The following is a 124,344-nucleotide window of genomic DNA, read 5'->3' on the forward strand; positions in this document are numbered from 1 at the left end:
GGGAGGAATGGGAGAAAACTGCCATTTCCTGCCCCTCCCAGCTGTCAGGGTGGAAGACTTTCCCCCATTCCCAACAACCCCCCCCCACCCCCCCATCCCCCCTCCCCCCTCCCCCGCCACAGGACCTGGCCATTGAGTCTTCCCGACCCAGGGAATTCTACTCCTCTCCTGTTTGGTCAAGACAAGTTGGAAGACAAATTTGAGGGGGCGGCGGGAGGCTGGGGGGGGGAATAAAAGACTAAGCTTGTCCCAGTGTGTGGAAGAACCCCCTTGTTATAAAGTGAATTATCCCCGAAGCCACATTTTAGAATATGGAATATTGGAGTCTTTATTATACACTTAGCAGACTGCAGGAGGCCCGTTGTTACAAAGGCCTGCAGTCCCCCAAACACATAACAGACTAGAGAGGAAAGAAAGAAAAAAAGCAATACCAACAATCCAATAATCCAATTTGGCTCCAATGGAGAGCTGAATTGGGACACCATGATGACCAGAGATGAGCCAGGAGACAGGACACAGGACACCGTCATGGAGAGAGACACATGTGTCATGGTGTCTGGGCTGGGCTGGGCTGGGCGTAAATAGGGCCGGAGCAGGGGGTGGATCCTCAGGAAATTCCCAGTCCCAGCACTGGACTGACAGATTCAGTAACCTATCAGCCAAGTGCCCACCTCTGCCTCCAGGGATCTGGGCATGCCCATTACCTGGGAGGCAGGTGATGGCCAGAGGACATTTCCTCCCCCCAGCATGAAGACAAGATGCCAGACCCTACCATCCACCATGTGCCAATATGGTGCCGGCCAGACCTGACCTCCTTATTTCCCCCTAAACTCGTTTCTACTTTTCAAGGGCTGGAAAAGCCAGTCTTGTTCTCAGGGGAATCTGGGTCTGGAGGGAGTGGGAAAAGCGTGTGTGGGGTGTGCATCTGGATCCTTAGGAGCGCATACTAAGTATGTCCCATCCCGTAAGTCATTGAAAAGTGTGTATTCCTTTTTTCTGCCCTTGTGGTCTTTGGAGCCAGCTGGAATGCTAATCTGCTAATTTGCGTAAGAAATGGAACATCAGGTGGGCTCAGGCATTGAGATTTGCCTGAGGTACCTGGTTTCCTGGTAGCTTGGGGTGGGGGGCCTGGGCAGGGCTGGGCCCAGTGACCAGGGGGGGTGGAGGTTGTTTGCTTGGACCCCATACAGCAGGGAAGCCCCCCAGCAAGCACGGAGACAAGGTGTCTCTCTCCAGCTCTCGGGGCCAGGCTGATTTTGCGGCTACAGAGCTGTGCAAGACTTACCCTGGCAGGCAGACAGAGAGGCGAAGGATTGAGAGGGCCAGGACAGGGCGGTCACTGTGGGCAACGGGCAGCGAGGCCGGGCAGTAAGTGCTGAGCCCTGCTCTTCCTGCGTATCAAGATGGGGTGGGACCGGCTTTGCTGGGGTTGGTGAGGGTCTTCTTGGGTTTCTCTCTCTCACTCCTGGCCGTCTCTTTCTCTGCTGTGGTTCACATCCTGCGCCTGCAGGCATGAAGGACTTGAAGCTCAGCGTTCCCATCTCTCTTGGCTTATTACCAGAGCGTGGCTCACCGCTAGTCCACCTGCACCTTAGTATTTATTTGTGTGTCCACTATGCCTACTCCCTCGGGCGATCTGTGCTCGTGGGATTTCCTGCAGTTAGGGAATGAGTGGCAGGGAAGCTGACCTAGGGCATGGTGCCTTGACCTTTGCCTTCGTGTCAGGGGTCAGGGTGGGGCTGGGCTGCTGTTTGAGAAGCCAGCTGCGGCTGTGCCCGCCTCTGTGCCTGGTGGTCAGGCCCTCATGGTGCCGGCAGCCTGCGGTCCTCACGGGCCATCTCCCTGCTGGGCTCTGTGCCTCGCTGGCTGTCAGTCAGCTCTAGGCCCTGAGGCCTCCAAACCGGAGTTCACAGTGGAGACTGCAAGGTCAGCAGGAAGAGCTCCACTCCCTCCACCCCCAGCCAAGTGGATGTACAGCCTTGGTTGTGGAAGTGGCATCCTCACCCTTGCTGGTCTGTGGCTGGCAGGCAAGTCGTGGGTCCCACTGACCTCAAGGAGTGTGTGAGCCCGAGAGGCAGGGACCACGAGCGTCTGCGAGTCTGCCCACCGCTGCAGGCAGTGCCTTCCTCGGGGAGGCTGACATAATCGTTGATGGGGGCTGAGATCGGGGTCTCCTGACTCACAGCCCCGCAAGCCCGGGCCCACGGCTGCCTAGCAGGCCGGCTCTGGCCTCACTCAGTCCTTAGCTCAGGAAACTGATTCACAGAGAAGCTCGGGAAGAGTTTGAAACCCACAGCTGGACATCCTGGCCTCCCTCCTGGCCTCCAGGGCTCCAAGTGGCCACACCCCTCCCAGATGATGGGGGTCACCATTGGTCCCCAGCACCGGTCACCAGCCCTACATGTGTCCACGTGGTTGGCAAGTGGACCGTGTGCCCCCAGCTCCAGAGCAGAGACCACTGCACTATGAAGATGCAGGGATGTGTGGTGGGTGACCAAGAGTCCCCGCACCTGGGCCTCCAGTCCACCAGAGGCTGCTGCAGCTCAGGACTGCTTGCAGATGACTTAGACAGCAGAGTGCACTCTCTCATGGCTACAAGTGCCCACTGTGGAGGGGGCGTGCAGGCTCCAGGACCAACCTTCCTGCCTCTCCAGCCTCCCATGGCTCCTGCTGAGGTTCCATGTCTCACTGCCTCTGGCCTTGCACAGCCTCTTCTGTGTGTGTGTGTGTGTGTGTGTGTGTGTGCGCACGCACGCACGTGTGCACTTGTGCCCTCTCCCCTTTATAGAGTCACAAGTCATACGAGTCAAGATTCTTTGGAGGAAGGAAGCATTGGTGGCATGTGTTGCATTGGTTTGTTGCACACTCTGTGTAGCACATGTGTGCTTATGATGGTGTCACAAGTGGTAATGGTTTGACTTCTCTGTGCTGTGCAGGTGATACGTGTTTGCTAGAAACTGTGCTTTAAAGTTTGAATATGGGTCTTTCCTTGGGCTAGTGACATGCTCTTCTGTAACTCTCTCTGTGCTACGTCAGGGTCACAGGGCAAACTGCCACACCTTTCCTGTGCCAGACTGCGGGGAGAGGACATTTGGTATTTGGTGTTTCCACTGCAGTGACCAGCTGTGGAGAACCCCTGCGATGCACTGAGGGGTGGAGATGAGGCTGCTCGTGGTACAGCTCCAGGCTGACGGCCTGAAAGGACCGGTGCTTAGGGAAAACTCCCGTTACCCTTTCCTGCTGTGCCGTTAGCTGATTGGACGAGGTTCTCACACTGGGGGATGCTGGATCAGACCTCCATTAACTCAGGGGTTCATCTCACTCAGAAGCTTGTCACAGAGCCCCTGGAGTAAGGTTGGACCGGATATCTGGGGCCTGGTCTAGCCCGTACCTGATAGTAACCTCACATGGCCACTGGGGGCTGGTCCCCACGATCCAACATGGATCCATCTTTGCTTATGTACATCTTAGAAGGCCCTCTTTCTAAATAAGGCCCCAGTCTGAGGGTCTAGGTAGACCTGGGTTTTCTCTGTTCATACCAGTGTACTTCTGGGCAGGCAGAGGCCGGAGGAGGTGAGGGTGCGTGCCTTGGGCTCCCTTCCACCCCATCCCTGGTGCCCAGTGTTTTTCTTGGGGGACATATACAGATGGCTCTTAGGGAGCCTCTGGCACCACCTCTGTTCCTTGTAAGCCACTGGTGTTCATTTCTGTCTCTCGCAAAGCCGCCCTTGAGCCTGGGGTGGAGATTGGGCCGAGCGAGCCTCTCCCTGGGGAAGGAGGATCAAGAGCTGTATTTCCAGATGCACTGGAGTTTTTATACGGATGTATAAAATTCATTTTGGTCCCAGTAAAGATGGTGAAGTTCAATGTCGCGTAGCTCCTTAGGGTCCCCGATTCCGTCCGGAGACTCTCCTTGGCAGTGGTTTTATACAGACTTGTGGGTGAAGGGAGGAGAAATGGCTCATTTCTCTGCAGGATTACATTTTAGTGTCTTCTAACCTGTGCGATGGATGAGCTAAATGATAGGCCTTTGGCCTGAGAATTTGGGCGGATTTGGAAATTTAACAAAGATAAACTCTGAGCAAATTCTCCAGCACCCGTTATCAGTTTAAAATCCTGGAGGTGGGGGGGGAAGAGTTAAATAAATCAAAGAGACAGGTGCAGTTTTTAGATTAAACAGCCAAACTCATACAAAATCCCTTTGTCTAGGCAGGACAAACATCAAGTGTTATACTTCAGACAGTTTGATAAAATGCCCCACTGTTAACCCACAGCCCGCTAAATGCCCGCAGTGTTTGCTGAAGGCCGGGAAGCGCGCGTTTGCAGCAGCACGGGCAGTGTGCAGAATTACCACAGGCTGCGGCGTGAACAGGAGCCAGCAGGGCCACACTGCCCGGGCCCAAGGCCAGGGAGAGGGGGCTGGGTGCTGGACATGCCCGCCCGGAGGACCGGCATCGGGGGCCCCGCAGGACGGCCAGTGGTGCCGGGAAAGCCCATGGCGGATGCTTTGGATCCCAGAGTCTGGGAACCCGGTCCACAGAAGACCTTCAGTCCTGTCTGAGTTCCAGGCCCTTCTGCCCCACTGTCCCCGGCCAGTCCAGCTGGGGAGACACTGCTCAGACAGAAACCATGCTGGAGGCAGAGCCAAGCTCCGTACCCAGGGCCTCACGCACAGGGCCTGTCCTGTCCAGAATTGTGTAGAGCATGCCGAATCGCGTTTCCTGCCTGCTGTTGGATACACAGGACAGGCCGGCCACACGCAGGACACCACACCTCCACAATCAGACAGACAACTGAGTGCAACAGTTATAGCTCTACAGTCGCAGGCAACTTACATTCTTTGCCTCAGTTTCCCCACTTTCAAAATGAGGGGGGTGACTGTAGTCACAGATGCTGTTTCCCTCGGGACTGCTTGTCTGAGGGCCAGCACCTCGGTGACAATCTGCATTTACAGGTGAGGTACAGAGAGGGTTGACAAAGTTGGTAATGCCACACAGCCAGGAGCTCACAAAGCCCAGATCAGCGTGGCTCAGAGATCACCAGTGGACTGGCCCAACATCCTCCTTTCCCAGCTACATCTCAGGACCTCGGCGAGGGAGGGGCAAGCCACCGAGGTCACAGCACCACTGGAGGGACACTGTTGTTAACGTCCTGTTGCTGAAATTGTATCTCCCTTCTCATGCCTCTCTGACCACGCCCAGCCAGGCCTGGCCAACTGCCAGCTTCTCCCAGGCTCCCTACCTCGAGCCTACATCCTGTGCTCCTGGAACACCTCCCCCCACTGGGATGCTCCCAGCCCTGCTGAGCTCCTCACGCTGGTCTGAGGGGGTGTGGCCATGACCAAGACAATGGTGATGATGAAGGTGGTGGCAGAGTAAACAGTGAGCCTACGCCATTGTCCAGCCCCCATGTTGGCCCAGCATCCCTCTGCCCTGGAGTCCAGCCCCAGGGTGCCTAGGCTCCGCCCACCTCATACCAGTCGCCAGAGACCTGGCTCTCTTAACGGTAAAGCGGTTCAGATTTGGGTTCAGATCTGGACTCTTAGCTTGCTGTGTGATACTGGGCTCATTGCTTGACTTCTCTCAGCCTCATTCCCTCATCCGTCCACAGGGGGATAATTGGGCCAATGCCTCTCAGGATTTAGCCAGGTCAGATCAATGAATGCCCAGGCCCCTCACACAGTGCTCGGCTGAGTCGGGCAAGTACTGTCACTGGGTACTAACAAGAGAGATCTTGTGGAAAGGTCTCTTTCTGGGCCAGGCCCACCAAGAGGACATGGCTTCAGTGTGGGCCAGGGGGTCAGGACAGCTCCACCAGGTCTTCTCCAGGGGCATTGCTCCCTGGGACTCACCTGGCTGAGAATAATGCATGTCTGGGGTGGGAAGGTGGCTTAATGGTAGAGTGCTTGCCTAGCATGCATGAAGCCCTGAGTTCGACTCTTTAGCACCGCATACACAGGAAAACCTGGAAGTGGCACTGTGGCTCAAGTGGTAGAGTGGTAGCTTTGAGCACAAGAAGCTCAGGAGCAGTGCCTAGGCCCTGAGTTCAAGCCCCAGGACTGTCATTCTGTGTATTGGAGGGCACCAGCCAGGCGCCCGGTGGCTTTGGTCAGAAGCAGCATGAGAAGGTGGCGATGGGTGCTCTCCAGGGTCTGGCCTTGGAGGGGCAGGAGAGGAGCGTGGGGATCCCTGGGAGAGACCGGGCCTCCCCGGGACTCAGGTGTAGTGATTGCTTCCTGTCTGTGAGGCCCCGGGATCCAAATGTTGCTGCGTCTGCAGGCACGGGCAGGGCAGAGCTGCGTCTCCGCTGTGCTGGGGGCAGCTGTTAATGAGCGGATAATTCTCCCCCGGAAGCCATTCTCCTCCTCACTGTTGTTGGCTCAGCGTATCTGCAGGTTGAAGAGTTCAGGGGTAGGCTGGGAGGGGCAGGCGCGTGGGGAGAGGTGGAGGGGCCCACACCTTGCTAGTCAGCGTGGAGGATCTGCCCAGCGAGCCTTGGGAGTCCCCGCAGCCCGTGTGGGAGAGCACACGGAGCACACGCCTGCTGTCCCGATTCTACCGCGCTGGAGACCTCCAGAAGCTACCGCCCTTCCCGGAGGAAGCCTGGGACGAGAAGTTCTTTGAAGGGCCTCTGGCTCCTCCCCTACCTTCAAGCACCTGTGCCTCAGCCTCAGACAGACAGGCCTATCTGTCTTCACTTCATGGAGGAGGCATCGTCTCAGAGGTGTCTGTTGTCCCAGGGTAGCTGGTCAGAAGATGGAAACAGGGTGGACCAAGACAGGGTGGGGCTGTCCTGTCTTCACTGGGTCCTGGCCTCCTGGCTGTGCCCAGCTGAGGCTGCCACCGTAAGAGACCTCTCGCCCTTGACAGCTGGGCCTGGGGTGGCCTCAGAGGATGGAGTCACACAGTCCCCAGTGCTTGTCTCCTGCCTTGGTTGTCATCAGTCTCGACGGCAGAAGGAAAAGAGGCGAAACAACAAAGCCATCCCGGGTTGTGGTGTCCTTCCCACTGGGGTTGGAGGGAGAGACGGAGGCACCCCGGCGTCCAGTGCCTGTGCCACAGCAGCCTTCCTGGGCACCCGAGGCACAGCACCATTAGTGTCATTATCGTTAGTGTGATCACCGTTAGTGTGTTCACTGTCAGGGTGGTCGTGAATATGAGCACTGTTAGCATGATCTCTGGGAGGTGAGGTCATTAGTGTCAGCATGAAACACCATTATGGTGATCGCCATGGGCATGAACTCTGTTAGCGTGAGCATGGTGTGTATGATCACCATTCGCATGACCACCATTGGCGTGACTGTGTCCAGTACCAGCAGCTACAAAATGTTCTAAGTCCGTAAACCATGGGGAACAAAGACATACCTGCAGGTTTAAGGTTCTTTCTACACCACCAGTGCAACACGGAATTCAGTCATGAAGTGGAAGAGCGCTTCCATGTGTGTAATTCTGTACAAGAAACCAGCACATCTCTGCATTTCACAGGCTGCCTGTGCAGCCTCTCCAGGTGTCCAGCGGAAGGTAGAGAGCCAAGCTCTGTGTAGCTGCCTTCCCTGGGATTTTTATTTAGGGGGATTTTAATTCCTTGCCACAGTGGTTCATTTGCAAACGGTCCGAGAACTGCTAACCACGAGTACTTCATGATTCGTTGGAGTCCAGTGGCAGGCACAGCTCTACCTCACCCTGTGTCACAGCGAGATGTCTGTAAGCTCCCATTGGTAGGAGGCCCTGCTGAGGACCAGTGCGGGGGACCCCACCCTTGCTGCTCCTGGCGGGCTGGGCAGACACATCCACAAGTAATGCCCAGTGGTGCTCTCCTGGCATGCACCGTGGGGGCACAGTCTGCAGTGCTGCTGGTGTCTAGCGTGCATCCAGTGCTGGTGTTGGTTGTGGTCTCCGTGGTCCCTCTGGTCCGTCTGGGATGCAGGGTTGTGGTTTTCCACCTTGGCTGTTCCCATGCGTTGTAGAGTTGTGTTGGCAGGAAATGTCAGGTGATGGATGGAGCCGGCAGTCATGGGAAGACTCTGCTTGGAGGAACTCTTTATTCCTTGGGGTCACCTCCAGTTTCCTCTGGGTCTACCAGAACTCTACGGTGGTGGCGTTCAGACTTCCATTCCTCCGTGGGCTCCCTGAAGACATTGACCTGCCACGGTCCTGGAGGGCAAAGGTGCAGACGAGATGCCAGCAGCTCCAGCCTCCATCTGGCGATGCATGGGCGGCCCTTCCCACCTCTTCCAGTTCCTGGTGGCTCTGGCATCTGTGGCTTCTCTCCTGTCTCTGCCTTGATTTCCTTGTAGCTGCTCCCTTATGTAGGAAATCTTCCTTTGTCTTTTACTTATAGGGCTATGGAATTGAAGGATGACCTCCTCAGGACTCTTAGTTAACTTAATTACATAATCAAAGGCTGCTTCTTTACAGACAGTGTCCACCACAGGACCGGGGTCACAGGTCAGCCTGCTGCAATGATGTCACACGGAGCACCTGCTGTGCCAGGACCTTCATGCTTCCTTTCCTGCTCTTTCGGAACCCGGCCCCACGGGCAGCTCTGTCACTCCTGTTCTGTGAAGTTGACAGGGTCACAGAGGCCCCAGTGCCTGTTATAGTGGGGGAGGGGAAGCTGGACCTCACACAGGGCTATTGAGTTGCAGTGCTCAGGCTCCTCCCCCGATAACCCCATCCTTTTTCTCCCCCCTGAACTGGACGCAGGGGGCTATGTTCAAACTCCCTTGTCTGAAAATGTGCTTAAGACCCTTAATTTCCTTGTGCCCCCGGAACCACCCTGACCCCCCAAAAGTACCTCCTCCACATTCATATGTGCAGGACAGTTTACATGCTCACACTCATGCATGCACATACACACACATGTGTGAATGTGCATGCATACAAATAGACAATCATGCACACATGCCCTTATACACAAGGCTGCGCAGCTGCATGCATGCAATCACATGTACATGCAAAAAAGCACACTGCAGGGCTGGGAAGGTGGCTCAGTGGTAGAGCGCTTGCCTTGCATGCCTGAGGCCCTGGGTTCAATTCCTCAGCACCACATAAGCAAAAAGAAAAAAGCCAGAAGTGGTGCTGTGGCTCAAGTGGCAGAGCGCTAGCCTTGAGCTGAAGAGCTGAGGGACAGCACCCAGGCTCAGAGTTCAGGCCCCACAACTGGACCCCCCAAAAAAAAAGCACACTGCATGCACATACACATACACATGCTGGTATCTGTGTGATGCTCATGTGCTCATGGGTGTGCAAACAGGCAAACATGTATGCATGAGTTTCCTGGGTTCTGTCCTGAGCTGGCTAGCACTTCCCTTTGGCCACAGTGGCAATTCTGGGCCATGTCCTCTGCCTAGGTCAGTGTGCACGGTAGACCGGAGGCCCAGTGCTTCCCTGGGTCCTTCACCTTGGCCATGTTCTTCTCAAGATGGACCGTGTGCCTCTTTCTCCTTCAAGTCTTTCTCAAACAGAAAATTGTTACGTGTTTAAAATCAAGATCATGATGAGCATGTATGCTCGTGGACCCACACATGGTGAGTGCCGGTTGCCCGGTGAGATCCCGGGAGAGCTTATTTTGGGATCATTGTCACAATCTCCCTTTAAGTGATGTTTGGAGCCGTGCGTCCCTCACACTGAGCAGGAAAAGGTATAGGAACGCCTTCCCAACGTTTGCCAGGCTGAGTGAGGGATTCCAGGGCGATTCTCCTCAGCGGTGGGGGGACAGGGAGAGTCAGGAGCGGCCTGGTGGGCAGACCAGTCCAGGCAGGACGTTCTGGAGTTCCTGGAGGGAGGGGCAGGGTCATGTGCTGCCGGAAGAGGTAGAGAGCTGGCCGGGGCCTCGAGGATCACCGGGGACCGTGGCTCGTTAAGCACACACAGGCTCCCAGCAGAGTGTGTGCCCGCACTCCACTCGGCCACAGCGGACCTCGGAGAAGCTGAGCACAGGGAGCATATGGCTGTTGTTGAATGCGGGACACTTTGGGCCGAGGCCCAGCACAGGGCAGCAGAGGCATTCACTGATGCGCTCACTTATTCATTCATTACATCCACTGGCTCACTCATTCATTCACCTGTCCATCAGGCCCTGTTCAGGCCCAGCCCTCCGTGTATGGGCAATCAAGGACACAGGAAACAGAGTCTCCATCCGCAGAGGAGGCAGACAGCAAACACCGATACATCACACAGGCAAGGCTCGGGCTGTGGCTCTGCGCTGATGACAAGGGCTGCCAGTGAGCTGCATGAGGCCTTTGTTCAGGGCAACAAAAAGTCTTCAGAGGATGGAATGTTCCCCCAAGACCCGAGGTTGTGGACGTGAGCGTGGCCAGCGTGGGGGCACTGTGCCAGTGGAGGCCTCCAGGCGAGGACTTGGGTGTGTCCTGTGGCCTGAGGTTGGTAAGACGGGAGAAGGGGGATGGAGAGAAGGAAGGGTGCTGGCATGGTGAGGGGAGCAGAGCCTGGCCTGGCCTCCCAGCGACCATCTACACATCATGCAGGGCCCGGCCAAGGCTGAGCCCGAGCCTCCGTGACTCCTCGATCTGCCTGGGCCCCCACAGGCCCGTCCAGGCACTTTCTGTCACCAGCCTGCCACACTGCGGATTCCTGCTACATGGACTCTGAGTTTGGAGGCCCCCCTCCCCTCTCCCTGCCACTGGGAGCCCAGGCCTGGTTTGGATGAGGAAGAGGAGGAGGAAGCAGGGAAGGAGAGGAAAAAGGACAGATTGACATCCTCAGGTGAAATGCCACCTGGGGTCACGTGGAAGAATCCTGGCCAGTATTCAAACATGGTCTCGTGTGGGGAAAACATGCAAGGTGAATGTAGCTTCATACTATCAACAAACAAGTGATTAACTTCAAGACAGAATTTGTGGCAAGAAGGGCCCGTTGGCTGGTTTTCCTTTCCTTATTGTGAAGGTGTTCACAGACTGGAGTCGTTCCCACTCACCAAGTTCAAGGGAGGTTTCCCTTGACAGGTGGGGAAACCGAGGCACGGAAGTGCATGCAGGGCTACCAGCTCTGCTCTGCCGTGGAGAGTGGACGTCTGGTTGTTTGTGGGCATCAGGTCTGAGACCCTGTGGTGTCCAGTCCCTTCTCAGATGTGTCACTCCTCAAAGCCTGCCTGAGATCACATAGAAACAAAAGCGCATCCAGAAAAGTCCTCGGCAGAAGCGAGAGAGAAACACAGCAACACCTCTGTCCCCAAAGAGGCTTCAGAGACAATTACTGATAAATCGGAGCAACGTGCCTGCTATGAATTCAGCTGATTATGGCTGCTAAATTGTTTTTCCCTTGCCAAAGGGTTCCCAATTAACAACCGAACAAGAAAGCTATTGCACCTGAAATACCTGTTTCCTGAGTTAGTGTCAGAGAGGTGGAGCATCATACAACCCACCCACAAGAGGGCTAAGGCCAGCCTGCAATGCCCAGGGCCGCAGCGGGGAGAAGGCATTCCTAGTAAGCGGGATTCTGGGGCTCCAGAACCCCACCCTCCAGTGTGTCCAGCGTCCATGCTGACTCTGCTGCTGTAGGGCTGGCTGTGTCCACCTGTCCCCTGTACTTCCCAGCCTCCGTGTGGAAGCTAGCCCCACGCTGGCCCCACAAATACCGAGTAGGCATCCTGTGGTGACAAGCGTGTGCCGGTCTGGATGAAGCCTGGGTGTGGGGCCAGGGCGTGGGCAGCGTTCACACCCAGGGTCAGGGGGGAGGCGGCCAGCTATGGTGACTCAGCCGGGAGCCTGTTGTTTGTGCAAAGGGGCTGGAACGCAGACCTAGAGATGCGTTGGCAGACACCTGGGACAGCTCCATTTCTGCTCAGTGAAGTCCACTAGGCTCAGGCAGTGTCCAGCCACACTCAGCCAGTCCTCCTTCCCAGCCTCCTGGGACCAGGCCTGCTCTCCTCGGCTGGCTGGAGCTGGACAGTGGGGTCAGGCAAGGGGTAGATGGCACCTCCTGTGGTCCAGTAGGGCTCTTGGGGGTAGGGGACAGTGGAGCCAGCAGAGCCGGTGCGTGCATGTGTGTGTGTGTGTGTGTGTGTGTGTGTGTGTGTGGCGGGTGTCTCTGCCCTGTTGGTACTCTGTGACTCACTGCATTGCCGTGGGAGTGTGGGCCCATGGCGGGCATCCGGGGAATCATTGGGACTATGCTATGGGGCTAACTCCTCAGGGTCCGGAGAGGACCCCGTGGTGTCAGGTCTGCAGGTCTGTCTGTACAGTGTGCCCAGGAGATGCCACCAAAGCCCAGAGATAACTCACTCCTTGGGAGATGATCTTGGGAGGTGAGACTTGTATTTGGATAAAAACAAAATAAAAGCAACTGACTGCCTCAAGCTGACAGTAGAAGCTCCCTTCCACTCTCTTCTTTGGTTCGCTCTTTCCTGGGGATCTCAGCACACCTTCTGCTCCATCCAGGGAATTCCTCCCTGGTACTCAAGATTGTTGACTCCTCCTCTAGGGCTTGCCCAGCCAGAGTGGAATCCAGGACCAGGTCCTGCAGCTAAACTGCCTAGTTCCTCAGGTGGCATATTCATTTCTCATCACCGGGGCAACATATCTGCTATGAACCATTTAAACAAGGAAAAGAACGAGTTTACAGGTTCAGAAGTTTCCGTCTATCATGGCAGGGAGAGTGTGGTGGGGAAGAGCTGGAAGGGTGTGGTGGAGCACAGCAGGGAGGTAGAGAAGAGCAGCTCACCTCTTGGTGAGGTCAGGAAGTAGAGAGAATGCCGGAGCTCATCACTTCTTTTCCTCCTTTCATTCTCACTGGACCTTCAGACTACAAGATGGGAATACAGACACTCAGGGTAGGTCTTCCCTCTTGCCAGTTCTGCCTGCCAGCACCCACACAGACATACTCAACTGCACCTTACTAATATTCTAGGCATTTGTCAAACCAATGAAGTTGACAATCAACTTCACCACCCACCCACTCATCCACCCATCCACCCATCCATCCACCCATTCATCTTCCCACCCATCCATCCATCTATCCAGTCAACCATCCATCCATCCACCTACCAACCCATCCATCCATCCATCTACCAACCCATCCATCCATCCATCCATCCATCTGCCCACCCATCTATCCACTTGTCTATCCATTCATCCATCCACTCAACCATTCACCTGTCTGCCCACCCACCTACCCACTCAGCCAGATAGCCAGCCACTCATCCATCCATTCCTCTATCCACTCATTTATTCACTGACTCATCCAACATCCATCCATCCATCCATCCATCCATCCATCCATCCATCCACTCACCTACCTATCCTTCCAGTCCCAAGCTAGTGGATGGTGAGCCATGACAGTGCCGTGTGCTGCCAGGTGAGGGAGGGGGAAAGGCACTTGTTGCTCAGTTCCACAACCAACCTTCTCATGGCGGGTGCTTAATACATGGCTGTTGAATAAACACAATGACAACACCAAGCATGGTCAACACCCGGCACCCATGGGCACGCCTCATTGGAGGGCTTTGTCAGGGGCCTCTCAGAGTTCCTGCTGTGAGCTAGCCCTGAGGGCTGGTGCAGCTGATCGTGTTGAATGACTGCTAGAAGGACCGAGTCTTGAGCCCGCAGGTGGGCGGAGTCGGACGGGGAGAGACGGAATCGGTCCAGGGCTGGGCTGCAGCAGGACTTTGTTCCTCCTGGGGCCTCTCTCTGGCTGCTGGATGCCATCTTCTCCCTCACAGACCTCTTTCTGTGCTCTCATCTCAGGACAACTGTGCCACTGGACCAGGGCCACTGTACTGACTTCGCTTTAACTGTCCCCAGCAAAGACTCCGCAGGCGCAGGTACACTCCCAGCCCTCTGGGGTAAGGACTAAGCCTGTGGATTTGTTGAGATACAACCCATTCATAACCAGGCCCTGGGGAGGCTGGGGCCAGCCCCCAAGTAAGACACTACCGCTGAGAAGACAGTGATTGCTGTGCTTGTGGAGGCCCTGGGACGGGGGAGAGGGAAGGGAGAGGAGGAGGGGGAGACAGGAGAGGCCTACCCACTGGGTTTAGAGAGAGTTAGAGAGGGCTGGGGACAGAGCAAGGACATAGGGATGGATGGCTGAAGTTGGACAGCCGACCTCTTTGTGGAAGAATCTGTCCCATGCCCTGTGGGTTCCAGTGGCCCCTGGTCTTTGGGTCCCAGTGTTGGGATGTCCTGACGAGGTGGGCTCGGTACCCGGCCTCGAGCCCTACAGGTACTGAGTATCAGCAGATGAGCACCCCACTTTCCTTACCTCCCAAGCAAATACATAGCCAGGGGCATCAGGAAGGCAGAAGCCCTAGGAGCATGGGCTGTGTCATGTGCAGTGTTCTTGAGTTCCTTGTTTGGATGTCCATGGCACAAGGAAGACCATGGACTTGGAGGACGGCTGCTCCTCAGGTGGTGGGCACTGTTAGGCAGAATTTGGTGTCTGAATCCAGTCACCACGGGGCATGGACAGGTGGTCAGGGGCACCCTGCTCAGGATCAACTTCCCCTGGAATGTCGGGTGTTCAGGTGTGTTCCGTGAGGGTCCTCCTGGGCCGGTCATCCCACCTCTGATTAGCCAGAAAAGATGCTTCCCCCTGAAATAGAACTTCTTCCCTTTTCTTTCTCAACCCAGAATCCTGGGGCTGTCGGGACGCGCTGACAAGTTCGCAGACACCCACTCTGTCCCAGCAGCCCCGGTTCTTCTCACAGAGTCTTGGAGGTTTAGGTCCCAGGCGTGGTCCCGCCCCTTAGCCACTGTCTGGCTGCCTCCTCTGTGTTTCTCCGTGGATGATTGCCCGGCCTGCAGCCTCTTGTCCCCATGCCAGTGGCTGGCATAATGCCAGCCAGGCTGTGTTTACTGCTCGGTTTGGGCCTTCCAGTTGCAGACCTTGGAAGGGAGGATGGATCTGGGGTGGGGGGAGGGGAGAGATAGTCCTCAAGAGATGGTATCCTGTGGGCTGTGAGGGAGTTCACAGCCAGGCAACCAGAGGGGATGTGGGAAGGATCGTTGCACACACGGTGTGCACACACAGGCCTGTGTTTGTGTGTACCTCTCTGGGCCCCCGTGCACAGGAAGTCTCTCTGTGGATTTGTGTGTACATGTGATTGTGTTTTGTGAGGCACATGTGTCCGTGTGTCCTCTCCCCCTACACGGGGGAGGGTGGGTGTCACGAGAGGATCGCACAGGGTTAGCTGGGCCCTGGGTCCTGCCGAGGGGCCGTGATGGCTTTCCCCAGGAAGGTTTCTGCAGTGGGAACACCATCCGCCCTTGCTCCGTGATCTCGGAAGTGCTGAGGTCGGCATTGTCTCCGGGGTTCCCGTGGCAGGTAGACATGGACCAGTCCAGCCTGTCTGGGGGCATGCGGCCCTGTGCACCAGGGCGGGATTGTGGGTGGGAGGTGCTGGCTGTGGATGGGGTCAATGTGGACTTCCAGCCAGCTGCCCGTGCCTCCTTCTTTCCACTGCCTTGTGGTGGGACCTGGGAACCTTCCCCCACCCAGGAGAGAGAGCCACACCTGCCCTGAGTGAGTACCACAGGTAGGCTCTCCCAGTCCAGCCCACCTCCTCGTCTGAGCTGTGCTCTCTCCCATGGACGGTGGAGAGCTAGGAGGCTGCCAAGGGGCCCAAGCCCAGAAGACATGCCTCACCTTCCTCCCTAGCCTTCTCTGGGCTCTGCTAGAGGCTGCTGAAGGGGAGCTTGAACTCAGGGCCCTAGTCTCCTTCCCTGTTGGGTGTGAAGCACTGAGGACCGCAGTCTGTTTTGAGCAGTTATGAAGAAAGTTTCTTAAGTGCTTCTGGGGGTCCCAAGGTCATCTCAGATGGGCTCAGCCCCAGCCTGTGCTTGGTGCCTGCAGCCAGGCCTGCCCGCCTACCCTTCCTCTCCAAGCCTGAGATCCGAGGCTTACAGACTCAGAAGGACCCTCAAGGTCACCTGCCTTCCTAGTCACCCCGGCCTTCCTCAGACATTCAAGGTCATGCCTGATGGGCAGTCCTTCCCAGGTGTGAAGGTCATCAGACACATCTTCCAGGAAGTGCTGAGCCTCGCCGGTCCCCTCTGTGACCGAAGTCCCAGAAGCTCCTTGGTCTACTTCCTGCCGGGGCTCTGCTCTCGCACTCCAGATGGGTCTTCCTCCCCTGCAGCCCCTCTCTCCTCCATCCCCCCGCCACACTCCAGCCACATGAGGCCATTTGGCCACTACCCCAAGAAGATGCCCTTTATCAAGCTTCTCCTTAAGGGTGGAGGTCAGAGAGAGATGTGACCTGCAGAGCAAAGGAATAAAACCATGGGGTGTCCGGCCATGCTGGCCCAGCTGCCCCTCCTTAGTGCCTTGGCCGTCTGCCCTTCCAGCACTGGGCACACAGCTGCTCTGGGGACCGTAGCCTGCCATGGCTGGAATCCAGAGATGTCTTCCCATTCTGGGCACGCCTAGCCAGGCCCTCTGCAGGAGCTTAGCCGGCTCCTTGCCATGATCACACACGCCAGGGCCAGGAGAGGCCCCGGGGACTCACTCTGGCCACTGGTCCAAGATCTTGCTGGGGTCTGGGGCTGTTGGCTCCAAGCCCCCTGACCCCAAGCACTGTCCTGGGCCACCGTGCCCTTGGGCCCCTGCCAGGCCTCTGTACCCGGGCAGTGCCATTCTTTTGAGAATCCTGGAAGCCAGGGGGCTGTGCATTGAGAGGCAGCTGCTCCTCCGTGGCTCTCCTCCCCCCCTCCTCACTTGATTTAACAAGTGCCGGGCAATCGTGTGGAGTTTCGTAAATACGAACATAACCATTGCGACAAAAACCAAAATAGAAAATTCCTGCGAAGATACAGAGGCTGCAACGGGCGCTTAGGAAGTTGGCGACAGCCTGACATTTATTCCTCTCAGCTCCCCTTGCAGGAACAAGACTATCAGTAATGAGCCACAGGAGCCACATCTCCACACGTGCAAGGCTGGCTAAGAGGAACGTGTGCTCCCCAGTGTAAGAGCCAGGGAGCAGTCCCAGGATGCACACTGTGTGTGTGAGGGGGGCGGGGGCGAGGGGGGGGGCTGTGTCCTTCCCGGGACCAGCTTCTGCCTGTGACGCCCTCCCTGAGCGCCACCTTTTTCAGTTGTATTTTTAAGAGCCGTCCCTGCAGAGAGGCCCAGCTACTATTTCTGTTTGTCTCTTTTCTGCAAGATGAGAGTAACACTCGTTTCTCTCAGGTTACCGAGAGAACGGGCGAGCGAACGGCATGAGACGATCCCTGCAAGATGCCTGCCTGGCACACAGCTACTGCTCAGTCCCTGGGCGGCGCTATTTTAGGATCCCACTGGCTTTTTCTCTCCACGCTCAGTCCTCCGCGGTTTGGTTTTCCGTCGTTAAATATGCACTTGTGTGATGGCTCTTGTGTCTTCCCATGATGGCCTAGAACCTTCCCTGACAGTCTTTGCGGCCAGATGGCCCTGTGTCCTGGACTCTGAGTTGAACGTCTGGCACGCTGGTGTCATCACGTGGCCCGGGGTGGCTCTGCTTTGCCCTCATGTCAGCCAGCATCCCTGGTCCACCTCCTCTGCATCTGTGGAAGGGCTGCCTGTCTCCCCCGGCAGGCCCCGGTGCAGGGTTAAGAACAGGTGGGAAGTAGGGTGCTTATTGTCTCTTGACTCGGTGTGCTGGTTCGTGCCTGGAAGCTGACAGGTGGATCTGGACAGGGCCTGGATCTCTGTGCATGGTGAGCTCCCTCCACACCCCCAGCGAGTCCGGGCGAAGTAAAGCTGAGGACTGTGCCGGGTGTCGAGAGCTAGCTGTGCCCCTGCAGGCCTCTCCGCTTCCTGGCTCCAGGCACACTTCTGGGGTTTGCTCACGGAAGGCTCCAGGCCAGCGTTGATCCGGCTGGTGCCAGCTCTGTCCTGTGCATAGAGGCAGATGGAGAAGGGTCAGGGCGTGATGCTGGTGTGGGCAGGATCATGCAGGGACCCCTCTCAAGCCTTTGACCCTTCACCCCTTGCAGGGGTGAGGCTAGGTATGGTTCAGGGCATGTGGCAAAGTGAGGCAGATGGGTGTGGGCTGCTCGTGCTGGGCTGCTGGCTGGAAAGGACACAGGTGTGCATGGCGTGTGGGCTGGGCCCTCTGGGCGATGGAACTTCTCTGGGCAGCGGGGCCTGTCCCTGTGTAGCTGTGGGACGGCAGCAGGGACAGGAGAGCCAGGCTCAGCTTCAGATGCAGAAGCCACACTCCCTGCTCCCGGGACCCGGTACATCGCCACCCACCGCTTGTCACCACTTCCCTCCTCCGGAATGCTTGCGGGCACGTTGCCCGGGCAACCAGAATGCCAACGCGTTGCTATCCTTCAGTCTTCTCGGAGCACCTGCGAGGGCTGGTGGGCCCCACGCCTCGGGGGGCCCCGTGTGGCCGAGGAGCCCCTGAGGAGGAGTCGGGCCTTGACCGCCCAGCGTCAGCAAAGAATGGAGGAGTTGCGGAGGCCCTGAGAACGCTTACCCAGAGCCAGCCTAAAAATACCCACCGTGCGGTCTCCAGCATGCCCTGAGTGGGGGTACACACAGGGAAACTGAGGCCCAGAGTGGTTAAGTAGGTTGCCCAAGTTCCTCCAGCTCGGGGGTTACAGTGCCCACACAAGAAGCCCCGACACTGCGTGGTCCCCGGAGCTGGGTTTCAGGACCACCCTTCCTCCTGGAAGAGAGACGGCTACTCCTGTGTGACCCGCGGCAGGGGGCGGGGGCGGAAAGAGAGGGGAAGAGGGGTCTGGCATCAGGGCTTCCGGCTTCAGTGTTTAGGGTGGGGTAAGTCTTCAGGGTGGGGCCACCCGATCTCCAGGAATTCCCCAGCTTCTGGTGTTTCTCTCACTGGGTGTTGGTCATACCCTTGAATGGTGCCAAGCCCATGTGTCCGCAGACACTGTAACTGTCTCCTTGGGGACAGGGTTGTCCCCGGATGAGAGCCAGTGATGCGTCGGGATGATCATTGTAAGTGCAGGACACGCTGTCCCTTAGAGACTTCTGCACAAGGGTGTGACATGGCTGGTGGGGGCCCCTGGGCCCCGGGAGGCCCCACAGGTGGACACTGCCGACCAGGGTGCCCTGCCCACCCCACAGGCACTGCCCTGGCTGAATGCAGCTATGTGGATCGTCCAAGAAGGAAAGTTCTAGACAGCTTAAAAAGTTGTTTTGGCTCCAGTTTCTCTAACAGATGTTGGGACTCCCAAGTCCAGCATCTTCGTACTCTAGGTCCTGGGCTTCGGGTCTGCGTCTGAGGCCAGCACGATGCTGTCCACACCAGGTGCTTCCACGGCGGGTCTAAGAGGGCTGGGGAAAAGACCTGCACATACTAACGGGAGGCTGGCCCAGTGCAGATGCACCGGTCCACGTGATGTCCCAACAGAAAAGATGCTGCTGGTCCGTTACTTTGAGAGAGCTTGATCCCAGAACCCTGTGGGCGAGGTGGATGGACACCTCTCCTGGGGTGCCGGGGTGGGGAGTGCATGTTGGAGCAGGCTGGGTCAGCCTGTGGCCTTCCTTTTCTGGGGTAGAGAACAAGTCACAGCAGTGCCGGGGACCCGGCCCGGAGAAGGCCCCGTGGGCAGGGGAGAGGGGCTGTCTGTCCGGTGCTGTCTCCTGTGCCTTCTGGACATCCCAGGCTCTGACCTGTGCCTCCCGGACCTGGAAGATGCTTCCTGAGCCTCAGGCAGGGAGCCAGGGGGTGCCCTGCCACCCTGGGCTGGGTGTTGTGGGGACCCCAGGGTGTTGCCGACCCCCACGCTGGGGAAGGAGAGCGGCGTGGGCTCTGGGGGGATCCGGGTGCTGGAGAACTCGGCTCTGGCATCCGCTCCCCCGCAAGTCAGACCCGGCGGCAGGCACACCTGACAGGTGGGGTGGGGGCCGCTAGAGATGAGACCCCTGGAGGTTCCTGAAAGGGAGGGCTGTTTTCGAGCCTTTTGAATCAGGAGCAGTGTGAGATTCCACTGTGACAGGACGCGGCAATGACAGAAGCCGCCAAAACCACCTTGGTGACTCACGGCCTAACACACCTTCGTGAGGAAGATGGCGCCAGCCTCTCCTCCCAGGAGCGGGTGACGGGCGCTCCCTTCCTGGGCTGGCTGGAGGGCTCCCGGCCAGGTCTCTGCCTGAGACTTGGAGGGGCTGCCTGTACCTTTCCTGGTGTGTAGCTAGGCGATCTGGGCCTGGCTGTCTCAGGGGAGCCTGGCTTGTTGTTGGCTGAAGGGAAGAACCGGCCTTGGTAGACACATCCTTCTCTGCCTCCCAGGGGTAGAAGCACCTGGAAACTTGAGCAGCGTGGGCTCCAAGGGGAAATTAGAGATAATGGAACCATTTCCGCCCCAGACGCAGAGATCTCGCTTCTCAGTAAACATCCCATTTCTCTTCTGGAGGAAAGCACATTTTCTCTGTCGGAGGTCAGGCAGGACTGGGAGGGAAAGGCCTGTTCCAGTCAGCTTCCCGTCACCATAACCAATACCAGAGGCCCTCTCTCTCATCACTCAAGAGAGAGGAAAGGCTGGGTTTGGCTCACTGTGTGAGAGATCTCAGTCTGTGATCAACAGTGGCCCCAGCGGTGCGTTGGAAGTGTGGTGGAATGTCTCAACAGGGCAAAACGGCTTCCTTGGTGGTCAGAAAGCAGAGGAGGGAGGAAGAGACTGGAGCCCCCAGTCCCCTTCCAAAACATCCTTCTCCAGCCCGTCAGTCCTCCGGTGGACCTGATCTGCCTCACCCCAGGTCCACCACGCTGAGAAGCAGCTACTCAAGATGGCGCCTCGGAGGACCCTAAGTTCCAAACCCACAGCAAGCGGGCCTCCCCTGGAGCTTTTCTCTGCCCTGAGGCCAGGTTGAGCCTGGCTGGCACTGTGCCCTCACCACAGAAGTGTGGCCATGCCACCGGCTCCTATTTGCAAAAAGCAGACTCCTCCTGCTCTTTTCCCTCCTCCTCTCTTCCTGCTTGTCCTTCTCTTCCTCCTCTTCCTCTTCCTGTTCCTCCCCCTTCACTTTTTTTGTGGTGGTACTGGGGTTTGAACTCAGGGCCTACACACTGCTCCTTAGCTCTCTTGTTCAAGGCTGGTGCTCTACCACTTGAGCTTTTTAGTGGTTCCCTAGAGATAGGAGTTTCATGACTTTTCTGTCTGAGCTGGTTTTGAACTGTCATCCTCAGATCTAAGCCTCCTGGGTAACTAGGATTACAGGCATGAGCCCTGGTGCCTAGCTTCCGCTGCTTTCTTACAAGCAAAGGTGGGTCTGTGCATGCTTGAGTTCTTCGCCTCCCTCCCAGGCCTCCAGCCCCCCCATCCCACCCCAGGCGAGATGCAGGGAGCAGGGTTTTGCCCTCCAAAGGCTGTCCTGTCGCCCCAGCAGCACCTGGAATTCTGGAGGGAGGTGTTTTTTTTATTATTATCTTTAAGTACTTGTACAAAGAAGTTTCCAATCTACAAAACAGTATATGAGCACAAAGCGTCTGACAACATTGTCACATCTCTCCTAACCCATCCCTTCTCTCACTTTTTTCTTTAATTGAGATTAGGTGATTATATAAATTTCACATATTTCACAGTATTGTGGAATAGTGATACTCAGGTAAAGTCACAAACACATTTTAACCTTCACAAGGCAAGTTGCCATTATCATAGCCTATACAGTTTGTGAATTCTATGAGCTTTGACAATACAGGTTATTTTTTCCACATCAGGTGATGTTTGCCTTTTTTTCCTTTTGCTTAGTGTAGGCTGTTCCCACTTCTTCTGTTCCTTCTCCTGGCTTCCTTCCATTGCATGCGTATATCTACCATATATATGGTCAAGCACATGGAATCATTTAACAATGATAGGACAAGATGAGTGGCTGTCCTTTGTTTCTTGAGGCCTGTTACTTTGTCATATCTTCTTGTATTTTGGCTTTAGCATCCACATATCAGGGTGGAGGGAGGCTTTAAACAAAGGGACAGTCCTGCCTTCTCTCCACCCCCGGTTGTGACAGGCAACACGCCAGGCTGCCGGTGCTCACTCCTGCATGCCCTGGCTGTCAGGAGTCTGTGGGCGTGTCTTGAAGAGTTCACAGGAAGTGGGTGAGCCCAATGCCCTGGCTGTCAGGAGTCTGTGGGCGTGTCTTGAAGAGTTCACAGGAAGTGGGTGAGCCCAAGGATGTGCCTTGTGCCAGTGACCGTCTTCCCAGCATGGCAGCGGGGGGCCCCGCCCAGGGGTGACCCCTGCAGGCAAGCCTCCTTCAGGTGATGGCGGTGGCGTCCACCACACTGTGGAGAGCAGGTGACCTGGATGGGAGGGGACCAGAGGGCACTGCACCCCCAACCCTGGACCCTCATCTAATCACAAAGCCGGATGGAGATGCAGCTATGGATTCCCTGCCCAGTGCTGCTCAAACCATCCAGGCCATCACAGTCCAAAGCATCAGAGGAGCTCCCAGCAGAGCGGAGCCTGAGGAGACCAGGGCTGCCCAGGACAGGACACTTCGTCCCGGGTGGGATCTCAGGCACAAACTAGCAAGCTCGAATAAAGAATGGAGTTTGGTTAACAGCCACCTGCGCCGGCACCTCTCCCTGAGTGTGGCAGCTGAGCCAGTGATATGTGGAGTGACATGTGCAGGAGGGAACGCTGGGAGGAGAGTCCCAGGAACGAACTGCACTCCTGCAGCTTCTGTGTCAGTCTAAAAGCGTTCCAAAAGGGAGTCAAGGCGCAGCCCGAAAGCGACTGAACGTGGAGCTATGGGCTGGGGCGCACACTCCGCCGAGCCCCTCCTCATCAGGCGAGGGGACTCACACAAGGCCAACTGGGCAACTTGTGGCCCCGATAAAACCTTTCTGGGGTCCTGTTATCCGTGCCCTGTGGGTTGTTGGTTCCAGACACACGGGACTTAGAATGGGAGGAGACCTCAGACCAAACGCTCCGGCTATGAGATGGAAAGACGGTGTATTGGAAGTGACAGGCCCAGGCTCAGGCTCACCTCTCCAGCACACAGCTTTGTCCTCTCCGGGTTCAGAGGCAGGGGCGATGGGACAGGTGCAGATGTTGACCTGGGGTCTGCAGCTGGTCTGGGGTGGACGGCCCAGCTGTCTGGCAGCTCGTCAGTCCTATCCCGTCCTAAGATTTCAGGATGGCCCTTGGACTCCCAAGGTCTCCACCAGGCCCCACTCCCTCTGCCTCAGTGTCCCAACGAGTCAGGGACCAGCAGTTTCCAGAAACTCATGTTGCCAACCCCAGAGATAAAGAGGTATCCGTGCCCCCTAAAGGACAGTAACTTTTCTCCTGTGAGGAAAGTCTACAGAAGGCAACCAGTCTCAACCCACCCGATGTTATTAAACCATGATGCCTATAATCCTAGCTATTCAGGAGGCTGAGATCTGAGGATCATGGTTCAGAGCCAGTCCTGTGGCTCAAGTGGTAGAGTGCTAACCTTGAGCACAAAAGCTCAGTGACAGAACCCAGGCCCTGAGTTCAAGCCCCAGGACACAGCACAAAAACAAATGATCTCAATAAAAAAAGGGACAAAGGAGAGTATCAAGAAGCTGCCATAATAAGGGGAGCTGGCACAGTATTTACTCTCTGCTAGCATTTGAAAAATGTCCCTGGAGAGATTCGAATGACAATGTCCAGGCCTGTCCTGGTGGGGAGGGGTAGAAGTGGGTCAAGCCGGGGGTGGGGGGTGGGGGAAGGAGTGAGCCCTCAGGGAGCCTGGATACAATGTGGAGGACCCTGGAATTCTCCACTGTGCATTCAGGCCTGCCCGCCGTTCCGAGGGTTAGCTCAGGCCTTTCCTCCTTCCCACCAATCAGACTCTAGGATTAGGCATGGAGACCCCCTCATCAGCCACCCCCAGTCCCCTTGCATACCCCCTTCTCTGTCTAGTTCCCTTCATTTTGGTTGAGGTGTAATCCGCATGTCATTAAACTTACTTTTTGGAAGTGTCTGGCTCAGTGGCTTTACTGTTTTATAAGGTGCACAGTCAATTCTAGAATATTCCATCACCCCCAAAGGAGCCCCATCCCCAGCGAGCAACCACCCCCATCCCTCCCCTCCCCGAGCTCCGTAGACAGCCATCTCTGTCTCTATGGAACTCTCTCTCTCCTGACCCTTCCTTGGGATGGCCAGGTCACTAGGCCCTGCCTGACCCTGCTCATTTTGTGTCACCCTTTAAGGTTCCTCCTACTGCACGCAGTCCCTGCTTCCTGCCTTAGCCTGGCCCGTCAGTGCCCGTCTGAGCATGTGCGGGCACTGCTTGGCTTGTGGGCACTCTGGGCAGCTGGGTGGTGCTTCGTGGACACTGGTGTGCAGGCTTTGGTTGGATCTTAAGAGTAGGATCTCATCTCAGGATCTCTGTCAGTGCTTGCTGCTTGTAAGGAATTAACTGTCCCCTCACAGATGTGGGCCTGTTCACCTACCTCCCCCACCCCCACAATGCACCAGGATTCCCCTCTCTGCCAGTCCTGCTGCCCTGGGGGTCGGGGGAAGGTCTGCCTTCCTGTCCTGTAGCTGGGTTTGTGGGTATCATTGGTGGCCTGTGGGTACCCCAGAGTGTGGGGGCATGGGTGCCAGCTCTGCCCGGCCTCCTGGGTAGCACATCACCCTCCAGCTGTAGTGATGACAGTGGTGAGCAGTGCACACAGGCCTTGCCTCCATCTTGGCAGATGGCTGTGGCACGATGGCGGCTTCCTGGGGCACGGCCCATCCAGGAGGTCTGAGCCTTTGTTGTGAGGGGCAGTGTCTTTGGGAATCCCCAGCCATGGGCTGGACAGGGTCAGAGGCACTCTTGGGCTCCCCAATTTCAAAGCCAGCCCAAGAGGGGTGGAAAGAGCTTGTACAAGTCCTTGGAGATACAACCAAAGCTTCCAAAGCTTCCAGCCAGGAAGGCCCGGAGTGACTCAGAACCAGGAAGTCCAGCGAGCCCAGGGGCCTGGCCAGGCCTGAAGGAAGGGCCAGGCGTCACTCAGGCACTGCCCGATCACATCCTCCTTCCCAGGCCCCCCGCGGGACAGAATCAGTCCTGACCACCTTGAGGGAGCTGTGTCCTCTACGGCCCGAGTTTCCTGGTTCCCAAGTGTGTGTGTATAGGGGTGGGGGTTTGCTGTGTTCCCACCCACCCACCTCCCTCTTTTCTCTGAACCCCTTCAATGAAGGGGAGAAACTGGACTGAAGAAGAGAAGGGAGCTGCTTCCCCTGCCATGCTGGGTTTTCTGCATAACAGCTGGGAGTCTTGGAAATGAGGGGGTTTCTATGGTAACCAATTACAGCCCATGATTGGTGAAAAATCACAGAAATATCCTGTGTGTGAAGTTATGCTGGGGAGGCAGGCCCGGGCTTAGGTGCTGGGGTTTTAATTTCCTGGGGCAATATTTCACCCGGCACTGCGGGCAGGCGGGAGCGTTTGCCTCCCATTTCCTGTCCTTCAGCCTGCTTGCTGGGGCCTGCAGGGAACTGGGGAGATTGATGGGGCCTGGAATAGGTCTGGGAGGCCTACAGGGACCTGTTAAGGCCTGATGGGGCTCTGGTGGGGCCTAGGGACCTAGAGGTATGTGCTGAGACCTCAGGACATGTGGTGGGACCTAGAGGGGCTTATAGTGGCTTGGGGAGGTCTAGTGAGGCCTGCAAAAGCCTGACAGGACTCAGGAGTCCTAGGGAGACCTGGAGGAAGGGCTTGGATGGGCCCAGTGTGGCTTAGGGAGGCCTGGTGGGGTCTATAGGGGACTACTGAGGCCCGGTGAGACCTTGTACCTTGTACCTGCCCAACACTCCTCATTCCCCTGAGGCCAGAGTCCTGTCCAGCCGTGCAGCCAGGGGGACACACCCAAGGTGCTCAGCCATGCCCTGTCACCAGTGGCTGCAGAAGTGCCAGTCCTGGGGAAGGGGGCGCTCAGGGAGCCTCTGCTGACCTAGATTTCTGTGTGCAGTGACAGCGGCCCTGCCCCTCACCAAGCTGTTTGTGCAGGGAAATTTCACAGGGGCAGGGCCGGCATGGAGGCACTCGCGTAATGAGCGCTCCCTAATCTCCGCAGCAGAGCACTTTCGTTCTGATTAACCTGGGCTGTATTATTCGGGGACTGTCCCTTTTTGGTAATTAGCGCTCGTTAACCAGAGTTCCTTCCCTCGGCTGTCTGGATGACTCCCGGGAGCTGTCTCGTTCCCACGTGTTAGCGAGAGTCCACCCAGTCACGTGGCCAAGGCACGCTCGGACACACTTGCATGCACACACATAGGCTAACACACGTGTACATCCAGACCTGTGGGGGTGTACGCACACTCATGAGCATGCACAACCAGCTCCCAGCCATGTTCACAGATGCACTGGGGCGTGCCTGCACTGTCTCTCACACTGAGGGACATTCATTCATGTTTGTCGTCACACCCACCGTGCTGACACACTCGGGCTCCTATTCACTGATGCACGGACTCACCCAGTGACGCCAACACATTCATGCACCCTCACAGGGTCACACTCACATACCCCTCACCTGCACACAGTGGGCACAGTGACATGCACACCGATTCATCCTTTGTAGAGACACGAGACTCTGTAAGGAAACTGCTGAATGCGGTGCTCGGCCTGCTCGGCCCAGCTGTTCAGGCTCGCGCACAGCACCCCTACCTCCACCCCCACGCCAGCAGCTGTGGAAGTTCCAGATTCAATTTAACTTTCAGACAGGGGGTTGGTGACGAAAGCTGACTTTGAGTGGCACCTCTAATCAGTCTTCAATTACCCGTGCCTGTGAAGAGGGAGCGTGGGTTGCGCCCTCCAAGCCCCGCTGTGGTCTCTGCGCCGTGCTTCGGATGGGCACGTGATGCTCCAGGGTCCAGTGGTGGAAAGGAAACTCAGGCACAGGGACCAGGATGCTGGCAGGATCCAGGTTAGGGGTCTGGCCTGTAGGCCTCAGACACTTAGGTCTCCTCGGGCTGTGCATTCTCCTGTCATGGCCTCCTGGGAGGCAGCTCTGCCTCCCAGCTGGTTTTGTGGTTGGGCCTGTCTCAGCCCTCCTTGAGCTGATGGGGGCAGAGGCCGGGGTGGCAAAGGCACCCCGCCAGAGGTAAACAGTGGGAGTGGAAAGGTCCACAGAACAAACACTTGACCATTGGCAAACTTGAGCTTATGTGAGATCTCACTACTCCGCCATGCAGAAGGAAGGCACCCAGCCTGCTCTGATGTGTGGGATCTGAGGAAGAGGAGGAGGAGGCCAGTGACTTCGAAGGGGCCAGGCTGGCCTGTGTCCTCACAGAAGGTGGCTCCAGGGCTGTGCCTCAGGGGACACTGGAGGCCTTGGAGCCCCCGTCCCTCGGGACCTCAGGAGGGTCCACAGGCCTCATTGTCACTGCCACTATGTCTGCTTGGTGTCCTTATGGGCCAGGTCTTCCAGGACATTCTGGCAAGGCTGGCCCTGGGATCGTTCTGAGGATCGGACCTCCCTCCTCACTGAAGGGGACTTTGGTGATCAAGGGGTGGGGCTCAGGCCTCTGACCGGGGGTGGGCTCTGTCCTTGGTGCTGGAGAGGAAGTGGCATCTGAGGCCTTCTGGGAAGGGTTTCTCCTTGGAGGTTAAGATGAGGTCTTTCTACAGAAGAGTTTCCTGGCATGGGGGGGAGCAGATGCCTCCCCAGGGAGGGGTCCCTCTCCCTGCTCCCTGCTTCCCACTGACCTCTCTTCTCTCTCTCTCCCTGGCAGCTCCATGTCTATCCGTTGGCCTGGCCGCTCCCTCGGAAGCCATGCTTGGATACTGATAGCCATGATGCAGCTTGCTGTGGATTTTCCATCCTGTGAGTCCTTGGGTCCTGGCCCCGAGTTCCGGCTCCTGCCGCGGCCCCCACAGCGGCCCCCACGGCTCTGGAACCTGCGAAGCGGGCAGCCGGCCCGGATCCCCACGCCCGTGTGGAGCCCACGGGCAACCCGCACAGAACGGGCCCACGGACAGATGCAGACGCCTCGTGTCCGGCGGGCCCACAGGCCTCGGGACCAAGTGGCCATCCTTGTGCCCAAAGCAGGTCTTTCTAAGCCCCCAGCTGCTGCCAAATCCAGCCCTTCTCTGGCCTCCACGTCCTCCTCCTCCTCTTCCTCCTCCTCCACCATGGCTGGCGGGGTGGCCGAGCAGCAGAGCCTCCTGCGGCGGGGCCGGCGGCACATACAGGACGTGGCGTTCAACAGCTTTGACTTCAGAGGCAGCAGGCCCACCACAGAGACTGAGTTCATTGCCTGGGGCCCCACGGGGGACGAGGAGGCCCCAGAGTCCAACACGTTTCCGGGCTTGTTTGGCCCCACCACCATCTCCACCTTACAGACACGGAAGACAACTGTGGGTACCACCACCACCACCACGGCCTCCACAACCACCACGGCTACTGCCGTGACGCTGCAGACTAAGGGGGTCACGGAGTCCCTGGGTCCCCGGAGAAAGATCCCTGTTGGGGTTAGCACAACGGAGCCTTCCACCAGTCCCAGCAGCAACGGGAAAGACAGCAAGCCCCCAAGGATTTTGGGGGAGACCTCAGGTAGGTGCCTCTCCCAGGGTTCCTGTCTGGAGGGGGCTTTCAGGGTGTGGCGCGGGTCAGGAGGGACACCGAGCCTCTCTGGGGTGAAGACTGAAGGAGGGGCGAGGTATCATGTGTTGTGCAGGTGCGTGTTTCTGTGTGCTGGCAAATTTGGGAATAAGGTGGATGCAAGGAGGGTGTGCTGCCCCAACTTCACATCCACTTAGAAGCAGATGCTGCATTCCCATCCTGGGTCTCTGGGAACCCCAATCTACCCACAGCCACATGTCCTGGAACCTTAGAACTTGGTCTCCAGGGACCAGTACAGCTGACCCTCCCAGGGTGTGAACCCTAGAGGGCAGGGGGAGCATGGTCCAGGGTTAGGAATATCCTTCGGTACCAGGAATGGCCAATGCCAGTCAGAGCAGAAACTGCCATCATTGTGAGCTGAAGCTTTGTAACAGGGCTGCTGCAGTGCAGGGGGAGGGAGAGGAGAAGAAGGGGATGGGATGGCCAGAGGTGAAGCCGGAACACAGGGCATTGGTTCTTCTAGGTTGCCGTCCTCCATGCATGTGGACACCGCAGCTCCTTGGTTTGAGCCATGTCTGTCCCTGCTGCTCTGCTTGTCTTCTTTCTCCCTTCCTTTACCCTCAGTTGCTTTACCAAGATTAACCTTGGCAGCATCCCAGGCCAGAGCTGCCCCTGCACCAGGAATAGCCCCCAGCCAGGTCTCCTTTCCCCCTGGCCTGGCATTCTTGGCCTCTCTTGACAGGCTGGGGTTCACAGTGACTCAGAAGTTCACACATGGACCCTGGTAATAGCACATACCAGACAAAAGTGCCATTTGCTAATTCATAAGGGAGGGAAGGCATTCAAGGGTGTAGATACATGGGGCTGGTGGTATGGTCAGCCTCCCTACAGCTCACATGGGTTTCTTCTGAACCAAAGGAGGAAGGACCTGAAGGACATTTGGCTCAGTTCCTGGAGTCTGGTTCAGGAGATGGCTGTGCCTCCTCTTACCTTGGCAGACAGGGCGTCATGGGTGGACTGTGTTCATCTTTCAGTCCTTGCTTTCCTTCCTTATTTCCTCCCTCTCTCCTCCTTCCCTTCTTCTCTCTCCTCTCTCCTTCCCTTTCTCCCTCCCTCCCTTTGTCCTTTCTCCCTCCCTTCCTCTCTACCTCCCTTTATCCCTCCTTTTCCCTCCCTCCCTCCCTTTCCTTCCTTCCTCCCTCCTTCTCTGCTTGTCTGCCTTCCTTCCTTCCCTTCCTCCTTCCCTTCCTCATTCCCTCCCTCCCTCCTTCCTTCCCTTCCTCTCTCCCTCCTTCCCTGCCTTCCTCCCTGCCTCCGTCCCTCACTCTAGACAGGAGAACCTGCTGTTTCTTCTTGGATCTTCACTCTTCAGCAGTTTGTCTATGTGAACAGAGCCTGAGAGGCCTGCTTAGGCATAGGTCTGGCCAGGCTGAGAGCTGAGCTTGGAGGCTCCCAGGGAGAGGGCCTGGGGCCTTCCTAGGCCTAGGGCTGGTCAGGTTGGAGGCTGAGCTTGGGGGCTCCCAGGGAGAGGGTCTGGGGCCTGCCTAGGCTTGCCCCCATGCAGCCTCCTTCAGGTATCTAGAGATACTCAGGGATGCCCAAGGGTCACCACCTTGGTGCTAGGTACCTACAAGTCTTTACAAAGCTCTGGTTTTTACCTCAATAAACTCAGAAGCCATCATCATAACAGAACTCTCTGTCACATCTTATGTAGACACAGATGAGAAAACAAGCTCCCATTTATTCCAAATTGCATTTGTTATTACTAAAGTTAAGTGCTGGGGACAGCATCATAAGGCTTAGCAAATTAATTCACAGTACACTGGATGTTGCTAATCCAACATGACAGATGCTTATCTCACAGAAGATTTATGGCTCCTTGTAATCTGGTGCTCGATTGATTTGTTTAGCAAAACAAATTTAAAGTAAGGAAAATATGGGTGTTTGTTACTTAGGCAGGGACTTGTGAATTCTGGGAAATGACACTGGCTTAGGAGGAAAGAGAAGGCTGTTGGTGGCAGCTTCCTTGGGGGCTGAGAGGTACTGCTCTGTCTCCAGGACAAAGCCAAGGGAAGAGAGGGAATTCTGGGATGGTTTTCCTGATCAGGTTCACTATAGCCCAGCTGGCACTATCTAAGTGTATTATATACCCAAGCAGGAGCAATTCAAGCTACGCCCTTGGAAGAACTTCCTGGAGGTGTAGGAAGTAAGTTATTTTCCTGGGTTACTTAAGGCCAGGCTTGTGTGAGTTTCTGGATGTGGATGGGAGAGGTCAGGAAGGAATCCTGGCCTCCCTGTGTTCCTCAGCTTGTGTCAGACTCAGGCATAAGCTTCTGGCACGATGATCAGGCAAGGTCCCAGACAGCAAGAGCAGTCTCCAGGATGCCAGAGTTTGTTCTGGGGAGCTGTTTAGAGGCCACAGGCAGCCTGTGCCGGAGGCTGGGGTCCAGGTGTGCATCTGAGCCCCTCTGTCCGTGCTGTGTGCCCCTGGGAAAGGTCTCTTCTCTCCTGATGTCTTCTTCCTCACCTGTGAGCTGAAAGCTTGAAATTCATTCTCCTAGACCACTGCCGAGAGGAATTAGCATTAACTTCCCCAACAGTTCCCCTGATTGGCACTTGTTTTTATACCCAGCAAGAGTGGCCACTGCAAGAAAAGTAAGAGTAGAAAGGTCGACTCTCAGCAGTCCAATTGGCTTTACTCAAGAAGAAATGGAATGAGAACTGAGTCTCCTTCAGCCCAGGATGACATGCATCCCTTACAGCTAGGGTCCCTCTAAATACTAGGCAGACAAAGTGGACTTGTGTGAGCAGTGTTACTTCAAGCAGTCTCAAGGTGTCAACAGCATCTGTGTTCACCAGGGGTGTCGGCCTCAGACGCGGCCTTGGTCTCAGGCTCTCTTCCCAAGACCACCGGGTGCATTTGTTCAGGGGGAGAGGAGGGGAGAAGATTCAGTGGGTCAGCAGCAAGCACAGTTCTAGGATGTGGCTGTTGGAACAGTGAGTGCTTCCACTTCAAGCCATCTTCCATCAGCTACGAGGACAGGGTTGCTGGTGGCACAACCGTCTACCAGGGACTGGGAGTGCTGTCACGTCAGACTCACCCACTCCCTGCCTGAGGGCACCCAAAAACCTGGAAGAAGGGTGTTAGGAAGTGAGGCAAGCTGTCACTGAGTCAGATCTGTGGTCTGAAGAGGGTTCTTCAGGGCCAGGTTGGGAACTGAGTTTTGTCTTTTTGCTTCTGTGGAAAATGATGTAGGAAATGCAAGTTACACTGTTCCAATCTGTCTGCAGTAAGGCATTTCTGGGCTCAGAAATGGTAGGGCATAGTGTTTTAGGGTGCTCTGAAATCCCTGGGGACCTGTGGTTATGTGGAATACCTACCTAGTAGGAATACGACAGGTGGAATAACTCAGAGATCTTCCTGAATTTTAGGTTAATGATGGAAGACTTTGCTTGCTTGCTTATTTGCTTATTTATTTATTTGGTGCCAATCTAGGGCTTAAACTCAAGGCCTAGATGTTATATCTGACCTGTTTCACTCAAGGGTGTCACTCTACTGCTAGAGCCACAGCTCCACTTTGAGATTTCTTGGTAAATAATTGGAGATAAGAGTCTTACAGACTTTCCTGCCTGAACTGTCTTTGAACCATGATCCTTAGATCTCAGCCTCCTGAGTAGCTGGGATAATGGGCATGAGCCATCGGTATCTGGCAAGACTCATCAATCTCTGGATTCCCTTGATGTTAGCCATATGAACCTGGACAGCCTGCCTGACCCCACTGTGCCACAGCGGGGATGTTTGGTGTCTCTGAACATTCTTGTATGCTGAAAGGAGAAGGAGTACACCATGTGGTCAGGGCCTGGCACGTAATTGCTCAGTATGTGTTTGCTGCTGTTAATGTGAGGGTGATGATGGTAACCTGATCATGATGATGGTGATGGTGACGGTGATGATGATGATGATGGTAGTGAGCCTGGCAATAATGGTGATGATTTTGGTAACAATATGATAATAATGATGATGACCGTGATGATGATGATGTCAGTGTTAATAATAATGGTTATGATGATTGTGATGTGATACTAACGAGGATGGTGATGATGAAGATGATCATACAGGCAATGATGGTCATGATGGTGATGAGGATGATGATGATGGTAGTGGTCATAGTGGTAGTGATGGCGGTGATGGTAAAGCATGATCATGGGAATAGTCATGATGCTGTCAGTGGTGATGTTGGTGGTGATGATAATGATGATGGTCATGGTTATGATGATAGCAATGCGGCAGGGATGACCACGATGTTTTGATTGCTGTCACTGGCTGATTTGCTGCTGCCAGCTCTGGGAATCATCCGATGAAGTCCTGAGCCCTTGTTCCTGACCTTGGTGCTCTGCACAGAGGTGGAGATGGCTCTCACCAGGAGCTACCCGAGATGGAAAATCCCTGGTGCAGAGGGTTAGAGATCCAGCCTCCCATAGGTGGCAGAGCAAGGACGTGGGGCGGGTCAGAAGTTCGCCTGAGGTTGAGCGAGCAGGCTTCCCACAGCGCGTCCTGTGACAGCCCTCTCGCTGATCAGGCTCAGAATCTAGAATTACAGAGTCTCCCAGGAGAAAAGCAGAAAGTTATTTCCTGAGCTTTGATCTTAAGAACTCATCAAGAGCCAACCGCTCTGGGCTGCTGCATGTACCACCGCAGAATGTCTGGCACACGGGTGCCTGGTGTACGATCAGTGCTCAGGGGAGGCCCCTGACCATGGGTGGTGGCATTTGGCCCTGAGACTCCCAAGCACGTTCTCCAGATGCCCGCACCTGGGACTCCTGGGACGGTGCCCTTGCCACAGGAAAGCGGCCAGGCCTGCAGTCCCCATCCTGTCAGTGAAGAGTCCTCTCCGTTGGCTCAGTCACTGCTCGTGACATCCGGCAGTCCAGGATGTGATGGCTCACTTGTCACTTGAGTCTTGCCTTGTAATTTTCACGTGACAGCTCACTCATGCGTTTCCACGGTGACTTCCACAGCGCTTTGTCCTTGTCACTTTCGATGTCCTTCCGGTACGCCCCTCTGTGAGCACTGTGTCTTCACTGGCCGTCTGGCAGACAGCTGCTCTGAGTCGCCGTGGTGCTGGCCGGTGAACCCCAGTGATCACATCTGGTGATGAGGAGATGTTTTCTAAATACTGGTACTGATGTGGGGGGACGTAGAGGTAGATGTACCAGGGAGGAGCAGGCGCCCTCTTTCTTTGGCCAGAAGCCGTGTGGTGACAGTTTAAATGCTGAATCCCTTTTAATTAAGTTGCTGGGTGTTTGCTGGGAAGGAGGCGAATCTGTCCTTAATTTAGAGATATTTGAAGCAAATGACTCATGAACTTCAAAAGTTTTGAGTGGCTTTAATTGGGGTTAGAACATCAAAGAATGTAGGAGCGGCTGGAGCGGCATGAAGCACTGGAGACTGCACACCACCGGGCCGGGCTTTCTAGTCGTAATTGGGACTTGTTCTGAATCTGGGACTGGCCCTTCCCACGAGCCGTTGCCTCTGGTTGGTGACCATGGCCGCCATACACAGACATAGGTGAGCATGCCCGTGGACTCCCAGGCGGTCCCTGAGAGTCGCCGCTCCCTCTGATTTGCTGAATGAGGCTGTTTGCCCCAAGAGCACAAGTGAGCAGGGACTCATTACAGCCCACCTGTGTTCTGAAGGGGTTTCTCCCCAGTTCCCTTTCATTTCCCGTTCCTGTGCATTTAGTGCCTCCTTAACTTCTTGGTTCAGCTCCTCAGGCGTGGGGAAGGTGCTTGGATTCTTGCCCAGCCCAGATTCCAGGTTCCTCTCCTAAGCACTGCCTCCCTGGGCGCTGCTCAGATCAACTCTCCGGGGTCCTTTTCTTCCTCCGGCCCTTGAGAGCTGCCTCTGTCTGCAGGTTGTCTTGCTGGGGACTAGGCGGCACTGAGGGGCGGCCCCAGGACTCCTCTGCCTGGAAAGCAGCCCGCTGCCTGGGGCGGGGGGTTGCGGGGAGATCCCACCAGGGAGGTAGGGCCCAGTATGTCTTTCTCTGCATCCTACATGCCACTGACTACCAGATTCATTCAGACCCACAGGATTGGAGGGGACCACAGTCCTGAGTGGTGAGCTCAAATGCCATATGAACAGAACACTGTGGTATTTGAGGATTTACTTTCATTTGACTACGTAAGACAAGGTTTTAGATTTCTTCCTTCTTGACCAGCTATGTGGACTAAGATGCTAGGAAGCCACCAAAGCTCAGGTGGCAAGAGCAGGGAGCCGGGTGTGCAACGTGGACCCTGGTCCCGAGGGTCTAAGCCTCTGTCTGGGCAAGCGAGACAGATGAGGACGTACCTTTGTACAAGAGCAACATGGCAGGTGAGGAGCACAGAAGCAGTGTCGCACCGCGCTAACCTCACCCATGGTCCGGCGTTAAAGGGGGAGCAGGAGACCCCCCAGTCTGGGGGGGGCAAAGGGGTCCACTGCGGTCCAGAGGGACAGGGTGAGTTCTGGGAGCCACGATGGAGGACAGGGAGGGTGGGGCGATGGGCAGGGAAGAGGGAGTTGGCAGAGCCTCTTCAGCCTGACCTGTGGGAGGAGCTGGGCCAGGGGCCACAGGAGGACTCGGGCTCCTAGCCCAGCCTTGGGGACAGGGCAGCCCTTTGCTTCCTGGTGGCTCCAGGGACCCCCTGCTGAGAGCCAGAACAAGGGCCGAAGAGACCGGCTCTTCACCGCGTAGCCGTCAGCACAAGGAGAATGCCGGGGCGCTCTGCCCTGCCCTCCTCCCCGCGTCCAGGCGTCCTCAGCATTTGCTGGGATGGGTGGCTGTGGACGGGGGTGATGAGTCAGCCTCCCCCTGCTGAAGCTGGTCCCCGTCCCTGCCTGGGAACAGCCTGATGTGGGGCTTGCAAAGATTCCGCTGGAAAGAACAGTTCACCTTCCCACTTCCCCCACCCCCCACCCTGCCCCAGGCATCTCAGCAAAGAAGTGCTCCACCCGCCCCCCACCCCCACCCCGGAGTCGGTCCCAGCGCCTGGTTCTGGAAACTCAGCCATAGTCACAGCAGACAGGATAGGCAGGTGTGCCACATGGTCCAGTGTCCGGAAGACAGGGTCCGGGGCTGTGCGGGGAAGGGGATCTGAGAGTCTCAGGCCTCCTCCTTGAAGCTCTCGCAAGGGTGTGGTGAGAGGCCAGGATTTCTTTCCACACCGGGGCAGACACATGTGTCAGGTGAACAGAGATTGGGCATTGGCCATGGAAGGGCGAGGGGGGGTGGCGGTCGGGGAGGTGGTGGAGCGGGGGACTAATGGGAAGAACGGGTCTGGGCCCTGGCCACTGTGTGTGTGTGTGTGTGTGTGTGTGTAGCTACACTGTGTATGACCTCTGGACTGCTTTGCCTGCACAGCTCTCAGGGTGGTTCTGAGATTGGACCCCATCAGCCGGTGTGAGCACCGTTCATTGCTGCAGGGAGCACATAGGCCCTGGCAACCCGGGGAGGGGCTGCGGGAACATGGGGTCGTGATTCACAGTGCTCAGCGCGGGCGAGTGCCATTCGCCGTCTGCCCCCTTCATGCCCCTCCGCAGAGACCATCGAAATGGACAGCGGTCTCCTCAGAGCCATTCTGTCCTCTCTTGTGCCTCAGCCTAACCCACTCCGGGAAGCTAGCTGTAGGGTGTCTGTCCAGTTTGGAGGTCTGTGGTCTGACCGTCTGTCCCCTGTCCCACAGGACACGTGACATCCCTGCCCAGCCTAGCCAGGATTAGTCACATGACAAACAGTTTTAAATGTCTCCTGGGAGGCCGTGACCCAGTCCCAGTGGCCACTTTGATGAGTGTGTGAGTACCGGGCTTGAACTCGGGGCCTGGGTACTGTCTCTGAGCTTTCTCACTCAAGCTTCGCACGCCACTTGAGCCACACGGCTCCACTTCTGGCCTTTTGCTGGTTAATTGGAGATAAAAGATACATGGACTTTCTTACCTACGCTGGCTTTGAAACACGATCCTCAGACCTCAGCCTCCTGAGGAGCTGGGATGACAGGCGAGAGCCACCGGTGCCAGGCTCTAGGGTTTACTTTTCACCCAGGTCATGTCAGCTTATGCCCCAGCTTATGTCCTGCGTGGGTGAGGGGCCGGCCTTCAGGACTGATGTGGCCTCAGTCCCTCTCAGCTGGGAGGCTCAGGTGTGAAGTCCCCATGCGGCCTCCTCTGAAGGCTGAGAGGCTCCTTCCGGCCTCTCTCATGGCTGGCCCACCATCCCCAGGTCTGAGCGTTTGTCTTCTAAGGACACGTGGGGCTCAGGGACCCCTGGATAATCCGGGGTGATCTCATCTTGAGCTCCTCAGCTGAATGACACTGCGAAAGACCCTCTGTCTAGATGAGGTCACAGGTGTCCCCCAAATCTGGACTTTGCTGGAGAGGAAGACAGGCCTTGCAGGGAGGGCACTAGCCCAGGCAAGAGCCGTCCAGAAGCCCAGGGGCCTGGGCCTGGAGGAAGCGGAGGCTGCCTTGGTGTTGAGTGTGGGTGAGGTGACCTGTGTGCCTCCGGGTGGCCCAGTCCCCTATGGACCTGTCATTCGGCCCACTGACGATTTCCTCACTTGCAGGGTTCACTGAGTTCCTGCCCTGGGCTGTGACCAGAGCCGAGGGTGCTCTGACACAGAGGCTTCTCCTGCCCCAGGCCTCTCCCCGGGAGCAAGTGGACAACCATCAGGAACAAGAAAACCTTAACTCCTGCAAGTGGGGGGACCAGGGACACCTCATCTTTGGAGGGGCTGACCACAGGGCTGAGACCTGGGACGGGAGAGGAAGAGACAGGGGGAGGAAGAGGGTGGGTGGAAGCCTAGGAGCCTGGAGGAGGAGAGCAGGGCAGGAGAGAGGATGTGCAGTGGGAGGGCAATGGGAAGTCTTGAAGGTGGGAAGTCGGGGTAGGCAGGGCAGAGACCCTGCGCTGCTCCGGAATATTCCAGAATCCAGGCAGGAGGAGCGGACAGCCTGGACTTGGGTAGAGGTGAGGACTTCTGAGCTGTGCACGCCCATCTGCAGGTGTGCATCCTCTGAGGAGGATGGGGTGTGGGTGTGAGGAGCAGATGCCACTCTGGAGGTCTGATGACTCTGGTATGAGCCACATGTGTCCCCTGCTGAGCACAGTGCCTTCAGCCATCTGGGCGGCAGGCTGGAGAGGAGGGTCGGCGGCGGCAGCGTTCTGGTATTCAATGGAAGCCAGACAGCCAACTTCGGAAGAGGAGTTCATTTGGGCCCACAGGGTCAAACGTCTCGGCCCATCTCCTTTGGGCCCATTGCTTTGGGCCTGTGACGTGCACCATGTTAGAACGCCGCGGAGGTGCCCGTTGGCCGGGTGGGAGGGGCAGGAAGAGGCAGAGACCAGAGTCCTGCGGCGCCCTCGGAGGTACTCGCCAATGACGTCCACTATACCATGCTTCTTGGAGACGGCGCCACCCTCAACAGTGACAAGCTGGGCATGAACCCCACCACGCAGGACCTTCAGGGACATCCTCCATCCCCCAGCTGGCTCCGGTCAGAACCAGGTCCTGGGGAGATGCCACCCACGGGCCTCAAAGGCACCCGGAGTCAGGCGTGCCCCACACGGTGTGAGTGCCCACCTTGGGAGGGGCCTTCGCCTCCATCAGTGCCTTTGATGGGGGTCTGCACCCGCGAGCTCTGGTCCACAGCCAGGAACGGCCGGCTCCCGACCACGCTCAGGCTCAGCTGGACATGAAAACGATGGCCGCTGCGGGTCCCTCCTATGCCAGGGCTTTGGGGGAATAATTATTCCACCAGCCCCTTGGGGACATCAGTGCACTTTTTAGAGCATTTGGACCACAACCAGAGCCATTTCAGTACCAGTAAGGAGCAACATAAGCGCCCAGACACCAGCCTGATTTCAGCCAGACGGGCCTTCTGACCTCAAGGAGTCTTCTGACCATGAGGGGTCTTCTGGCCAGGCAGGTCTCATGCATCACAAGAAAGCTTCCAGGGCTCCTAGTTCAAAGGCTTGGGGGCTGGAGTGATGGAGCTATCTAAAGCAAGATATATAGCTAGCAAGAGTCCCTCTTGCAGGGGATAGGGCCTTGAGGGTGGGGCTCTCTGGGCCATTATGTGGGATCTAGAGCCACCCAGCCAAGGCCTCAGGGGCTGCTGCTCCCGGGGGTAGGTCCTCACTGGCATCTGCCCTGCTCTTACTGTGAGCTTCCCCAGGGTGGGTGGCTGGGAGATCTTCCATTCCCAAGCCTTCCTGAGGATCCAAGCCCCGGGTCCTCCTGGCCACGGCCTTGACCATGGGCTCTTGTGTAGGCAGGTTTCCTGGAGCAGGCTGAGAGCTCAGGGTGGGGTCTGCCCGCTTCTCCAGGGGATGGGACAGTCACAAACTGCCCAGATCCTGTAACCCCGTTCCCCGGCCATGTCTCCTAACCCTGGGGCTAGGGTGCCACGCCATCTGTAGACCTGAAGTGGCAGTGGGAAGTACAGTTTAGAACACTGAGGACAGTATCGTCCCAGGATGCAATGCAGCTGAGACCTGGAGCCCTTGGGGTGGGGGATGTAGCTCCGCCCTTACCCCCACCTGGAGGGGGACAGGGAGGAGAGGGCCTGTGTGGGGCAATGTGGCACTAAGGTTTTCTTTTGGTCGGTCGTGGGGCTCGAACTCTGGGCCTGGGCGCTGTCCCTCAGCTCTTCAGCTCAAGGCTAGTGCTCTACCACTTGAGCCACAGCGCCACTTCCAACTTTTTCTGCTTATGTGATGCTGAGGAATTGGACCCAGGGCCTCATGCATGCAAGGCAAGCACTCTACCACTGAGCCACCTTCCCAGCCCCCACTAAGGTGTTTTGTGAGGACTGGTATTCCTTCTTGGGGTCAGAGCTTGCTGAGAGCACAACTCTCGCTATTGACCCTTCACAGGGTGGAGTCTAAGGGACCACCCCCCAGACAGACGGATTCTCAGACATCCAGGGGGCAGATGGGAGACAGCAGGTTTGGGTGCCCGGAGGAGATTGCTGAGCAGGAAGACAAAGCCATCCCGGCCCGTGCAGAGGTGGGCTACAGCCCCCCACCATGCACTCGGATTGCAGAGGGGGCCGACCCCCGGGGATGGTTTAAAGGGTGCATGTTTGCTTCCTCCTCTTTAGAAGTCTTGATTCAGACGGGTCTGAGAAGCTGCGTATGGAGCTCAGTCTCCAGCATGCGGCTCTCAGGAAGTGGGGAGCCTGCACGCTGAGTGCAGTCATCGCCAGCACCATCTCTGGTGGGGGAGGCTGACAAGTCCCCCCCCCGCCCCGGCCCCCACACAGAGCAAAGCACTACTTACGGCAGCTGCTTGCGTCTGCTCTGCCGCTCGGGCTGCATCTGTTCCTGGGTGAGTCACGGCTCGGCTCTGAGCCTCATGGCCCTCTTCTCACCAGGTGGCCTTTCCCAGGTCTGCTGGGTAAATATCACGTGAGCCAGGAGTACCCTGGAGCAGCCCAGGAAGCTCGGGACCCTGTGACCTCCTCCCTTCCCGCCCCCTCGCCCTGGAGATCGAGAGATGCAGACAACTCTAAGTCCCCTCCCCGTTCAGCGTGCCCAGCCCACTGACCTCACCACCGCCACCTCCCCCAGCATCCATGACTCTGAAGTCTCCCATACGCTGGGTTTACGGCCCAGCCTGCTGAGGTGCGCTCTGGAGACCCAGTGCTGCTGACTGCCAGGCACGTGGCCACGCCCTATTCTGACTACACATCTGTATTTACCACCACAACCCAGGCAGCAGAGAGACCATGCTGTCCTGTAGTGACCTGCCCCAGGCCTGGTACTAGGCAGGGTAGATGCTGTCAACCAGGGAGGGCAGGGCCTGCTAACCAATAGATGAATGGGTAAGAGACCCCATCCCATCATTGTTCTCAGAGACTCTGTCCTACCCCTGAGCTGGCCGGGGAGCTCTGCCTCAACAGCTGGGGGGAAAACAGCTGTCTGTGTCGGGGTCAGGGAGGCCCTATGTGTGGGGGGCTGCAGCCTCGAGCTGAGGGGACCCACACATCACAGCCACACACATGGTGCTCAGCCTACAGAGCAAGCGGTGAGCCCTGCTGCCCCGGGGATGCACCACCCGCCCAGTGCAGCTTCCTGGACTCCAGCGACTTCCACAGGCACAGGGGCGCCAGCTGCCCTCCATTCCTTCCATCCCTGAGAGAGGACCCAGACCTGCCCCGGCCAGGCCCCCCAGTGCCCTGGATGGTGATAATCCAGAGGTTTCTGCCATCTGGTAGAACACAGGCAACTAGAAGCCTGGAGCTGGGTGAGGGCTGGTGAGCAGGCTGGAGTGGGTGGAGTAGGAAGGGAGGGAAGGCCAGGGGATGGCCACGGCGGCCCGTCAGACACGTAGAGGGCTTGAGGCCCTTGTGGGGTATACAGAGGCAACTCCCACTCAGCCGTCCTTCCCTGTGCTTTAGCCTCGCCCCTGTATTCTCTCCCCTGGGGCTTCTACCCCCTGTGTGCCCCCTGGAGGTCTCTGCAGGGCCCCATCCTAATTGGCGCAGGGACAGTTTCCTGACCCTGCAGCATGCTGGGGGAAGGAGCTGGACACACAGAGCCCAGGGACCCCCTGTAGCTAAAGGTCACTTTGCTGGGAACTTCTGTCTTGGGCTACACACAGCGGGGTCCTGGTTTCTGAGAGAACCACAGTATCTGATCGGATGAACCGCCAGGATTTCTCTCCAGCTTGGCTTTGGCTGTCGATGCTGGACTGTCTTTGGTTCCCTGGTCAGAGCAGGAGCCCCGATCCCACCTGTCCCCCATTTAGCTTCTGAGCAGCTCACAGCCTGCTCCTTGTACCCAGGGATGATGTGCCCACTGCCCCTCCAGCCTTGGCCTGCCTGGAGCTCATTGGTCTGTTAATATCCTTGGAACAAATAGTTGGGATGAGTCACACAGCGAGAGGAAGAAAGGGGTCATGGGTTGACCCATCCAGCCATCTTGATTTCTCACACCATGCCTCGCTTCGATGGGAAATGAGTCAGTGGCCCAGCTGCTCAGACCAGAATGCGGGTGACTTCTCTTATGAGGGTGCAGGCCGGAAGGGGGGAATTCCTGGGCAGGGTCTCTCTCTGGTGGGTGCCACCCTCCTGCCTGGAATGCAGGGTGCCCAGATGGCTTCTTGGAGCCCAGACCCATCTGGAGAGAGCAGGGGAAAGCTTGGGATGGGGTGCATGGCGAGAATCGTAGAGGAAAGAGGGTTTGGCAAGGGGGAGAGGGCACCATGTGTATGCACTGCCAACTCTTCACTCCACAGGTGCAGGAATTCCTCCAGGCTTTCCTTGATCAGAGGTGGAAAAGACAGGAGCAACCAAGCTTGCTGCCTCTGTAGCAGAGGTGCCCATGAACGTTGATTGTATTGTTGCCTTTGGCTGCTGGGGGAAAGGGTAACCCAGCAGCACCCTGGGAGGGCACTCTGAGCAGCGTGGCTCCAAATGGCCAGAAACCCAGATTCAGCCCCGGGAGGAGCCGAGGCCTGGGGACCCCTGTCAGCTCCCTCACCTCGCATGCCTTCAGATTCCCAGGCAGAGCAGAGCCTCCGCTGCTGCTACTCCTGCTCAGCTAGCCATTGGTGCCCAGCAGCCCCTGGGAAGGTGAGCGGAGTCTCTTGTGAACCAGACAGCGGACCTACAGGCAGGTCGCACCTGGCAAAGGCCATGTCCACTGAGCTGCCCCTTGAGACCATTCCCCAACACGGGAATGCTGGTCACCTCTGCCTGGCATGGAGCCTGCTGGACCAAGGCTGTCTCCCAGTCTAGAACTGTACTGCATCCCAGACGGAGGGGCACAGGAAGAATAGACAGACAGAGCGACACTCAGCCTGGCCTCCCTCCCGCACTGTGAGGGAGTGCTCCTAACCTCTGCTGGATCAAACTGTACCTACAGCCTTCCTTCTCCTCTACATATACCATAGCTGTCCCTCAGTCCCTCTCCTTGCCTCACTCAGAGACTTGGTGCTCAAATGCAACAGGAGATGGCGAATTGCTTACTGCTTTTAAAACAAAATGTGTGAAAAGTTAGCGTTCACTCAGACTCCTTTAGTAGTGCTCTTTACGTCGGTAGGTGTATTGTGATGGGCTGAGAAGGTATGGATGCAGATAAGGACCTTTGTGGAGAGGTCTGTCTCTTCAGGGTGACAGAGATGGCTGGAGAGGGAGGTGCTGCAGTAACGTACTGAGCCCTGAAGAGGCTCATTCCTGTCGATTGTGCACAGGGCTCCGGAAGGACCATGGTGCCAGCTCCCACCTGAGCCGTTCCCCTCCCCCCTGGGCAGTGCCAGCCTCCCCGCCTGCCTGCGACAATGCCAGGGACACCCGCCGCCACCACCACTCTTGTCTCCACCCCAGTTTCTGGAGAGAAATCAAAGCCCAGACACAGCTGTGCGTCTGTCCCCGTCCCTGGCGGCAGGACCAGGCCCTCGGGGCTCCTCTCCCCGCTGCTCGCCAGGGGCTGGCATCCTGCGACAGTGCATGTGTGGGTGCGTGTGTGGGATGGGGTGCACTGCCCTGCCCGCCTCGTCTCCAAGCTCCCATCTTCCCCCAGGCAGCGGCGTCAGCTTGGGCCGATGACCAGTTCCTCGCATCTCAGCAGGGCAGGGCAGGGCCGGGCAGGGCAGGGCATCCCTTCAGTCTGGCCCTCTGCTCAGGAGCTCCCGGGGCACCAGGGCAGGAATGGCCGCCTCTCTCCTCCCATCCCCGGGAAGCTGAGGAGGAATGTGGCAGGACTTCTCGTCCCGCGTCCCAGGCTCTGTGGACCCCGGGCCGTCGTCCTCCTGGACAGCTCCCGGCAGAGGGGGCCCATGGCTGACCCAGGCTCTGGGGCTCCTCCAGGGCGGGGATGGGGAAATTGTGTGTGAATGCTCAGAAGTGTGCACCTGTGCGCACCTGCTCTGCAGTCCCCCCCCCACACCTGTCCGCCATCTGTCTCCTGAGCCCCAGGGCCCAGGAAATGTGTCCACAGCGTGGGCTCCTCAGGGATCCCTCTGGGATCTCCCTCGGGCAGCAGCCCTCCTCAGAGTGCTACCTGCTCCTGTCCCTGGGCCTCCCTGGCAACATGGAGGGAGCCGTGGGTGAGAGTGGGCCGAGTCTGAGCTGGGGAGGGGGGACTGCATCTGTGACATGGGAACAACCCTCCCCAGCAGACCCCGCTCCCTCCCCAGGCAGTGGAGGCAGAGCTCTCGGTGTGCAGCTGGGGCCCTCACCCCCCCTGCCCCGACGTCCCCGACACCTTCAAACAGCAACCGGACCTCCCGGGCGGCCTCTCCCCGCCTCGGTCCCCACACAGGAACTGAGACAGATTCCGGATTTGGCTCTGTGAGGAGTTTCAGAACTTGTGCATTGGAGAAGAATGTCACCAGGGACATGAGGGGCTGCACTTAGCCAAGTCCTGACAGGACCACAGCTTTTATTCCCAAGGCCTGGCCAGAGGAGGACCCACAGGGGCTGGGCTCGCCGTAAGGAGAGGCTGCACCGAAGCACTGTAGAACTACTCACTCCCCAAATCCTTCCTTCCTTCCTTCCTTCCTTCCTTCCTTCCTTCCTTCTTTCCTTCCTCCCTCTTCCCACTCTCTTCCTTCCTCCTCCACTTCCTTTCTTCCTCCTCCACTTCCTTCCTTCCTCCCTCTCTTCTTTCCTTCCTCCCTCTTCCCTCTCCCTTCCTCCTTCACTTCCTTTCTTCCTCACTTCCTTCTTCCCTCCCTCTCTTCCTCCTTTACTTCCTTCCTCCCTCACTTCCTTCTTTCCTTCCTCCCTTTTCCCTCCCTCTCTTCCTTCCTCTTTCCCTCACTTCCTTCTTTCCTTCCTTCCTCTTCCCTCCCTCTCTTCCTTCCTCCCTCTTCCTTCCTCCCTCCCTTCCTTCCTCCCTCCCTTCCTTCCTCCCTCACTTCCTTCTTTCCTTCCTCCCTCTTCCTTCTTTCTTCCTCCTTCACTTCCTTCCTCCTCCCTCTCTTCCTTCCTCCCTCTTCCTTCCTTCCTCACTTCCTTCTTCCCTCCTTCTCTTCCTTCCTCCTTTACTTCCTTCTTTCCTTCCTCCCTCTTCCTTCCCTCTCTTCCTTCTTCCTTCACTTCCTTCCCTCCCTTCCTCACTTCCTCTTTCCTTCCTTCCTCCCTTCTTCCCTCCCTCCCTTTCTTCCTTCCCTTTTTTTTTTCTTCTTTCACAACCGGCATTTGAACTTACCTTGCTTTCTCCTGGCTGGTGTTCTATCACTTCAGCCAGGCCTCCTGCCTGGCTTTTTTGCTGTTTATTTTGGAAATAGAGCCTCATAGACTTGTCTCGCCTGGACTGGCTCCACAACCTGATCATCCAGGTCTGCTCTCCTGCATCGCTCATTACAGGGTGAGTCACCTATGCTGGGATGCAACCACCGGCGTATTCAACCACCAAAATCACCACGTGACTGGTGCTCTGTGCCGGAGGGGACCTCTGCTGGGCAGTGAGCTAGATCGGCCCGGGTCCGTGAGGATGCTCCCCAGGGGGACCAGACCCAACAGCCCCCAGAGCCTCCCAGAGCCCCCACGTGTTGTCTGGGGAGAAGAGTGTGGAGGGAGGTTCCCGCGGCCTAGGACAGGAAGTGGGAGAGGCAGGAGCACTGGCTGCCAGGGGGCCTCTCACAGGGCAGAAGGCCACTGTGACGTGTGCTATTTCCCAGAGCAAACTCTGGCTGCCATCCGCCCGTACACGGTCCATCATGTGTGTGTGTGTGTCCAGAAATAGACCACAGAACAGCCTCGCTCTGATTTCCGAGCTCATGATTCTAGGTCTGCGATGCCGACCACGGGAGCGGGAGGTGGAGCGGGTCACGTGAGGCACACGGCCCCAGCCGGGCCTCGCCCGTGCCCCAGTTAGCCACGCTCGGAAACGAGCCCATCCGAGCACGGACTTGGCTGGGGCCGGGCCAAGTGGGAGGCTCTTCCAGTCCTGACAATGAAACCCCAGCTACGCGCACAAACCTTCGCCAGCCTGACCTGGCGCGCTCGCTCTGAGCACCAGGAGACGGACGCCCGGCCCGCACAATACGAGGGCTTCCATGAAAGCAGCACACCAGCCGGGCTCAGAGCAGGGGGAAGGGGAAGGAAGGACCCGTCTTCTCTGTAATTCCTTCCTGGATATGACAATCAGTGCCGTGGAGACACCCTTCTCACGAGCTGGATTCTACAAGCTTGACCCAAATTCTGCCCTGCAGTGTGTGCCGCAGGCCCGGGTGGCAGCCGCTCGTCTGCGTGTGAGTCAACAGAGGTGGTTACCGGAGATGCAGAGATGTTCAGACATCTCACCTGTGGTCACTCTGGGTTTAAACTCAGGCCCCAGGGCTGGGCCTGTGTTTCCACCACATCGGTCATTCACCTTGCTCCCCAGACCCTGGTGTTCTTTAGAGATCACTTGACACATTAAGACGGGCGACGGCGGAGCGGTGCATGACGGGAGGGCAGAGGCATTGCCGTGCGACCCGGAGCCGGGGACTCGGGTGCGGTGTCTGAGCCGCCTTTGGCTCACGCATGAGGAAAGGAAAGGGGAGGGAGAGCCCTCCCAGCAGGAGCCGCTGGTGGTCGTCACACTCTTTCCTCCCGGCAGGGTTTCCGGGGGCCCAGGCACACCCCCAGTTTCCAAGAAGGCTGCAGAAGGCGTGGTGTCCGCCCTCTTTCTGTCCACCGCCCACATCGCCCTGCCGCACGTGTCCATCCTTTACTACGTGGAGCGTTGTGGGCCCTGGCCTCCACGCACTCCCCTGTCCCCACGCCCAGGGCCCTGACTCACCGTGGTCCAGCGTCACGATGTCCTCCTACCTTTGCAAGGGTTCGAGGCGTTCTGCGTCTTCTCGTGGGCTTGCCCTGCAGGGTCTCACCTTTTCCCATGATGCTGGGCTGCCTGCAGCACCTCTGCGAGCGCAGGACCCCGGGGAAAGCAGTGGGCACCCGCAGAGGGCTTGGCTGCGAGCGTGGAGCTGAGCCGGATTGCCCACACGCCATGATGTCAGGTTCCTCTCCTTCTCCCCTGTGCGGTGGAGATGGCAGAATGGAGGGCAGAAAAAGGTGACGTTTTAACGTGCTGGGACGGAGTCTGGTGCCCAGCCCTGGCTGTCAGGTGGCCCCTGAGTTCACAGAAGTGCCCACCACGCTACAGCACGGCTTTCCCGAAACAGCAGCTGCCCCTCTGCTGCTCAGACCTCCAAGTATGTGTCCCACCACAACCCCCCTGACTCCTCACACAGGCCCCTATCTTCTCCACAGCCACTCACCACAGACACATCCCCTAACCCTCTCCTTTCCCAAATACGCGTTATGTCTACCTGATTGTACCCATCGACTCAGGTGACCACAAATGGGAAGTGAGCCTCTGACTTCCTGATTAGCCCCTCAGACCACAGCCTTCAAAACGCCAGTAGTGATTGCCGGGGACCGGGGTGCAGGGAGTCAGGAAGGGGGATGCGGTCAGGGTGGGGGGGGAGGGGAGGCCAGCGCAGAAGGCCTGGAAAGCCACGGGAAGCCCTGCAGGACATCTGAAACCCGGAGGGTTTCGATTGGAGACCGCCAGGGCTGACGTCCATCTCCAAAGCTTCCTGTGGTTAGGGGGACCGGGAAGGATCCGGATTGCAGGAGAAGCACAGGTGGCCGGGACCGGCGTGGAGGATGGGAGGGGGGCTCTGAGACCTGCTTTGGATCAGTACAACGGGGGTGGTGAGGGAGAGGAAGCAGGAAGGCTGGGAGCCATGCGACAGTGGTCATTACCACGTTGGAGAAGGTGTTTGGACACAGGAAAGCCAAGGGTCTGGATGGAGGCAGAATCTCTTTTCTTATCTCCCAGGAGCTCAGATTACCCATGATACCAGTGCAAGGCTCCTGGTACTTGGAGCCAGATAAAACAGCTAGACAGACCCCAATGTGGCCAAAGGTCTTGGTGTCTCCAGCCATGGCGAGTTGCTTCCTGTCGGGTCCAGCATGGACTGTCCCCACTGTGTCAGAGCAACCAGTCAGGAAACCCGTGCTAGAACTAGGTGCTCATGATGTCCCCCTCCATACTCACACACAACTCACCCTTGTTTTCTGCTTAGAAGGTGAATCGCAGGGCCCTTGTAGCCTCCCGCAAGCTTCCTGGGGAGATAAGTCAAAAAGTTAATTTGATTTTGAGCAGATCCTTAAATCAACTCCCAAGAGGCAGAGCTCAATTTGCACCCCATCTTTCTCTCCTTGTCACCCCAGACAGGATTTCAAGGAGTTGGTGGCATCCTTCATGGTCTCTCCCTGCACAGCTATTGACCCTGAGAGACCTTTTTTTTTTTTCCAAACAAAGACAGCCATCTGAAGATGCAGTGGGTTCTGTGATGTTCTTTCCCCTGCGGTGTGGTCTGGTTGTGGCCTCACTCACCTCCGAGACTGAGCTAGGGACTCGGCCATGCACCTTTCTCTCGGCTCCCCTAGCAAGCAGACCCCAAGGTCTCCTGACCTTGCTGCTCTTTAGGTGTTTGGCCGTCTTTGGCCGTGGTCTCCTGAGCAGGCTTCCAGGAAAGCTCTCCTTGGGAGGGAGTCTGGCAGTGAAAGGACCTGGTAGAATCTGTGCCCCAAGAAGTGAAAGCCTTCACTCGAGATGACACGGGTGTTGTGTTGGCAGCAGCCTGTGCTCCCATCCACAGCCGCGTGCAGACACACAGTGGGGCCCGGACCCATCCATGAAGCGCCTGGAAGGAAGGGAATTGAGCTGGAGACGTGGCTCAGTGGTACAATGCAAGGATAAGGTTCTGAGTTCAAACCTAAGTAAGGAAAACAAACAAGAAGAGAAAATTCAGACATGAGACATCCAACGTGGGTGGCCTGGGGACACTGTGCTCGGAGAAGGAGGCCAGACATGAGGCTTTGACTTACACTGTGACTCTGCTTCCTGTAGAGGAAGTAGAATGGGGAGCCAGGGGCTGGGGTTGGAGTCCGTGTGTCCTAGGGACAGAATCACAGTTGGGGAGAGCAAGAGCAAGGTCTGGAGACCTACAGTGTGAGTGTGCCCAATGTGGTAGAACTGTGCACTTACAAGTAGCACTTTTATGCGGTGTGTATTTTATCACAACTTAAAGTGTGTATCTTAGCTACTCAGGAAGCTGAGATCTGAGGATCACAGTTCGAAGTCAGCTGGGCAGAAAACTCTGTGAGACTCTCATCTCCAATTAACTACCAGAGAGCCAGAAGCAGAGCTGCGATTCTAGCAGTAAAGCACTAGCCTTGAGCACAGAAGCTCAGGGACAGTGCCCCACTCCTGCGCTCAAGGGTATGATGGAGAGTGTCCTGTAGGTTAAGGAGCAGGCAGATGGCTCTCCCTTGGAGACCTCTGGTCCACCCCTGCCCCAGTCCCTGTGCCGGAAGCAGGGTAGCCAGTTCCCTCTGAGGGGTCACAGGGCAGGGACTGGCCGGCTGAGGTCAGCCTCATGTGGAGGAGAGCCTGGAGAAGGTGCCGGGAACTGGTTCCTCGTGGTGAGCAGAGAGGTAGAAGTGGGGAAGGGACAGCAGGGAGCCCACGCTGCCCGGCTGGACTTGGGGTGTGTATTCATTCACAAAGACGAACTGGATGACTTCAAACAGCAGTACGGTGTTTCCTCCCAGAGTTTGAAACCAAAACCTAGATCAGTATGTTGGCCAGGCCTTGCCCCCTCCAGAGGCTCTGGGGGCGGCTCCTCCTTGCCTCCTCCAGCTTCTGGGCTGCAGGTATTCTGCGGTCTGTGGCTGCACTGCATTATTTCATATTCCAGATCCCATGGTCCGGGCTTGGCCCTTGCCTTACCAACCCTTTTCCACATGACGGGCACACTCGAAAGTCCTTGTGCACATGACTTGGGGCACACTCTTCAGCTCAACACAGAGTTTCCGGTGGGTGCCAACTTGTGTTCCCCAGTGTGTCCGTCACACAGCCCCTGGCTCTCTAGCTGCCATGAGCCAACCTGCTACTTGGGCTCTGGTTTCCAGCATTTTGCATGAAAATGCTCTTCAGGTTACCGGGGAAATCGGTTAAGCCTGGACTCTTTGGGTTCCCTAGAAAGTAAGGGAGAAGTCAGGGAAAGATGGAGAAGAGTCAGAAAGAGCCCGGGGCTCACTACTAGCCACACCATGAGACAACAAACCCTGGGAAAACCAGCCACGGGTGACACAGGAAATCCCTGCGAGCTGGGGTAGTGAAGGGTGTGTTTCCTCTTACAGTAGCCAGGTCCCCAGTGCCATGCCTAGCAGAGGTCAGACCGTTTCCCCACACATGGGGCATGGACTGAAGGCCTTGTTCCCCCCACAGATAGGGTGTGGATTGTCACTGTTTCACGACTTTCGTCCCCAGATTCCTGGAGATCTCAGACAAGTCAGAATTGGGGGGACTTTTCTACAAAATGACTAATCTGTAATCTTCAAAAGGCCGAGGTCAGGAGAGTCAGAAAGGAAATGGTCCTGGGTTGAAAGAGACTGGGACAAGAGACACATAAACGTTGCCTGGAACCCGGGAGCTCCCGTTTTTTCTACCACCAAAGGCAAACCTGGAATCTCTGTGGACCTGCAGGGTGAGGTCTGAGGGTGGAGACTGAGGGGGGCGGTGCTTTGCTCCTCTTCTCCAAGATTGAACGTACGTCAGAATAAAGCAAAATATGTCAAATAGCTCAGTAGCAAAGCCTGCTGCCTCTTTGCTTCTTAGTGACTTCCTGCCCTGGGATCGGCCGCCAGCCCTCAGGAAGGCCACGTAGGCAGTGATCCAGCCCTTCCTTTGCCTGACCCACCTGCAGGGCAGCTCAGAGCGAGTCTTTGCTTTTGTGTTTTCTCCCAAGGCCCTAGTATGCAGAGGCTGATTCACTGTGGATAGATCTGGAACTGATGCCTCTGACTGGAAGAAACAAAAACCTCCTGGCTATCATAGTACATGTCGGGAAGATTCGGGTATACTGGGGTATCCTGGAAAAATCTTTAAGGTTCCTAGCCCCATACAGGTTCTTTAGCTTCTATGCTGTGTGGCTGGGCATCCAGGCCCTGGCCGGTGCCCAGGTCTGCCCCATGATCAACACAGTGGTGACCCTAGCCATCAGCTGCTGGCCACGGAGTCTGCTGGTGCTAGGAATCCCCGGGGGGGCCTTTTGGCTCTGTCCTCAGGTTGTAGGCACTTGGTCAGGAGGGAGGACAAAAGCTGTGAAGTTGAGTCTCTGTATCCAGGATTCTGTGTAGACGAAAACCATAAGGGGCAGAGCTGGGAGGGGATGGGCAAAGGGGCCTGGAGACAGACAGAGGCTGTGGGGAGCTGGAGGGAAAACAGCCCCATCTGGGTGTGAAAATACTGAGCACAAACTCCACAGAAACAGAGAGGGGGGCTTATCCCTGCTTCCTGCATATCATTCCATGAAGAAATGTCCACCCATAGCTGCACATTCGTGTTGTCATTTGCTTGTGCATACATGCATGCATGCATTCATTTATGCATTTGCACATTTGTCCCTTGGTGCATTTATGCGTTTGTGCATTTGTTCATTCATTTCTACATCCACTTGTGCCCTCATTCATTTGTGCATTCGTTCATCTATTCGTGCATTCGTTTCCAGCAGACTTTGCCAGGAGCTTGCCAACAGAAGGGCTAAGATGACTTTCTAATTTTTCCCCCTCCCTCCCTGCCCGGCAGTGAGAGTCGGTTTTACATTTTCCACCCGACCCATAAGTGCTCTGTGCAGCTGGGGCAGAGCCACAGAGTGAAGCTCAGGTTGGCCCAACACCTCTACAGGAGGTCTCCACCGGTCTCCAGCAGGACTTACCTGCTGGAGGTTGACTGGCAGTAATCGGCCCGCTAACGTCAGGGATTCCAGCTTGCTGATTCAGCCTGATGATATAATTACCCGGAGCTGGGGAGCTGCCTGGTCTGGACTCAGCCAGGGCCGCCCGGAGGACTCGCAGCGCAGGACAGAGGCGAAGCCACTGGGTGCTTCATTTGGGGAGAGCTGAGCTCTCTGGAACGGAAGGGATGGTTGAGGGAACCTCAGGCTGGGGATCGGCAGGTCACACAGAGGCACACAGGCTCCCTGCCAATGCCATCGCATTCTCTAAGGGCATGGATTTGAGGTCAGACTGGCTCGGGAGGGCCTGTGTCGCTGTGTGAAGGGCAGCAGGCCAGCTGGGTCTACTGCAGTTGCTTATGTGTGTAGGTTTTGCCTGGGAAGGAGCTTGGGCCCCGGATGTAGATGACCAAAGTTCTCCTGCAGCCCAGGAGCCCTGCCCCCAAGCTGCCCCCAAGCCCAGGCTCACACGTTTGTGTAGTGCTCTGTGATTGTTCAGGGCTCCCACAGATTTGTTCCCCTGGCAGACAAGTGGGCTGAGCACATAAGTGATCTGTCCAAGGTCAATGAGTCAATCAGCAGAGCAATTATTGAACTCTATTAGCGTGGGTGTGTGGCTACAGGCCATGGGCAGAGGTAGGTGGAGAAGGAGGCAAGCCCAAGGCTCAGCTCTGCAGAGAGAGAGAGACCTGCACAGACTCAGGTGTGCATGTGTGTGTGTGTGTGTGTGTGTGTGTGTGTGTGTGTTTGCGCGCGCACGCGTGCATACTCATGCATTCACAGACTCATGCCCAGCTGTGTGCCTACCACATAGGCATACACACCATGTACTGAAGAAGATGGTTACTAGGAGCAGGCCATACCTGATGTTTGGCCAGGCATGGTGTCACCAGCAGGTGTAATGGGTAGGCAGAGAAATGGGGCCTGCTTGGATTAGCAGCTTCAGATCTCTGAGAGTCTGGAGACCTGACTCATGTTCTCAGGAGGCCATTCTGCCACCCAGTGAGCAGCTAGCCCTTAGGTAGAGATCTTGGAAGGAGTGTGTGAGCTCTTTGAAGCCTTTTCCCACTGCTCTTCTCTCTGTAGCTGGGGTAGAGGTGCTGAAGCTAATTGCCTGCCATCATGCTAAGACCACGTAGCAGTAACACTCAGTCTCCAGAGACACCTTCAAAGCCTGGTACAATGACAATCTCCTGGATTAATTGTTTCAGGGTCCCCATCTCAGCCTGCACTGTTCAGCTGCAGCTCCTGCCCCAGCTCCTTTCCTTCCAGGGTGGACACAGGGTCCAGGCTAGGCATTCTTTCCCCATTGTGAGCCCCATCTCTTCACACCTTTGGGTGCGATACTCCCTGCCCTCCAGCCAGGACAGCTGGCCCACCTCTGCAGGTCTGTCATCAGATAGTAGGAGAGCCAGTAGAGTGTGCCGCTCTGCCCAGCTCCTAAGTCTGCTTCCCTGTTCTTCTACCAGGCCCATGCCACCCACCCCTGGCCATCCAGCAGCACACCTCTTGCATTGGCTGATGTACAGAACTGAATTATGCATGGCTCAGAGTTCTCAGGGCGTTTGATGGAGAGCTGAGGAGAAGATCAAAGATGAAAGCCCTCCCTCACCAAAGAGGCAGAGCTGGCTTTGCGTGCTTGGCCTGGAGGCCAGCCTAGGCAGGGCGGGTGGGGGTGGCAGGTGGAGTCTGCCCAGAGGAAGATGCAGATCTGGGCAGTGCTTTCTCTGAACTCGGTGTCCTCACTCCCCCAAGTCCCTCCGTCACCCAGGGACGTCAGTCGCTTGGGACGGGAGCTCTGTGGAGGTGGCTTGGGTTTGGGGAATCAGGCTTTGCTACACACCTGGACAAGTATCTCAGCCTCCCTTCCTCTTTGGGAAATGAAGAGAGAATCACCAGCCACCCTAGTTTACCCTATCTGCCTTAAAAATTGCCACAAGCTGGGGGACTTAAACCAAAGATGTAGGTGAGGCATTGCCTGGGCTCTGGGAGGGTCCTTCCCAACTTCCACTGGGGCGGGGGGGGGGGGGGGGGGGACGATCCAGGTGTCCTGGCTTGAGGCTGCATTGCTCCAGTCCCTGCTTCCTCTTCACCGGGCCACCTCCCTTGTGCCCCTGTGTGCCCCACAGTGGGGTTCTTTCAGGTGTACATGGGCCAGCAGAAGCTCCAGGAAGGGTGGGGCTCACCTGGGGCGGAGCTGATCCCAGCTTTGGGGAGTGGTGACTGCCGGGGCCCAGCTGGAGCCTGCCTGGCCAGGGCAGGCCATGCTGGGGACCCCAGTTCAGGAGGGCCGTGGCTCTTCTTATTCTGGCTTCTGTCAGATTGAAGTTGTGATGGCACTCTCCATCTTTATGTCCTGTTGAGTAAGCAAACGAAGTTCAGTAGAGGAGGTAAGCGAGTGGGAATTCCAGGACGACAGGCAGGTGTTAGGGGAAATGACCTGGGGTTGCACCACCCCTCACTCCTCTATAAGAGGATCTCTGGGATGCTGGAGATCCTTAGCCAGTACATGGGTAGACACCCTGTTTCCAGGTTTGGTCCCATTCTCCATCTGGGGATTTAGGACATGGACATTTCTTTCGAGAAAGGATCACCGCTCAGCATGAAACACCTACCGGGTCAGATTAGCGTGGTAAGAATGGACAGGAGGGCGAGTGACCAGCCCTGCGTAGCACCTGGCAGGCAGCAAGGACCCCACACATGGAAACCTATGAGAAGGCTGTGCATAAGAACCAATAGTGGTCTGTCCTGACCATGGCCTCTCTCACCCAACCCCTCTCCTCCTTGGCCCCTTCCAGCTGTGGTACCTCGCCTCCCTGGCTCCACCCCTCCCTGGCTCCACCCCTCCCTGGCTCCTCCCACAGTGACTGACAAGGCTTCTCATACATGCCTCACCATGAGCCACTGCCTTTATTCAGAACAACTCCAGTTGAATTCCATTCCTTTCCAGCTCCGTGGGCAGCAGTGTGGGTGAGTGTGGCCAGGTCCGCATGTGGCCTGTCCCTAGGTAGTTTATAGACTGGGGTGGCTATGGCTTCCACCAGAGTGGGGTCACCGGCCTTCCACAGGCCAGTGGGCAGCACTTGGGGAATGTGATGCTGCCACCGCGTCAGGAAAGCGGCATGTCCCTGGGACACTGGATTAGGTGGAGGGCACAGGGCAGAGACTTAGGTTTGTCTGAAAGGAAGAGATTCGCTGTTCTTGTTGGGTCAGCCATTGGCGGGCTGTCTTGTTAGACTTCCTCCTTGCCAGCCTGACCCAAGGGGTGTCAGGGGGAAGTGCTAGGGTATCCACGGGGAACTGGAGGGGACTGAACAGCACAGAGGAGGCAGAAGGCAGTCAGGGCGATATTGCAGATCCTCTGAAGTTCTGTGTCACCCTCACCAACCACACAGCACACTGCCACACAGCAGCTCTGTGTGTAGCCCGGCCCGGCCTGGCCTGACCCCTCTGTGTGTACTTCCTTTGCTTGGCCCCACCCTCACCCAAGGGTATCTTCCTCCTGGGCTCCTGGCCCCTAAAGCCGCTCCTCCCATCCCCCAGACCCAGATGGCTCCTCTCTCTCACCCTTCCCCTCTCTGTCACCTGCAGAGAGGGGACCTCGTCCTGTCCTGTCTGGGCACCCGGGGCTTCCTGTGTCTCTCAAAGCCTCTTTTCTAAAGCAGTGGAGTCTGGCTGTTCGTCTCCCCTCTTGGGCTCTGCCAGCTGTGGTCTCCATCTGCACCTTGACTCCCAGGTCTCTAACTTGCTCGCCGGCTACCACGGTCCAGGGGTCCCTCAGCCTGGCGGCTGGCCTCTTCCAGCCTGGCCACATCTCTGTCTGAGAACCGCTCCAATCCAGCGTCGCCCATGCTGCCATTTCATTCACCCCTCAGCCACCCAATGCCTTCCTTCCCAGCTCTTCTGCCTGCTCCCCACTTCTCTTCAACCCATCCACCCCGGTTCTGTGGTGTTACCCCAAACATCCTTCTGACCCTGGTTCAGTTATGGCCATCGATCCATTCATCTGTCCCACACTGTTACCTCCTGGTCCCTCTTTGGTTCTGTTCTACTCAACTTAGGGAACCCCGTCTTGGCTGAGCGCCTCTGCCTGCCTCCTGCACGTACATCTGCCTTCTAGCAGGGCTGAGAGTGCTCAGCCAGGCTGCCCTCCAGTTCTCTGTGGTTGACCTCACGTGGAGTCTGGCTTCCTCGTTCTGCACCCTATGCACTGCCCGTGTGGTCCCTCCTCCCCTCCCAGGCACCCTGATTTTATCCACACACACACACTCCAGATAACTTCTTCCTCCTGATCCCCGGTCGTTTCCAGAACCTCTGTGTGTCTGCCTCTGTCCCTCCAAAAAAGATGTCCGTCCTCCACCTGATGTAGCTGCATCTGCCTCACTATTGTATGGCCTGCATGGCCTCACTGGCACGGAAGCCTGCTGACCCGCTGCGCCCCATGGGATGGGTGGGGGGGCACCGGTGTGGTGTGGGCTTCAGGCTGCACCCACGCAGGGGGCTGTGTGCACACATCCACTCCACAGCCTGTGGTCGCTGCATGAGTGGTTTGTACGCACACACACACACACACACACACACACACACACGAGTGCTCTTACAGAAGAAGCAAGGAGAGCTTCTCCTGCTCCGAGACCCTTTCTCTGCACAAGGACACGGCAGCGAGCTGCCATCTTGGAAACAGAACAAGTTCCCAGTGGGCACAGCATCTTCCAGTGTCTTGACCTTGGACTCCCCAGCTACCAGGAGCTGTGGGCTTTCTTGAGCTTGCAAGCTAGCCAGCCAGGTGTTTTGTGACCACAGCACACATGGACAATGAAGGAGGCTGACCAGGAGCTGTGGGCAGTTGCTTTCTTGAGCTTGCAAGCTACCCAGCCAGGTGTTTTGTGACCACAGCACACATGGACAATGAAGGAGGCTCACCCAATCTTCTCTGCTGACCCAATTCCACCAGGAACACATCCTACACACCAGGGCATTCGGGCTCTTAATGGCCTTGGTTTTAATCACATGAATGGTTCATTTCCCCCTGGATTATAAAGTTCCTTCAGTGGGCTTACACAGCTCCCAGGACGCCTCTTGGGAGTCCAGCAGGGCGGGGCCTGGGCCTCCAGGTCCCCGTTCCCCGCTCTGTCACTACCCCAGACGATCGGCCCTGCATGTGCACGAAGCCACAGACGAGCATCAGAACTGGATTCCTTCCAGGAGACAGGGATGCAAGGAGCCTGTTCCTGGGCTCTCTGACTCAGCAGGACAGGAGCTGCGCGGGCCGGGCCCCCTGCCAGGCTGCCTCGGGGAGAAGCACCTGCCGCGGGATCAAAGATGGTCTTCACTCCTCCCGTCAGTGGAGCCCTCACCTGCCAACTCTTCACCCAGCCACTGCTGCTCCGAGACACAGTGTGCCAGGAATGGGGGGCCTCCTTCTGGAGCCCACACCTGGCAACAGCTCATCTACCGCTGTACACATTCTATCCAGGGTTATCTCTCCCACAAATCTATCCACAAAAGAGAAGCCGGGTGAGGACATGGATGTTGGCATTTGGTCCAGGGGTGGAAAATGGGGCTCAATCAAAGCCAAAGGAAGTGGCCCCTGTCTAGCTTTCTGCCGTGCATGCCTCCACTGTGTACAGAAGAGGAGGCCATGGGCCCAGGAGGTACCCACACCGCTGTGAGGGTGATCCTAAAGACCGCAGCCGAGGAGCCTGGCCCTGAGTCACCCGCCTGCGTTCCTAGTTCAGCCAGAACCCCTGGTGCCTCATGCGTCTGCCATCTGTGTGGATGGTGACAGCGGTGCCCACAGAGACGGGGGGAGCTAGCCAGGAGAGCGGCGGGACGGAGCTGAGTGTTCAGAAGATGGGAGAAAACTCCATCACAGATACACTAGAAAGGAATGGGGCCAGCCACAGCACGTCACAGAAGGAGAAGAGAGAGGACGAGGAGGGGAGGGAAGAGGAAGAGGAAGAGCAGGAGGAGCAGAACAAGAAGGGGAGCAGGAGGGAGAGGAAGAAGAAGACAGAGCTGAGGAGGGGGAGGAAGAAGAGAGCTGAGGAGGGGGAGGAAGAAGAGAAGAGCTGAGGAGGGAGAGGCAGGTGGAGAAAGGGGTTGAGGAGGGGGAGAAGGTGGCATCTGCTGAGAGGGAGAGGCGGACAGTGCCCAAGGCCATGGTTGGTGGGAGGCCGCATGGCATGGCTCCTTTTGTTCCAGTTGTCAAGAGTTAATTTAATAAAGAGGGAGTAAAGGCCACTCCAGAGAGGGAGCAGCGGGACCTGGAAACCTGTTATTCGCCAAAAGGTCCCCCTCCACCCTGTTCTCCTCCCTTCTGACCACTTGGTGATTGGTTTGTTCGAAACGAGCAAGACGTCCCCTGGGTGTGCATCACAGGACGGTGCCCTTCAGGAGGCCTGAGTGAGGGCAGGAGTCCAGACCCTCCCCCGGGGAGGTGGCCTGGGGAGGGTGGCGTGAGTCTTGCAGGTTTGGTGACTACTGTGTGAGCTGCAAGGATGGCCTAGAGGAATGCCCTCTGCCCAGCGAGCGGCCAGGGAGCGGCCGGCCCAGCCCCATCTCAGACGGAGGGCATCGGGCAGCACCCAAGTACTGCTCCAGGCTAGTGACACAGATCCGCGCGCTTCCCTCCAAAACATACTCCCATGTATTATTCATACGTAAACATATAAATTTTTCATACACATTACTTATGTATATGACATTAGCATTTATATGTGCCCCGGTTCTGTTGTGAAATCATCCATCTTAGAATCGTTCCCCCCTCCCCGCCCCAATATATTAATCACTGTTATTTGTAAGTTGGTGCTGATAGTTCCAGTGCGTTGTAATTCTGTGTGACTTATTTCTTGGACCATTTCTTTCTTTCTTTCTTTTTTTTTTTTACAGTTGGTCTAGTCTTTTAGTATGCCTGGTGATCTTTTTTTATTTATTTTTATTCTTGTTTTTTTTGGTCTTGTCTGCTGGTGTGCCTGGTGATCATTATTTTTATTCTTCTTTTTCTTCCTATTTGGTCTTGTCCTCTGTTGCGCCTTATGATCTTTCCTTTTCTTTTTCTTTTTTTTTCTTTCCATTTTGGTCTTGTCCTCTGGTGGGCCTGGTGAACTTGTGTGGAACGTTCATCGTTTGTGTATGAAAACCTAGAGACAGTTCCGGGCTCTGAATCAGAGTTTGGCAAGCAACAACCTATGGGACAAATTCTATCTGTTTCCAGTGTTTGGTTGAGAGAATCAAAAGGGTCATATTTTTCAATGCATGAAAATTATTTGAAATTTTAAACTCAGTGACCATACGCAACGCACACCGGCGTCTGTCCATCCCCACAGGGACTGGTGGGGGTGGGGATGGTTCTAGTGGACAGCATGATCTACACACCCCTGCCCCACCCTGGCCTTCCCTAAGCCATCCATCCTTCCTCCCGTAGAGAGGGGCTGCACCTCCATCTTTCCCTCCAACCCATCTTCCTCCAACAGTTTCAACCTTTATTATCTCCCAGCCCATGGGTGTTTCCTAGGCCTTCAGGAAGGAAAACTCCAAAGTTACAGGGAATTCCCAGATTCTGACTTCCTAGGCTGGACAATCTTTTACTTTTCCAGGTCTCCGACGGGATCCAGGCCTTAGAAAGCCTTCTTAGAAAAGCCCAGGAAACAAAGTGCCGAGTAAGGAGACTGCCCTGCCTAGACAAGACCCTCCCCTCCCCGGGTTGGAGTAGAGGCTCGCTCCCCACAGGCCCCGCTGCAGGCCTCCAAACTGCCCTTTGCCGTCCCCTGGGAGAAGGGACATCATGTGACTGCCCAGGGAAGGGTTCTGGGGCCTTCAAAACCCATCTGTTTATCTATTTACCGCTTTTAATAAAATGACTAGTTAGAGTGGGTGCTAGCAAATTTAACCATGCTCCACATGGGGACCTTTTCTGTGTGGTGTGTGTACTGATCCTGGGGTTTGAACTCAGATCCTGGGCACAGTCCTTCGGCTTTTGTGCTCAACGCTGGTACTCTACCACTTGAACTACAGCTTCACTTCCAGTTTACTCCCCCATCGCCTAATTGGAGATAAGTCTCATGGACTTTCTTGGCCGGGCTGGCTTCAAGCCATAATCCAAAGATCTCAACCTCACGAGTATCGAGGATTACAGGCGTGAGCCACCAGCGCCCGGCTCCACTGGGACCTTTTCAAAAGCCCTGGAGAGTCAGGAGGATCTGGGGTTGGACTTGTACCATCCCTCTTCCAGTCTGTAGACGGCCTGGTAGGAGCATGGGTGACCCTGGCCTGGTAGGAGCATGGGTGACCCTGGCCTGGTAGGAGCATGGGTGACCCTGGCCTCCTGCTGGCTCTGAGGACAGGAGTGGTTTTGAAGCAGAGCTACAGCCATCTGAGCTGCCTGTAGGGGCAGCTCAGGCCTTGTTCCAAGGTACCTACACTAGTCCCTGCCGCCTCCCAGGTCGCTTAAGCCCCGAGGCTTGACATGAAATCCCTGGGTGGCTCAATGTGTGGCCTGAAGCAGACATCATATATACTGGGTCTAGATAAATGGAAGGGCCCACCCTCTACCGTTCAGGCGCCAGAAAGCTTCATAGTGCCCACAGCACATCCTTATCCAATGCCATCCAATACTACTATGGTCTGGGTCTGCAGTAGCTCATGTGTTTGAAGGCTTTGTCTTAGCCAGTAAATCCAATGAGAGGAGATGGGACCACCAGCCCTCTGACTTACCAGTGAATCAACCCACGGATGGCTTCACAACTTTCTGGCGTTGCTGGGTCCTGGTTAGAGGTAAGCCCTGCAGCAGGGCAAGCTTGTCTGTTAGCAAATTAAGATCATTTAGACTTTGCCAGAGAACCAAGAAAGGTTTATTGCCAGGAGAGGGGGGTTGGCAAGATGCCTTCTCACAGGGGAGAAGTGAGAGGAAGCACCCGCTATTGTCTGGGGTGACCTATATAGCCTAGGAGGTCTAGGAGGGGCTGGAAGGGGCTAGGAGGCCCTGGTGTGGACGTGCGGGCCAGGGGCTTCATCATGGCGGACCAGGATGGATGGCTGCTGTCCAAGTAGTAGATAAGGGGCCCTGCAGCTGCCCAGACCTGAAGGTCACTCTAAGGGGCTCTTGCTGCCTTAGATGGTGGTAGCTGCCCCAGAGGAGTGCTATCCCAAGGTAGAGGTAAAGTTGATTACTTACTGCCTTTACTACATGGGCCTGGTGTTGCCTAGGAAGGGAGCATGCTAAGCTGTGGAGAGGGGAAGGAGTGGACTAAGCTATGGGAAGGGGCTCATTTTGCTAACACTGCCCACGTCTGCTCTGGACCAGGGTTGGCTTCCGTGCCAAGGGCTTAAACCACAGGAACAGGAACCTCCTCTGGGCGGGCTGGCCGTCTGTGTCATTGGGGCAGTATCTCGGGAATAGCGTACATATTTGTAAAGAAATCAAAACAGTGTTGAGCAGAATCAAACTTCTGGCATGGGTGCTCCTACTTTCCACCTCTGTGACAAACACCCGAGGGAGAGCTTGTGTAGGAGGAATGATGTGTTTTGGCTCATGGTTTAGGACACTTCCGCCCAGGGTGGCCCCATTGCTTTCATCTCCAGATGAGCCTGTTGCTTCATGGTAGCCAGGAAGTGCAGAGATTGCCAGGAAGGGATCAGGAGCAAGATGCCCTTCCTCCAGGCATGTCTGCAGCGACCAAATGCCTCCACCCAGGTCTCACCCCCCACCGTCTCCCAGCATCGGTTCATATATCGATTCACACCTGGAACCAGGCCTACCCAGCGCCTGTCTCTGAGACTCTGGGTAGATTCTGCCAAAGCCACAGCATGGTGGTACCGCAGCACCATCCTCTGGGCTTATTCTGAGCACCTACTGTGTGCCTGCAGCCTCAAAATCTGGGCAGCTTCATTCCATGACCCTCCTGCCCAATGCACAGAGGTGTGGGGCCTCCTGGGGAGGTGGTCCCAGCTGGCTCCGAAGGGCAGGAGAGCCCTGGCCTCTCCTCCAAACATTTAGAGACAGGTGCAGCCTCTACTGGGCCGGCTGGCGTGGGGCCTCTGCGCAGCCGGGGTAGGATGCAGCTCCTGCTTGGCGTGGTGCTCCTGGGAATAACAGAGCCGGTGTCCAGCTGACACACTGATTCTAGGGCGGCCCTCCTGCCACACCTGTCCCCAGAGGGCTGCTGATGGCTGCAGAAAAGTTCGTCGCTTTTCCAGCCGCCAGCCCTTCTGAAGAATGTCTCACTGTCCCCTCGAGGCCTCGGCCTCTCTTTAGCGCCAGGAGAGGCAGAGTTGTCTGCAGGAGCCTTCGGAGCGGCTTCCTCCGTGGGAATGTCACCTGCCCCCGGGGTTACGGGAAGGAAGTGGGTCATTTCCGTGCCCGCTGCTGAGCTCAAAGCTCCCAGTCGGCCGCTTCTGCTTTTCAGCAAGATGAACAGCAGACCCACTGGGGATTTGAAAGTGCCTGGAAGTTCTGACTTTAATCCCTTCAAGTCTCCTGTGAGATGGTCTCTACTCCAGCAAAATGCGCCCCGTGGGGACCCACCTGGCGTCCCTCATCTCAGGTCGCCCGGGACCAAGGCAGGGGCAGGCCCATTCAGCCCCAGCCCTGGATCCTGGCTTCTCCTGTCAGTTGTGCCGCAGTCTGAGGGAGTCCACAGAAACCTAGACGGGTGGCCTGGCCGTGCAGCTCTGAATCCAGGCCACTCAGCATTTGCCGCGTTCCCGAGTGATTGCATTCTGGGAAAAGCACAGCAGAGCACACCGCTGGCCCGGGCACTCAGGCCACGCCACAAGCCCCACTCCAGGGTTCTGGGTCTCCTCGCACGGAGGTCAGCCACGTGTTCTCAAAGGGCTGGCGTAGATGTTTCAGACCGTGGACCTGGCGCCTCCGGGGGAACTGAGGCACAGGGGCGGCATCACGCAGGGCTGCCAGGGGCAACGTGGAGATGAATGGGCACGGCAGTGTCGTAAAACTATCTACAAAGACAGTGGGCTGGATTTGGCCTGGGACCCGCCCGCCTCAAGCTAGAAGCAGCTCTAGTTCCGGAGCGAGCTTGTGTGGGGTCGACTGTCCCATTCATGGCATCTTCGCTGGGTGCAGGGTAAGGGCGAACCCGACACAGGAGAGCACCTGCGAGCCCTGCTCCCTGGGGATGGCCCCACATCCCTGGAGTATTCTGCGCTTACTTGGGGTCTTGGCCGTACACTATCCGTTTAACCTCTAGAGGGTCTGTGTACCAAGACCAGCTGTGTATCTGCGCCATGGCCCGAGACCCAGGCCAGCGCCCCTCCTCAGCAACGCTCCCACACGTTTTCACTCCACTGCTGGGGTAGCTGTACTCAGCCCCACTGGCCTCACCCCACTGAGGCTGGTTCTAGTCTGCGTTCTCCTGCGGGAGTAAGATGTAATTATGAGTGCGACAGCGATCCTGAGGTCTGTGAATCCCTCAAAACAGAAGGGGGAGGTCTTGGGGACCCCTGAATTGCACTGTACAGTCTTGAGGCAACTCTCTGAACCTCCCCCCTGCCATTTACCGCTTCTTTGTAGTGTAGTGAGCTGTGCCTGACCAGCACACAGTGCTGGGTGCTCTGTGTCCCCCTCCGGTGTGCGGGTCACTCCGTTATGTGACAAACCCCACAGGGCTGTCATCCCCCGCACCTCCCCCCGTCCTGCCGTCCCTAGCACTTAAGTGTTCCTCGCCAGGCAGGGCCTGCAGCAGGAGCTTGGGGGAGGGGACTGGAGAGCCACTGCCCCACCCACCCAGGTGTGGTCAGGACGCGTCTCTGACCTTCCAGCCCAAAGCTTCTCCACCTCAACACCACTGTCCTCTGGGGGCAGCACCCACAATGACAGTGGAGCCACTTTCTGCCCCGTTGTCTCTGTACATCACCACATGTCCCCAAGGGGAGCTCACCGCTTCCCCTGGCACTGAGGTCCTTCCCCGTGGCTCCCTCCTGGGGTGAGTCCCCATGAGATGCCAGCTCGGCCATTTCCTTTCCGTCCCAGGCTGGAGGGACTCCCGACAGGATGCGCCTGGAGTGCCTGCATGAGTCAGGCCGTGGCTAACGGTGGTGGCTTCTTTCTGTGTGTCACCTTGGCTGGCAAAGCGTGCCTGGGGAACTGGGAAAGCAGCATCACAGGGCATTTCTGGAGAAACTGGCAGACAGAGCAAGGATTCCTCCCTGCGGTGGGGACTGGCGTCGTCCAACCCCAGCGGAGAGCTTGGGTAGAAGAGGAAGGCAGAGTTAGGGCGAACTCTCCTTGAGCTGGACCTCCTGCTCTTTCCGAGACCTTCATTCGGAGACTCTCCATTCATCGCCTCCCAGGCTTCTGGCCTTGGTCTGGGGTGCTCATGGCTGCTCCCTGGCTCTCAGACCTTTGGGTTAGGATGGAACCAACTACAGTGGGGGCTGCTCTGGTTCCCCAGCTTGCCAGTGGGAGGCAGTGGGCTCCTTGGCTCCCGTGATGAGCGGATCCTCATAACGAATCTCTTACCAATACATCTCTGTGCAGCCTGTGAGTTCTCTTGCAGTGCCCTTACCTTTGGAAGGCCCTGAATGTTTCTGTGTGTCCCCAGCCAGGAAGTCCAGCAGCTTTGCTTTTCTGTGAACATTCACTTTGGGGTGAGCAGTGTCACCCCTCGCCTATTGGACTGACCCCCACAGAACATGCTGCCTTGGTCTCTGCGGATGCCTGCATGCAAGGGCCGCGTTGTCCAACAAGCTGCCGTGAGCACAGAAATGCCACCGTTTGCCTTGGAAAATTCCAAGGCCATTGTTCCTGTCGTCACCCAAGTGTGACAGCCCAACGTGCCGTAAAACCCCCTCACGTGGTAGGGAAGAAAGCCCGTGATCAGTTTGTTTTCGCCACGGACAATGGCTTGTGTTTGATTCGGCCTCTTTTAATAAGACCTCGTTCAGGCCCAGAGATGGATTACCCACTTCCACATCAATCTTCGGGGCCTGATCTTATTACAAACCACCACAAATATAACCATAAAAGCCCCATTGATGGATGTGGAGCTTGGTAATCCATCTGTCCCCATCCATTATTCTGGGTATAATTTTTCATTATCGGGACGGCAGCTGATTCCTAGCACATTAGTATACAGTGGCAATTACCAGGAGCAGAGAGAGCCCCTAAATTAGCAGGAACAATAACACCTGTCAGGAAGAGGAAGCAAGAATCCCCGCATGGCATGCCGCTGGCCTCAGGGACCACGTCTGAATTGCAAAGAGTTCGAGGATGGGATTTGGCATTGATTGACCTTGGCAGTAGAGAGGAGGAAGTCTGTGGGGTTTTTATTTCCCGGCTCCTTGGTGTGTGGAAGATAGGTTTCATTTAGGTGACATCATTACCAGCCTGATCACAGCCCAGGTACCAGGTGGCATGGAGCCCACTTGTCTGGGGTAGGTACGGGATTGGGGGCACTGTTCCTGGTTGCCTATGGCCCCCCAGAGACTTTGTTAAAGAGAATCGGATGTAAGGTTTCAGTGCTAAGGGGCATCTTGGGAAAAGTGAGAGGTTGTGGGGGTGGGGGACTTCCTCCTGTGAGCTTCTTTGCATGGTCAAGGAAAGTTCTTTCCAGAGACAGCAGCATAGGTCTCGATCACGTGACTGCCTGATCGTGACTGCCTGATCTGAACCTCCTTGCCTTTCTCAAGTTGTTGGGGGCGGGGTATTGTGAACGCTGATAAATGAGACATGCAGCTGAAATATTTCTGAGTACCCTTCAAAGGATTCCTTTGGTCAGCTCTACCTGAGTTTTGATTCAAAAACAAAAACAAAAAACCAAGAGTCCTGTCTGATGAGTTCTCCAAGGAGATCTTAATGTGACGAGATCGAGTCTCCAAATGCGTTGCATTGTTAACCCAGGGCGGCTGGGTATCGAGTGAGCCACAGGCTGGGGCTGTCTTTGAAATCATCTTCACAGTGGCCAGTGGAAGTCCCAGCAGATGGTGACCGTTTGATGATGGAGTGGGAAGCTTCTCTTCTTTTGAACCAAAAAGATTGTAGTTTGAGTCTCAGCCTCAAACCAGTCATTTGGAGCCGACACCCACGTGTCATTCATACCCCCAGCCACCTTTGGCTGCTGTATTCTGTGTGACTCGTCAGGGGCTCTGACATCTGTGGTCGGTGGGGCAAAGCAGGCCGTCACTGGTGCTGGCAAAGGGAGTTTCGCTGGAATGTGGCCGCAGTTGGCATAAGGTCTGTGGCTCCTGGGCTGAGCACCTGTGGTTTGCCTGTTCCCACTCAACATCCGGTCTGCTCTCTATCTGCAAAAAGGCAGCCCTTGCCACCTGCCCTCGTCAGAACTGAGTTTCCTGCAGCCTCCAGAACTGTGAGCTTGATCACCTTTCCTCCACGTATGTAAGGCTGTGTGCTGGAGTGTTCTGTTTGTGGACATGCAAAGTTGACCAGTACACACGTGGCCCTTCCTGTCCTCTCATCCTGTAAGAAAAGAGCCACCTACCTATAAAGGACTTACATCGCAGAGGACCAGATATCACAGAGATGCGTTAAACACCACACAATTTCTTACCTGTTGGTCTGCTGTCTTCCTAGTAGCCAGCCTTTCAAAGAGAAGAAATGACGAGTTCTCCTTCTGGAGCTCCCACTTCCCAACTGCTTCCTTCAAATACTATGGGGACCACTTGTCAAAAGGCTCAGTCTTTGTCCAGCCGCCATTTCTGTAGGGTCTGTAGGTTCTTCTCACGGCACTGGCTTCTTACTCAGAAGTCTAATAACTCACAAACCCCATGTGTCCAGCTTTGAAGCACAAGGCTCTTTGCTTCTGGAACAAAGTGTACAAGGAGTAGAAAGACATTTGTCTCTGACCAATTTAGGACCATAATGTGGCTGCCGATCTGTTGGATTTGGATTAGGCATTTGATTTTCTCAAGATCTGCAGAGCAGAAAACTGCCTTTTATCCCGTCTCTGCCAGGGTGACCAAGAGAAAGTCATTTTGTCTTTTAAGCATCAGGCTCCTGATCAGAGAGGTAGAAGAAAGTTCAAGATGAGGTCAGACTGAGTGGATCACAGGTGGGGAGGCTTAACAAGGGGCCCGGCATAAAGAAACGACCCACGAAAGCGCAGCTGCTCTATTATGGCTGTGTGTCATCCAGATTCTCGTAGCTGGTTATTAACCACACATGGCTTCTCTAAATTGTAATTGGAGAAATCCAATGGAGAAAATTCACAAAGAAGGCAGGAGAAGGAGGGTCCTCCCAGAGCCATCAGACCTGAGACACGCATCGCCACCTTTGTTCCTGTTCCCCTGACTTCTTATTTTTGACTTCTCAGTTGTAAGTTTAGCAATGTGACATGCAATTACTGCAGCAGGATGGAAACCGTGTCAGGAAGTACGTGCATGGGGTTGGGTAGATACAAAGATGATAATGAGTGGAGCACGTTTTTATGAGGCTTAGGAACTCCAGGGACCTCAGGCACAGGGCGAGGGTACTGCGCCTAGAGTTCTCACTGACAGGTCAAAACCTGGTGGTACCCTGGGCCCCCTCTGGCAGAGCAGAGCGCAGAGTGCTCTGTTCCTGCAGGGGGATTCTTAGGACCTATAGAAGAGGCCTGCTCTCTCAGGCTGAGCCAGTCCTGTTGGTATCTGCCTGTTGGCTCTCCTCTATCCCTCTTTACTCTTCGATATCACCTGTCCCTGAAGGTGTTAATTCTTCCCACCTTGGCCCAGAAGCTGGTCCATTTTGCCTCTGAAACAAAGATCTAGTTCTTACCGTGGGATATGGTATATAACATGCCCAGAAATGACTGTCTGGGAGCGCCGAGATGGGCAGAGAGCTTCCTCCGAAAGAGCTCCTCAAAGTGAAGGCCATGGGGCATGAGCGTCTGCCTCCAGGAGAGTTTATTCTCTCCCACACCCGCACCGGGGAGAAGAGCCAGCTTTTGACCTGAAAGGAAGGACAAAAGAGGCCGTCCGGCCAAGCCAACAGCTCGGTTAACCAAGCCCAGGCTCAGAGTCAGGCGGATTTGTGTGAGCTTTGGCATCACCAGGCCCTACGTGACCCAAGGACAAAACAGACAGTTTTTCTGCCACCGCTGCGAGCTGTGTCCGGGGTAAACAGGATACCTGTTGGCCCTTGTGGTCCCCCCTCAGGCCTGTGGTCCTCCCTGCCGTGGTCTTCATCCTCATCATCCTCTTCGCCATGGTGGTGACAAGCACCATGATCAGGGCGTGGTGCTGCTGGTGATGTGGGTTGGGATGCGTGGATGCTGACCCAGGTGGCACTGATGAGGATTCTGCTGATGGCAAGGGGGTGGCCGTCACAACCACCATCTTCCTCAGCTCCATCATCCTGACCTCCACGACCCTCATCACCATCCTCCTGTCCCATTCAGAATCTCCACAGTCATCACCACCACCACCATGGTCCCCACCGCCATCTCCACCGTTACAGTCTCCGTCCTAATTCACGATGGCCATTACCATCGTCATCATCCTTATTACCATGGTCTGCTGGTGCCTGGGTATATTCAACAGAGAGGGAGTATCCACTATGTCTGAGGGGCCCCTGGAAAAAGTCACTCATCGCCACCCACATCATATCACCACTTAATCAAGATCACCTTGGCCACAAACATTACGACCACCATCATCACCATCACCACCGCTACCATCATCATCACCACCACCATCACTACCATGCTCACCAAGACCTCTGCTATTCCTGCTGCCTCCTGCACGGTCCGCATCACACCCACGACATCCCTTTCACCATCGCGGTCGCCATCCGCATCACCTCCTCTCATCCCAGGGCCCGGGCTAATCACCAACTCTTCAGGACAGAATAGCTGTCTCCTGCCTGGGTCTCAGGGTGTGTGTCTGGGAGAAGGGGAAGAGGACACAGAGCAGGTACTAGTGCCTCCGTGGCCATCCATCATGTCTCTTCCACCCCTCCTCTGCCCACAAGGTCTTGTTGGGTTTCAAGGAACTTGGTGGAGGAACAAGAAATGGCAGGGCTGATGGGCGTGCTGTTGGTGGTGAGGATGGGAGGGGTTTTTGTGGTTTAAATTGCTTTTGGCCCCCTTGGTGGGCTGGTTTGGAGGACTTAAAGTCTACCCCAGGTCTCCGGGAGACGGAGAATTCACGCAGTGATTTATCGCAGATGTCACAAGCTGGGCACGGGCAGAAGCAAGGCCACACTGGCCAAGCTCACTGTGAGTGGTGAAGTTTCAAGACAAAGCCCCACAGCGGCTGTGCCCTGAGGTCGCTCCCAGGGTTGGGGGCCAACCCTGGGGTGGGCCACCATGGGCAAAGTGTGGCATGTACGGGGTGGATCTTGAACCAGTGGATGGAAGATGGCTGGCGCGTGGCCACGACTCTGTTTCCCAGCAATGCTCTACCGCCCCGCAGTTCAGGGTGGGAATCCCTTGTGACAAATGGCAGTCGCCCCCAAAGAGGAAGCAGTGGGGAGGCAAAGCGGATGTTCAGCTCCTGACAGCTTTGAATCATTACCAGCGATTCCTCCACGAGGGCTGTGCTCAGCAGAGAGGTAACATCTGCTGTGGAGACGGCCAGGGAGGCTCCCAGCTGCCGCCCTCGCCTCGGCAGACCCCAGGTCTCAGGTGTGCTGGGCAGATCTCTGCTGCCTGACGTTGGGATTGGGGATCTGGGGTAGGGAGATAGGTCTAGCACCCCCGCGTCTCAAGCTCCTGGTAGCTCATCCCCGGGGGTGGAGGGGGGGAAGCAGGGACATCTCCCTGCAGCTCTGTCGCTCGGTCCTCCGCTCCTGGGGTTCGGTTCTCCACTAGCAGGACGGAGCCAGGGCGATGACTGGCTGGCAGAGTCAGCCAGGGCTGGCCCTAGATCCCAGGTCCCAGAAAGAATGTGACAGATGTGGTCAGGAAGGAATGTGGTCAGAGTGGGGACCAGAGGCAGGGGCTGCTAGAAGCCTCTTCCTCCTTCAACCTCCATCTCTGGCTGGAAGCGGATGAGAGCGCGTTCCCTCCCCTCGGCTGGTCAGACTGGCCGCTGTGCTGTGGAGTCAGCCTACCCTTCTCGGCCTGCCCTGCCCACACTGCTGGCCCTGTTGTTTCTGCCCCATGCCAGGGAGAAGGCCAGGGAAGAGAGGCCGAAGGGCCGCTCCTCCCCAAAGGAGCTCCCGCCCTGGGCCCGGGTCCTTCATTCCTGGAAACTCAGTGGGAAATGAAGCTCCCGAGGAGGACTCTGGAGAGAGGCAGAAGCCATCAGTGCCCCAGAGGCTGCCAGGCGGTGGATCTGCCTTCCCCTAAGAAACCCTGGGCCCAACCCTTAGGCCAGTGTCCCGCCCTCCAGGGTCATGACTCCAGAGCAAAGGGAGGGAGGAAGAGGTGAGAGTCCTCAGCAGAGATTTCCTGAAGCCAGGTGCAGGCAGCAGGAAAGCCCTGGCAGGTTCAAGGGCTCACCTGCCCTTGAACCATGTCAGGGCTTAAGGGCTGAGAGAGACTGGCACTTGGAGCCTGCCTGCTTCCCTCCCTCCCTCCTTCCCTCCTACCCTTCCTCCTCTCTTCCTTCCTCTCTTCTTCCCTTCTTTCCTTCCTCTCTTCCTCCCTTCTTTCCACCCTCCCTCCTTCCTCCCTCCTTTACTCCTTTCCTCCCTCCCTTCATTCCTCCCTCTTTGCTTTCCTCCTTCCTTCCCTCCCTCTTTCCTTTTCTTACTGCCTGCCTTTCTTCCCTCCCTTCCCTCCTTCCCCCTTCTTCCCCTTCCATCCCTCCTTCCCTCCTTTCTTCCTCCCTCCTTCCCTCCCTCCCTCCCTCCTTCCCTCCCTTCCTTCCTTCTTCCTTTCCGGGAGAGGATGGTCTCTGTGCCCACGGCCCCTGCCAGCAGGTATGAAGGGGCATGGCCTGCCGCAGCCCTGACCCTGTCCCCTCCTCTGCAGGTCTGGCTGTGCATCAGATCATCACCATCACCGTCTCCCTCATCATGGTCATCGCTGCGCTCATCACAACTCTTGTCTTAAAAAATTGGTAAGGCTTGGAAATGGGGGGCGGTGGGATCCCCGGGGCGGCTGTACACAGACACCCCAACTCTGCAAGCCCAGGCTGGGATCGCAGCCCTCGAGTGGCTTTTCCCATTTGGATAGAGACCCAGGCAGCCCCAGCCCTGGGCCCTGTGGCTGCCGTCAGCTGTGGCTGGGCCTGGCCTTCCCCAGCTTCTCTGCCATAGCGCCTCAGGCTGATCCTCTTGCCTGACCTTCTCTGGGCCCAGGATTATTTCTGGATGCATAATCCCTGGGTGGCCCCCTGTGGCCCCTCCCTGTGGGGTCCACACTCAGTGGTGCCCAACCCTCCCCATGGTCGAAGGGGTGGGGCCTGGCCAACCTCGCCTGACCCTCCCTCCCTCCCTCCCTTCCTTCCTTCCCTCCTTCCTTCCTCCCTTCCCTCCTTTCTTCCTCCCTCCTTCCCTCCTTTATCACTTCCCTCCCTCCTTCCTTCCTCCCTTCCCTCCTTCTTTCCTCCCTTCCCTCCTTTCTTCCTTCCTCCTTCCCTCCTTCCCTCATTCCTCCGTCTGTCCATCCCTCCCTCCCTCCCTCCCTCCCTCGCTTCTTTCCTTCCTTCCTCCCTTCCCTCCTTCCCTCCTTCCTTCCTTCCTTCCTTCCTTCTTTCCTTCCTTCCCCTTCCTCCCCCTCCCTCCCTCCCTTTCCTAGTCACTCTGTGTCTGATCTAGGTTGCAGCCTTGCTGTGGGCAGCTCATCTCCCCTGGCTGCTCCTGGGAAGTGGCCTCCTTTGAGGCCAGCCCTCAGTGCCACACACCTGACACCCCCACCCAGAGAAAGCCAGGGAGGGAGTGGCTGGGCGCTGCTGTGGGCCGGCCACAGCCGCTCCTGTGGCACCCATCTCTCCCATGGAGTATCACCACTCCCAGGGGTCCCCTGCTGCTGTGGGGTGACAGGAAGACAGGCCTGAGGGAGGCGGGGCCCGAGCCTCCAGAAAGGACTCACCCACCGTGGACCCCGATGGCAGGAGGCATGAGGATGGGGATGGTGGGGCCCCACCCAGGCCAGGCCCTTCCCCCTGGCCGGGTCCCAAGATGCCTCCTGACTGCTGGCCCCAGTTTGCTAGCGGTGGGGGACGAGGCCTTCTCAGGCAGGGACTGGCCGGGGAAGGGGCTCCCAGAGGCATGGCAGGACCGTCTCCATGGTCCCTGTCAGAACAGAGAGACCCTCTCTGCAGAGGAGTCTGAGGCCTGACGCAGAATCAGAGGCAGCTGGGGGCCGATCCTTCCCCTGGGCATTCAGCGTGCTGGAGGTGCAACAGGCTGGCAGCAGGTGGCCAAATGCTGTTCATGACCTCCGCCTCCTCTGTGTGGGGCAGTGTCCTTCACCGCTTCACTGGAGGGTGTGATCTCCTGCAAGACTCTCTCCCCACCAAGGGGAAACAGAGGCAGGAGGAAGGGAGACCCCCAGGAGCCTGGACAGGCACCGGAGGAAGGGGGTGCATGGTGTCTGGGTGAGGGGAGCACCCCCACACTGCAGGGGAGCTCTCCCAGATTCCCCTCTGTGAGCTTGTTGTCCGAGTGCCCCCTGGGTTCCACGGGGCCTCCTCTTGTCCAACCCCCCACACAAGGGTGATCATCCGCCATGGCCGCCTGGGGACACGGGACAGTCCCCTGGATGCCCCCTCAGGGCTGGAGGACGAGCCACACTGTTTCCTTCCTGTGATTGTTCTCCAGAGGCAGGGAGGGGGGAGGGGGAGGTGTCACCACTGCCCAAAGCTCCCCAGAGAAGGTCCTGTGGCACCCCACCATGAAGGAGCGGCCGCTCGGACCGGCCCCCCTGGGACTCCCCGCTACTCAGGCCCCCTCTTACCAAGGCTGCCCTACTGAGACATCGGCGGGGAAACTGAGTCAGCACCCCAGCTGACGCTCTTCATGCATCTGCTTACCCCCACGGCCCTCCCAGCGGTTCATAGCCACATTTAAATTTTAAATTTTGTTTTAGCTAGTTTATATATGTATTTATTTCTTTCCCCCACCCCCCCCCAAAAAAAGATTTGATTGCTTGATTGTGGTTGGTCTTTCTGAAGAGGCTGGAAATTGCCATCTGATAGGAAACAGTTATGGAGGACGCCTGGAAGCCAAGCCTTCTGGGAGGAAAGCTCCAGAGCCTTGTGTGTGTGGGGGGAGGGGTTCGGGCCCTGCCTGCCCCCACTCCCACCCCCGGCCTCTCCCTCTCTCCTAGCTGTGCCCAAGGTGGGAACACGCGGAGAAACAGCCACCAGCGGAAGGTCAACCAGCAGGAGGAGAGCTGCCAGAACCTCACCGACTTCACCCCGGCACGGGTACCCAGCAGTGTGGACATCTTCACGGCCTACAACGAGACCCTGCAGTGCTCGCACGAGTGCGTGCGGGCATCTGTGCCCGTCTACACCGACGAGACACTGCACCCGGCTGGGGAGTACAAGTCCACATTCAACGGAAACCGGTGAGCGCAGATCCTGAGCCTCCGGGCTCCCAGTGGGCCAGGCCTGATCAGTGCCATGAGTAGCCCAAGTGTATGGCGGGCAGGGCTGGGGGGGCAGAACCTGGACCCAGCTGTGTTCCCCTGGCAGACCCAGACTCAGGAAGCAGAGTGGGAGGGGTTTTCCTCAGCCCTCAGTCCCCGCTGGGACTGCTCCCCCTGGGCCTCAGAGTTCAAAGCCAGCCATGTAGCCCACTGGCCTCACTGAAGATCAACAAATGACGCTTTGTCCCTCCTGGAGTCTGAGTCTTTGAGACCTCTCTCCCCCACCCCCATCAATAAAATGTCAGCAGCGAGCATGGAGGAAAATCAAATAGCATCCAGACTCCAGGAGCAGTCATCTCTTATTAAATGCTTTCTTTTATTATTCATGTACGATCTCACAAAGAAGACGTATTTCTCCAGCCATCGCTGGCAATATTTACGAAACCCTTGAGTCAGCTTCTGAAGGTTTGTCCAGAATTAAATTAAAATATCAATAAGCTATTTTTTTAAGTGAGCGTGCACTCCTACATTATTTTGTAAATTAAAACAAAAATCCCCAACAACTGAAAAAAAACCTTAGGACAACAGGAGCTGGTGGGGTGACACCAGGTCTCCCGAAGCACCCCTGAGCCACAGGGTGTGAGGCCACTTCAGACAGTCCCCAGGGACCAAGAACCCCAGGCATCTTGACTTGCAGTCAGGACTTTCGTGTTCTTCTGTGATCCTCAGGGGTCTGAAGGCAGAAGCTCAGCAGCCCAGGTATGCAGGGGACAGCATGGAGCCATTGGTACTGCATCCTTGTACAGCAAGGGAGTACTCGTCCCGTGCGGGATTCTCCAGTGTTCTCTCCTGGGTGCCCCCTTCCTTCTAGGAGGGCCCTCCCAGCCCAGACACCACAGAGCCCCTGTTCTCAGCCTTTGGTTCCCCTCTTAGATATTTGGGGAGCTCTGTAAGAGCAGCCCAGAGGCCAAGTTCATGAAGAGCCGACAACCACAAAGTTGTGTGGGTGGGCGGGACCCATGGCTGTCTGATTAGGGCTTGGGCAGCCCTGGGAGAACGCGGGTGCTCAGGGAAGAGGCTGCAGGCTGCCTTTCTTCCTTTGCTTTGTCCCCCTTGCTTTCTGCGCTGTGCTGAGGAGCCTAATAAGCACATGGTCGGCCCCACCCGAGCCCTGGTGTCCTGGCACAAAGGCCAAGAATGGAGGGGTGTCTACAGGGGGGCCCAAAGTTCTGCTCTGTTGCAGCTCGCTGACCTGGGGACAGGGTAGCTTAGCCTCATAGGTGACAAAGTGGGAGGGTTCCACCTTAAAAGCCAGGCCCTGTCCTCTCTGTCATGCTCAATAAAGAATATCACATCTCTGCCACCAGAGGATTATATATTATGTCGTATTCTATTACAGTATGTATGTTATTATATTTGTAAGTATACCCTGAGCTCGGTGCTTGTCCTGCAAATTCCAAAACCCACATCATGGTGCTGGCACAAGCAAGGGGTAGCAGGTACAAGTCTTAGCGTTCCTTCATCTGAGTGCCCAGGCCTGCATCCTCAGGTGTGAGCCTGGGGGTCCCCTCCTGGGAAGGGGTCTCCAGACAACAACCTGACGTGTCTCCCCCTGCAGGCCGGCGCTGCCAGCCCCTCTCCTGTGCTCTACAGACCCCGTAACCCCACCCTGTGCTCTCTCCCTCTGCAGATCTTCCTCTGCGGATCGGCATCTCATCCCTGTGGCCTTTGTGTCTGAGAAATGGTTCGAAATCTCCTGCTGACTGGCCGAAGGCTTTTTTACCTCCTGGGGGCAGGGCAGACGCCATGTGTCTATTTCATGGTAAGCATGCTGCTCCACTCCTCCTGTCTTTACTTGGCGGAGGGTGGGGGGGTGCTGTTGAAGGTCTTTCTCCAAGTGGGACATGTTTTGAAGGATTGCTTTTAAGGATGTATGGGGAGGCTGGATGGCAGCTCTCTGAAGTGCTCTGATGGAAGAGAAGGAGGAGGAGGAGGGGAGGGGGAGGAGGAAGAGGAGGGGGAGGAGGAGAGAGAGGAGGAGGGGGAGGAGGAGGAGGAGGAAGAGGGGGAGGGAGAGGGGGAGGAAGAGGCGGCAGCTCTCCTGATTCCTAGTGGGGCTTCAGGACTGTTTGGCTGTCCACTCTGTGCCGTTCCCGAGGTGGCTGCCTGGCGTGGGCCCCTGGGGCAGGAGCATCACCCCTGGAAGCAGCTGGTCACAGCTCCTTCGCAGCAAGAAGACATTGGGACCGCAGCTCTGTGGAGCGGGGTTGGTACACCCCCCCCTTCAGGGAGGACAAGGAGCAGAATTCAAATACAATTTTGAAATATAAAAATAAGAGATAAGAAAGAACATGATAAAGAAAGAAAGTGGAGACATCTACTAATTTGAAGCCAGGGACCGACACCCAAACAGGATGAATTTTCCACGCTCTACTGCCTGGGAACATTTGGTTTGCTTTCAGTGATATTAATGTGGATGCAAACGTTAAATGGCTTCTCTGGTGCCGAATCTCAGGATGTGATGCCAGGCTGTACCTCACCCAGGGCTGGTGACCCCATGCCCTGTACGTGCCCAGACTTGGGGAACAGCCAGGATTTTCATGTTTGTTTTGGGGGTGATATCAGGCATGCTAGACACCCTCATTTTTCTCCTGTGCCACCCCAGAATGAGCCTCACCCTGCAATCCTATCCCAGGCCTCCAAGCCCTTTGGGGGCATCAGGGAGGGACCTCTCCTCCAGAAAGTGCTCTTCCTCCTCCTCTTCACCGTCCACACAGAGCTGAGTGGGAATTCCTGTGGACAGAGGGAGAGAAGACTGGGAAGTTGTAGGGGACTCAGTCCGCAGCACTCAGCTGGTCAGGGGGCAGCTACATTCAGTCCAGTATTGTGTTGGTCAGCTCTCGATCCCAGAGCTAATGAGTTACAAGTTCCCTCCGCTTTGTGTTTCCAGCCTTACTCCCTGTCCTGAAGACAGAATGTTCCACCAGTGGGCAAGGGCATGTGATGAGATTGTTCAGAGGTCTCTGTGGAGCCTGTGTGGCCAGCAGGGGAGTCTGCCCCAGCCTCTGGGTGGCAGGAAGAAGTATGGTGCATTCTCAGAACAGAGGCTCTGGTAAACAGTGGCTGGCCCCTTTGGCATTGCAGTCAAACTCATCATAGGAGCTTGCTGATTAGCAGTGGGCTCTCAGGACCAGCCTGGAGATGTTCAGTAGGTGCCCATGGTGGGTGGTTCTAACTCAGAAAGTGCATTAAAGGCTCAGCATAGTGGTGCATGCTTGTAAGCCAGTCCTGCCGGAGGTGGAGGCTGAAGGATCATGTCCCAGGCCAAGCTCCAGGCAAAAGCATGAGACCCTGCACAAAAAACAAACTAAAGCAAAACAAAAGATGATGGAGGCGTAAGTGAAGTGGGAGAGTGCTTGCCTAATATGCACAGGGCTCTGAGTTCAATCCCCAGTGCTAAAAAGTACAACAACAATATTCTCTGGCCCGGAGATGGCGGGTCTGTGACAGCCTCTACTTCCCCTCTGCCCCCATCCCCGGGCTGAGGACCCACAGAATGGGGGCCACCTGTCCTCAGCTTCAGGCGGCCTCTGACACAGGGGCCACTCGGTCCAAGGCAGAGCTCTCTTAGCCCCCACAACAATCCCACAGGGGTGTGTGTGGGGGAATCGGATGGAGGCCAGGGGAAGGGGAAGGGAAATGATGTGACCAGGGCAGTCCGGTTGTCAGCGATGGGGCTAGACTGCCCCCGGATGCCTAACTGCAGACCGTGCCACGTAGCGGGCAGCTGAGGGACACAAGATCTCCAAGTACACAGGCTTCTCAGGGCCAGGCAGCCTCCTCTGCTGGACAGGGGCCAGCTTTGCAATGCCCGCAGGCTTGAGCCCTGGACCCTGTGCATGAGAGCAGGAAGCCACAAGAACGAACTTCCACAAATGCCTCCGATTATTTGTTTCCAAATCTCAGGAGCCACCTCTCTCCCTCCATCTCATTTGCTAGATTCTCCACTGAAGACTCTACAGTATTATTGGGTTCTCCCAGCACCCCCCCCCTCTGGGCAGGAGCATGAGATGTAGGTACCCCTTAGGTGGGACCCCACTTCTCAACCCTGTTATTTTCTGAGCATGCCCTGCGTACCTGAGGGGATGTCCCTGGACACAGACAGCTCGAGGGTCCCTCCCTGGAGGCCTTACAAAGCCTCTGGGCAGCTGGGAGAGCCAGGGGCCATGGAGATATGCTTAGATGGCCGAGCTCAGCCACCACATCTGTTGACACAGAGTCATGGTTTACACCTGGTGATTTTCCGTGGCGCAGACCGGACCAGGAGGGCTGTGCAAACAGCTTCGTTAGTCTGTGATAGATGCTTAAAGATTCCATTGCTGTGTGTCCGACAGACTATTTTTCACTCACTGAAGTGAGGGCTTTTGGATTCATGAATCCTCTGATTCTAGTAATTAATGCCTGGACATGAACATCAAGCTGGAAGAGTCAGAGAGAGAGAGAGAGAGAAAGATCCCTCAGATTTACTAGGGTACTTATTGTCCCTTAAATAAACAGCAATTAATACTAAAACATTTAATTAAGGTTTAAGAGCCAATGGAGATATTTATCTCTCACATAGTTGTTAAGACGCTCCAAATGCCTCTTTAATGATGATGTAGCAGGCCGTGCTCATGCCATTCCCAGGCCACCTGCACACGCACATGTGAGACCCAGCCATGGCTGTTGGCTTCCCTGCAGACAGGTGTGTGCCGTGCCCGGGCTGCCTCCTCCGGGGCTCGGCCTCCTTCCGAGGTTGCAGCCAGTTCCTGCTCAGATCCTCCTTCAGGGGGACCAGGTTGCTCTGGACAGAGATTAAGTGAAGCTAACTTCCTCCCTCAAAGGAAGGGAGCACCTTGACATTAGCTCCTGCGCCAATTCCTGGCCATTTTTCATAGGACAGGTAAAGTAGAGAAAACCTCATTAGCGTCCACTCCATTTTCTTTCCCCATTCTCCAAAGCCACTTTATCCTAGACAGAGCCTCAAAAACCATCAAGGATCATGAATCTAATACAAGTGACAAATAACTTATCCTGTTATTTGGTTCAAAAATATATTAAAGATACACCTAATAAAAATAAGAAGAAGTGCACCTGAGCCTTCCCACTTTGTTCTTTAACAAGGTTTTGGTATCAAGGTTTTGGTATCAAGGTTTTGGTATTCAAAGGAGCAGTCTTTTTCCAAAGTCACACCCAGACTCTTTCTAGCTATCATCTGCGATCACATTGAAGAATCTTAGGTTCCAGACGTCCTTTCCCACTGTGGAGAGCTGAACAGTAGCTGCTGTGCCAAGCAGTCTGGCTGCTGTCGGTTTGTTCTGTTTTACAAAAGCAAATGCTGAGCATGAAATCCAGAGAGACCATGATGTTTACAGCCCAAATCTCCCTCCAGGCAGCAGAGGGCAGAATTTATCCCAGATCCCATCTCCAAGATGGCTTTGCAGTACGTACACACAGCGCTCTTGTGTTCACCTGCTTCTTTTCCTTCCCTGGGGTCCAGGACTGGCCGCTCACATCTCTATTGCCTTGTCTGGCCTTCCTCCAGGCCCATGCCAGGCAGGGAGGTCTGTGGAAGTCCAAGCAGACCCCGGAGTGGAGCTGCAGGGCTGGGCAGCAACTTAGGGCCTGGCTGGGAATGGGAGTGAGTGGCTGTGACAGACTCAGCTCCCTGCATGCTCTGAAAGCAGCGTTGCTGCTCCTAGTTTACGGTCGGAATCATTGTCCTTTATTTCTGGTTTTGTGTTGTTGTTGTTTTTCTGTCCCAAGACATGATATATGTATGGATAAGCTTAGAGGAGACTTTCTCCTCCAAGAGACTTCTCTGAAAGACTCCAGCCACAGGGAGACTTTGTCCCTATGTGTGGCTCTCAGGGGCTGAGCTCTTCTGAGAGGTTACTGTCTACTCAGGAGCCCGCTGCAAGTGGTACCTGGAAGAGGTGTCAGGCTGGAGGGGGTTGGTCCAGGGCTGCCCCCCTGGCCGGGACTTGTTCAATGTCAGGATGGAGGATGGGAAGCACTCCACAGGAAACTGGCCATGAAGGTGGGGTGGCCCTGTGATTCAGTGTCCCCAACCTGCTCAGAACAGGTGTGGGCAACAGCGAGGCTCCATTAATAATCAGTAATCAGAGGCCAGGTAAAGTGGCTCACACACACACACATTATGTATATACACACAGATAGACCATTTACGTTATCTATTATACACACATATACACATCATATATGTATTATATATTACATACACAATACATATGTGCATAAATATGCACCTATGAATACATGCACACATATATCAGAACCAAGAATAAAATCACTAAGTCCAGCCTTTAATGATTCTGTTTATTTGTTTTTGTATCAGTTCTGGGGTTTGAACTCAGGGCCTGTTCACTCTCTCTGAGCTTTTTCACCCAAGGCTGGTGCTCTACCACTTGAGCCACAGTTCCATATCTGACTTTTTGGTGATTCATTGGAGATAAGAGTCTCACAGACTTTCCTGCCTGGCCTGGCTTTGAGCCACCATCCTCAGAGCTCAGTCTCTTGAGCAGTTAGGGTGATAGGTATTGTTGTGCCCAGGTCTCAGGACCCCCACCAAAAAGCCCACCGAGAGTCAGACTTTACAGCTGTTTTAAGGTTTTATTTAGATGGGCTGCAGCTCGGGCCTCATCCTATACGCCGACACAGTGGAGCCTAGGAGAAGAGCCCCAAGCTAAAGATTTGCAGGGCTTATAAAGGCACACAACCTACCAGGTGTTTGGATTACCACCACGTGTTGCTCTGCTAGACAGAATTTGCTGATCTTAGGTTTAGTTTAAACAAGCAACAAGTGGTCACTGCCTCAAAACTTTAACCCTTCATTCCCCACCTTGACTTATGGTCCTGAGACACAATCTTGTGGCTCTGGCCCCAAACTAAACTCCAACAGCTTAGTCTCTCTCTGACCTTAGCCATAAACAACAATACCAATAACAATCAGTGCATTTTTCTTTTCTTGATGCGTACGCGGAGTGGTTGGGTAGGATGCTTGGAGACTTCCCATGTTTCCCCACAGTAGTCCAGGGCAAAGGGGTCAGCCAGTCTGGCGTGGGAGCAGTGGATCCAAGCAGCAATGCCATCTACCTTAAGGGAAGTGGGTGTAGCCAGTAGCAACATGTAAGGTCCCTTCCACCGTGGTTCCAGAGATCTCAAGTTGTGCCTTTGAACAAACACCCAGTCCCCTGGTTTAAATGAATGGGGGGTAGGAATAGAAGCAGAATCATATAATGCTCTAAGCTGGGGCCACATACTCTTATGCACCAGCTGTAAATAGTCAAGCTTACACAGAAATTCAGTATCATCCAAATCAGCAAGCAATTCAGTCTTGAGGCTAGGGATAATGGGTGGGGGGTGTCCATACATTATTTCAAAAGGAGTAAAGCCAAGCCGATAGGGTGAATTTCTTACTCTAAACAGGGCAAAAGGAGGGAACGATACTCAGTCTGCACCAGTCTCCAAAGCCAATTTAGTTAAGGTCTCTTTTAGAGTCCGATTCATTCTTTCTACCTGCCCTGAACTCTGGGGTCTTTAAGTACAGTGCAATTTCCAATCCGTCCCCAGTGCCATGGCTATTCCCTGACTTACTTTTGAGACAAAGGCCGGTCCATTGTCTGACCCGATGGTGGATGGAAAGCCATACCTGGGTAGGATTTCTTCCAGGATCTTCTTAGCCACAGCGTTCGAGGTCTTATGCTTTGTTGGGTAGGTTTCAACCCATCCTGAAAAGGTGTCTACAAAAAACTAGCAAATATTTATATCTAAATTTTCCAGTTGTAATTTCTGTGAAGTCTACTTCCCAATACATACCTGGCCTGTCTCCATAGAGGTGAGCTCCTTTTGTAACCGGTTGATTGAGGGCCTTGGTGAGCTGACAGGCTTTACAATTTTTAACAATGTCCTCAATGAGTTGATTTCCTTGCCTAATTTTTACTTCTGAGTGTCGGAGCAAGTCCTGCACTCTTCGGGTTCCCATGTGAGAGACCCGATGGATTCTCTTAAGAATCCCCTTGCCCAATCTTTGTGGCAAGATAAGTTTCCCCTCACCAGTTTTCCACCAGTCTTTATTTCCTTCTCTGTCTGGGGGGTTTATAGGCCATGGGAATTTTCTTTATCCACTCCAAGTCTTCTTGGGAGTACTGAGGCTCAAAGGCAAAGCTCGTGGCCCTGGGTCTACTAGAGTCAGTACTTCCACTCTGGGCTGGAGGGCCGCCTCCTTAGCTGCCTGATCGGCCAAGTTATTTCCTTCGGTTATTGAATCAGTTCCCTTTTGATGGCCACGACAGTGCATAATAGCAATATTTGCTGGTTCCCATTAGGCCTGGATGAGGCTTAAAATTTCTTGTTTGTTTTTAATAGTCTTTCCCTCAGCTGTCAGCAGCCCCCTCTCTTGGTAAATGGCTCCATGGAAATGCACAGTGGCAAATGCATACCGACTGTCCGTGTAAATGTTTAGTCTCTTCCCTTTTCCCATCTGTAGGGCTTTTGTTAGTGCCACTAGTTCTGCTCTTTGTGCAGACGTTCCTGGGGGAGTGCTTCTGCCCACACTATCTCAGTGTCCGTGGTGACTGCTGTGCCCTCATACCTTTTTCCATCTCGAATGAAACTGTTGCCGTCTGTGAACCAGATATGCTCGGCATGTGATAGTGGCGAGTCCAACAAGTCTGGCCTCTTTTCCTTGGCCCAGTCTCTCTTTTCATGCTCAATTTCACGTTCTCTGTCCTTCCTTTCCTGTCTTTGCTCCTCTGTCTCTCTCTTATTGTAAACCTTTTCCACCGTGGCTACTAGATCCCTAATAGACTTTTCACCAAGTCTGTCTAGAGCCTGCAACTTTTGCTTTATATCTGGTGCAGCTTGATTTATATAGGCAAACATAATCATCTGAGCCGACTCCTGGGTCTCAAGATCATACAGGGTATATTGACTAAAAGCTTCCATGAGCCGCTCAAGATATGCTGCCGGACTTTCACTTCCTCCCTGTCTTACATCATAAACTTTGGCCATATTAGTAGGTCGGCGAGCTGCTGCCTCGAGACTTGCCAACAGAGCCTGGCGGTAGACGAGGAGTTGTTCCCTACCTTCAACCGTATTGTAGTCCCATGTTGGTCGGATCTCAGGAAAATAGGCAACGATCAGGGCAGGATCCGTGATGGGCGCTCCTGTGGGGCCAGGGATATGTTTCAGGGCTGCCTCTCAGATACAGTCTCTCTCTTTGGTGGTAAAAAGGACCTGTAAAAGCTGACTACAATCATCCGAAGTGGGCTGATGAGTAAAGAGAATAGTTTCAAGCAAATGAATTCCTGGGGTTTCTCAGAAAAGGGGGCATTTTGGGTCCACCAATTGTATAGATCACTGGTAGAAAATGGCCAATATTGGGGTTTCTGTTGACCATCCACATCCACAGGACCTACGGTGCATAAGGGAAAAACAGCTGCATTAGAAGGGGGTTGATCCCATGGCGTCATCAAGTGACTGGCCCCTCAGAAACTTTAAGGGCAGGTGCCGAAGGTTCGGCTGCTGGTTCTATAGCTCCCTCCTCCTCTTGATCATTCTCAGGCTATGCAGAAGGAACCTGAGAAGGGGAGTATGGGGGAGGAAACATTTCTTCTTCCAAGTTATCTCCCTGAAAAACCGGGGGGTACAATTTCTTTTCTTCTTAGTTTCTTTTTGTAAGTCTAGGGGGCTAGATGGATGGTGCCCAAGGTTTCCCGTCAGTTGTACAGTCCAAAAAACAATAAACAGTACAAACAAAAGACACGCAGGCCTGACAGTTTAAAAAAAAGCTTACGAAGTGGAGATCTCCCAAATTGGTCTGCTGACTCCTGTAGTGGGGAAGCAGAAGGAGCAGACCCACAGTGGGCAAGTTGGGCCTCGGTTAGGAGGCCATCTTGGTCAGTTCTGGCCCAACACCGAACCGACTCATGCCCCACAATTCTCATGGCGGGGTTCCAAGGATCCCCCCTTGAAAGAGGATCTGGGATGTCTCCCAGTTCCTTCAGGGTTGTCGTGCAAGTGTGTCTGCTTCGACAATCCTTTACACAATACGAATCGGAGTGGCTGTCCTCACAAAGAAAAATGAAAGTAAAACACACAAACAGACTAACGACAGGAAAAGACAAATTTGACAGCTCTGTTTTACCTTCGGAGTCTGAGGTCTTGGGGGTCTTTGGGGGGATCCCGGATGAGCCCCCACTAATATGTTGTGCCCAGGTTGCAGGACACCCTCCACCAAGAAGACCACCAAGAGTCAGACTTTATAGCTATTTTAAGGTTTTATTTGGATGGGCTGCAGCTCGGGCCTCGGCCTACACTCCGACACCGTGGAGCCTAGGAGGAGAGCCCCGAGCTAAAGATTTGCAGGTCTTATAAAGGCACACAACCAACCAGGTGTTTGGATTACCACCACGTGTTGCTCTGCTAGACAGAATTTGCTGCTCTTAGTACTTTAACCCTTCAGGTATAAGCCACTAGAAAGACCCCACTTGCACCACTTAAATTTAACTGGAAAAATGGATATAGCAAAAGCTTGCCGTTTTCACCATTTGTAAGTTCATGTGGAGTCCATTCGCACCATGGGGCAGGGACAGCTGCCATGACCAAGCCCCCAGCCCTGGTCCACCTGCAGCTTGCCCCCGCCCAGGCCCTCCGGACCCTGGCCCCGCCAGCCCCGCCCCTCACATCCTCACCTCTGGCTCTGGTCCCAGCCCTGCCCCTCGCATCCCCCTCCTGCCCCACCCCTCCATACCCTTCCCCTCCTCTTCTCCTCTCCATGAATCCCTCGACTCCACGTGGCTCATCTGAGTGGAACAATACAGCACCTGTGCCCCATTTTCTAACTTTGGACAACTCTAAGGAAGGCACGTGTGCAGGAGGGGATAGTTCTGTGTGCGCTAAATTACTTCGTTCTTTCAGACCCCTCTCTGCCCCATTTTAGAAGGTTGGGAAGGATGCATGGGTGGAGGCTGGGTTAGGAGCAGCAGCAGTAAGGTTAGCAAGAGGGGTCCAATGTGGATTGGACAGGACAGGATGTCCCATTTCTTTAGGAAGGCGACCCGGGGCCCACAGGGGCAATTTCCCTTTCAGCCTCACAGACAGCCTTTAGGGTAGTGGGACAGGTGAATTGGCATCCCAGGGCCCAGCCTCTGATGTCCAGGCTAGGTTCCCCCGGAGAGGCCATCCTCCTTACCTGCCCCTGGTTGGATGGACAGACATGTCAAGGCTAGGCTTTGGCACAGGTCAGTGATTTATGCTGTACCTGTGCTGTTCATGAACACACTGCAGGGGTCCCTAGCCTTCGTGGCTGTTCTTAGCATGTGACCTGGAGCCTGTAGGTGCTCTCTGCCCAGGAGCTTCACCCCTCAGTTTCCCCAAGTCAGTAGGGCAGGAGGAATCTACAGAGAACTTGGTGACACCTTCAACCAGGCCCATCATTGATTCTAGTGGGGTGCTCTTAGGAGCTCTCAGTCACAGCACCACCCATAGGACCTGCTGAAGGTGACTGCAGACGGCTGACCAGGCCCTCACAGACAGGGTCCTTGCTTGCTCTTCAGTAAGGTACCGTCCATTAGATGTATTGATCCCTTAAGAGTGCTAGCATCAGTGAGCCTCCTGCTGGGGGTGGTTGAGACAGAAAGACAGACAGATACACCAGGCGACTGTTGTGGTTCCTCCCATGGGGTAGTAGAGATGGCCAGTGTAGCATATTCTTAGGTCAAAGTTCTACAGATCCCTGTCACGGGCTGGGGTCACATCCCACTTCCTGGCCCAGAATTCCCATTGTCCACTGCATTTTTTGCTGGCCAGTTCATCCTCTAAGGCATTCTGTGCCTCTCGAGGCCATGTTGGTGCCAGCTAATGGCTATGGAGAGCAAGTGGGCTTTTCACGCAGCCTCAAGGCTCCCCGTGCCAGGGCCCTGCCCTCCCTTCCCCGACCATCTTCTAATGTCTTCTTCTCTTCTTTCCACACAGGATCCCGTTGGTGAACCTGTAAAAACAAAACAAAAATACAAAACCTAAAACTAGACTATCTAAGGGAAGCTGCCATTCTGTTTGCCGGCGGAAAACTCAGAGCGGGACACTCTAGGCAAAATATATTTTTGTACAAATGCTCATGCCTATGGGCCGCCTCCTCCTCCTGGAGTTTTCTTTGGAGAACAGAAAGAAGAAATGCAAGGAGGGGACTGGAGTCAGAGAGCCACGGAGACCAAGCAAAAAGGACAGAAGGAAGGATACCTGACGTCTGGAATTTGTACCACGATTCTGAACCCATGCCAATAATGCCATTATGTGCCATGATCTGACCCCAAAACTTGGCTGCAAGCTGGAGCCAAGTGGACCACGCGTAGAAATTTCACAGAAAACAGGGGTGGGAATCTTCCGATAGAGTCACTATTTCTGGTTATTATACATATATAAATATATAAATACCAACAGAGACACACATATACACACATACACTTTTTTTGTACTGTAGCAATTTTTGAAGATCTTCAATGTTCCTTTTTAAAAAAAATGAAAGAATTGTGTTATAGGTTACAAAAAAAATCTGATTTATTTAACTTGCTTAGTACGAACAGAATAAACTGGTGTTTTCTACTTTGGCCACGCAGCTCACACACATGCCACATACAGCTACACACACCTGCAGACACACACACACACACACACACCACACACACACACACACACACCTGCACACCCGCATCTATACGCATCTATTCGAGATACAGTTCCACAGGTGAGCATATTCGTTCTTCTTCCTAGTAACCTGATGTATCATCCCTGGGGGCGGCCTCATCAGATGATGTGCCTCTTCAGTGACATCTTGTGTCTACCAGATGTTTCCTGAGTGATACCCAAGTGAATGCTTTCTTAACCTTGGGCCGGAATTAAGGATGCCACAATTTTCTATATATATGTATACACACACCTGCATAAATGTTACCTTTCTTCATTTACTTGCTGGAAGCTGCTACCTAACAGCCACGTGAACGCTTCCGTCGCTGGCTGCCGACAGGCGGGCCTGAGCACCAGGTTGGGTGGGTGGTGGATTCTCGAACATTTGTGTTATACAAGCGTAGACTGAATTAAAGAGATTTTCCAGTTCCAAACATTAAAGGAAATATATCCGTACACCGTGTGTGCATGTGTCAGGAGAGCACTCAGGAACGCACGGGGGCTCCTGTATGTTGGGAGGTGAACCCCACGGTTCTGCACTCAAAGCCCAGGCAGCTCCTGCTCGGCCTCTCCTGGGCCGCGGCTGCCTCTGCATGTCCTGCCCCCCATCCATGGGCAGACAGCGTGCTTTTTCTTGAGCCCACGAATGACCAAATGCCAGTGGAAATGGTACCCTCTTGTCAAATCCTGTGGGCTCACTGTTGGGTTTTATTGTCCAGAGTCCTAGAGGGAAGCAGGAGCCCTTCATTCTGAGAATCCCCCCCACCAAATCCACTGTCAGAAGCTGCTGTGCTCCAGGGGGACAGCTCCCTCCCCAGCTCAAGGGAGCATCGTAAGGGAACTAGGGGTTCCATCTCTCAGCCTGCCCCTCTCTCCTTGAGAGCAGCAGAAACCCAGATCAAATGTAGGTGTTGATCAGTCTCCAGAGAACGTGTTCCTCCGGTGTGGCCAAGTGCTACTTTGGTTTCACGAGTGGTCCATGTGGACAGATTGAGAGAATGTGTCTGCAGCCTGAGTTCAGGCTCAGGAGCCCAGGAGACACTTCGGCTTGCCACTCCTTCTTAGATTGCCAAAGGTCTGATTCTTCTGTGGGACTCAGTTGCCCTCAGAAGCACCTTGAAGTGTGCTTGAGAAGTTTGCTTTTGTACCTCCCCAAATACCTGCTGGTAGAGAGGCACCCACGGAGGGGAGAACATTGCTTTCCTACTATGATTATATTGAGATACGTAGTCACGGCCTTGATGAAAACTTCGGGAAGTGCTTGCAGGGTTGGCTTTCTGTCTTATCTTTTCCCTCCAAAGCTTTGGCACTTACAAAGACAATGCAGACACCAGGCACTGGCATTTGACCATCTCTGGGTTCCTGGAACTGGTCCAGGGGCCTCCATGGTCTCAGCCTCACCTGTCACATTAAACTCCCTCCTCTGCCACCAGAGGTGGGCTCTGGGGCCTCCCTGACTAGGTGAGCACAGGCCAGTCCAGGTACGAGCTGAGGGCCATCCGTGTCCAGCAAGGGGTGGCTTGGGTGTTCTGAGCTCCAGAGCAAGCACAGCTGGAAAGGAGGCGGTGGCAAAAAGCCTACTGGTATCTGTGGAGTCATTTCAGGAAGCTCCTAGCCCTGCCTTTGGACACAGACTGCACTCAGGGTGTTTGGCCCTCTTTGCAGAGTCCTGAGACACTGGGCTTTGGAGAGAAGTTAAAAGAAGCTCAGGGACCACACAGGTACAATCCCCAGACAAGGAAATGTGTGAATGCTAGACCCCAGAGTTCTGACGCCTGCTAAAACCAGTCGAGGCTGCCCTTTCCTGGGATGGCGGGGTGAGTGTGAGAATGTACTGTTTTATTCTTTCCCTTTTTTTATCTCACCTCTCCCATCCCTCAACTGAAAACACATCTACAGAAGAAGAGATGACACCTAGAATGCACAGTCTTGTAATCTGCACCCCCATCCCCGACCTCCATCAGTGATGAGCGGGTCCCTGCAGCTCAGGATCTCACAGTCAGGCCGGTGTGCAAGGCCCAGCATGTTCTGGGCCTGGTGAGCAGAGGGGAGCAGTCCTTCCTTCAGCAGTGTGGGTGGGGCTTGAGTCCCAAGCACCCCCACTTCTCACCTGGACCTCTAGAATTCAGCCACCCATGTATGTCCCCACAGACTCTGGCCTTTACATTTGCTTTGACTTCCTTTCTCCTCCTGAAAAGCATGCATGACATGATGGTCAGGTCCTCAAATCCGTATCCACATTGGTTGTCCCCTCTTTCTATTCATCAAAAGCTGCCTGAGGCATCTTTTGCAGTCATTTTGTTTGGCTCTTGGAAGCCATGTTATCCTATGGTCAAGTCCACTTCTAGGCTTAGTCACTTCCAACCTTCACTCATACGTAGCCACAAGAGGGACACAATTGCTCCTGGTCCAAATGGCAGGTATGAAAGGCAAGAGAAACATCCAGATCCTTTCCACCTGAGCACAAGCCCATGGCAGAGCCGGACACATGTCACCCACTGCACTCCTGGCAGGCAACCTTCCCATACAGCATGTACTCACCGTGACACCCTGGGAAGACAGGAGCTGTGGGCGCCTGCACGGTGACCTCCCGCCATGGGAAGGACAGGCCCCTGGGGTCCTCTAAGTGTTTTTGGTCCTTCCTGTTCTTGGGCCACCAGTGGACTTCTGCATTCAATTCTTAGGGGTCCCCCTTGGGGGTTTCATACTTACAGACCTCACTGACTCTGAAGTTGACCACCCACACGCCAGCCATCGCCTCTGCTCCTGTCATCTTAAGTTCTCCCTTCCCACTATGCAGTATCTCTCACAGCCCATTGCCAACACCAGTCAGAGCCTTCCTTGCACGCTTTGTCTTCAGCCACATTCTGTGGCGATGGCCCAGCCAATAGTCGAACCATGAAATGAACACATCGCCTTTGAAGGCCTCTGCGCTGATGCCCTTGGCCATGGAGTAAGACTCCATCTATCTGCCTCTGCTCCCAGATGATTCTGGATCTTCTGAAGCTTGGGAAACTGAGCTGAGGCCATACTTTTAGAGATAAGACAGGGAAATAGGGCTGAGACTAGAACCCACAGCCCTTCAACAGTCAGGCCAGGTCTTCCCAGACATTCACTTCAAAATGGCGCCAGGACACACCTTCCCTTGTCCACCTGTGGATCATCACTCACCCTGTCTCACTGAGATCACAGCATTCCCTGATGTTCCTCTGAGCTTCGTCCCACACACATGGCCTTCAGGTCACTGTAGGAGAAGACACCCAGGTCCTGACCAGTGGAGCCATTCTTGTTTTGGCTTGTGAGTTCTTCAGGGAGATACCAATGTCATGGGTAGATGGAGGAGAAAGAACTCTCCCGTGATTGGCTGATCCCTACTCCAATCTGCTCATTCACCAAGTACGCGTAGGACTTCTGGCATGGTGTCTACACTGCTGAGGGCAGTTCCTACAGCTCTGTGCCCTATGGTCAGAGAAGACAGATAATTACCAAGGAGGCCCACCAAGTAATGGAGAGGAGAGACAGGGAGGCAGACAGGCTAGGGGAACAGCAGAGCAAGGAGGAGTATGGATGCTGTCTGCATCCATTACCTTCTATGAGCCCTTTATCTCCTAGGAAGTCATCCCTGGCTTTCTGAGGGGCGGTCTGGGCTTGAGTAGAGCAAAGCCACCTTAGCTCACCCTTTGAGTAGAAATGCAGTGGAGTTCCAGGGGAGATATGCCCCAGGCAATACCAACAGCTCTACCTGGCTCTCCAAAGATCTCCTCCATCACTGTCCTAAGGGTGAGGCCAAAGGGGAAGCAGAAGTGGGGGTGGACTTGCCTGCCCCAAAGCCCCGTCTCAGGGTCAGCCTTTCTTCATGCTCCCTCCCCCACCCTGCCTGGGCCAGGTCTCCATCAGGTCAACCAAGTTCAAGGAGGACTAGGGGGCTGTAGAGCAGAGAGTCACCCATGGGGGACAGAAACACTGGATGCCAGTCCTCCTGGTCTCCAGAGGCAGCTGCCTTTCCAAAATCCCCCCCCAACCCCCCAACACAGAGCATGCTTATTCCTGTCTTTTTCATACAACATCTGCTTTTAAGTAAGCAGTTATTGCAACACATGCCATGATTCATGTCATTCTGGAATGGTTACTTGGGAGCGGTTCGTCAACTTGCTCAGCCATACTGTTTTTGTTTTTGTTTTGATTGTTTGTTTGCTACCCAGGGTAAACAACGTGGCCCACAGAAATGAGCCAGGCTCTCGTCATCCGGCAGTCTTGGCTTATCCTGACGCTTAGTCTGCACAGATGTACTGGCTGCGGCGATGAGGGAGGCTCTGTGGTGCATAAGGCATCCATTCACTTCTTTCTTAAAGAACCAGAGAAGTTTAGGTTTGGGAATCTCTCCTGCAGCCTCGTTGAAATCCTTCTTTTCCCTACATTACTAGAAAATGTATTTGGCTGTGTGAGGGCAGGACAGACTGCACCCCATTTAAAACTATTTAAGCTGGGTACTGGTGGTTCGTGCCTATAACCCTAGCTACTCAGGAGGCTGTGATCTGAGGATTGTAGTTCTAAGCCAGCCAGGGCAGAAAAGTCCCTATGAGACTCTTATCTCCCATTAACCACTCAAAAGTGGAGTTGAGGCTCAGAGTGCTAGCCTTGTGCAAAAGAGCTCAGGGGACAGTGCCCAGGCCCTGAGTTCAAGCCTTAGGACCAAAAAAACCCCCAACAACCCCAAAACAGAAAGCTAAGTATAAAGTAGACCAGCCACACATAGCCTCACGTGAACTTCGGCGACCTTGTTGGTTAAGTTTATTTAACTTACCATTGAAATATAATTTGTAAGCAATGAATGGGTCGGAAGATCAGTCTTCCTGGGCTACTGAGCAGTCACACCCCTCACATGTCAGACCCAGGAAATAAAAGCACAGTCAGGAACAGTTTAAAGGCCATGCAATGATAATACTTTAATACTTTAAGTCGTTTACATCTTCCTTACCCCTCAAGAGAATATGAACTTCCAACAAACATTTACAAAATGCCGAAAGCTGCCGGGCATGGTGACACACACCTGCAATCCCAGCACTCTGAGACTGAGGCAGGAGGCTCATGAGTTCAAGGCCAGGCTAGGTTACATAGTGAGAGCCTGTCTTAAGAAAAATGAAAGGGGGAAAAAGCACTAATAACCAAACAGAAGGAAAACATCTGACACCTTCTATCATTGTTTAATTTGGTGGCAATTTAGTTAAATGCTGGGAGTGTGGGGACGGGTGACAGACACCCCTCTGGAGACTACTGTAGCTCACGTGCCCAGTGGACCTGTCTCCAATACTTAGTCTATTCAAAGGCTTTGAATTCATGTTGGTCAGTTTATCATTGACTAAGCTCATTGTCAGGAAAGCTTGTCTATGATTAGGTAGACCAGGCGGCCAACTGTACACATGGCTTTCACATGGTCAAGTGTCAGCTGTTGGGCACCTCTGGACCGGACACTGGGGTGGCAGAGGTCAGAGTGCTTATAGGAATATCCCTCTCATTGGATGGAGGAGGCATCTCTCCCCCTATCCTAGAAAGGTGGGTGTGAGGAGCAGGACCACTTCATTTCAATCCATCTCACCAGCTCTCAGGGCATGCATTGGAAGCCAAGGCCTGTTTGGTGTTCTGCCTCCCCTGGCTCTCCCACAGAACCACAGGAGTTATGTGGCCATGGGCTCTGTGTCCCTTGTGTGTATTCACAGGTTTTACGTGGACTGTTCCAGAGCCCGATTTACTCATGTAGAGCAACGCCAGGTTTATTTTGATTTACCTAAATTACTTTCTGATACAATAAACTGTTAACTATACATTGACATGAAATGCTGGTTCTTTTACAAAAGAAAAACAAAGGCCCTTTGGGACATGTCCACACACCTATACTTATCTCAGTGGATGTATTTGTTCGACCTCTTCTAAAACGGTTAGATTATTGGAGTTTAATGTTGTAATTTTCCATAAATGCTTATCATAATTATGTTAATAAACAGAAGCAACACAATACGCGTTTGAGGGAGGGAAAGGTGTAATTTCCTTCAGGTGAACTTTTGGCCTGAAATTATTTCTGTATTTCAAAGCTATGTATTTGGAAAACATTGTAAATGCAACACATATCAACTTTCCTATGTATATTTAGTACTCTGATATTGCTACTAAATATATATGTATATATAGATGCATATATATGTATATAAGTGTATACATATGTCTATGTATGCATATATATATGGGGGAAAATCATCATGAATTTAGGCCACAACATCACAAGGCCTTTTCTTTTTTTTGGAAAAAAATGCTATTTATTTACCTTTTCATTTTTCAGTGATTTATCTGAAATGTCCTCTAAGAATATAAGCGTTCATGTTCATATGCCATAGTTTATAGTCTAAGATTTTGTTTCTGCTGTGTGTAGTCTCTGAGCAGTTAACAATGCCCAGTCCAATGGTGAAAACACATTCTCAGGTCTTGGGTGTTCCGGCCTTGGGCTGGTCAAAGCAGAGCCTGGGTTAAACAGAAAGAAGGATTCCACTGCGTTGCAGCCAGCGATGTGTCAGCAGATGCAGGAGTAGAAAGTCTCATGGCTTTTTAACAAACAGTGTAAAGTCAGCAAAATTCCCACAGAGGCCTTTAGGGTCACAGCTGTGCCTCTGGACCAGGATAGGAAATTCCAAAGGATCTGAGTGACCAGAGTTGGGGGCCACATTGAACACCTATTAGTAGAAAGCAAATCCAGCTCCAGCTGCTGCCAGACAGGCTGTGTGTGGTCAGGCAGGTTAGATGTGGTGAGGTCTCTGGCTCTAGTCCAGGGGTTCTCAATAGGGATGACCCCTTTCTACACTGAGATGTTTCTGGGGGTCAGAGCTGGCCCAGGGGTCGCCACCGGCACCAGGTGGATAGTGTGCTGATAAGCACCTTCAGGATGCAGAGTGACCTCCAAGTAAGAATCATCCAGTCCCAAAGAGTGACAGCGCGATGGCAGAGAGTCCCCACGGATATCCTGGAGGGTGTTGAGCTTCATCCGCTCCCCATGAGCAGCCAAGGTTGTGGATTTCCAGGAAGAGCCCTCAGGGGAGCTCTGAGCCGTGGAGATTTTCCTGTCCCTGAGCCAGCGGGATCTTCAGGCTCCGTAAGAAAGCAACGCTGATATGTGCCCATTTCAGGAAGCCACAGGGCTCAACCCAGGCCTGTTCATTGCATCTTTGCTAAGCATGTTTATTTATTTATGTGATTATTCTTAAGTAGTTGTTACAAAGGGGCTGCCATTTAACAAAGCAGTTTGTGAATACAATGTGTTGTCTTGATCAACGTTACCCCTCAGCACCTTTTACTATGGCCGATCAACAAGCTGTCGGCTGGCCAGGTACATCACAACTGGTTCTATTTTCCAGATGGAACAGACAAGTCACAAAGGGGTACCCTGGCGTTTGAAGGGCCGCTAAGCTTCGGGCGGGGTGCTGAGCCTGATCTGTTCCTCCCCAAGTCCTCCAGACTCAGGCCCAGGCTCAGGCGCTGCCAGGAGAGGCAGGTTTCTTTGTTCTTTCCTTCCCTTTCCTTCTTTTCTGGTCAGTACTGGAGCTTGAACTCAAGGCCTCATGCTCTCACTTGGCTTTCTCACTTGAACCATGCTTCCAGTTCTGGCTATTTGCTGGATAATTGCAGATCAGAGTCTCTTCTAGGGCCAACCTTAAACTGAAGTCCTCAGCTCTCAGCCTCCTGAGGATCTATGTTCAGAAATGTGAGCCACTTCTTTTAGTATGAAAAACCTTCTTGAGGTTAATCACCAGGAGTGGGACAATGGGAGGGAGGAGGAGGATGATAACAGAGAAGAGGGGGATGATGGGAGGAAGAAGGAGACGATGGGTGGGAGGAAGGGAGACGAGGGAGACAGGAAGGCTCAGAGCTACAGTCATGGCTTCATCAACAGGGAAGGTCAGATTCGGCCACCTTTTCTTTCAAGGGCAACACATCTCTACAGACTTGCTGGCTGGGCAGCTGGAGGTAGAGCCTTCCATCCAGACCAGAATGGTCCAGCTCTCCTTCTTCTCCCATTGGCTCCTGGGGCCATCATGCTAGCCCCACCCCTCGCTTACTATGAAGTAGGTAGTCAGTTTACCTGGTCCCTCCCATGCTCCATCCTGGGCTCCCCCCGCCACCCCAGCTTCCATCCCACTGTGATGCTTTGAGTGATGCCTCGTCTGGCTTTGCACACTCATTCTCAACTTCTGTTCATTGGTGAGCTCTCTGGATGATGGTTGAAATGACCACCAGTGCCCAGGGACCTGCCCTGAGTCACTGAGAGACTGAATGCCCTCAGACACATTGATGGATTGGATGCGTAACCGTCTTTAACAAGCAGAATTAAAAACAAAAAACAAAAAAACAATACTACTTTGGTCATTTAACTGATTTAAACAAATCAACAGCCTGGATACCATTAAAATAAACTCAATTTGTTCACCAGTGAAAGGATTGGGTCGGTTTCTACTATCCATTTGCTAGTGCAGAATGCTCCAGTCTTTGAATTAAAGCCAAGGAAATAAATACAGGCTTCAATATGGCTAGAGAAATTTGGCAGAATGCCCATGGTGAGCCTCCAGCTATTCAAGCACATCAGAAACGTGGCCCGGGTGCTGGCTAGGCCTCTGTCCCCAGCATGGGCAGGGGGGTCTGTGGGGCTGGCATGCTTTAAGCCACTGTCTTCACCAGGAAGAGGAAGGGCAGGCAAGTGTATTTTAGGGAGCAAGGGACTCAGTAGCTCTTCTTTCGAGGTAAAACTGTTTCACATGTTTTATTTTTTCTTTTCTAAAGCTAGTACTGGGGTTCAAACTTGGGGCCTCAGCACTGTTCCTTAGCTTTTGCGCTTAAGGTTGGCACTCTAGCATTTGAGCCACAGCTCCACTTCTGACTTTATTTTTATTTTGAAGATGTTATACACTTTCTTTCTTTTCTTTTCTTTCTGCTTGCTATGTTATTATAAAGGTGATATACAGAGGGGTTACAGTTACGTAAGTCAGGTAATGAGGACATTTCTTTTTGGACAATGTCACCCCTTCCCTCAATCTCTCACAGTTGTCCCTCCCATCCCCGCCCATATGTTACATAGTTCATTTTCAGCATAGTGTCTAGTGAGTTCCACTGCTACATTTCTTCACCCTTTGTCCCTCCATTTCTGTGTTTCCCTCCTTGCCCTCCCAAAGACACATGAATGAACAAACAAGACAAAGGGGGAAGAAAAGCAAAAACAGCAACAAAGAAAACAAAAACATCTTGTTTCCATTTTCTAGAGTCTGTTTTGATAAATATTATTTTATATGATCAGATGCACACAGGTATTTTGCCTTTGTGTTCCTCTCCTAAGAGCACCCTCCTTTGGTCTCACTGTGTGTGAATGCTTAGAGTCGTGTAAAATTCACCATGTTCCAGAGTATATTAGATCTACTTCCACATATGAGAGAAAACATGCACCATTTGTGTCTCTGAGCTTGGCTTACCTTACTGAACATGAAGTGTTTTAGGTCCATGCATTTCCCTACAAATGACATACTATTTCTTTCTAGTGGTGTGTAAAATTCCCCCGTGTATAGAAAACATTTTTGGGATCCACTCATCTATTGTAGGTCATCTGGGTTGTTACCATGATTTGGCTATTGTGCATAGTGCAGCAATGAACATAGGTGTGCAAGTGTCTTTACTGTATCCTGGCTTGTGATTCCCACACTTGTACCTTTTTGATGGTAAATTGTAAATAAGAATCTCATAGATTTTCTTAGTAAGGCTGGCTTCAAACCATGATCTTCAGTGTTCAGCCTCCTGAGTAGCTAGGATTACAGGCAGGAGCCACTAGTGCTTGACTGGTAAAACTGTTTTAACGGATTAGAAGTGGAAGATGAACATTAGATCTGCTACAAAAACCAAGGACCCAGTCTGCAGCAGCAGGGGGGAAGACCCCAGGATTCAGAATCCTTGTCTGCAGGCTCTCTCTGTCCGCAGTTGCTGGGGGCTGTAGAAGCAGTACTCTCTCAAACCCATGCATTATCCAAGCTTTCCTGATGGGCATGAACTTCAGAGCTGAGAGCCTGGATTCCAAGATAGTACTATGACTCAGTAACACGTGACTTCATGACAGGCTCCATTGCAACAGTGGCTTTTGGGGGATGGGCTTATACCCCAGTTCTTCCTTCCCTCCCTCTGATACACTTGCCACATCTAGAACTTCATTCTCACCACAGGACGGGATGCCTCTGGGATCTCAAAGGCCCAGGCTGCTACGAGCATCCCAGGAATGCAGAGACCCCAACTTCATAGACCAACTCTGATGATCTTGAAGACTGTTCAAGGGCAAGGTGGTGTCACCACATCACACAGAGCATGTTATGAATGGTCTCAATGGGATTCCCCAAAGACCTCAGTCTCCTGCTGGTTGGCTCCAGCACTGGCTTGCCACTATGCAAGAGCAGTGAGGCTCCGGTGATCTCAGCAAATACCAGATGAACATTCCTTTCCCAGGTTTGCTTTGGTCCTGGGTTTGTTGGATTACTGGAGCTTCTGAAACAACAGGTCCCATGCTTTGTGGCCCAGAGCAATATGGATCCCTTATGTCCCTCCAGAAGTCTGGCTGGCAGGGCTGTGCTCTCTCTGCGGGGTCCAGGCCTCTCCCACCTTGGCTCTTGAATGTATCACTCCAGCTTGCACACGGCATTTCTCCTGTGTGCCTCTGTGCCCAAAGCGCTGTTTTTGTAAGAACACAGTCATAATATGTGTGCCCTTCCCACCTACCGACCTCATCTTAACTTCCCGTGTATGCAATGACCTAACTAGGGTTAGCTTCTGGGTAGTGGGGTTCAGACTGCAATGCAGGAATGGGGTCATGGGTCAGAGGAAAGGGGTGACTTCCCCACTGCTGAAACCTGCCCTCTTTCCTTACTTCTGTTTGGAGGAATAGTGGGGAGTGTGGAGGTGTCCAGAGATAGGCTCATGTTCCTTCTCCTGCCCTAGCAGCCAGAGGATGGCCAGGAGCAGCCTCCCTTAGTTCCAGAGCTGAGGCACAGCCAGGCTTAGGGAATGGAAATGGATTCCTCTACAGCAATTGCCCAGAGAGCAGTGCTGTGTTGTGGCTCTGGCTGGCAGACAGAGGTGAAACAGCTGCCGGAGTTATCCATTACATTGAATCCTGGGAAAGGGGAGGGCCGTGGAGCCACAGCTCCCCACACACAGAGCAGCTGCAAAAGCAGAGATTCGCCTGTTGACTTTCCTTTTATTTGCATCTGTGAGTCTTTTTCTTTCTGTTTCCCTTCTTGCCTGTTTTCTAGGCTTCCTATCTGGCTCCTGCACACTTCACCTTTAGTGCTGGGAGTGTCCTGGTGAAGATCTGCTGCCTGCCTGGAGAAAGAAGCAGGCCGCTGCTGGTTGGGGACATTGGCATCCTGCCTGTGAATGCGGGCTCTCCCCCAGCCCCTCCCAAGCCAGCCGCTTTTGCCTTAAAACCGCTCTTTTATCTGTCTGTACCCAGTTCCTCGCGCTCTTCCTCTCCAAAGCTCTTGGTTTCCTAACTCTTCAACCTTGAACTTGATGAAAATGATGCAGCAGAATCTCTGGGTTCTGCAGCCATGGCTATCTGCATGAGCAGTACTCCTGGGAGCAAGGCCACAGACAGGAAACTAGAGGTCAGGGCCAGAGAAGTCAGGCTTCAGGTACGGTGCACCTTCTGCAGCTTGTAGCTCTGCCCAGAGTCAGCCCAGCCAGCCTCTGGATCCCTGGAGCTCTCCATGGTGCTGGAGATGGAGGCTTAGTTTACTGATTCTGTTTGGAGCCCATGTGTTGACATCCTGCTGATAGTTTTATAGACAATCTTCCCGAGCTCGGTTGTTGAGCACCATTCTGCACACACAATGGCTTCTGGAAAGCTACGAGATAATGAGGTTTTCGGTAATGACACCAAGTGAGCCGTGGACTGAGTCTGGACTTTCCTGGGACCACAAAGCACCTTCAATTGTTTGGTCCCATTAAGACCAGCAGCTTCCCAGAGCTTGTCAGCATGGGAAGAGGCAGTGGAGAGCCTCCTACCCCCCAAGGGTGATGAGGATGCTTTCCTTTTGTTTTGTTAAAGTCATGCATCACGGTTGTCTGCTCCCCAAGTCAGCAAGGGACCACTCATACTGCATTGTTGTGTGTCATAGAGGAAAAACAATAATGAAACATTATTTGTGGGTATCTGGCTGAGCTTTGTTCTTCCCTGGAGAGAAGAAATCACACCACAATTGCTCCAGGAACAAGGCTGACACCTGATTCCTCGAATCAGACCCTTGCTGAGCTCAGAGACCATGCACACTGCTTGAGTAATGGCTGGGGTGTGAGCATCCCTCAGCCCAGGTCCTTATCCACGGTAACATTATGCAGAAAAATAATGAGAGCCATTGAAATCTGAGGCTCACTTTGGGATTGAATTGCCACTTAAATCAGCCTGGCAGTGGGCAGGGGGCTAGTGGAATGAAATTAAGGAGGATGCTATACTTCAGTTGGGGAACCCTGGTGCTTTCTGGGAGAGCAGGCCTCCTCTCCGGGAAATATAACCCAGAGCCACACTTCCACCTCTGTGATTTATCTGAGCCAAAGAGACTTGTTTCAGCGGTTCCAAATGTTATTTTCGAAGAGCAAGTGAACATCTCATTGGGGAAGCAATGACACAGGAAACCAGCTTGGCAGGATCTGGTACTGGGAGAGGCAGGAAGCCACACCAAGTTCTGCTGCCTTCTATATTTAAACTGCTCAGAACAGGCTGGAGGCGCGGGAAGGGAGGAGACCCACTAGTCTTAGTGGGTTTGGAGAACAGAGCTTTTCCTAAAACCTTCCCTGTGGCCACTGCCTGTGGCTAGGGTGGGGTCAGCCATGGGGTCAGAGGTAGAGAAACCTCGGTGAACCAAAGAGGGAGAAAGGAGAGAACTGGTCCAGCTCTGCTCTTCCCTTCTCGGAGGGGTCTCGGTGGCACCCCTACCCCCATCATCCTCAGTACCGGCCATGCTCACCTTTCCTCCTCCTGTCTACCGGTCTCACACAGTGAATATTCCAGTCTACAAATCCACATCTTGACTTGCTCTTCAAACGAGGTCAAAGACGGCACTGTTCCCGTCCTCTCTCCTGTGGGCGCTTTCTGATGGTGTTTGCTCAAGCTTCTGCCAGCATCCCCAAGGGCATTGCTCTCCACGACAGCAGCCTCTTTCAATGGTCTTCACTGAGCTGAGGGACATCCACACACAGGGCCCGGGGCACACATCGTGAATGGTCTCCAAGCCCAGTCTCGATGACTTTAGTACGCCAGAGCTCTTTGGAGAAGAGGCCTGAACAGGTTTGCTGTAACTCCGTCCCCATGGTTACCACATTGTCCCTGAGCATGGGTTTGATTGGCAGCACAGCAGGGGGGGCTGGACTGACGGACAGGCCAATTCTGGTTCTGCCGCAGGGCAGATGGCAGAAGCTGGGTGCTGCACTTTCCATCCTTCTGCTGCACTTTCCATCCCTTCTCTGCTTCCTCCCTTGCTCCCCCAACCTCCACTGGTGAGAAGGACATTTTCTCTGCTAGATCCGGGGTCTGTGTCAGCAAGCCGTGGTCACTCCTTGGGTTCAGCCATTCTCCTTCCCCTCGGATGTTCATGAAGAAGGAAAATGTTCCCCAGGAACCCCTTGACGGTGAGAGGGAAGGGGAAAGAACACCTTAAAGCCTTAAACACCTTAAACCCTGCAGCTCTGCTGGGAGAGGTGAGCTTTCTCCTCCTCCTTTTTGCCTCCAGTGAGGCTTTTCCTGACCACAGACCAGTGCTCCGCCCACCTCCGGCAGGGCCTCTCCCCATTCCTCTCAGCCATGCTGGGCGTCATAGCAATCAGCCTCCACGCGAGGCGAGGCACAGGGAGGTCTCACGCCCAAGCTCACACTGCGTCTCCAAGCCCTCAGGAGTGTTTGCGCTTTGACAAGTGAGGCATCACAGACAAGACTGGATCTGAGCCCATGGACGCAGGCTGTGGATGGGCACAGGATGGCCAAACAAGAACCCATCATCTAGACAGGAATGAGAACAGATGCCAGGGGCCGAGGCTGCTGGAGACAGACCTGTGGAGCTCCTCAGAGAAACAGAATGTGGAGCTATTTCCATAAACATCTGCCGACCTCACCAGGAAGCCGGACACCCTTGCTGGAACCCATCAACACACAGCTGCACTGAGCCCTCGTTGAGGTCTGGCAAGCAAGTGCCAGGCCTCTAGGATGGAGGGACTGAGGGGGTGGGCATGGATGGTCTCCTGATGCCACCCTGAGACAAAGCAGACACACCAAGACCCCAGCCAGGTCCCAAGGGCCCCATTCTCCCATATGCTCCCCTCTCACTCCCCTGCTCCCTAGACTCAATCCCACAGTCCCGCCATCACACTTGATACAAACAGGAGATGGAGTGCTTCTGGGTGGGTTCTGTGGAGGGACGGCAGAGTCAGGGCAGATCACAGAAGCTGCCCCAGCCAGGGAAGGTGATAGGACCACTGTGGCAGCAGATGGCACCACTGAGGGCCGCGTCATCCCTGTAGGGACCACAGGTCACGGGGTCCTCCTCAGACTCGACCCTTCTCCGTACTTCCCACCTTGTTGTGTCTCAGAAAGCTTTGTCCTTGTTAGGCAGGGGTAGGGCTGGGGCTCGTGGGAGGCGTGTAGGGCAGCCCATTGGAGTCTCTTCTTGTTGACCTTTCACCCTCTTGCTGTCCATCATAACACGACCTTAGTGATTTTCTGCACAAACATCCTCACTGGCTCATGTTGGTCCCCAGCCTGGTTGAAGCCTGCAGATCCTTCACGTTCTGTATTTCTGAGGGGCCTCTGAGAGCTGGGCTTTTCCTTCATCTGTTTCTCCCAAAAGATGAGTGCCTTTCAGTCACTTTTCATCTAGAAAAGAACAGTCCCTTGTATTAGGAAAATAGAGGAGAAAGGAAGGAAACAGGTCGGACTCCATTTTCCACAGGAGAGACTATTTACTGAGATAGAGCAGTGAGGAACACATCCTCCCCATGGGCTTGGAGACTGTGTGTCAGAGCTGGGACAGGAGCTGGGTTTTATGAGGTCTGAGCAAGGAGGCGGAGGTTAGTTAAAAAGCCTAGGTCAAGGGAAGTGGGGGGGGGGCTTTTCGGTTGGGTCCATGATGGAATGTTTACAGGCTCAGATAGACTGCCTGCTGGAATTGGGCAGTCTGCACTTATCTATGGTGGGTTGCCCTGGTATCTGTATGCATCTGGGAAAGCAGGTGCTGGCGTCATCAGGGTCCAGGTCTGTGCTGGACAGGACAGGGCAGTGTAAGCAAAGCCCCCAGGTGCCTATAGTAATAGGATGGCCTTGACATGCCCCCAGGGGGTGCCTGAGTGAGGGCTCTTATCCTGTTAGACATAAACTTAAAAGACATGAGATCAGGCAAAAGGCTGACAAAGTGGCAGGACAGTGGATTTGAATGACGCAGGAAAACATACTCTGGCACAAGCCAGAAAAGTTCCACTTGGAGCATAATCCCAGGTTGGGCTTATTACTTGGAAGGAGGAATTTCCATATAACTGGACTATAGATGTCTGGAATATATAGTGTGGATGGGAAATAGGTAACAAAAGCAAGAGTGTAAGTTCCTGTCCAGGTAATAGACAGGTATAGATATTAAATAGGCATGCTTATTAACTATTTTCTCTTGATGTCCAGGCTCTTGTTGGAACAAAGTGGCTGATGTGACATCATCTCCTCTTACTCCTCTCTACCTCATCCTGGGGGTCTAGGTGTTTGTTGCTCGGATAACTTGTCCCAGTTGGCATTTGTGGGCTTTGAACTCAAGGCCTGAACACTTTCCCTGAGGAGTCCCCCTACCACCTTGTGTCACAGGGCCACTTTTAGCACTTGGCTGGTTAATTCTTGAGCCATGCTTCCAACCTGGCTCTTTGCTGGTTAGTTGGGAAATGGAATCTCAGAGGGATTTTTCTGCCCAGGCTGGCTTTGGACTGCAATCTTCACCAAAAAGAAACCCGTTATTATTTCTAACTAAAGCAAAAAGGAGATCAATGGGAACAAGTAGAGCTTACCTGCACCCTCTCCAGAATTGACCAACAAATACTTGCCATAATTCTACAATGACAAAGCTCAATAGATGGGAAAAGAGTTTTAGCATAGATATAGTATAGCTTGGTTGCCTGGAAAACCTGATAACCAAAGTTCACAAGAGGAACTCCTGGCCTACACCTGTTTCAATAGCATAACAACATAGCCAGGTTTTTCAGGTCAGGCTGGGTAAGGTTGACAGAGAGAATAAATCTAAAGCAGTCTTTCACCAGGAACCAGCTGCATGTGATGGAGTCAGGCAGGAATCCAGGTGGAGGTAGTCGGGATGGTCCAGGCAGCATCTGCGCTAGACCGCATCCCTCAGATGGATTGCCCCACCTCCTGCTTGGTTGCTTACAAATTTATACAGAGACTGGTTAAAGACACTAGACTTTAGATGGACAAAAAGAATGACATGCTGGTGTTACATCAGTATTTAAATCATAGCTAGCTTGATTACATACCAGTTTTAATAAGCTTTATCTTATAAGAATTTATGGCATACACATACCATCTGCCACCTACTAGAACCTTCTGTGGTTGGTCTTAATTTCTACCTTTTCCATTTTGGAACAAACATGTAAGACAATTCTTACTTTCCAAATATTTTCTTATCCAAAGATGTTTCCTCAGTTTCCCTTTCCAAGGCCTTCTTTACTAGCTTTCCTCTTTGTTTACATTTCCCTATCTCCTTACTGGTGTTCTTCAACACAGCTGGCTAGCAGCCAAGCTGGGTCTCATTCCTTTACTACTGCCCTTGATAAAAATGTTTCCTTTAAACAAACAGCACATTTGATAATTGACAATTGCAGTCAAGGAATAAAAACTTCAGGAAATAGCAGTACCAAGAAATAGAAGAAGATACCTTTTTACACCATGATAGCAGTTTTTATGTATTATAATAAGATTATGTTGTACATGTTCACACACACACATCCAAATTTAAACAAAAGTTTTAAGGTATGCTTAGGTTTAAAAAAAATGAAAATTGGCCATAAGGTTTTCGGAATTCCAGTAGCAAAGTGATATTACTTTTCCCACTATGATAAAACCACACGGTAAATGTCGGAAAAGTAGGCAATACCAAACAAAATACAAGGCAAAATTTTGACAAGCAGAATTTAACAGACTTTCCATGCTTAAACCAACATTGATAACAAGATCAGAAAAATCTTTAAATCCGTTTTGGTGATGGGGCGCATTAGTACATGAATTGAATGTTTTAACGCCTAGAAGAACGAAGAGGACTAAGCTTGGTGGAAGATTGGAGGTTGTAGAAAACCCAGCATGGGGCCTTGGTCTCTTCCTAAGTGTCAGCTTCCAGGGCCTGTAGAGAATGGGGGGAGGGGATGGCTGAGCAGGTTTGTAAGGGGAAGAGGCAGCACTTTTAACCCAAAGACATTTAAGGGGAGGATATGGCAAAATGAAGGTACTGAAAAGTGAGTGTTTGAGTAATTGGATAGAGAGAGCTACTGGAAGAGTGAGAGGGAGGGATTTCTCTTCTGCAGTCTCCTAGAGGAGAAATTAAGAATCCAGGTTTTGAAGGGAGTGGATTGGATTATTGCCTGAGTCCCAAAGACAAAAAGGACTGCTTTGTTTTTATTATGGCATTTCAGGGTGGTAAAGGGAAAAAGCAGTAAAAGAAAGAGTCTGTCCTCCATGTATTTGCCAGCCAGCCACTGTCAGTGACAGATTAATGAAAGAACCATGGAAGAGGCTGGTTTATTAGGGTCTGGAAGGGAAGAGGGTGTATTAGCCACAGAAGGGGGTTGAGAAATGTGTAAGTTTGGAGGGGTTTGTTTAGAGGGAGTTTAAGCAAGGAAGTTAGCTTGTTGTTTTATCTTTGGAGGTTTACCATCCCCTCCACCTTGTATCCGCTACACAGGCAGGCCCAGGCAGGCAGGCAGGGGACAGGGGTCAGCAGAAGGAGTTTGCTTGGGGAGTTTAGCTTAGGGAATCTGGACCAACTGCAAATAGCAAGAGTATAGTTAGAAGAGCAAGGAAGGAGGAAAGGATCTTTGGTCCTGGAGTTTATCGAAGAAAGGGTGGGGGGAGGGAGGGAGAGAAAGAGAGAGAAGGAGGCAAGACACAGATTGAGCTGCTACAGATAAGGAGTTCCTTCTCTAGAGGAGACGGTGGAGAGGCTCCTGGCAGAGAAGGGCTTGGTGGGCAAACAGGGTGAGCAGAGGGGGAGTGCTGGAGTGGAGGGCTTGAGTGCGGGGGACCTCAGACTCCCCGCTGTGTGGTTGGAGAATTGTTTAAATCAGTAAGAGTAAAATCGAAGGTTCCAAGCCTCAGGCCAACAGCGACCATTGTTTACATGATAATGAGACCACATTTCACTAGACAAACAAATCACTTTCTTTGACTGTAAATCAGTCAGCCCAAAGTCTTAAGATCAGTCTGCAGGCATGCCAATGATTGGGTGTTTCTGAGAACAGACAATTTAGAGCCCACTTTGGAAAATTTGGCAGGACAATGACAGTGGCCTGTCCCTCAGCCTCAGGCGTCCCCAGGGCTTTGAGAAGGCAAATGAACAAATGCTCAATACTTAGGAGAGGGCATCCCCAAAGCCCTAATTAAAGGGCGTCAGGGGATCAGCAAAGTGTGAGAGACTCCCGGAGTCTCTGGGGACCCCGCAGACAGGGAGTGAGGGAATTCGAATCCCCAGGTCAGTGGGGGGACTTCCCAGAGTCCCCTGGTCTGTGTTGGGGTGCCTCCACCACAGATCAGGGTTAGTTCCCGTGTCCTGAAAGGCTTTTAGGTGGTGGGTGGAGTCGGTCAAATGGCGAAGAGCCTCCTGCCTGGAGATCAGAGTCTGGGGACAGAAGAGAGGAAAGAGGAAGAGGAAGATGGAGGAGGGAGAGGCAGAGCGAGCTCTGTGCTCCAGGAGGGAAGAGACCCCAGAAAGTCAATGAGGGTAAAAGGCTGGATGAGAGGTGGCCAGGAGGCAGGTGGAGGGGACCCCGTTCTCCTGGCACTTCTCCTCTCTTGGGTTTTGGCTCCGTATGCTGGGAAAATGGAGGAGAAGGGAAAGAAACAGGCTGAACTCCACCTTCCACGGGCAAGGACTGTTTATTGAGAGAGAGCAGCGAGGGACACAGCCTTCCTGTGGGCTTGGAGACTGTGTCAGAGCTGAGACAGGAGCTGGGTGTTCTGAGGGCTGAGCAAGGAGGCGGAGGTTAATGAAAAAGTCCCTAGGTCAAGGGAGGTGGGGCTTTCCAGTTGGGCCCACCATGGGATGTTTAAAGCCAGGCTTAGAGACACTGCCCTGCTGGAGCTGGGTGGTTTGCACTTAGCTTTGGTGGGTTTCCAGGTATCTGTGTGCACCTGGGAAAACAAGGTGGCTGTCAATTGCTCACCTTGGAAGCTAAGAACCAGGGGAAAGTTTGTTTTATTCCGTAAAAGATGATGCTTGCTTTCCTTTTTTTTATTGTTAACTTTAAGTCGTTGCACAAAGGGATTTCAACTCAACAAGTCAGTTTATGAGGGTGATACATCTCGATCAGTGTCAGCCGTCCCACTGTCCTTCTTCCTCTCTTCCAGCTCTGCCCAGCCTCTCAAGCTGCAGGGCATTTCCACCTTTCCCGTGATGGTAGACTTACTTTCTGGCTCCATCCAGATCTCTGGGGCACCTTGTTATGCTCAAACCAGTGATTTTCTCCCAGTGTTGTACCCCGGATGTCTTCTGCCATCTATGCATAGTTGGAAAGCTAACCAAGGTGAAAACCACCACCTTCTCAAAGGGAATTTCTTCTTCTCTCTTCTATTAAGTTTGAATTATTACTGGTGATGGCTATAAGAATATCAAGCATCACAGACACTAGGTATCTGGCCTCAGAGGCATGGGGAAGCCCTTGGTGGGTCTACACTCAGCCCCACCTTTCCCCAGCTGTGGACCGGGAAGTCAGGCGTGATTCACAACCCCCTATCTGCCATCAGAGATGCCAGGCTGAGCACAGGAGAGCTGACAGAGCATCTACTGAAGGAAGACCTAGCAACCTCAGCTCCTAGAAATATGAATGGACAAATCATGATCTATCTCTTCCTGCTCCAGACCTTTGGTTAGTATCTAATAAATCCTCTGTTTCCTCTCGAGATAAAGTGGTAGGGCCATTACTCTTGCTTTCCACCCCTACGAGAGATAACCCACAAAGGCTGGGACATCAGAGAAAAGGCAAAAGGAGTATCGAGTCTGAGGTTCCACCCAATGGGAGGCCTCCAGAGTCTGAGGATCCATCCAATGGGAGACAGGCCTCCAGAGTCTGAGGATCCATCCAATGGGAGGCCTCCAGAGTCTGAGGATCCATCCAATGGGAGGCCTCCAGAGTCTGAGGATCATCCAATGGGAGGCCTCCAGAGTCTGAGGATCCATCCAATGGGAGGCCTCCAGAGTCTGAGGATCCATCCAATGGGAGACAGGCCTCCAGAGTCTGAGGATCCATCCAATGGGAGACAGGCCTCCAGAGTCTGAGGATCCATCCAATGGGAGACAGGTCTCCAGAGTCTGAGCTTCCATCCAATGGGAGACAGGTCTCCAGAGTCTGAGGCTTCATCCAATGGGAGACAGGCCTCCAGAGTCTGAGGCTCCATCCAATGGGAGGTCTCCAGAGTCTGAGGATCCACCCAATGGGAGGCCTCCAGAGTCTGAGGATCCATCCAATGGGAGACAGGCCTCCAGAGTCTGAGGATCCATCCAATGGGAGGCCTCCAGAGTCTGAGGATCCATCCAATGGGAGACAGGTCTCCAGAGTCTGAGGATCCATCCAATGGGAGGCCTCCAGAGTCTGAGGATCCATCCAATGGGAGGCCTCCAGAGTCTGAGGTTCCATCCAATGGGAGACAGGCCTCCAGAGCCTGAGGATCCATCCAATAAGAGGCTGCTTTCTCTCCTCATTAATCAGCTTGGATGAGCATCTCCTACTTTTTAGCCTTTATAGTCCTAATCTCCAATCATCCTGTGCTTCAGGTAAAAATTCAGAACTTTGTGACTTCTCTGGAGCCAGTCTTGAGCTGTTTGCTCTGCCTAAATGTCTCTTTCCAGAGAATCTTTCCAATTCCAGGGACAACTGGACTCCCTTCTTTAACTCTTCCCAGAATACTGGGACTCCTCTGACTCCAACTTATGGGGTTAGGCTACTCCTCCTTGAGCACGATCCAGAGCAGGATCCTTCTGAACTTTGGCCCAAAAGCACTGGGCAGGATGGGACAAGTGGCTACGTCATCCATTGCTTTGTAGCAGAGCTATCTCGCGTGTAGTCTCTCCAAATCTCCTTGGAGGTGGCAGGGCTCAGCTGAGTGGCTTCTCTAAAGGTCTCTCTTTTGAGTATAGTCAAGTGGCTGTTGGGATAAAATAGGGCCACAGTTAGTAGGGGGCTGGCACCACGTGGTTCCTGGGATCACACAGGAGCAGACAGGGACTGGGATCTAGTGGTGCTGGGATCCTGGAAGGCTCCCTCCCTCCCATGTCTGGAGCTTAGCCTTGGCGGCTCCTCGGGCATCGCTGTTTCTGTTAGTTGCCACTGTGAGCCTCAGTTGTTTTTTTTGTCTTTAGTAACACTGTAAACACTCTAGCACACAGGATTGCTCAAGAGCGAGTGAGCAGCCAACATGACACATAGGAGCTGACAGGACAGCTGCTCTGTGTGCAAGCGTCTCAGAATTGCCAGCCAAACACCTTCAGGCACCGAAGAACCATCACAGAACAAAGAGCAGGCCTCGTGCGCACAGGGTTCGGGGAAATGACCGAGGCGAACGGGAGGAAGTGGCACGGAAGAGATTCTGCTGCCAATTTTTTCATGACAAAATAGTTCAGAAGTGGAGCGGGCAACGGTGAAATGCTGTTCCTGGTTGCTGAGTGAATCCAGCACAGCCAGCGGACCTCCAACTGGGAGCAGCCCCGGGACTGACAGCGCCACGTGGAAGTTACACTAAGTGACCTGTTGCTGTTTTCTAATCCAGACTTGCCACTGGTCCGATTCTGTGCTGAGGTGGCTAACAAAGCCCAGTTTATTTGGTGGGTGTGGATGTCACCTTTGGCTTCCCAACAACCGAGTTGACTGTCCCACGTGTGCCAGGCCCTGGTGATGGGGTGGTAACTTTTACAGTACACGGATGCTGTGGGGCACAGAACCTCAGCCTGAGTCTGGAGGGAGATGCAGGTGTTAAGCCATGGGGAAGGGAACTCAGACTGAGGCCACCCAGTCCCCCAGGTGGGAGACAAGGAAAGAGAAACTTTGTACAAGAAGGAACCTTTAATTTAAGAATGATTGTATGGGAATTCAATTGCAAGATACAGAGAAGACACATCTTTGAGGGGTTAAACCATTAGAAAGCCAGCGACTATGAGCGGACTCATGTTCCAAAGACTTGCAGCCTCTAATGCAACTTAATACTGTTAGGAAACAGAGCCAGGAGGATCGTAGAGAAAAAGCAGAAAACCACCTCAACAGACCAGATCAACTCTTGTGGAGAGTTGAAGAGGGGCACCCTGGTGACCGGAGGAGAGTTAGGAGACAGGAGGCGTGGCTCAGTGGAGGGAGAGGTGGTGGTCCCCAACGGGGTCCTGCTCAGGAGACAGAGTCGCAGGAGTTTCAGTGTTCAGAGTCTCTCAAGTTCTCAAGTTCGGGGAACAGGTCCAGCAGGTCCAGGAGCTTCTTGTCCAAATCTGCTTCTAGATTAGGAACCTATCAGCCATGGTGGAGTGGGGTGTGTGTGTGGAGAGGTGGGCTTGGCCCCTAAAAGTCCCCATCCTTTGCCAGGATACCAAGATAGGGCCGGTTAGACTCAGCATCTGTATTTCAGAACCAAGGGAGGAACGACCATTTAGAGACAAAGTACATCAGGGCAGATGGGGAAGAAGAATGTTCTCAGTAGAGGGGATAGCAGGTAGGAAGACTGGGAAGGAAGGAAGGAAGGAAAGGTAGCGGTAATGAGCACTAAGATAGCCCTTTTCCTGCCCACACCATGCGACATGGAGTGGACCAGACACGCTTGAAGAGCACTGTCGATCACTGAGAGGAGTTCTTGTTCCCCTGGGAGATAGGAGGCGTGCGGGCAGCTGACTTCACCAACAGCTTCCCAGATAGAAAGCCATCCCTGAGTGGGAAAGGCCTCCTGCCCGTAAAGTACAGTGGAACGCAAGAGACAGGAGTGGATTTAAAAGACCTGCAAGGAAGATCTTGTGTACCTGGGAGCTGGAAAGGATTCAAAACAGGAGATGTGCACTTAAGTGGACGTCTAAAGATGACCACGATTTTGAGTTTGTCAGACACAAGACAACTGGAAGGAAGAGCTGACAGCAAGACACCGATAAGGAGTTGGCTTTGGAAGGTGGTGACTGGGAGATAATAACTGGGCAGGAAATGTCCTCCAGGTAATTACAGATGAGAGGCCAGATAGGAGGGAAAGGCTGGGCTGTATTTACCGACTCCGGAGTCCTCAGAGAGATAGATCTCCGCTTCTACCATGCCACGGTCAGTGGGACCAGACTTGTACACCCTTCACCGAGTAAAGCAGTAAGGAACACCAGACAGCTGGTGTCACAGGACTGTGAGCCCCAAGAGAAGAAGAACACAGTGCCTTCTTTCTCCTCAGAGGCAGCTTGCATGTTGTGGCTTAAGGAGGGATGGGAGCCCAGGAAGACCACGACAGTCTCCCTGAAGTGATGGAGATAGGAAAACAGAGACTTGAAGCCCTCGGGTCTCATACTAGACTCCTCTATAAATCCACATTATGTGGCCTCAAGAGGCTGTAATAGCCAAAGGCTAAGGAGCATATAAACACAGAGCGAAGAGACACACAATTCCTGGAACCTACACAGGATGCTTGTACTACTGAATCATAACTATCCAGAATGAGATACTCGTTTAGCCCATGTTTAGCCCATTCAGGCAGAGATCACAGAGTTACACCTCATCAATAGGGACAAACTGTCACTCATTGCAGGTCACTCTATCTTTGTCCTAAGTGAAAGTAAGATCGGGTCTCAACATGAGCACCCTGACACCTAGAAGAAGAACTGCAGTCAGAGCAAAACTCTCAGGAGGACAAGAAGATGCTGAGAAGTATTCAAACTGCCTAGCATTAAATAGAAAACCACCAGATACTTCTAGAGAAGCAAACCCTGAAGTCACAGATGTGGTGGAATTCGCAGACCAGGGCAATCACCCATATGATTGAAAATGCAAAAGGAAAATAGGAGAACAAGAGTCAAAATAGAAGATATAAAAGTACTCAATGGAACTTCTAGATCTGTAAGTATCTGAAGTGGAAAAACTGGATCAAGTTAACAACTGGCAAAAATGCAGCGAGGCAGACCCAATCTCCTTCGGACAGCTTACAGACAGGACTCGGGAGATGGAGGATCATGAGTATGAGAAGAAGTTTAGTGAGACTTCACCTCAACCAGCAAGTAGAACACAATGGTGCAGCCTTACAATTCCAGCTATGCAGGAGGTATAAATAGGGGGACCATGGTCCAGGCTGGCCTGGACAAAAATGTAAATGAAAGCAGAAAGAAATGAGAGGTGGATCGTGTGATAGAGTGCCTGCCTAGCAAACAAGAAGACCTGAGTTTAAACTCCAGTGCTCCAGAAAAAAGAGAAAGTACAGTGACCTTGAAGAGAGAGAAATATAAGCTATCCAGTTGAAACATAGAAATAAAATGACTGGGGACAAAATAATGAAGCTTTCGTGACCTGTAGGGAGAGGTTAAATAGTATAAGCTACATTAGCGGAGGTCCCAAGGCAGAGGATGAGAAAGGGTGGAACTTTTTCAGCTTGATAAAGGAATAACATACACATCTAATAAGCATAACAAATCCTAGCAGCCTTCCCCCCAAAAAAGAAAAACAAGAAAACCCCACACAGGCACAACAGCACTCCATCACCTAACAGCTGAAAAGCAATGGTAACAAGACTTTCCTGCCCAGGCTGGCCTTGAACTGTGATCCTTAGGTCTCAGCCTCCTGAATAGGTAGGATTACAGGTGTGAGCCACCAGCACCTGGCTAAGAGAAAAGTTTTAAAGTACTTGGAGTAAAAAAGAAAAGACATGTCTCAGAAGGAGAACAAAGATGACTTGCTACAGATGTCTCCTCATCAAAACCCATTCAAGACAAAAGACAATGAAAGAATATCTTTAAAATTCTGAAAGAGGAAAAAAACCCTTCAATCTAAGATACTGTACTTAGTTTAAAAATATTCTTCAAAAACAAAGGAGTATGAAGGAATTTCAGATGACAGAAATGGCGAGACGGTTTGTCTGGAAACCACAAGGAGATGTTCAAACTTCTGGCTGAAAGAAAATGAGTCCAAGGAAATTCAGCCCAGAAACAGCAACTTCATTATCTTTTCTTTTTTCGTATATTTTTATTGGAAAAATATTGTATAGAGGGGTTACAGTTACATGAGTAAGATAATGAGTACATTTCTTATCGATCATTGTTACCTCCTCCTTTGTTTTCCCCCTACTATTCCTTCCTCCCACCTCCCCAACTTTCCCCCCACCCCTCCCCCCACCGCCAAGTTGTAAAGTTTATTTTCAACATAGGGTCTTGTACATCTCATTGTTACAATGGGTCAACCTGTATCCTTATTTCAACATTTTGTTATTTCTCTTTCCCTCCCCAAATTAGAAACATGTATATACAAGATGCAGGGCACCAGAATCAAATACAGTAACAACAAGCGTTATACTGTGGGGGAAGAACATACAAAAAAAATAACATATTACATTTAAAATACATTATAGCAAGAAAGAAAAAAACCAGTTGTGTCCCTATCTTGGGATTCATTTTGCTTAACATATCTTTTTTTTTTTTGGTCAGTCATGGGGCTTGAACTCTAGGCCTGGGCGCTGTCCCTCACCTCTTCAGCTCAAGGCTAACATTCTGCCACTTGAGCCATAGCACCATTTCTGGCTCTCTGTGGTTTATTAGAGATAAGAGTCTCATGGTCTTTCCTGCCCAGACTGGCTTTGAACCACGACCCTCAGATCTCAGCCTCCTGAGTAGCTAGGATTACAGGCATGAGCCACCGGCACCTGGTTAACATCATCTTATATGGTCATATGTACAGAGCTATTGACCTTTTCTGTTTGTCCTATACTTATACTAGGGTACAGGTTGACCCATTGTAACAATGAGATGTATAAGACAATGAACATTACAACTTCAGGCAATGGGGTTGGGGGAGGGAAGAGTTGGGGAGGTGGGGAGGGAATGGATGGTAGGAGAAAAACAAAAGAGGAGGTAGCAATGCTAGATAGGAAATGTGCTCATTACTCATGTAACTAACCCCTCTGTACAGTATCTTTACAATAAAAAATATATAAAGAAATGCAAATTAAACCAACATTGAGATTCCACCTCACCCCAGTTAGAATGACTATAATCAAGAAATGGAATAACAACAGATGCTTGAGGGGATGTGGACAGAAGGGAACCTTACTGCATTGTTGGTGGGAGTGTGAACTTGTTCAACCACTTGGAAAGTAGTATGGAGGTTCTCAAAAGACTCCACATAGAGCTCCCTTATGACCCAGCAATCCCACTTTTGGGCATTTACCCAAATGATCACAAACAAGACCACACTAAAGCTACCAGCATGACTATGTTTATTGCAGCATTATTTACCCTAGCTAAGATATGGAACCAACCCAGATGCCCCTCAGTAGATGAATGGATCAAGAAAATGTGGTAGATATACACAATGGAATTCTATGCCTCCATCAAAAAGAATGACATTGCCCCATTTGTTAGGAAATGGAAAGGCTTGGAAAAATTATATGAAGTGAAGTAAGCCAGGCCCAAAGAAACATAGGTCCCATGGTTTCCCTTATTTATCTTTTCTTTTCAAATGGTAATGTTTAGAGAAAAGGTTGTTTTCTGTGGAGTTTCAACAAACAAGAGATTTGGAATGAAAGAGAAGCTTTGTCACCAAGCCTCTCCCCAGAACAGGAGCCATGGTCCCTTTGCAGATCAGAGCTCTCAGCAAACTTCTCCTTAGTAGGATGGAAAGCCAGCCCACCCCCGGACAGGAGAGGGGAAGGGAGTTACTGTCAGGGCCAGAGCAGGCAATGGAAGGTTCTAGAGTCTTGATGAGTCCAGCCCAAGCAGCACTACCTCTAGCCTTCTTATTCCATATCCCAATCAAGTAGATTAGCTCCTTCTAATAATTCCTGAAATGGAGAAACATTATTCTAGGTAACATGTTTGCGTGATAATAGGAACTTCCAGGCAGGGCTTGGGGAAGTCAAGCCTCTCGGAAAGAAGGAGGTGGATGCGAGCTCTGGGTTTTTAATGTGAACGAAGTCCCTGGGTGGCTCTCTGGAGAAGGTGACCCCGGGGGACACAGACCCTTCTGGCCCTGGCTAATTCTGGGAGGGGAGCCTGGCTGGCCTCAGCTGCAGCTCTGATGGTGAAGCAGGGGAGCATCATGGAGAGGAATCTGGAATCTGTTAGTGATAATACTGACAGAGTTCATAGGAAACCAGACAGTCGGGGAGCTTCAGCCTATATAGAACTGGATGGTCAGATAAGCCTACAAACCAAAACCTGCGTGGCAACAAAATGGAGGCAGGAAGGAGGAAAGAATGAGGAAGTAAGGACCCAACACTAAACCTTCGGCCTCACCATCTCACGGGAAACACAAAGGAGACCCACCCATCAGAAAGCGATCCCGATGTTCTGGGTTGGACTCAAGGCCCCGTTCTCTGAGGAGGAAGACTGTCCGGATGGCCGCAACGGGCTAAGGTGTTACACGGGAACTCAGTCTCGAGACACGGAGAAGCCACATCCTGGGAGGTGGAGTTGGGAGTCTTTACTGGAGAGCCGGTGACTGCGGGAGGCCTCCTGTCTCAAAGACCTGCAGCCCAGAAGGCTTCTTGCATAAAGCTTTTAAAGCAAAAACCATGTGTGGGGTGGAGACCCAACCCAACCAAAGCAGACCACATAGGGGAAAACTCAGGGACATACAAAGCTTTTCATCTGAGAGAGATGCCCACGGAACTTTCCATTTAGGAGAATTCTCAGAGGCAAGCACATCAACCTATCTAGGGAAACAGTCAGGGAGAATTCTCTGGAGCAAAGCTTTCCTGAGGCTAAAAGACTGGCCCGTCTCACCTCTAGACCTTTCAGAGGAGGGTGGCTGTGAGGAGAAGGGACAGTACTTTGGACCCAGTATCCCTATCTCAAGGTGCCATCTTCCCTGGGCAGCTCGAGGCCACATTTCTTTTCTGTCACCTTACTTTGTCTGAGTCCTGTCTGAGTTCTTTGTTTGTCAGATGCCGGCGCTGAGTCTGCTTAGCTGTCCTGAATGGTCTAATCATATAATCTGGCATATTGACAGGGAAGTTAGGGATTCACTGTGACTTAACGAACAAAAACAACAATAAAAAATAAACACACGACCCCAAAAAACCATCTCAGACCACAGCAACCTCCTCCAGTACCAGCTGGACCTGAGCCTAATGATGGGATTACCCCAGAGGGCACGGAAGGGTTCTGGGAGTGATCTGGGAGCATTGCTAAATCCTTCCGTACACACCAGCCCACAGAACACAGTCAGTCATTCCGCCAAGGGCCGGGGAGGTTGGCTGAATTACGTTTGACCTCAGGGCCAAGGTTGAATGGTCTGAGTTAAAGATCAGCTGATTTAGGAACTACCAGTTGCCCCACAAGGGCTGGAGGAAGCTGTCATTAATGCTCAAGAGCCTGGCACTCAAAGATTGGCACCTTGGCAGGCTACCCAAGGTGGGGCAAATTTAATGACAAAATTGTTCTTAGTGATCTTGTGATCTTCCTCCTCCTCCCCCTCCTCCTCCTCCCTCCTTCTCCTCTCCCCTCCTCCTCCTTCTCCTCTCCCCTCCTCCTCCTTCTCTTCCCTCCTCCACTTCTTCTTCTTCTTCTTCTTCTCTTCTTCTTCTTCGTGCAAGCCAGTGTGTTACTGCTGAACGTCGCCCTGATCCATGCCCTGACCCCCTCAGGACAGGGAGTATGAGGAGAGCTGGGGCGTCCTGGGGTGCAGTGGAGAGAGATGGTTTGGGGAGTGGTGTCCGGGTGGTGAACTCCCGTGCTCGCTTCTGCCGGCGTTTGCGTCCTTCACTGCCCAAGAGCTGCAGCCTGGAGTCCCCCTGAGGGGCTGAATGGAACAGCCACCTCAGGGTCACTCAGGGTCACTGCCAGGCGGGGTGCAGGTTGAGCTGCTGTGGAGGTAGTGATGGTGATGGAGGTTGCATCTGGCTGAGGCTATGGCGGTGGTGGCTCTGGTAGTGGTGGTGGGTGGCGCTGTCACTCTGGCTGGGACTGGGGTGGCTGCCAGTGTCATTATGGTTAGCGGTCGCCGATCTTGTCATGGTTGGTGGTCGGTGGTGACACTGGTGGTGTTGCTGGCCTTTGACCAGTGCACGCACTGCCCCTCCTTCTCAAAGCCACACCTGCTTATCTCTATCAGCAGAGAAGTTAATTAAAGCAAGGGAAGTCTGCTAATTCAAGAACCTCATCGTCACACGCCATGTCCTTGTCGTCTGTCAGGACCCTCTGCTGGCAGACAATGATCCAGCCTTCAATCTCTGTGACAATGTTCTAGTCTGGGCCAATTTAAATAACTCTGCCAGTAAACATTGCGCGAGATGCCATCAGACGTTGTCTGCGTCTAAATATGTAGCAGCAACTTTGTCTAATTGTCTTTCTTTTTTTCCTTTTAAATCCCTTTGGAGAGGAATAAACAAGATTTCCTCTGGTCTTTGCTCAGATGTCACCTCCTCGAAGCAGGGGAGGGGTTACCCTTGGCCACTGCAGAAAGAAGGAAGGGAGAGGGGGAGGGAGGAGAAAAGGGAGAAGGAAGGGGAAGGCAAGAAGGGAGGGGGAAGGAGAGAGGGAAGGAAGGGAAGGCAGGATGAGGGAGGTGGAAGAAGGGTGGGAGGGAAGGAAAAAGGGGGGGAAGGAGGGTGGAAAGAAAGGAAGGAACAGTGGGAGGAAGGAGGGAGAGGACTGAGGGGGAAAATAGGAAGGAGGAGGGGAAAAGAAAGGAGGAGGGAAGGAAGGAGAGGAGAAGGAAGATTGGGATGGAAGGAGGGAAGAAGAAAAGAAGAGAAAGGTGAGAGAAGGAAGAATGGCAGATGAACCGGGAGGAAGCAAGGAAGGGAACAGAAAGGAAGTGGGAAGGAAGGAGGGGATGAGGGAAGGAAGGAGAGGGAGGAGGGAGGAGAGGAGGGAGGAGGGAGGAGCAAGTGTGCCCGATGAGAGTCCATGTCCTCATATGAAAGCTCAGCTCTGTGGACAGGTTGTGCTCGTGAACCCCAAGCACGCACCCCAGTGGTGTGGACGGAGAGCAGGCGCACACACACAGCGCATGCACCGCACAACGCATGCAGGGCGGGGTGTGCACACATATACGGCAAGTGTGCCAGGGTGGCTGTGGTTTGCACTGACATCTTTGGAGCTGACTCCCTGAACAGACGCTCAGGGCCACAGTGTGTGCCTTAGTCCCCCGGGGCCTGGGTGTGAAGGGGGGTGTTATGCTCTGCTCCATATCTATGGGCCGGGTGGGGCCGGGCGGGGCCGGGCGGGGCCAGGCGGGGCCGGGCTGGGCTGGGCCTCGGTGCAGAGCGTGGTGGCTGCTAGCGAGGCTGTCAGGGCTGGGCTGTCAGAGCCTTTTCACCCACCTTCTCCGGGGCAGCACTTTAAACTGCATCAGGATCTCATTTAGGGCAGAAGGATGACAGGCTCAGGACTCAGGAACAGGAAAACCACCTACTTTGGAGCAAGATCTGTCTTCATCAGAAACAACCCATTAAAAAAAAAAAAAGCCTGTCTGGTACTATGTGGCACATTTGCATATTTTTCAAGTTCTTAGCAGAGAAAAATCTCGAGGTGTCGGGGTAGGAAACCCCCAGACAGCTGCTGTTCCCTTCAAACTAAACGAGAGGTGTCACTTTTAATGAAGGGAGAGAAAGATGCCTCTAATCCCCAGCCGCCCTCCCTCCCCCTCCCACAAGTGGGAGCCCTCCGGCAGGTTGCCAGGGAAAAGGAGCATGGAAATTCACGCGGGAGCCCTGAGTGGACGCATCAACGCCACCTGCTTCCTGGACCTGAACTTGTGTGGGGCGCACCCAGAGCTCGAGCCTCCTGGGTAGGTAGCAGACCACACTCGTAGGCTGGGCCCTGCTGCCTTTGTCCTGGAGTCAGAGAACAGCAGCTGTCTGATGGTTTTCTCTCCTGACATTTCAATGATTTTTGTTTCCCTGTTAAGAACTTGAAAAACTCTGCTTTAGGGGTCTGCCGCTTTACTATGACACCCAAAAGTGCCTCCAGATGGCTTCCCCTTTAAAAAGAAATATTTTAAGCCCTCCACTCACTGGAGCAGTTTTTCTTGGCACCGAAGGAGAGATTCATTACAGGCAGCATTTGAACAAGCTTGTTGAGATTTTCTTCGGTTCTTGGCTCACGGACTCTGCGCCACCGCCAACCCTGGAGTGTGGTGGGTCTGACCTAATCAGGTGGGTCCCGTGAACGATGATCTGAGGAGACACTGGAGAGATCCAAAGTGACAGAAGTGCTCTCCTGATGGCCAGGACTGCTGTGGCACCAGAGGCGTGCGTGGCCGGGAACTGAGGCGCCTCTGCCACCAGCCGGCAAGAAAGCAGGGGCCCCTCAGCCACACTGCGAGGAGCGGAGTCCAGAAGGGAGCTGCAAACCGGACCTTGAGGGTCAGGAAGGGACAAGGTGCAGCACACACCTTGGCCACTTCCAGAGACCGGAAGCTGAGAATCCAGCTTAGCGGGATGAAATCCCCGTTTGGGGAGACAGGGAGAAGATAAACCCAGGGGGTCAGCCTGACTCCAGTTCTGTGTGTGTGTGTGTGTGTGTGTAAGAGAGAGAGAGAGAGAAAGACCCTATAGTTCAGGTTGGCCTGTAACCACGCTTCTCCTATCTCAGCCTCCCAAGTGCTATCTGCTGCCATGTCCCAGCTCCTTCCACTTCTCATCCCCAAGACTCCTCCAAAATCCTTAAGACCATCCCAGGACACAGCCACTGGTGTGACCAAACGGCGGGCGGGAGGTTACCGCTAATTAGCTACTCTTAATTGATATTAAGATGAATAACATTTCAAATCATGTCTCTCCGTGCAATGGAGGCTTGTTGGTCGACAACCATCTCTAATTTAAACAGATGAATTAAAACAAATGTGATTTAGTGATTGTCAAAAGGAGCGGGAAATTCTTAATGCAGTAATCGACTCATCCGTGTGGATAGTTGGGGAGATGTGCAAATTAGCAGTAGCTGTGGATACTAGGACACTATAAATAGGCTGGCGTGACTTCAGATCGGCCATCTTCACTGGGCTCTGCGGCCCCCTGCCAGGGGGAAACGCTCTAGGTACTGTTCGGCGTCACCTAATTTTCTCCCACGATTAAAAATACTGCTGCGGAAACACCACTGGCAGAGAGAACAGGTAGTATTTATTTCCACTTCTTTTCCTCATTTCCCTATTCCCTGCTGGCCTGAAAGTGTAAAGCTTTAAGATGTATTAGGGTAAACTTTTCACCACCACCCACAAAAATATCTGAGCAGTGCAGTGATCCAGGAAGCTTCTAAGGAGCCAAACCCAACTCATTTGGTGCCTCCCAAAGCTGAGACTAGAGGCAAAGACATAGCCCACATCCAAGGGGTGCTGGCAGGAGCCATTGTATCTGCCTGTGGTTGGAAAAGTAACCTGGAGGTGCTCTACGTGACTTCTTCACTTTTTTTGTCTCTTTCTCTCTTTTCAGTATCTATCTTGATTTGTTTTTTTTTTTTTTTTGCCCAAAATGCAAGCGATGCCTTTGGATTTCACATGCTATGTTAAGTTGTGAGGAGTGAGAGAATTCTGAATCAGTTATGATTCTTTCTGTTGTAAGCGACAAAACTTGATGCAAACTGTCTTCGGGAAAACAGGATTTTTTTTTTGGCTAATGCAACTGAAAATCTTGGGCTGCGTTCAGCTCCAGATGGAACAGTAGCCAAGCTCTGGGCATGCTGGTGCTCAGCTCTCCTCCCTCCATCCGCTGTAGCCTTCCCATCCTGGAAGCAGAGGCACCAGTGGCTTTTCTGCGATTCCGTCTTTCACTAATTGGATAGGCCTGGGGAGTGGTTGTCAAGAGTGTAAACGGAATATTTTTGTTGTTGTTGTTTTCCCCCTCACATCCTGGTTCTGGGAGCCGGACAAAGTTACTAAACCTCTCTGGGCTTGATGGATAAAAAGTCCATACCTGCCACAGGAGTTCTCTGTGGCGGAGGGCAGAAGGAGCAGAGGAGCCCGGAGCATGGTGCTGTGTGGCCACATCTGACTGAATCAGTCATGCCATGGGGGTGACCCCGTGGCCTGGGCTCAAGGTCACACTGACCTCCGCCTCACTTTGTTATAGACAGCTCTGTGCTCTGCTCTAAACTCAACATGCCCCAGGCCTCTGCCCAGCAAGATCCTGCGGAGCCTCCTTTCACCCATCTTGCACCACGGAGCTTCCCACAGCTGGTTCTGGGTGCCAGCTCCATGCATCGGCCTCCTCCCTCCTCTTCCTCGAGGACGGATGGCTTTTAGGGTCAAGTTAGGTGGGAGGGAGGACTGGGAATATGACAGAGGGGCCTGTGCAAATGCAAGGTGGTATGAAGCCACAGCTCTCTCAGTCAGGCTCAGTAAACATGGACAATAGCTGGGCACTGGTGGCTCACGCCTGTTATTCTAGCTACTCAGGAGGCTGAGATCTGAGGATTGTGGTTCAAAGCCAGCCTGAGCAGGAAAGTCCGTGAGACTCTTATCTCCAATGAACCACCAGAAAACTGGATGTGGTGTTGTGGCTCAAGTGGTAGAGTGTTTGCCTTGAGCTGAAAAGCTGAGGGACAGTGCGCAGGCCCAGAGTTCAAGCCCCACCACCAACAGCAACAAAGCCAGAAGTGGCACTGTGGTTCAAGTGGTAGCGACCTAGCTTTGAGCCCAGTGAGGCTCAGGGACAGCGCCCAGGCCCAGAGTTCAAGCCCCATGACCGACAAAAAACAAAAACAAGAACAAAAACAAAAATTCAGACACCAGTGCCTCCAAAGGAGGCAGGAGTCTGCCTCGCGACCACTGGCCATGAACTACGGCACACGCTCCCAGAGAGGCCGACGAGGAGGGGTTGTAGATCGAGTCACGGACACTGCAGCACTGCGCACCCAAAGATCCAAGTTCATGCTACCCCCTGTGTGCCTTTCTCTGATTGTAGAAGGCAAACGGCTATGTGTGGTTTTCACAGAGATCGGCAGGGATTAGGAAGCCCGGTGCCCCTGGTGAACGTGTGTGTGTAAGCACACACGCGCCTCCCATTCACAGGCTGCCCAGGGGACGAGGCTGCCTGGCCACGGAGCCACGGCAGGAATCTGACAGGCAGGTGGGAGGTGCTCTCTCCTCTCCCGGGCTTCCTGGCTGGGTGGCTGTGGGGAAACCGAGGCAGATCCAGGCCTGTGGGAAGCACTGCCCACCTCTAAGACCCTCATCCACTGCCCAATTTCACCTTGGCCAAGGACAAAGGGCCCACGAGCACTCTGTAGGGGGATCCTCTGAACGTTCTGAGCTTAGAAGACATTAAGGCAGGCCAGAGAAGCAGAGTCTCCAGATCTGCACCCACAGCCCTGCCCATGCCCACACCTGCAACTCCCCACCCCATGACTATCAGTACAGACCCTCCCCGCCATCTACATTGGGATGGAGGGAAGGGTACCTCTGCCCTACCACTCTCTAAACCCAGGAGGTCAGATACAGAGATCGGTAGACAGGACTGGGCGGGAAGCTAGACAGATCCATCCACCTCCCTCCTAGTCTCTGCCAGCCTCCCTCTGCTCCACACCTGATCATCTACAGTGAGATGGATCTGCTGCTCTGTCCACCTTTATAGGGAGAGATCTGTCTCTAACTCTGTGAGCATCTAGAAAGACATCTGCAGACAGATATTTATCTCTCTATCGAGATAGATATACACAGGGAGGTGTGATATAGTGACAGACATAGATGCATAGGGATTCTGCCCATGACTGTTGGGCTAACCCGGGAGGAGTGAGCGGCAGCTGTCAGGAGGGGTGGGTGCAGAGCTTGGAGTTCTCAGACAGAGCAGCCCTCTTCCTGGAGGAAGTTCCAGCTTGGATTCCCAGCCACATTCTTGGTAGTGGAGTGTGGAGCCCTCGGAGCTGGGCCCGTGGGTGGAATGCTTTCACGTCAGCACTTACTGCTGGGCGCCCCGGGTTAGCCAAGCTGACCACCTGAGAAGCAGAGCGGACGGAAGAACGTCGCGGTAGTTTTGTCGAGGGGCTGGGCAGCGTCTTGCGAGGTCAAACACGGGCGAGTGCTCTGGGAAGGGGATTTCGAGCAGCTCCTCCCGTGTATTGGGTGTGTGAGGGATGCAGCCACCCGCCTGTCCTCCATGCTGGGACTGGCCCGAGCTCGTTCCTGCTTCTGACCCAGCGCAGCTCATGCAGGTGCCCAGCATCCTTCCGGGAAGGAGGATGAGCGCAGAGCCCAGTAGCTCCTCCCTTAGCTGCAATCCCCATCTGTTCTGCCATCTTGATTGAGAGCACCAAGGGAGCAAGGTGGAGGAGCCATGTCACCGCAGGGCCGCCAGCCGAGCCACCCTGCAGGCTGACCCGAGCCCTCCCGCACCCCGAGGAAGGGACCTCCACTGTGCCAGCCTTGCGTTATCAACCGGGCAGTGCAGCGTGGGGGTGGGGGTGGGGCTCTCCAGGTGTGCGCAGCCAGCACTGGCAGCACTGGGCAGAGCTTGGATTTCACCCCAGAAAGTCTCTCGGCTGGATTCCAATCTCTCTCACATCCTGTCCCAGAGTCCTTTGCACGGGAACCGATCCCGAATTGAACAATGCAAAGAAGAGTTGACATGGAGATGCCAGGGAGCCCCATGATGCACGGGACAAGCCCTGTCCCTCCACAGGGCCCAGTCCCTCCAGTCACTCCCGATGGAAGGGAAGGGTGCATATCCAACTATATCTATCTATAATTTGAATATAAAATAGAAGTACCGTGCAAAAGGGAGGAGTTGTATTCCCCTCATCTCTCAGATGCTTCATTAGCCTCCCTGCTATGTCTGCTCAGCTTTGCTTAATGAATTGCCCTGAGGAACGGGCAAGAATGGCTCCATGGCTTGTGAAGGGCTGTGGAGAGCTGCTGCTTTCTAGAGCTCATTTATTTCCAGCGCCTTCCTTACTGAGACCAGCGAGAAGGCCGCTCCCGCTCCTGCTGCTCCATCGCTCTCCGGCCTCTCCCTGCCAGCTCCTAGAACCTCCACAAACACCGTTCCTGGGGTGCAGTCCCTGGCGCTTCTCATAAGCAAGGCTTGGTTTGCATGGCCCCGGGGCCTCCCTCCCAGGCTGGCACAGCCATAGCAGACTTGGCTCTGGGGAAAAAGAACCTCCTTCCAGAAACTCTGTCCAGCCTCACACATATGCCTCTTTCGTGAGACAGCTGCTCCAGGAGCCGAGCCACCCCGATCTGCAGGAAGGTTGCGGTCTCCTTGCAGGGAAGGGGCAGGGAGCGGTTTGCTCTGACTCCTTGCCTTCTTTCTCCCTCCTCTTCCTCCCCTTCTTCTTCTCCTCCTTCCTCTCCTCCAGCTCCTCTTCTTCTTCCTCCTCTCCTCCCCCTCCTCTCCTCTTCCTCTTCCTTTTCTCCTTCCTGGTCACCGCTCTGCCTGAGCTGGTGCCCATGGCTGTAAGGCCTCTCGCTGTCACATCTGCAAGCATGCGTGGGGGTGGCAGGGGCCACCGCTGTCTGGAGGTGCCAGCTCTTGGTCTTGGCATCTCTCACTTGGAGGGAGCAGCCCATGGAGGAGTTTCTCACAGGAGCAAGGAGAAAGCCTGTTTCCATGGAAACGCCAGCTTGGCACCACATGCAAATGCCCATCTCCGCTGAAACTGGCCTGACAGCGGAGCTGAACTCGAAACACAGAACGCGGTAAAATGGTTTTTTAACTTTTATGTGGGGACCTTACGCGCTGCGCTGGTAATTAATTATGCGCAAGTGCTCGGAGAGGCAACCTGGTGGAAATGTCTTCAGGTAATGGCCTTTTGACAAATTCCCTCCAACTCTTAATTTTTTAAGGGCTTTTCTTCTTCTTCAGTAAATAGAATAAGGACAGGCGAGACGGTCCGTTTAGGCCGAGCCGCTGTGGGGCCCCATTAGCAGCCCTCTCCTGCCACGCACTTCACGTCTCCTTGTGAGCACGACTTCAGCAGGAGCCGGAGGGGCCGGCGTTGGGTCACCTGTCCCGCTGGCTGTGTGTGCTCCGGGCGCAGTCCCACAGGGAGGGAGGACATCTCAAATGAACGAGAGACCAGTCTGCTCAGGTGTCTGTCTCCGAGACGCATCAGGGGAGCCAGGAGCAGATATAATTCCAGTCTGTGTGTCTTGGGGAGAGGGTGACGTGAAGCTGGTCCCCTTGAGGTCACCTAGCCGCGTCCTGAGCCCCCAAGGCTTCTCGGGACACAGAGAAGAGACGCCGTCCATGCCAGCTCATCTGGATTTGTCGTCCATCACACTTGATGAGGGGAATTAAATCACGGAGGGGGACAATGGGAGTTCCGAGCAGCACCGTGGGCTGTCCCCACCGGGGCTGCATGTCTCTGTCTGTGGACAGAGGTGGCCTCAGCCTCTGCCATTGGTTACTGGCTGTGGGAGCCCATGCCCTGGGGTCTGGCTCTTCTCACTGGGTGGGCAGAATGCCAAGCAGAGGACACTGAGATGGCGCAGCCACAGGGACCCTGGCCAGCAGAGGAGGAGGAGGAGGAGGAGGAGGAGGAGGCAGCAGTGGTGGCAGGCGGCAGGGGGGCCGTCCAGAGGTAGGGGAGGAGTCAGGCAGTAGCGGTGCGGCTGGACGCAGGTCTCTGCGGTGGAGATGATGGCGTGGGAAGGCTGGTGGTGAAGAAGCTGCAGGCACTTGGCCAGGAAGGAAAACAACCAGTGATTTGAACACAGCCCAAGCCCAGTCACTTAGCCCCTGGTAGTTGACAGAACAAGTCTCTATTCTGGCTCCCGTGACTCCTGCCCAGGTGTAGAAACAGGCCAGCGAGGTGGGAAGACTTGGCCTGGCATGGCTCAGGAGCTAGGTGAGCAGGGTGTGTCCATTGGCCATCCACAGCCAGATTCCTGCCTCTCATTGGTTTCTGTGCACATCTGCGTCTGTGCACATCTGCGTCTGCGCACATCTGTGTCTGCACACATCTGCGTCTGCACATATCTGTGTCTGCACATATCTGCGTCTGCACAATCTGTGTCTGCACATCTGCGTCTGTGCACATCTGTGTCTGCACACATCTGCGTCTGCACACATCTGCATCTGCACATATCTGTGTCTGCACACATCTGTGTCTGCACATCTGTGTCTGCACACATCTGCGTCTGCATTTGTGTCTGCACACATCTGCGTCTGCACACATCTGCATCTGCACATATCTGCGTCTGCACACATCTGTGTCTGCACATCTGTGTCTGCACACATCTGCATCTGCATTTGTGTCTGCGCACATCTGTGTCTGCACACATCTGTGTCTGCACATATCTGCATCTGCACACATCTGTGTCTGCACACATCTGTGTCTGCACATCTGCGTCTGCACACATCTGCATCTGCACATATCTGTGTCTGCACACATCTGTGTCTGCACATCTGCGTCTGCACACATTTGCGTCTGCACACATCTACGTCTGCACATATCTGTGTCTGCACATATCTGTGTCTGCACACATCTGCGTCTGCACATCTGCGTCTGCACTTGTGTCTGCGCACATCTGTGTCTGCACACATCTGTGTCTG

The 124,344-nt window shown here is 54.1% G+C and overlaps 1 protein-coding gene across 1 annotated transcript; it reads left to right on the forward strand.

Moving 5' to 3' along the window:
* Window positions 1–7,229: 7,229 nt before the first annotated feature.
* On the forward strand, window positions 7,230–84,768 carry Ajap1 (adherens junctions associated protein 1). The gene is made up of 18 exons (XM_013031584.1): window positions 7,230–7,308; window positions 9,467–9,529; window positions 12,156–12,267; window positions 13,706–13,782; window positions 14,132–14,183; window positions 14,591–14,654; window positions 15,285–15,429; window positions 15,958–16,200; window positions 17,933–18,175; window positions 18,276–18,375; window positions 19,679–19,775; window positions 19,910–20,008; window positions 23,101–23,165; window positions 27,602–28,422; window positions 70,089–70,176; window positions 72,390–72,632; window positions 74,344–74,475; window positions 84,690–84,768. The coding sequence occupies exons 1-17, from the start codon at window positions 7,230–7,232 to the stop codon at window positions 74,414–74,416; spliced, it is 2,664 nt and encodes an 887-aa protein (XP_012887038.1). The 3' UTR covers window positions 74,417–74,475; window positions 84,690–84,768.
* The last annotated feature ends 39,576 nt before the right edge of the window (window positions 84,769–124,344 follow it).

The sequence above is a fragment of the Dipodomys ordii genome, unplaced genomic scaffold, assembly GCF_000151885.1.
Source record: "Dipodomys ordii isolate 6190 unplaced genomic scaffold, Dord_2.0 Scaffold6, whole genome shotgun sequence".
Classification (NCBI taxonomy): domain Eukaryota; kingdom Metazoa; phylum Chordata; class Mammalia; order Rodentia; family Heteromyidae; genus Dipodomys; species Dipodomys ordii.

What these genes read in the sequence shown, in the direction of transcription:
- Ajap1 (XM_013031584.1), top strand. Translation starts at nt 7,230, where the DNA reads ATGGGCATGAACTCTGTTAGCGTGAGCATGGTGTGTATGATCACCATT. An exon ending in CCCGGCCTCGAGCCCTACAG is followed by an intron (nt 14,184 to 14,590) that starts GTACTGAGTATC and finishes TTCTCAACCCAG; the next exon opens with AATCCTGGGGCTGTCGGGAC. An exon ending in TGGCATCCGCTCCCCCGCAA is followed by an intron (nt 19,776 to 19,909) that starts GTCAGACCCGGC and finishes CCACTGTGACAG; the next exon opens with GACGCGGCAATGACAGAAGC.